Here is a 144,179-nt window from a genome sequence, read left to right on the forward strand (position 1 = left end):
TCAAAGCATTGTTGCCCATAGCCTTGGTACTGCTGTAAGGACCATGTCGGAGTGGTCTGAGCTTCTGATGGGTTCTGGTAAGGCGTTCTTTCTGTCGATGCAACCAGACTTTGTTGCCCACTTGAAGCTTGTGTGGTATCCCTGTGGATGAGGAGAAGTTGTTCCTGTGTTCTGTCATGACCGTATTCCTTTGTTTCTGCTGCTGTGTAGAGGAACCCTTTGCAGGGGTCATGGATGTAGCAACGATCTTCCCCTTACTTTGGGAGTGAACCAAATAGATGAATTTCCTGGTCTGTGATATGAGCTTGCTGCCTTTCTTGGTAGTGATCAAAGATGTGGCAGTAGGTGGGGCTACCTCTGGTATCCTGTATAATGAATTATCCAAAGAAATAATGACAGCGCGAGGCCTTGACTCATACACAGCATGTCGCCTCCATAAGTATGGCTGGCCTAATAATACATCACAAACATCTAGAGGTGTAACATCACATAATACCTCGTCTGTGAAGGGTTTGATGCTATAGGGAAGGCGGCACTGCTGGCGAACTTTCAGATCTCGTCCTTCGTGAAGCCACCCGATACTGTACGGCTGCGGGTGCAGTGCAGTCGGTAGGCCCAACCGCTTCACGACCTCTGCTGAAACCAGGTTCTTTTGGCTGCCACTGTCAACAATGAATTGTAGCGGCGAACCCTTCACCCACATCTGGGAGTGGAAAAGACGCTCCCCCTCTTCTGGATCTGCAAGGTCATTCTTCTGGATCTTGGCAGTGGCAACAGTGGCGCTGGGATCCGCATCAATGATCTGCTTCCCTTTGCCATTCCCCTTGTCAAGTTCTGGCTCAGGGTCAGAACATGCATCTGATTCGGAAGCCTTCAACTCGGCCACCAGCGACTGCTTGGTCCGACACTCACTTGTGTTATGAGTGGGACTCTTGTGGAACTCACACCACTTTCCTGTGTCCTTCTTCGGCTTCGTGGTGTTGTTCTTTTCTTGCGGCTTCGACGGGTTTTCTTGGGTCACCCCGCCTTGGTTTTGTCCTTTGGGCTTCGGATTTGCAGATCCAAAGTCTCGCTTCTTCTGTTTGAACTTTTGCTCGATTTTGACAGCGTATCGGTATGCTGTGCCGAGTGAGGGGATGTTCAAGAACCCCATCTCTTCCTGGATGTATCTGTGTAGGCAGCCGCGGTATTTGAGTACCGTATGCAGCTCAGAATCTTTGATACCCAACTGTGTGCGAAGGGTATGAAAAAAGTTTGTGAACTCCGGCACACCTTGGTCTCGTCCCTGCCGCAGTGTGGTCCATTTGATGTATTTGTCCTCATAGCTTCCGATAGGGTAGTATTGCTCCTTGAGGGCATCCCGAAAGTCATCCCAAGTGGGTGCGGCTGAAAATAGTAAGCTTGTGCTTTCATCCTTCTGCTCGCAGTAGGTTTCCCACCAGTCCTTGACGTGGGGGGCTGCTTTGAGAAGAGCGAAAATAATCTTTTCCCGACTTGAAAATTCATGAACAGAAAAATACCCATCTAGCAGATTTAACCATTTATCTACGGCATCTGCGTCTATTTGACCCTCGAAGTTGGGGATTTCAAAATTAACTTGTACCTTAAACGGTGTGGCGTTTCCAGAGTCGCTGTTGGAAGCCGATGCGTCGCCTTTGGGTAGCCGTTGAAGGATCTGAGCAAAGCTATCCATCATCGCGTTCTGTTGTCGCTCGAGGGCTTCTTCGAGCAAGATTTTGATAGGATCTCCTGCCCCCTCGTCTTTCTTCTCATCCGCCATGGGAGGCCGTCGGGATTTGCGAGGCTGGTCTTGCAAAGGTTCGACCAGTTCAAGCCCTAACTCCTTATATCCCGACCTCGTTGGGGACATGCAAAGAAAAACAGAGAAAAAGCAGACCGCTCTGATACCACTGATCCGGATTTAAGCAGGAACGCAATAGATTACAGAGATAACCATAAATACAGAGATGCAATAACCATAAACACAGAGATGCAGCGGAAATAATGCTTCATTTCATTAATGGAAAATACTGAAATATGCTTACAACCAGAAATGGAAATAAACTAGCTAGGGCGATGGTAGCTTATCTCTGAGAAGAGATGTGTGGCTACATGCCTCTGAACTGTTCCGAACTGTGTTACAATGAGGCTCGAAGGCCTATTTATTGTTGAGAAACAATGGAAAACCCTTCACATCCCGAAACCTAACCCAAGAAGATGAAACGCCAAATTGTGGGCCCCGTTTGGGTAAATTGGTACATCAATTTCCCGGGGTCGTAACTTTGGCATACGATCTCCGTTTGACGCGTACGATAGCTCGTTAGAAAGATCTATCCGAGTACTACCACTTTGGGAGGCAACATTGGTCCATGGACCCATGTTGCCCCAGATTCCCAAAAAAACGTCGTTTAGGGCCTCAAAACGGCTCCGGAAGTTTAGGACCCGAAAAACTGCTAAAAATAGTAAACTGTGCTACAATTTAGGAAACTGAAAAGACTGAAAGAGACAGTTGTGGGGGTCCAAATGGGATAGGTGGGTGGCCACCAACATCCACCTGGATCAATAAAATTATTTCCAAGGTGATCGCTAATAGACTCAAGCCCCTTTTACCAGCTCTCATCTCAGAGGAGCAAACAAGCTATGTGGAAGGAAGACAAATCCTCAATAACATCATCCAAGCTCATGAGATGGTACACTCTCTCAGAAGCAACAAACAAGCTGGTATGATCATTCAACTAGACCTAGCGAAAGCTTACGACAAGCTAAGTTGGTCTTATATAAGGGCAGTTCTAAGAGCCTATGGCTTCAACCAAAACTGGATAAGATGGGTTATGGCACTAGTTACCACGACTAGTTTCTCCATCCTGCTTAATGGTGCTCCTTCAAGACTCTTCACACCCTCCAGAGGTCTCAGACAAGGGGATCCGCTCTCACCCTTCCTCTTTGTTCTCATGATGGAAGGGCTAGGCAGAGCGATTAAAATGGAAAATGCTGAAGGAAGAATCCAGGGCATCAAACTCACCTTGGATGGAGCGGCAAACACTCATCAACAATTTGTGGATGACATAATGCTATAGGGCATACCCACAGTCAGGGAAGCCAAAATGATCAAACATATTTTGAATGACTTTGCTATGGTTGTTGGAACAAAGGTAAGCCTCAACAAATCAAAAGTTTTTTTCTTTAACACTGACATTGCTATTCAAAGAAACATCACCAGAATTCTTGGGTTTCAAAGGGACTAGCTACCTTCCAAGTATCTAGGCATACCTCTCACAAATAAACCTCTCAGCAAGGAAGTGTGGGAGCCAATAATAAATAAACTTCAGGACAATATCAGAAAATGGACATTCAGGTCTTTAAATTTGGCGGGGTGCCTTGTGCTCACATAGGCTGTCTCGCAGGCCATTCCCATGTTCATGTTCTCAACTCTTCCTGCTCCTAAAGGAATTAAGCAACAAATCAAGAGCATACAAAGGGACTTTCTATGGGGCAAAGGAGAAGAGAAAAATAAATGGGCTTTAGTAGCATGGGACAAGATATGCAAACCCAAGAGCCATGGTGTCTTGGGACTTCATGATCCTGAAACCATCAGCAGAGTTTCAGGAGCTAAAATCTGGTGGAGGTGGATCAAGGAATCGACAACTCCCTGGGCTAAGCTTTGGAAACAAAAATATGCCAAGAATTGGCAGCAGAAGGATCACATTAGAATGGCAGGGCATATTAAGGGCTCCCACATTTGGAACCTTTCCTGGGAAAATAAAAGTATTGTTCAACAACATAGTTTCTGGGAGATTCGAGCTAGGAACCTAGCACGATTTTGGGAGGAAAACTTGCAATAGGAACCCAACTTGTATAAGGATGAATTAACAGCTCTCAAGAATGACATAGACAACAAAGATCTTCTTATGGTAAAAGACTTCTGGGACCAGGAAAGGAACAATGGAAAATGGAGAACTTGGAAGGATCTAGGCCATAGTGAATAGAGTCCTCTGAAGGCCCAGGAAAACTCTCTTACCTAGGATCTAGAGCATAGGAGGATTCTGGTATCCTCCTTGCCTGAACAACTAAGATGGGGAAAGAACACCGAAGGAAACTTTAACCTCAAAGAAGCTAAACAGGTAGTAATAGGATTTAACTATCTAAACCCTGATTAAGTTTGGAAGAATCTTTGGCAGAGCCCCAATTGGATGAAAATAAAGTTATTTATTTGGCTAGTTCATCAAAGGAAAATTTTAACTTGGGAGAATCTCCTGGAGAAAGGCTTCACTGGACCATCCAAATGTTACCTTTGTGGCTCACAGGAGGAGACGATGGATCACCTTCTCAACCTCTGCCCTTTCACCTCCATCGTGTGGGATTGGGTGGCCTCAATCTTTAGGTACACTAATAGGGACAGACTCAGCATCTCCAACACTTTGAAGAATTGGAGGAAAAACTTCTTAGGGAATGAAATCATTAATAAAGCCTGGACTCTCATTCTAGGCTTTGTCATCTGGAATGTTTGGAAAGAACGCAATAGTCGGATCTTCAAGAACAAAGCAAGCAAGCCCCAACACATAATTGACCAAATTTTAAGGCAACTCAAAGACACAGTTAGAAGCTTGTTGAGGACACTTCCTAAGGACCCTCCTCTGCCCCAAGATGCGAGTATTCTACTACATTTGGGTCTCCAGTCTATAAGCCCATAGGGCATAATCAAGGGTGTGAGCCAAACAAATGCAGATATAAATATTTGGAAGCCTCCTCCACATGGTTTCTTAAAGTTCAATATAGATGGAGCATCTAAGTGCAACCCAGGGTTAGCTGGTTTTGGGCCTGTTATAAGGGATGAACAGGGTCAAATAAAGGAGATATTTCATGGCCACTTGGGGAAGGCCACTAATAACATGGCAGAACTCATGGCCCTAGAGCAATGCTTGGAAATCTTGGTGGATTCAAATTCTCACAATGTCATCATTGAAGCAGATTCAGAATTGATTATTAGAGAGGCCAAGAAAATATGCAATGGTACATCACCGGAGAAAGTTTCGAAACACTAGAGGCTATCGTAGGTCTTTCACTGTATCTACACCCACCTGCAAACCTAAAAAACTGTAATCTTTGTCCATGTGAAAAGAAAAGCTAACCTGTTAGCTGATTGTTTGGCGAATGAAGGAGTGATTAATAAGGAAAGGGACACTCGGCACATTTGGGAGTTGTTACCCCCATGCAAACTGTTAGAGGACTGTCTTTTTCAAGCTGCCAACGATAGGGATCAATGGATTGATAGGATGGATCGAAGAGGATTAAGAGACAGGCGGGAGGATAGGGAAGCCTAAACTGTTTGCCTGTTGTTTGGCAGTAGTCTGAAGATTATATTGGCTTTAGTATTCCATTGGATTTGAGTGGAAGGTTGAGATTAGTGGAGGAAGACCAAGGATGCAGTGACATGAGCACCGATTCTGGAAGTGTTGCAAGTTTGATCGATCATCGATCACTGTAGGGATCGATGGCGATACATGGATTAACGAAATATTGTTATATATGAGTGTCTGTGTGTCAAACGGAGTATGGCAGTGAAACTGGAGTTTAAGAATAAATATGCCGATAGGCAGAAGATCAACGGTGTGGGGAGGAAGGAATGAGAACCGTCCGATGGGATAGATTGACGGTCATCGCTTGGTGGAAGAGCGCGTAAGTTAATTCGCGAGGGGAATGGTTTCTCGAACCATAAGTGGTATTTCGGGTCGGGTCTAAGTGGTAACCGGTATTTCGAGGAAGGCCTCCGATTCCACTCTTCAAGCGACATGTAGCAGCGAGGAGGAGAGAGGAAACCGCTTTTCGAGTGGTTAATCCTCCTGCTACTTGTCCACCCGAAATCAGCATGGATTGTTGGATCCATGAAGTGTAGATCAACGGTGGAGGTTCGGTCGTGCAAGTTGTTGATCAACGATCAGAGGAAGGAAGAGGAGTTGGAATTGCGATTTGCCGATATGCGATTTAGCGATTTGCTGTTAGCTGTTGGATCATTGAAAGAGATGGATGGCAGAGTTCAGGCCGATCGCAGATCGGTGTTCGGAGAGCGTAGTGGGATGGCGTTGAACTAGAAGTGCAAACCTGTCATTTTTTATGGTCGCATGGGTAATATATTTGAAGTCTGACCTTAAGGGTTGCGGGTCAGGTTTTGTGTATTTCCTGTGTAATACATATATTCTGATAGAGTGAATGGTTTTGAGTTTTAAAGGTTTAAAGCCAATAACACTTCCGATAGGTTATGTGGACCATTTTTTGGTAAACGAAAGGGATTTTGGTTTACCCTGTAACAAATGTAATGTACTAGTTCGGTTAATAAAAGGCTCCATTCTTACTTGACCAAAAAATAAAATAATATGGACGTTGGGAAGCTGAATACATTTAAATGGACGCGTGTCTATAAAACAGTCCACTGATGCCAAGTATAATAACACCAGGCCATGAAACTTTATGCCCAAGTATAATAATGTGAGGCAATGAAACTTTATGCCAAGAGTAATAAGGTGAAGCAATGTAACTTTATGCAAGTATAAAAATGCTAAGCAGTGAAACTTTATTAGACTCGTTTGTCAATACACTACCTGTGGGTTACATTTGGTTAGCTCACCTATTGGATCAATCCATGATACAGTGCTTGGGCAGGATACTGCCCGAATGCGTGGAATCTTCAAAACCACGGTTCAAACCAGTTATGTGTTCTTCAAATTTCCTAGCCATTATTGATCCAATCACATCTAGTGCTCAGAACTTAAGTTGCACATTTGACTGGGCATAACATACTTCGTTTATAAGACTACACAATCACTAGGTGGCTAGGATTAGAACATCCTGCCTTCTTTCTCCTATCGCCCCAAATCCCTTCTACGTTCATTCTCTTTTTACACCCCAATTCCCTACCTAACATCGATGTTACACTTCTGTTCCTGTCTTGCCACTTGGGTCTCTCATGCCTATTGACTAGGCATGTACTTTCATTTAGGAGAACGTAATATTGCATGTTTGGCTGAGCTACCCTGAGATGTGGGTGGGTGCATTCAAAAACTGCCACAATTAAACATGCAGTTACTATTCAACGAACAACACTTCCTACTGGGCAGGGACTTTTTACTTAGCAACCGCTATTGTTCCTCTAGTGACAGGGTATATATTGCTGTGAGTAAGCTTAATTACCATTTTCTTTCTCTTAAATTTTCAAGTAAGTACATAAGGCATCATATATAGTAGCGGTTGTACAATATATCTGAATGGTTCCCGTTAAATTAATATTTCCACGTAGGATTGAGTCAGCCTCTGTCTGGGTGTCATAAACGTAGAATCACTTAGAATGTAAAAGTTTCGTTGTCATATCCTCATGTATGTTTTTAAATATGGTTTTCATATAGGTATATAATCTTAAATCTATGTTGCATATGGTTATACGGTAATTTTGTAATTTTAATCTTATATATGGTTTGACTGATATCTCTATTTTTTGTTATAGGGTTTTTGGATAAATCTAAAAAAAAATTATGTCATTTTTTTTGCAAATGTAAGAAAGGTTATTTGGGGGCTTGGAGTATGCCTTAAAACTATTTATGCTTGGCTAAGAGCTCATTTTCTTCAGACATAAGAAAACAAGTTAATGGCCCAAGACCCAGAGGAATCTGACAGGAGTGAAAGCCTGCCCCCTTATGGACCACCAGCGGGTTATTCCAGGGGGTGTAGTTTTCCTTGAATAACGATGATGAGTCAATCCGCATTGGAGAATAATAGCGAGAAATGGTTGTCCTCAGTGCTGGTTTGACAATTGAGTTATGATAGGTTTTCCCACCCTGTTAAAGAAAGCTTTTTTGGTGTGATACTTTTCATTCCGTGAAATTCTTTTTAAACATTTCCTTTATTCTCTCATCCGGAAGAAAACTTAAATTTCAAACTCAATCTTTTGTTTATATATCTATATCTATATCTATCTATATATATATATATATATATATATATATATATATATATATATATTTCTAAAACATGTTTTAGACAAAAATTTTATGTTAAATTTTAAGTTTGCAATGTTTAAATTTATAATTTATGAGGTGTAGATTAATTGGTTTGTGTGGGATTTATTTATCACCAAATCATAGGCTCAAATATCATGGGAGTGGTTTAGGATGAGAGTCACTTTTCAGGGAATTAAACTTTTCCAATAAACCTCCAAGGAAAAAAATGTTTAAATTTATAAGAGAAAAATAATCCATATCACATTCAATAATGACTATGATCAACATAATATATCATAACTCTAGATCTACTAAGCCTCAACCATTGAGAGAGACAAACATTTTTCTTTGACATATTTAATAATTTTTTATATTTAATTTTTAATGTGATATGCATAGGATTAGATTAAAAAATAGAGAACATCCAAATAGAGATCTTTATAATTTAAAAAGAAAATAAATATGATATGTATTTTCCGGAATTTATTTTCTAATCAATTGTTTGTAATATTATTAATTAAAAAAAAAATTATAATATAACAAATTGAATTAATAAAATTTATAATTTTTATTATTTTGTTAATTAAATTAAATTAAATTTTATTATTATTATCTTCTGATCTAAAACTTTTGTGTAACATCTTTCCCATTCTCATGCTTACTTGCAGAGCATCTCTCAATACAATTAGTCTTATATACAAAACATTACCAATAAGATAAAATAAAATTACAATATAAATATTACCTTAATAATCTATTTACTTAATATTTTTCCTTATTTAAACAATAACATTGAAGTATTATCTAGGCACATGAATGAATATAATAGAACAAGAGACAAAAATAGTGGTAGAAAATAATGACAAATGAGGGTAGGGAACATGGAATGATTTTCCTAGATTTTATAAAAAAAAATCTCAAGCATATATTAATTTGTTAGGTGTTTATATTATGTTATAAGCATAAGAGTTTAGACACTTTATCTTAAAAAAAATTTGTTACATATATTTTATCTATTTATTTGTATTTTTGGAAATTGTGTGATTGTATTTCTTTATTTATTATCATATGTATTAATATCAAGTTTTTTTTTTCCATTGTTTTTACAATATTTTATATTAAAACAAGTATGATATGCAACATTGTTGCTTAGTACTTTTCTCTTATGAAATATATATATATATATTAAAAACTAATACAAAAATATAATATTTAAAACTAATATAAAAATTTAATAGAATAAGAGTTTCTTCATAAAAATGATATAAAATAAAATAAAATAAAAATAAAATATTTTGATTTTGAAATGAGTTATAGCTTTTGGGCAAGTGGTATTGATAAGTCATAGCAATAGCTCATGGTATGGTAACAAAGTCTATTTACATGTTAATAATATCGAGAGCGAAATGGGGGTAAATATCCATGGTTAAGAATCTTGTTATATTGTAATATTACAAACTTTAATACAACAAACATATGGTTCTCGTACCAGGGATCATGGCCATTACAATTAGCCATTATACAAGGAAAACTAGGTCTTGATGTCAAAAATGTATGATCACCAGTCTACATTAGAACAAAATCCACTTGACTTACTTGTTGAAGGACCGCTCAGCTCATTCATTTCAGTCTACGTACATTAAACACTTGGTAGGTCCTTTTCCACTTCTTTTGCTACTCACAATTACTTCTGAAACTTCAGAATTCTTGTGTCTTTAGCTGACCAATCTACCTCTATCAATCACTCGTGTTGCTCCAAAATTATTAAACTTAGGTCTTGAAAAAGCTACCCTCTAATATAATTTTGCTTCTCCAAAGGCTTCTGCACTTAGGGTCTTCAACCCAACCCTCACACGGTCCCTTAACACCCTTATAAGACGATTGAACTTAAGAATTTACTAAAGAACCCTCACAACAATGAATACCCTCTTACATTAAATGTACTTAGGGCATTAAAAAACTAGTCCACACAATAATGATTAGCCACTTGTACTCACTGTACTTAGGGCCTTCCAATACATGCTACAACACAATGAATGTTCACCCACAAAATCACTGTCAAATATGACAACACATAATGATTTTGTTCCCCCAAATTCACTATATACAATCATACTTCATCAACCTAGAAATCATCAACAAAAAGGACAATCCACATACCTTTTCAAGTCTTCAAAACAGTTCTAAAAATCTTGGCCCTTTGCACTCAAATCATTGATATTTTCGGCCCTCTTTTAAGGTTGTTGTGGCTACTTCATATATTCCATAACTTATTCATATCAATCCTCTAAAATCCTATAAATATCTCTCTTTTGGGCTCTCAAACCTATTGCACATACACTAGAGGAACTTGAGCCTCATTCCAACACCATATACCAAATTATGATCTATCTTGTTCACAAAAATAAGGGTTTTGACCTACCTTTATGCCCATAATTACACTTTGGCCTATCACAAAGATATAAAATCATTCACATGCCCAGAACCATGCCAAAATACGCATCCAACAACTCTCCTAACCCGACCTATCTAGAGCATAGAAAAAAGACACCAACTTGACCTTCTTCTCTCTAGATCAACTCCTTTAGGTTTGTGGCTCCCTTAGATTAGTCTTCTCTTTGATGAATTCACTTGTTATGTACCTAAATGAACTTGAAATCATATCTATTTATAGTGATATAGGTGGTGTCCCTTTCCACCAAGGGTCATGACTTATGCACAAGGAAACCTAAGAAAAATTTGCTCAGTTGCAAGTTTCCATAGAAATAAAATCCATTTCATTTATCTTTTGCCACATCATCTAAACCCTAGGTGCCCCTTAGTCCTTCAAGGGTGCCCCTCATGCATCTAATGATCAAAAAATTAATTTATTCTCTTGGTCTTGTGCCCACAACTTTGGATGCAAAACCCATTGCTTGGATACACTACTCACAAACCACTTTTGTGGGTCAGCTCCTCACGAACGCTGTAACAGCCTCGGTCAAAAATCCATGTAATAAAGTTAATAAAGGAAAAAAAAGACCAAGGTCATGGGACATGTATTCCAAGTTAAATGGTGGGGAAAACATCCTAGTGGGTGTTCATTTGGTTTATTAATGGCTAAGGAAATTGGCAAAGGAAATGAAAAAGGCAAAGAGGCATTAATTGACATTTTATTTATGAAAATAAAGGAAAATAGGAGAAAAGGAAGGTGAAGAGTCACAAATTTTCATGAGGAGGAAATTGACGGAAAAATAGAGGAAAATGAAGAAAATAGAGGCCTCAATAATAAAAAGGCTTATGAGGATTAGTTCACAGGCTTTTGTCAGTGTTAGCTTTTGTCAGTTTTAGCTTGGACCTCTCTCTTCTATTCTCTCTCTCTCATACTCTTGGACACTTATAGTTTTCTTGGAGTACTCTTGGAGGAGTGTGAAATACTTCGGATTTGGAGAAAGAAGGAAAAGGGAAAGCGTAAGGGGACAGTGGGATCAACAGATACAATTGGATTTCTTTGTAGGTAATGAATTGCATGTATGATTTCCTTGTTGGTTCTAGCATGCATGACACATGCATGTGGTTTCTTGGTTATGATTTGTCATTGACATGGAGGATTACTTGGATTGATAAAGGTTGCCTAGCCTTTCCATTTCTTGGATAGCCATGGTGTTGTGGGTTTTATATTTTTTTTCTGCTTGGTGCTCATGTTCCTTATGGTTATGGGTTGAGTTATTAGTTCTTGGAGCCCTAGTTGGACAATTGCTCTAGAAGCCCTGTAACAACTTGGGTTGAGTTACTAGTCTTGGAAGCCTTGGTTGGAAAAAAAATCTAGAACCCTTGGTGGGTTGAGTTACTAGTCCTCAAAGCCTTGGTTAGAAAAATGCTCTAGAGCCTGACGACAGTTGTGGGTTGAGTTACTAGTCCTGGAAGACTGGTTGGAACAAACGATCTAGAGCCCTGGACAACTTGGATGCAGACCGCTCTAGTAATGGTTATTGATGTTTGACTATAAGGTGGAATCACTGGTTGAGGGTTGAGGTGGTTTGGCCTATGGAAGCTCTGATTTGGTTTTGTTTTGGTTATTCCATGAGATTCCACATTCATGATTGGAATATGGCATGAGGGTGACTAAATGAAAGAAAGATTTCGTTCAACCCAGTCTATGGTCGGGTGGTACGTGGAAGTCCCTGACTTGGTTGGAATTTTCATATGTTAATAAGAGGTCTTTTCTATTATGGTCTATGAGCATATGTATTGATTATAATGGTGACATTATGGTTGAGTTTCCCTGGTTTATATGTTGGTTATTAGTTGGTTATATGATGGTTATATAATGTATATTGTTTATAGATATTGACATGTTTAATGAATATGTGATTGGTTATCGAATGCATGACCTAATAGATGTTATTGCAACTAATATGAGAGGTTATTAGACCTTCTCGATGATTCTCAGATAGGTATGTGATCCATATGTTCATATTTGTTGTTATGACATGTAGATTATATGTTCTTGATATGTTTGATGGAATGTTTGTCATGGCTAGGATTGGTTAGGTCAAGTCCTTGATCAAGTTTTGTGTTAGGGGCTTTGTCTTGGTGTCATTTATTGTCATGGAAAGTCTCCTCAAGTTCTGGGTAGTTACTTGGAGTCTAGCCCTAAAAAGGTGGCACAAATTTTGCAGTATTAGGCATAGAACTAGCTAAAAAAGACTGCAATCACACCCTTGTAGTGGTTATACATGTGAATGGGGGCCTATAGTCGTATGGATTTAGGCTTATGCATGCGACTGGGAGTCCAGATCAATGAAAAGGGAAGTTAATTTATGGTTTGGACACCTCGAAGTGTGGTTTAGCCCTTGGGGGTCCTATAGCACCTGAGGAAGGTCAATAAGGTTTTCTTTTGCCGATTCCACTTCCTTAAGGTGATATAGGAAGTTGAATCATATCATAGTAACTATTCATCACATATTTACCTTGGTTGACCGGTAATCTTGGATATGTGTGGGAGGAGGGGGTTACAAAGTGGTATCAGAGTGGGTTCCATTCTCTTTGGGTAATTCCAAGTTTCATTCTCCTTGGGTGGTGTCTGGTTTTTGTCCTCTTTAGGTGATATCTGATATCAAAGAGTGGTATCAGAGCATGGTTTAACACTTGGAATGGAGGCACAGAATGTGTTTGTCATGCATACATGTAGGTTGTATATTTTTTTGATGTGTATGCATGGTGATGGTCATTGTTACAGTTGCGTTGTCAGGTAGAAGTTCATGATGTTGTGGTTGGGATGTGCTTTTCATGATTATATGTCGGTTGTATATGCATTTTTTATGCATGTTAGTGTCTATAGGTTGTTATGCATGCATTGTCATGGTTATGGTTATGCATGTATAGTAGGTCAAAGATGCATTGTGCTAGTCATTGTTGTAGCTTATGTCATCATGATGCTGATATGTTCTTTGAGATGGGGTAGGAAATGCAGATCAAAAGGCGAGGTTGAAGCACTAGATAATGGGGTAAGAGCAGATCATCATACATGTTTGTATGTTGGGCATGCAGGTATGTTGGTTAATGGCTGTTATATTCTGTGTGGCTATATGTATGCCTATTATCTATTGTTGTTATGGTTATATATACACGATATATGCTAGTTAAGTGCCATCACATGCACGTGTGTTAGATAGTCATGTATGGTAGTTAACTTGTTGTTATATGCATTACGGTCATATGCATGATCAGAATGTTCATTGCAACTAGTATCTTGATGTTCTATGTATCATGCTAATCTGGATTTTCTTACGAAGATAGTTATGGTTAAGATATTCAGGTATGAGTCATTATATTTGTGATATTGTTTCGTGCTAACTTGGATTGACTTATGCAGATGTGATAGCCCCCTGAGATACGTTGAGGTATGATTTTGATTATGTCATTTACTTGGTTTATCTAGCATGTTATGTTTATAGGTTTTTTGAATGTTTCATTAATTGTATGTTATGAGTATGTGTCTATAAGATTGCATGAAGGAATGATCTTGTTCTAAGATGATTGTACTAACACATTATGTGCTGAGACAACTGATATGCACTTGAGTGTAGAGTAGGTGATAGTTGTAGCATTATGATTAACGATTGTGAGTTGATTGTTGATTCTGACATGGATGTTACTATTGGTAAAGTTTGATTTCAAATTAATAGATATGATGCCTTGATCTTTGGAACATGTGGCTGACATGTGTGAGTAGTTGTAGGGAAACATGCTTGGCATTAGTGTGACAAGGTAACGGTTGATTTGTTTATATAGCTAACAATTGGTTTATGTGATAGCACATAGTAAGACTCAATTGTAGTAAGGTAAAAGTTAAAAGAAAGGAATTCGGTGAAAATTCATTTGGCTATGTTTGGAAACCACAATTTCAAATGGATGGGTGATTTGCATGAATACCGGAAGTATTCTTAACCTTGATTTCATTTGACATTATATGGATATGTGCTATATTCATGAATATGTATTTAACATGTATATTAGCTAGTTTCTAGTTATAGTTGGACCCGTCAAGGGAATTGGAGTCCCTTGAGAGATGACATGGATGTGTTCAGTTACAAGGAAACGTCCTTGGCACAATAAGTTAACAAAATTGGTATATTGCTATATTTATTTATGTAGTATGATGTAGAGGATTACATGGCAAAAGAGGCTTCCATGAAATATTGAAGAAGGGTTGGTTTGAGCTTTCCCTTGGAAGCATTGGGAACCATGGGGTTGAGTCATGGTGTATGTTTCTAGTTTGTTCTTTCGGTCTTTTGTGATTTTTTGGTGCTTGACTTGCAATTTTGTTTATGTCTCGTGAATGGCCATGCCATTTTGTTTGTGGTGTCATATTACTATTGGTATTTCATGGTTTGCTTCTTGTTTGTTTCTTGTTCTTGCCTTTTATGTTTGAGGGTGTTAGGAATTGGTTGGGGAAAGAGGAAAGTTAATGGAGCTCAAGGGAGCTAAATGAAACTCAACATGTAATGTAAGAATTAGATGATATCGATGCATGTATAAGGGCAGTTGAAGGTAAGCATATGACAGTCGATTGGACTTCTTGGTCAATTGGGATAAATAGACAGTGGTAGTACAAACATGAGAAAGGTAAATTAAATGGACTTGAGGCATCAGATGCCTCAGCTATTTTGGGAAATATTATTCTCAATGTTGTGCACGGTGTGCATGAATAAAGGAAGTTATCTTAACCTTGATCTTATGATATCTGGTAATTATGTTATGATTATGGTTATGATGGTGTCTATATATGTATATATGAATGTATGTATGTCATTGTCTGACAAGGCTGTTAAGGATCATGATTTTTTTTGTCTACATTTTTGTATATGTATGTATGCATGTCGTTTCTTGACAGGGTCATCAATGATCATGATTTATTTATGCTAATGATTATATATATGTATGCATGCCTGTCATTGTCTGAAAAGGCCATTAAGGATCATTCTTGTGGAGGAATGATTGCTTATGTAGGTGAATGACATGAAGGGGTTCCTGGTCTTATGAGGAATCAAGGAAGAAGAGTACTCTTGAAAGATAAATGAGGTTAGCATTATGAGGATATGATTGATATTATGTGCTTGCAATATTTCTATGTTTATGCTAGGACATGTAATGTTGAATGATACATCAGCAGAATGAAACCAATGTGGTTTGCGACATGATGGTACAAGCATGGATAGTAGAAAGACACTAGAAGTAAGGTTTCTTGGTAGAGATAGTGTGGTCTCCGGATGTCCAGATGGTGTTCAACGCATGTTGGATATGCAATGTTGTGTAGATATGGTTCTTTGTGCATGTTGCATATGCGGTGCACTGCACATATGGTGTGGTGGGCATGTTGTATATGTGGTGCTATGTACATGTGGTGTTGTATGAAGGATTGTACATGTGGTGTTGTGTACATGTCGTGCATATGGTGTTGTGTATACATCGTGTATGTAGTGTTGTGTACAAATGGTGTTGTATACACATTGTGCAGGTGGTGTTGTGTACATATGGTTTTGTGTACATTGTGCAGGGATTACTATGTACATGTGGTATCGTGTACACGTTGTAGACGTTATGTTGTGCATGTGTGATATGGTGTGATCGTGTTACGGGGATTGTGTATCCAATGTGTCAGGACATGTGTATTTGTTGTGTTGTACTCTGTGTATGTATATGTATTTTGTTGTACACTAGGTGTAGGTGTATGTATTGTGTTGTGTTGTACGCTGGGTGTAAGTGTATGTGTTGTGACGTATAATGTGTGTATATGTACGTGATTGAAGAGGAGAGAAGGCACTAGGTGCTTGATGGATGTGGAAAACAATCTAGTATGTGTACGAAAATGACAAAGGACAAAGGTATAAGAAAAGGACCAATTAAAGGATAAGTATCAATATTTTATTTCAGTTTTATTATGCATATGATCTATGATTCTAATTTATGATGGTTACATGTGATCTATAGTTCTAGTTTATGATGATTGCATGTAGTTCAGGATTTTCATCTATGATGGTTGTGTTTTGAGCTAACCGAATGTGATATGTTTGTACATGATGATTTGGTCAAGAGCTGGTTTGGCTTGTTGTGACAAGAAGTGAAAATAAGTGCAAGTGTACCTTATTGATGGGCCACTAATGAGGTATGATTTAGATTTATTTCAATTCATTTTGAATCTAATGGGAATTATGTGTTTAGTGCAAGAAAGCTTGGAAATTCTCGGATTGGGTGGTTGAAACTGATTACAAGAATTAGCAGCGTCAGTGAAAGGAATTGGAATAGGCAACATTATGCTAGTAAATCACTTTAGGAGCAGGCCCATTGTGGGGCATTGGTACCCAATAGTTTCCATATATTTCCATGAGAATGATATGACCAATATGATGGTTTTGAGGCAGCAATAAGCCTTAGTTTTTGTACCTTCCGATGCGAGGAAACCTTGCCAAGGGAGGGGTCACCCAAGGGACTGTGTATCAGAGAACAGGATGCCCGCAGAACTTGGAAGGTGTGTGACTGGATTTCCCAAGGGACTATGTAGAAGATAAGGGAAGGTCAGGGATGGATTTTTTTTGGTCATTACCATTTCCAGATGGAATCAGATGCACATTGGAAGTGTTTCCTAGATCAATGATTCGGTAACTGTTCACTGAAAGGACAAGTGGCGAAAGATGTAGCGCTAGAAATTGGATGAAGGTTTGACTTTGGAAGTGGCTTTTAGACTTCCTAGGAAGGAGGTAAATCCTAGTGCTACTCTTGAGGGTGGAGGTGTGAGCCTCTGGATTCCCTTGTTACTAATGCGGGTATCGTATCCTTTTATTTGTTGGTTGAGAAAGTGTGCATATGTGTATATTATTATAAATATTGTATTGAGTTGTGTTTATAAAGCTCCACAGGTAGCATGTTTTCGTTTTCAGCGGTCTTACTATTTATAGGTGTCATTGAACACCGAGGACGGTGTCCCTCGAAGGGGGAGGGTTTTGTAACAACCCTGGTCAAAAATCTATGTAATAAAGTTAATAAAGGAAAAATAAGAGCAAGGTCATGGGACACACATTCTAAGTTGAATGGTGGGGAAAACATCATAGTCAGTGTTCAATTGGTTTATTAATGGCTAAAGAAATTGGCAAAGGCAATGTCAAAGGAAAAGAAGCATTAATTGGCATTTTATTTATGAAAATAAAGGAAAATAGGAGAAAAGGAAGGTGAAGAGTCAGATATTTGCAAGATGAGGAAATTGAAGGAAAAATAGAGGCCTCAATGATATAAAGGCTTCTGAGGATCAGTTCACATGCTTTTGTCAGTTTTAGCTTGGATCTCTCTCTTTTATTCTCTCTCTCTCATACTCTTGGACACTTAGAGTTTTCTTGGAGCACTCTTGGAGGAGTGTGGCATACTTGGGATTTGGAGCAAGAAGGAAAAGGAAAAGAAGGTAAGAACAAGGGGATAACGGGATCAACAACTACAGTTGGATTGCTTTGAAGGTACCGAATTACATGTATGATTTCCTTGCTACCTATGGCATGCATGGAACATGCATGTGGTTTCTTGGTTATGATCTGCCATTTACATGGAGGATTGCTTGGAATGAAAGTGGCTTTGACTAGCCTTGCCATTTCCTGGATAGCCATGGTGTTATGGGTTTTATCTTTTTTTTCTTTCTTGGTTGGTGCTCATGTTCCTTATGGTTGTGGGTTGAGTTATTAGTTCTTGGAGCCTTAGATGGATAAACGATTTGGAAGCCCTGTAATAGCTTGGGTTGAGTTACTAGTCTTGGAAGCCTTAGTTTGAAAAATTCTCTAGAGCCCTTGATGGGTTGAGTTACTAGTCCTGGAAGCCTTGGTTGGAAAAATTATCTGGAGCCTGATGATAGCTGTGGGTTGAGAAGCTAGTCTTGGAAGTCAGGTTGGAACAAACGTTCTGAATCCTTGGACAACTTGGATAGAGACTGATATGGTGATGATTACTGATGTCTGATCATGAGGTGGAATCAATGATTGAGGACTGAGGTGGTTTGGCCTTTGGAATCCCTTGTTTGGTTTTGTTTTAGTTATTCCATGAGATCCCACATTCATGCTTGGAATATGGAAGGGGGGTGATTAGCTGAAAGAAAATTTTGGTTCAACCCATTCTATGGTTGGGTGGTATGTGGAAGTCCCTGACTTGGTTAGAATTTTCATATGTTAATAAGAGGTATTTTGTATTATGATCTATGAGCATATGTATTGATTATGGTGGTGATATTATGGTTGAGTTTCCATGGTTTATATGTTGGCTACAACTAGTTTATATGTTGATTATTATTTGGTTATATGTTGGTTATAGCTAGTTTATATGTTGGTTATTAGTTGGTTATATGTTGGTTATATGATGTATATTGTTTATAGCTCTTGACATGTTTGATGAATAGGTGATTCGTTATCAAATGCATGACCCAATAGATTTTATTGCAACTAATATGACAGGGAATTATAGCTTCTAGATGATTCTCAGATAAGTATGAGATACTTATGTTCAAATTCGTTGTTATGACCTGTATATTATATGTTCTTGATGTGTTTGACGAAATGTCTATCATGTCTAGTCTTGGTTAGATCAAGTCCTTGATTAAGTTTTATGTTAGAGGTTTTATCTTGGTGTAATTTATTGTCTTGGAAAGTCTCCTCAAGTTTTGGGTAGTGATCTGGAGTCTAGCCCTGAAAAGGTGGCACAAATTTCACAATCTCAAGCACAAAACTGGTTGAAAAATATTGTAGTCTCACCCTTGCAGTGATTATGCATGCGATTGGATGCCTACAGTCGCATGGATGCAGTATTGTGCATGCGACCAGGAGGCAAAATCAGTGAAAAGGCAAGTTAATTCATGGTTTCGACACTTGGAAGGGTGCTTCAGTCCTTGGGGGTTCTCTAGCACCTAAGGAAGGTCAGTAAGGTTTTTTTCCTCGATTCCACTTCCTTAAGGTGATCTAGGAGGTTGAATCATATCATAGTAACTCTTCATCACATATTTACCCCGATGGACCGGTAAACTTGGGTAAGAGTGGGAGGAGGGTGTTACAAACCCAGTGCCCTTGTGGTTATGGGAGTACCTCCCAAGGTACACAAATCAACATTAATGTGGCATCCACTCATGCCATGGTGGTTAAACATAGTAGGTTAACTTGGGGGGAGTCATGACTTTTACATATGAACTTTGATTGACGTGATTCTTGCATTATTGGAAAGATATCTAAGAGTAGAATAGGGTAATGAAGTCCAACACATTTGTGTTGGAGTTTTGACCCTAGCAAACATTGCTTTATTCCTAAAAATGGCTCAACAATGTTTTATTCTCTAGTTCTCCAAAGTGAGATGTACTAATAGAAATGACCATGCAATTTGATTCCTCTAATTTTTCTACACTTGAAGCATCAAGATAGATGAAAAATAAAAAATTAATTCAATACGAATCACACCTCCCTATTTTTGGATTTGGTCCCCAAAATATTTTACTAAATGAGGTAAAGAATTTTTTCCTCTACCTTCTCCTTGTAGTACAATTTTTCTTTGCCTAGAAGTTGTCTTTTCAACCCAGTATAGCAAAGTTCAACCCTATATTGTAATTCTTGACCTCTATAAATATGTATAGAGTAGTGATTTTGACCCATCTATGTATATATCGTTGTTTACAAAGTTAACATTTAGTTCTAATAACATGATTTTGTTTTAATGTTTAGTTATTTATTTTTGTAGAGGTAATTTAAGTATTTAAATAAAATTAATTTTCCTACCTTCAATTTAGAAGACTTTATAAATATTGTAATTAGTTGACAACCTTCAAGCTAATGTTCTTCAAATAAGAAGATGCAATTGAGAGGTATTTATTATGCTAAAATTGCTTAATGCTTGTACCCTACATTCATTACACTAAGAGGTGCTCTACAACCTAGTATGGGGGAGATCTATAGGTTCAATGTCATTTAAGTATGCACACATTTTTAAAATTGTGGTTCTATTACACATTACATTGGTGGAGATACACATAGAACAATATATATAGAGAAAAAAAAACACAATTAATGTTAGCGTCAACATATCAAAAGTAAATGTATAAATAAATATACAACATATAATCTGTTAGGTTCCTATACCAATAGGAGTCATAATTTTGAATGACTAAGGTTAAGCCTTGTAATATTGTACATACCTTTGCTTTCTGCAAATGTTTTCCATATTATAAAAAGTAAAAAATGTAAAGAGGGTATGCCCTAAAATAAAAATCAAAAGACAAAAAAGAATAAGAGAAGGTCAAAGAAAATGGAAGTATATGAACCCCAAAAACAAAAAGACCATGAAAGTGTGCAAGTATAAATGCCACTACTATTTACTTTTATGCATAGTAATGATTGTGTGCAACTTGTTATTCATGCCACAATCCATGATAATAAAACTGTTTAATCTTGGTTATTCCATGCTTTGAATTTTATGTTTACAGATTAGAGAATAAAATCTGACCAAACAGTTTAATCTTGGTAGATCATAGTTAGGTAGAGAAAATAAAAGGAGCTCATAAGCTTAATCTGAGCCCTTGGATGTTATAAGGTTAGAATTAGATAGATTACTTTTCAAAAGTAAAATAGATGAATAAGGGTTTGCTAGCCTAAATGCACCAAAATAAATGAAGAAAATATGTTAGAGGTAAGAAATGGGTAAGTAGAAGAAAGGTTGGTGAACTACTAAGTTAATTGGATTAAAACACATGCATCATGCTTAAATACATATTTCAACATGTATGATCCACTATGGAAGCAAAGACAAAGATTTACAAGTTCATGTGATTAATTCCCCCTCATTCACTTTTCACCTTTACTTACTAATTTCCTATCCACAAGTATATTCTAAGTACTTTAAATCCTACAAGTCAAAGAGGCTTAGAGAATTTCTCTGCCTTTTGGTGGGACTGGACCCACGACTTTATGACTTATGGATACAAGTGCTAGAATCCCCTTCATAAAATCATTCCCCCTTCATACAAACCATTTCCCCCTCATCACCCTAAGAAAATCCTTTGCCTAAGGTTTAAAAACAATTTGCCTAAGAAAAGTGAAAACCCGCATATAAATCCCTTTCCGCTGAAAAAACCCACAAAACGCCTTTTATCCTAAGTATAAATCTAAATCCGCAAAAGCATATCTTTTACCCTTTTACTTAGGAAAAAAACCCCTGACCATCGCATTTCATATTACTTCCTAATGTTATTTAATAAATCCTGATATAACCCTTTTCCCGTATAGAAGTTAAATCCATAATTAAATACCCCAATCCTTAGTTTTAATAGAAAATAATACACTTACCCCTTATCCCGACTAAAAAAATAAATCCCCCATTAACCCCAAATAAACCCAAATTACTTCTTATTAAAAGCTTTGGGCCCCCCTTAATCCTCTATACATTTCACCCGTGCTTCTTCATCGACCCGAGCACTGTCCGATCATCCATGGTCAAATCCAACGATGCGCAGCCATATCGGCCTCACCCGATGCTCGAACTTTTACCCAAAGAGTTAAAATCCCTCATTAAGCCTGACCCGATCCTTTTTAAACCCAGGATTAATCCCTAAACTAATCCCAAACTGTCATGATTAAACCCCTACCCCCCCCCCCCCTCAACTCCCGTTCATTTCCTCCGCGCAACTTCACTGCCCGACAACAGTCAGATCACAATTGTCTAGATCTAACGGACCAGAGCCATATCAGCTGAGCCCGATAACCTGCCTTTACCCACCCGATAAGGCGGTTTTCCCCGACCCCCCGATGGATACGTGTCATGCTCTAACGTACATCGGGTGCTCCCTCCTTAAAATTGCCCATGCCACAAAAGCAGTGCAACGACCCTTAAAACTGCCTCCCTACTGTTCCGATAAACCGCCTATCCTCCGTAAATATGAATTTCGCACCATATTCAAAAGTTGCCCGTTAAAGACTTTAAACCTTGAAAACCTGTGTTTTCAAGCCTTTCACCTGTTTAACTATGTAAACCCATAAAACCCTTCAGCGCCACCCTGAACCTCTGTGACACAATTCCACCTCCATTCATGTCCAAAACGCTGCCATGACCCCTTTCCCAGGCATCCCTATGCAAATAAAGTCATCAAGTGCCCTTCCAGCTGACCGAGTTTTCTTAATTATTGTTGAATTTTACAGGTAATTAGCTAAATACCAGAGCTTGGATAAATAGTTCTAATATCAGTCGCAGAACCTGTTTACTCCAACACTCGACAAAGAAACAGTTAAAATCCTATATTAAGAAGAAGAAGACCAATATACAAAGAACGGAAGATGAAGACGATTTCACACAGAGCCAAGAAGAAGACAACTATATAGAGTTGTGATAATCAAAATAGAGGAGCCAGACCGAAGATGTAGTTAGAAGACAAATGAATAAAACATACTGAGACTTGATCAATATCCCCTTCTCGATGCTAATACACATAAAAAACAAAATAATTTACTGTTGAAAAACACAGTAAAAGGTTAAATTGTGCAATAAAGGGAAAAACACAGTGAAGGATAAAGACAGGTCATTGGAGTAAAAGAGTATCAGTGATAGAGAGTATTAGACGAAAGCCATAAGTAAAGAAAGCCTCCAGCGTGATAATTCAAATACCAAGAGCAGAAAGAGAAAAAACAAACCATAATAGCTAGTAATACCACAATAAAAGGGACAACATGAAAGCAGTTCATTAGCTGCCTCTATCCTCATGTGAGAAGATATTTGTATTTCCTAGATGAAATCTCAAGTCAGTTTGAGATATTTGTAATAACACCTTAGTATAAATACTTCACAATTCGAAGTATGTAGTGTGGATTCTTAGACATTTCTATAGAGTTTTTGATCGAAAGACTGTAAAGCCATTGGAGGATTGATTGAGCCAGCAAGCTGGATTGATGAATAAAGACCAGATATTTCAAAGGATTCATGTGCAGAGCGAAGTGTAGAAAAGTATTTTCTCACATTGTTGTTATCTCTTAAAGTTTTTCCATATTGTGATCTAAATCTGAATGCCATAATTGGAATATTGCATCAGAATTTGTTTACTTACACTTTGTTATAACAATTAGGCAAATACATGTTTTCTACTGATAATACAAGTTAAGGAATTTTTAATTTCTCCTTAGTTTAGGTTGTTTCTTTTAATCTATAGCAAAGGATTCTTAATTTCCCTTTGTTTCTGATTACCCTCTGTTCCTCGTTTCAATCCCAGTTTGAGAATTCTTAATTTCTCTCTCACCCCGGTCAAAACCTTTTCCACCCCTCTGGCCTAAAGACCCACACTCTACTCTGCTATCTTTCCATTTGAACATTCCCTTTAGTGAGTTGATCCAGTCTTGCTACTCTTTTGTTGACTCCATAGCCCAATGGACTAGAGACATCATCCTATCCATCTATTTAAAGATCCCCACCACCCAATCTTCAATACAAATAAAAAACCCCTTGAACATTAAGAACTAGCCTAAAATCCCATCAAACAAAGCTAAATCATATAGAGAGAGCCCTCTCTGGACTTAGGTTGGCTAGAGCCTATGCCCGAAAGTTGGTTTGTGGTTACCTTGGTCATTTTCTTTCTTCTAATAACTTCTAGAGAAAATTCTGAGTGATAACATAGTGGAAACTCCACTGGAGACCAACAATTCCTTAGTCCCAATAAAGATTTAAGAAAATTTTAATTCTGTATTTTGAGCCTCTTAAAGTCATTTGTTAGAAGTTATATTGAAAAATCTTACAAAAACAATTAAAAATTTGAAATTCTGGCTTCTAGGAAGACTCATTTTACTAGGGCTAATCCAGATCCCAACCCTCCCCTAGTAGTTGATAATCCCAACCTGATTTCAAGAAAATCTAAAAAAGAAGAAAGTTCAGTTAGTCAAACACCTTTAGTTAAAGCTAATTCATGTCCTGATGAGTGGTTATTTTTAGAAGATCTTCCCTTTGATGAGAAATTTGGTCTTTCATTATTTAAAGAAAAGTCTGAAAGTGAAATATACGAAACTGTTTTAGATCCTGATTTCATTGCAGACCTTGAAGTCTAATAGGCCAACAAATCAATTAATGAGTATATTCTGAAATCTCCACAATAATCCATTAATACTACTACTACCCTTGAGTTTTCTGAACATATCTCCACTACTTTGAGTTCACCATTATTCCCTTCGACTTCAATACCTTCTGAATTCCATTCTGCACCACCATTTACACCTTCACTCCCTCACCAACCTATCATTACTCATTCACCACCTACTAGTCCTGGTTCTTCATCCACTACTACATTAATTCCAAGTATATGAACCCCACCTCTTAACCCCTCCCAACCAACAGCAATGGAAAACAGATATGCTCCTCTTGTTTTACCTGCCCAACTTCATGCTATGCCTGCAGAGTATCCAGTAATATTCCCTTGTTTGATGCTATTGGTCACTACACTGCCTAGCAGTGTGTAAACAAGATGTCTGACTTCTTTTAACTACATGAATTAAATGAAGTCAATGTCCAGACAAGACTCTTTACCCAATGTTTGACTGGTGATGTTAAGAAGTGGTTTAAAGCCTTTCCTACCAATAACATAGTAGACCTAGCAAATTTCCAAAGGTTGTTTATTGATAGGTGGGAAAAGAAAAAGAATCCCTTACAAATCCTTTCAGAATATGAAAATATTAGGAGAGGACCTAATGAAACTGTTCAATATTACTGCACTAGATTCAATAATATATATAATGCAATCCCAGTTAACCTTAGACCCCCACCTGAATTAGCGTTAATAAAGTTCCCTGATGGTTTTGATACTGATATGTCATACCAACTTAGGGAAAGAAACCCCCCAACATTAGAAGAAATGCAAAGTGTAGTTGTTAGTGTAGAAGCAAATTTGTTAGCTAAAAGGGCTAGAGTTAGAAATGAAAAGAGAACTGCTAAGGAAGAAACTTCACCATCTGATCTTAAAATAGATAACTTGGCCAAAAACATGGAAAGACTAATGGAAAGAATAGGTAACATGGAAAGGAAACCCCAATGGGATAACCAACAAGCACCTCCAATTAGAAACCCAAATTTCAGAAATAACCAAAACATAGGGAAAAACAGACCAGATCAGAACATAAGGCCTCCTTTTCAAGAAAATTATGTAGAAACATCTAATCTAGAAAATCCAGAGCAAGATACACCAATTAACCTAATGGGAGTAAATTATGAGGACACTATTTTTCTAACCCAAGATGAGCATGAACTGTATATGCTGCAGCAATTACAGGTATAGTCTTGTGAATCATTTGATTATAAACAAGGATATGCCTGCTATTTTCGAAGTCCACAAGCAATATAATCTAAGAAGCAAAAGGAATGATAATGTCCCTGAGCAAAATAAGAAAAAAACCCAAAATCAACCCAAGAAAATAAAAGAAGCCCCTGTTTTAGAGATCCTCCAAATTCTCCCTAGGTAAAACCCAAATCCTTCTGGCCCCACAATTGTAGATATAACTCTGTTCAACCTTCTGATAATTAACCATCCACTTCAATTCCACTTGAAAATCCACATAAAGAGATCCCTAATAAAGAACAAGAAAATAATCCTGCTCAAATCCCTGCTACAAAAACTCCAAACCTTCAAACAGAAAAAGCCTCTTTGCCTTTCAATTTGGGAGCAGAGATAGCAAAGCTAAAGATTCCAGTCCCTTTAACAGAACTAATCAAGAATGAACCTTACAAATCACAGATAAATCAGACCTTAAACATTGTTGAAAATGAGGATTCAGTTAACTTGTTTGATGATAAACTAGAACTTATATTTGGTCTAGATGTTAATGACAAACCATTAGAAGGAGGAGTTCCACCTTTTTACATAAGCCTTAGTATCCATGACAAAATTCTACACAATGCAATGTTGGATTCTGGGGCCTCTCACAATTTAATGCCCAAATCAGTAATGGAAAAATTGAACCTAGACATTACAAGGCCTTACAAAGACTTATTCTCTTTTGACTCTACTTGAGTAAAGTGTCTAGGATTAATTAAAAACCTATGTGTTACTTTAGTCCAATATCCTGCCAAAAGCATCCTTATGGACATTGTAGTTGCTGATATCCCACCAAAGTATGGCATGCTATTATCAAGATCATGGGGAGCCAAACTTCAGGGATCTCTACAACTAGATATGTCTTATGCAACAATTTCTATTTTTGGACAACCTAAGAAACTATACCGAGAAACCTTAATGAAATATATGGTAAGTAGCCAGGATCAACCTCAAAACTTTCCCATCTACTCCATACATTCAGATATTGATTCTTTTATTTTGTATAATGCTGATCAAACTCAAGAAACACTTTTAGACAGTACTGATACAGAACCAAAAGAAGTTGCAGTTTCTACACAAAATAAGACTAATCAGACTACAGAGCTATTCAATAAACAAGAAGGTCTAATTGCTATGAATGATGAGAAGTTTGTTCCACCAAATAGTGAAAATTATGATCATGAGGTATTATGGCATTAGAATTTGATGGATCAGTCAATAGGTTAGGAGTAGGAGCAGGAGAGTGGATATATAACTTGGAGAACAATTACTCAGAAGGCCATGCATATAGATTAAATTTTAAATGTACAAATAATATAGCTGAATATGAAGCGTTAATTTTAGGTTCTAAGTTAGTTAGGAATCTAGGAGCTAAAAGAGTTTCTGTTATGGGAGACTCTGAATTAATTGTAAAACAAATTGATGCTGTATATATGACTAAAGATCCTAGATTAAGTTGCCATAGAGATACTATTGTAGAAATACTTAATACTTTCTTAGAAACAAAGCTTGCAGTAATCCCTAGAAAACATTACATGCAAGCCCATATTTTAGCAATGTTTGCCAGCAGTTGTAAATTACCTTCCAACCTAATTATCAATACACTGCTGAAGTTAGGCACAGACCTGCAATTCTAGATAATTTGAAGAACTGGCAAATATTTTCTAATGATAAATAGATAAATAAGTTTTTACTTTCAGAAGAAGAGTTTGTAAATAATAATATAGATACTGATACATCCATAGATCTTAACACTAAGGATAAGATAGAAATAAATGAGATAGAAGATGATAAAATAGATAGACTTAACCCAACTAAATTTACCAAATCAGATGTAGATAACTTAGAGCTAATGGAGATTGATGAAATGATCAATGAAGAAACTGAAGTAATTAATCTCAAGGATAACTTCTTACCAAAGGGATTAACCCCTTTGGAAGATTTATTTGATTCAAATGATGTTCCTAGGAAACCTAAAATGGAACCATTAAGGTCTGATATAGAGGAATGTAATATAGGCACTGATGAAAATCCTAAATTGATCAAACTTTCAAAATCATTACCTCCAACTGAAAAAGTGAAATACATTGAGTTGTTGAAAGAATTTAGGGATGTTTTTGCTTGGAGTTACGAGGAACTTAAATCCTATGACACCAACATCATCCAACACACAATTCCTATAAAAGTAAATCTAAAGCCTTCAAACAAAAAATAAGAAGGATCAATCTTGTCTTATTACCTGCAATAGAAAAAGAAATTAAGAGGATGTATGATGCTAAAATAATTGTACGGTCAATCAGATTTTCTGATTGGGTCTCAAACTTGGTGCCTACTAGAAAGAAAACTAGTGAGATCAGACTCTGTGTGGATCTCAGAAACCTTAATAAAGTATCACTTAAAAACAATTACCCTCTCCCCAAAATGGACCACATTTTTTAGAGAGTAGTTGGATCAACCAGGATCTCATTGTTGGATGGGTTTTCTGGTTATAATCAAATCTTAGTTCATCCTGATGACCAACCCAAAACTACCTTTACTACTCCTTGGGGCACTTTTATGTATGTGAAAATGCCTTTTGGGCTAATGAATGCAGGAGCCACTTTCCAGAGGGCTATGGATATAGCCTTTGCTAAAGAAATTCATGATTTCCTTGTGATATATCTAGATGATATTACTGTTTTTTCAAAGTCTAACAATCAACATTTAGATCATCTAAGGCAAGTTTTTATTAAATGCAGGAAGTTTGGAATCTCCTTGAACCCCAAAAAGTCCTTGTTTGGGTTAGAGGAAGGAAAGTTGTTAGGTCACATAATTTCAAAAGATGGTATAAGAATAGACCCTACAAGAATAGAAGCCATCTTACAAATAAGACACCCCAGGAACATTAGAGAATTACAAGCTTTCTTAGGAAAAATCAATTTTCTTAGAAGATTTATATCTAACCTAGCAGAATTAATTAGATCACTAAACAATATGCTGAAAAAAGACTCCACCATAAAATGGATTGTTGAGGCTAAGAAATCCTTTGAATACATTAAACTAGCCTTAACTAAAACACCTGTATTAATTAGTCCCAAATTTGATAGAGATTTCATTTTGTTTTCATTTGCTTCAGAGCACACAATAGTTGTAGTCCTATTACAAAACAATGACCAGGGCTATGAACAACCCATTCCTTTCTTTGGCAAAGCCTTGAGAGATGCTCCCTTGAAATACAATATAATGGAAAAATAGACCTTGGATTTGGTCAAAGCCATTAAGGATTTTAGGTTATACATTTTATATTCTCACATAGTAGCCTACATTCCTAATTCAGTAGTAAAAGAAATCCTAACTCAAGATGGTCCTGATGGAAAGAGGGGAAAGTGGATTGCTACTATTTTAGAGTATGATATAGAAATTAAACCTATGAAGTTAATCAAGGGCCAAGGTTTAGCCAAGCTTATGGTTGAATCGAACTGTCAGGCCTTGGATATTAACTTTATTGTAGCAATAGATAATGAAGAGGAGATGACGACTCCACTAATCAACCAGGTCTTTCTTCAATCACCATGGTATGATGATATTATTTAGGTTTTACTAAATCTACAAGCTCCTCATGAATTATCTAGGACTAAAAGTAGGTTTTTAAAGATTAAATCCTTAAGATTTTGTAAATTAGACAATGTTTTGTTTTGGAGAGATCATGAAGGTATTCTTCTCAGTTGCTTATTAAAAGAAGAATTTGACAAAGTTTTACAAGAGTTTCATGCAGGTGACTTTGGAGGACACTTTTAATGGAAGACTACTATAGATAAAATCCTTAGATCTGGTTTCTACTGGCCTACCTTGTTTGCTGATGTCAAGAAATATGTTACCTCCTGTCACAAATGTCAAATTTTTGAGGGAAAGAAGAAACCCTTACCATTACCCCTCAAGCCAATCTCTACTGAAATACCTTTTCAGTAATGGGGTCTAGACTTCATTGGTGAAATTCACCCACCCTCCTCTGCCCAACACAAATGGATCTTTACTGCCACATACTACTTTACAAAATGGATAGAGGCCATACCTTCAAGGCAAGCCACATATACTGTTATCATAACCTTCCTTGAAACAAATATTCTATCAAGATTTGGATGTCCAACTAAGCTCATTACTGATAATGCAACAACCTTTAAATCCAAAAGAATGATAGATTTCTGCAATAAATACCATATCACCCTTGGCCATTCCACATCATATTACCCTCAAGGTAATGGATTGGCAGAATCCTCAAACAAAAGCCTAGTAAATATCATCAAGAAGTTACTAGAGGACAATAAGAAAACTTGGAATAAAAAGCTAGTTAATGCCTTATGGGTAGACATATTGACTACTAAGAAATCAATTGGTACTTCTCCCTATCAACTAGTTTATGGAATGGAAGCTGTCTTTCCATCCTCTTTGGGAGTACCAGTAATGAAGATACTTCAAGAAATACAAGTTGAACCAAATAGTATCCAAAGAAGAATCAACCAAACTATACATCTACAACAAACAAGAGAAGAGGTCTATGTCAGGTCTCAAGTTGTGCAAGAAAAGATTAAGAAGATTTTTGATAAGAGAACCAAGGCTGAAGATTTCTACATTGGTGACAAAGTGCTCAAGTGGGACTCAAGGAGGGAAGATAAAGGAAAACATGGGAAATTTGATTTCCTATGGAAAGGTCCCTATGTCATTTATGCTTATAGAGGAAGTAATGCTTTCTTCTTGAGAGAAATTGATGGTACATATGCAAAAGGTGGGCCAGTGAATGGTCGAATGCTAAAACATTACTTTGAACCTAATTACTAATTTTCATTTGTATATATTCTATTTTCAAAAGTCTAGTTTGGATTGGATGGTGATCTTTGAAGTTGAACCCCAAAGAGAAGGCCTTAAGCTTTAAAAGGTTCACTATCATAAGTATCAATAATGCAGATTCATAGAAGGACACTTTGCAAGGAAACACCAACAACAATTCAAATGCTATTGATCTCTAAAGTTCTTGACATTTCAAAAGGAAATGCCATCCCCAAGTGGAGCCACTATTAGGTTCTTATACCAATAGGAGTCATAATTTTGAATGACTAAGGTTAAGCCTTGTAATATTGTACATACCTTTGCTTTCTGCAAACATTTTCCATATTATAAAAAGTAAAAAATGTAAAGAGGGTATGTCCTAAAAGAAAAATCAAAGGACAAAAAATAATAAGAGAAGGTCAAAGAAAATGGAAGTATATGAACCCCAAAAACAAAAAGACCTTGAAAGTGTGCAAGTCTAAATTCCACTACTATTTACTTTTATGCATAATAATGATTATGTGAAACTTGTTATTCATGCCACAATCCATGGTAATCAAACTGTTTAATCTTGGTTATTCCATGCTTTGAATTTTATGTTTATAGATTAGAGAATAAAATCTGACCAAATAGTTTAATCTTGGCAGATCATAGTTAGGTAGAGAAAATAAAAGAAGCTCATAAGCTTAATCTGAGCCCTTGGATGTTATAAGGTTAGAATTAGAAAGATTACTTTTCAAAAGAAAAATAGATGAATAATGGTTTGCTAGCCTAAATGCACCCAAATAAATGAAGAAAATATGTTAGAGGTAAGAAATGGGTAAGTAGAAGAAAGGTTGTTGAACTACTAAGTTAATTGGATCAAAACACATGCATCATGCTTAAATACATATTTAAACATGTATTGTCCACTATGGAAGCAAAGACAAATATTTACAAGTTCATGTGATTAACTCCCCCTCATTCACTTTTCCCCTTTACTTACTAATTTCCTATCCACAAGTATATTCTAAGTACTTTAAATCCTACAAGTCAAAGAGGCTCAGAGCATTTCTCTAACTTTTAGTGGGACCGGACCCTCGGCTTTATGAGTTATGGATGCAAGTGCTAGAATCCCCTTCATAAAATCATTCCCCCTTCATACAAACCATTTCCCCTCATCACCCTAAGAAAATCCATTTTCCTAAGGTTTAAACACAATTTGCCTAAGAAAAGTGAAAACCCCCCCATATAAATCCCTTTCCGCTCAAAAAACCCAAAAAAAGCCTTTTATCCTAAGTATAAATCTAAATGCGCAAATGCATACGTTTTACCCTTTTACTTAGGAAAAGACCCCCGCCCATCGCATTTCATATTAATTCCTAACATTATTGTATAAATCCCGATATAACCATTTCCCCGTATATAAGTTAAATCCCTAATTAAATACCCAAATCCTTAGTTTTAATAGAAACTAATACACTTAACCCTTATCCCGACTAAACAAATAAATCCCCCATTAACCCCAAATAAACCCAAATTACTTCTGATTAAAAGCTTTGGGCCCCCCTTAAGCCTCCGTACATTTCACCCGTGCTTCTTCATCGACCCGACCACTGTCTGATCATCCACGCTCAAATCCAACGATGCGCAACGGTATCAGCCTCACCCAATGCCCAAACTTTTACCCAAAGAGTTAAACTCCCTCATTAAGCCCGGCCTAATCCTTTTTAAACCCAGGATTAATCCCTAAACTAATCCCAAACCACCGTGATTAAACCCTCCCCCCCCAACTCTCGTTCCTTTCCTCCACGCATCGTCACCGCCGGACTACCATCAGATCACAATTGTCCAGATCTAACGAACCACAACCATATCATCCGAGCCTAATAACCTGCCTTTACCTGCCCGATAAGGCAGTTTTCCTCGACCCCCCGATGGATATGTGTGATGCTCTAACGTACATCGGTGACCCCTCCTTAAATCCGCCCACGCAACAAAAGCGATGTTACGACCCTTAAAACTGCCTCCCCACCATTCTGATAAACCACCTATCCTCCATAAATATGAATTTTGCACCATATTCAAAAGTTTCCACTTAAAGACTTTAAACCTTGAAAACCTGTGTTTTCAAGCCTTTCGCTAATTTAACAGTGTAAACTTATAAAACCCTTCAGCTCCACCCTGAACCTCTATGACACAATTACACCTCCATTCACGTCCAAAATGCTGCCATGACCCCTTTCCTAGGCATATCTGTGCAAATAGAGCCATCAAGTGCCCTTCTAGCCGACCGAGTTTTCTTAATTATTGTTGAATTTTACAGGTAATTAGCCGAAGACCAGAGCTTGGATAAACAGTTTTGATACTAGTCGCGGAACCTTTTTACTCCAAGACTCGACAAAGAAACTGTTAAAATCCTATATTCAGAAGAAGAAGACTAGTATACAAGGAGCGGAAGATGAAGAGGATTTCACATAGAGCTAAGAAGAAGACAACTATACAAAGCAGTGGCAGTCAAAACAGAGGAGCCTGACCAAAGATGCAGTTAGAAGACAAATGAATAAAACATACTGAGACTTGATCAATATCCCCTTCCCGATGCTGATACACATAAAAAAACAAAAGAATTCACTATTGAAAAACACAGTAAGAGGTTAAATTGTGTAGTAAAGGGGAAAACACAGTGAAGGATAAAGACAGGTCATCAGAGTAAAAGAGTATCAATGACAGAGAGTATCAGATGAAATCTAGCAGTAAAGAAAGCCTCCATCATGATAATTCAAACATCAAGAGCATAAAGAGCAAAAACAAACCATAACAGCTAGTAATACCACAGTAAAAGGGACAGCATAAAAGCAGTTCATTAGTTGCTTCTATCTTCCTGCGAGAAGATATTTGTATTTCCTAGATTAAATCTCAAGTTAGTTTGAGATATTTGTAATAACACCTTAGTATAAATACTTCACAATTCGAAGTATGTAGTGTGGATTCTTAGACATTTCTATAGACTTTTTGATTGAAAGGTTGTAAAACCATTGGAGCATTGACTGAGCCAGCAAGCTGGATTGATGAATAAAGACTAGATATTTCAAAGGATTCATGTGCAAAGCGAAGTGTAGCCAAGTATTTTCTCACATTGTTGTTATCTCTTAAAGTTTTTCCATATTGTGATCTAAATCTGAATGCCATAATTTGAATATTGTATCAGAATTTGTTTAATTACACTTTGTTATAACAATTAGGCAAATACATGTTTTTTACTGATAATATAAGTTAAGGAATTCTTAATTGATCCTTAGTTTAGGTTGTTTCTTTTAATCTATAGCAAAGGATCCTTAATTTCCCTTTGTTTACGATTACCCTCTGTTCCTTGTTTCAATCCTAGTCTGAGAATTTGTAATTTCTCTCTCACCCTGGTTAAAACCTTTTCCACCCCTCTGGCCTAAAGACCTGCACTCTACTCTGTTATCTTGCCCTTTTAACATTCCCTTTAGTGAGTTGATCCAGTCCTGCTACTCTTTTTTTGACCCCGTAGCCCAATGGACTAGAGACATCATCCTATCCATCTGTTTAAAGATCCCCACCACCCAATCTTCAATACAAATAAAAAACCCCCTGAACATTAAGAACTAGCCTAAAATCCCATCAAACAAAGATAAATCATATAAAGAGAGCCCTCTTTGGACTTAGGTTGGCTAGAGCCTATGCCCGAAAGTTTGTTTGTGGTTACCTCGGTCATTTTCTTTCTTCTAATAACTTCTAGAGAAAATTCTATGTAATAACATAATCTATTAATCAATCACTCAATCATTGAATTTGTCCGTGGACACTAACAGGTCGGAGAAAGAGGAGGTGAAAAGCAATTTTAGGATGAATGTTTGTCAACAAGGTGAAACTATTCAAAATTTCCTTCTCTCTTTGAGTCTGTTCTGTGTAAATGTTAAGTCAATGAAAGCAACTGCATGTGAGAGAGACAATGCCCAAGTTAATCACTCTAACTTGCAACTCCTAATTACTCTTCTCAACTATGGAACAAAATACAATGACATAGAATAGAACCTCCACTCCTTCTAATAACTTGGTAAGATTTTTACTTCCTCAACCCTTAATTAAAGTTACAAATTTAGACCTTATAGAATATTCTTGAATTTCCACATGTGGCTATCCCCATATGCATGAGTAATGAGGGTTGATGTGGCATCCTCTCACATTGATGTGATCAACATGGTAGGTAAATTTGTGGGAGGCATAACATTTTCATATGAGTTTTGATTGATGTGATTTTTGCGCCATTGGAAAGGTATTTGATTGTAGATAAACATAAAGGGGTCTAAGCATGCCATTTTATGCCTCAAAATGGCTCCAAAATGTTTCATCATGGGAGGCATAACATTTGCATATGATTTCTGATGGATGTTATTTTTGTGTCATTGGAAAGGTATTTGGTTGTAGATCAACATCTGTTCGAAAATTATATATTACGGAGCAATGGAACACATAAAATATTGCAGAAATATAAACACAGAGAACGCATAAAGCAAGAGAGACACAGATATACATGGTTCACCCAGTTTGGGCTACGTCCACCCCGAGCAGCCAGTCCTTCCTTTCTATTATCCAGCAAAATGAAGAGACACAACCTATAGCAAATCCGCTGTAATATCCTCTGTTTTTTCTCACAGTCTCACCTCTCAGTTTCTCGCTCACAGAATACACATCTATATCTCAGCATCCAATATAATACCCTCATACAAAGAGAGGGGTTTCCTTCTAGGGCAAAAAACCCTAAACTAAACATAAGTTCTACCGTCAGATCATCTGCCTAATGAACGGCCTAGATTGACTAGAAATTACTATACTTTTACAAGGCAATTTTACATTTGTTTTTAGCTTCAGGGGCGTTGCCCCCGAGCCCCCGCCGGGGGACCGCTGGCCCTCGGACCCCCCAGCCGGGGGGGATTGCCCCCCCAGACCCCCGCGGGGGGGACAATTCCCCCCCGCACCCCCTCACGTGGAGGGGTGTACAAACTTCCTGGGGTATACATCCGGCTGAAACAAAGACCTCTGAACAATCATGCTCCACACACAACAATCTCCCACTTGGAGAATGATTGTAGAAACTCCACCGCTGCTTCATTTGCTGGACAATGACTCCTCTTTGGACCTGGTTGTTTCTCATCTTCATCGTCATCCTTGAAGACCAATTGAAACTAAGCATATTCTCAGTTTCTCCCTGGTTACAACTTTTGTTAGCATATCTGCAGGATTCTGGCTAGTGTGTATCTTTTCCAGCTTCAACTCTCCATCTTCCAACACTGATCGTATGAAATGGTACTTGAGCTGTATATGTTTATTCCTAGAATGAAATGCCGAGTTCTTTGCAAGATGAATGGCACTTTGTCTATCACTGTATAACGTGCCCATATCATGCTCCTTACCCAATTCACCCATAAACCTTTGTAACCAAATCATTTCTTTACTAGCCTCTGTAGCAGCAACATACTCTGCTTCTGTTGTTGAAAGTGCAACAACACTTTGGATTTTTGAAATCCAACTGACAGCTGTTCCACCAACAGTAAATACATATCCTGTAGTGCTCCTCCTGTTATCCCTGTCACCTGCCATATCTACATCAACATATCCCTGTAGAGAAATGTTTGCACCACCAAAGCATAATGCTTGATTTGTGGTACCTTTCAAATATCTGAGAATCCATTTCACTGCCATCCAATGTTCCTTTCCTGGATTGTTCATGTACCTGCTTACAACTCCCACTGCATGTGCAATATCAGGCCTTGTGCAGACCATTGCATACATTAAGCTTCCAACTACTAATGCATATGGAACTTTAGACATATAATCCATGTCTTCTTGGGTCTTTGGGCACATTTCCTTACTAAGTTTGAAATGGCTAGCAAAAGGTGTACTAACTCGTTTTGCATTTTGCATATTAAATCTTTTCAACACCTTTTGTATGTACTCATTCTGAGACAATGTTAATTTGCGATTTTTCCTGTCTCTAGTGATTCTCATACCAAGGATTTGTTTTGCAGCTCCCAATCCTTCATTGCAAATGAATTTGCCAATTTTCTTTTGAGTACATTTATTTCCTGCATGTTAGATCCTGCAACAAGCATGTCATCCACATACAATAACAATATAATATAGCTGCCATCATTTTGCTTTTCAGATAAACACAATGATCAGAGTGACATCTAGTATAACCTTGTTCAGACATAAACTTGCCAAATTTTAGATACCACTGCCTTGGAGCCTGTTTTAAGCCATACAAGCTCTTCTTCAACCTGCACACTAGTTTCTCCTTCCCTTTCACCTCATATCCTTGTGGTTGCTGCATATATATCTCTTCGTCCAAATCCCCATGGAGAAAGGTTGTCTTTACATCTAACTGCTCAAGATGCAAATCTTCAGCTGCTACAAGACTTAAAATAGTTCTTATTGAAGTCATTTTAACAACAGGAGAAAATATTTCATCAAAATCAATACCTTTCTTTTGTGCAAACCCCTTCACCACAAGTCTAGCTTTGTACCTCTGTTTTCCTCCATCTTCTTCCTTCAGCCTGTAAACCCATTTATTCTTCAATGTAGTTTTTTCTGCAGGCAACCTAACTAAATCCCAAGTCTGGTTATGCATTAAGGAGTCCATCTCTTCTTCCATGGCTACCTCCCACTTCTTCCGGCTTTCAACCTGCATTGCTTCTTCATAACATTCAGGTTCACCAGAATCAGTCAACAATAAATAATATAATGAAGGAGAGTATCGTTCAGGGGGTCTACTTATCCTGGTAGATCTTCTAACACCACTTTTAGGTGTTTGGGGTGCATGTTGCTATTGTGGTGGTTGCTGTTGTTGATTATTATTATTTTCAGGCACCTTTACCTTTTCAGTGATTTCATCAAGAACTGCGTATTCCTTGTTTTCTTTTTCCTGTTTCTTTTCGTGCAACTGATTCTTATACAAGACCTTTCATTGAATATCACATCTCTGCTCCTAATGATTTTGTGATTTTCGTAATCATATAAGCGATAACCAAAATCATTAACACCATATCCAATAAAGGTACATTTCTTTGACTTTGCCTCAAGCTTTGTTCTATTTTCTTTATCAATATGGACAAAGGCCTCACAACCAAAAGGCTTTAAAAAAGAGTAGTTTACCTTTTTACCTGTCCATGCTTCCTCCGGAACACCACCATCCAAGGAACTTGAAGGCCCTCTGTTTATTAGATAAACAACAGTATTTACAGCATCTGCCCAAAACTGTAAAGGCAATCCTGCATGCAATCTCATACACCTTGCACGCTCCATGATTGTTCTGTTCATCCTTTCTGACACACCATTTTCTTGTGGTGTTCTTGGAACTGTCTTCTCTCTGCGAATTCCATGCTCTGAACAGTACCTATCAAACTCTTTGCTGCAATATTCACCTCCATTGTCTGATCTAAGACACTTCAATTCCTTTCCTGTCTCAATCTCAACCAAAGCTTTCCATTTCTTGAAAGTATCAAATACATAGGATTCTTTCTTAATACAATAAATCCAAGTTTTTCTAGTTGCATCATCAATAAAAGTAACATAATAACGAGAGCCACCAGGAGATGATACCTGAGCAGGTCCCCATACATCTGTATGCACAAGCTCTAATTTTTCATTCTTCTTTTCTTTCCCAACTCTGAGAAATCTGACTCTCTTCTGTTTTCCATAAATGCAATTCTCACAGAAGTACAAATCAACATTCTTCAAACCCGGCAACAAATTCCTTGAGTGAAGAATCTTCATCCCCTTTTCACTCATGTGTCCGAGCCTATGATGCCATAATGCTGCATCTGCTCCTTTGGAAGTTAAAGCATTAACAAAGTTAGAAATACCATTGCATAAATACAATGTACCAACCTTTTCGCCTTTTGCTATTACCAAGGCTCCTTTGGTGACCTTCCAAGCTTTATCTGTGAAAGTTGTCACACAACCTTCACCGCCTAGCTGCCCTGTTGAAATCAGATTTTTCTTTAGATCTGGAACATGCCTTACCTCCTTTAATAGCCATTGGTTTCCATTCTGCTGTTTTACAAGAACCTTACCCATTCCAACGATTTTACAGGGTTTATCATCACCCAGACGAACTTGTCCAAAATCAAGGATAATTTTAGGGGCGAATGTTCGCCCTTTGGCGAAATTAAGGGGTTTTAAATTTTTAGTGGGCGAATATTTTGTATCATAGTACATTTTTACAAATCACCTCAAATAGCCCACCTTATTTTAAGGGAGAGGGTAAAAAAGGTAAATTTAGCCCTTGAAATTAGGACTTACAAACTTCCATTCGCCCATTTTCAAGAATAGGTTTTATTTAAGTGAATCCATTCGCCCATTTTCAAGAATAGGTTTTATTTAAGTGAATCCTATGGGCCAAATACCATATTTATAAAAGAGGTATGGTAAATTAATAAAAATATAAATAAATGAGAGGTATGGTAAATAAATAAAACATTTTTTATATTTACTCCATACGTCACTTTATATACATATAAGGGTGTAAACAAATAAAAATATAAGTAAAGTGGAGGTATGGTAAATAAATAAAACGTCTTTTTATACTTACTCAAAAGGTATGGTAAATAAATAAAAATATAAATAAACTAGACGTATTGTAAATAAATAAAACCTCTTTTTATATTTAGTCCATAACCCTCGTTCTATTTATGAAGGCTCAAGTAAGAGATTTAATTAAAGTGAATCCTATGGGCCAAATACCATATTTGTAAAAGAGGTATGGTAAATTAATAAAAATATAAATAAACGAGAGGTATGGTAAAAAAATAAAACATTTTTTTTATATTTACTCCATAAGTCACCTTATATTTACGAACACTCAAAAAATGGGTTATATTTAGGTGAAACCTATGGCCAAAATACTATGGGACAAATACCATGGACTAGATTGTTATTAATACCATGCAAAAAACCATTATTAACCCTAATATTAGAATTAATAAAAATAAAAATGGCACATGGTATTGACCCATGGTATTCACCAAAACGGCACATGGTATTGACCCATGGTATTCACCTGGAATGTAGCCTATTTAAATGGGGGAATTAAACCAGCATGTAGCCTATGCTAAGATTCACTAGGACTTTACAAAGTTTTATTATTTAGTGAAAGACTCGCCAAGATCTTACAAGATTTTATAATTGAGTAAAATATTCGCCATGTCTGGTGAGAGATTCGCCAAAAAATTATATATACATATTATATTATTGATAAAATCGCCTTCCATTTTTCCTATATACCATGGAGATTCGCCCATTTATTATATTTATAAATTTAGGGGGGGTTCTTAAAATTTTCCCTGTCCAAAATCTCCTTGAACATAGTCATGAAAGTATTTCTTATCAGGTGTGGCATGGAATGAAGCCCCTGAATCTACCACCCAGGAATCAGTAATATTTTCGAAAGAAAGAATCAAAGCATCTTGTAACACCTCACCTGTCACATTTGCTTCATGATTGTTTTCTTGCTGTGCATCTCCTTCTTTTCCCTTCTGAGATCTACAGTCTTTCTTTAGGTGTCCTTTCTTTCCACAGTTCCAGCACACTATCCCCGATCTGGACTTGGATCTGCCTTTCCTTGATTTACTGCGATATCCTGAGCTCTTTCCTCTTTCCATTTTTCTTCCTCTAGACTCTGCACTCAAAGCATTTCCCGATGTCTCACCGGAGCTTTTCTGTCGCATTTCCTCGTTAAGGATAGCACCAACAACATCATCAAACTTTAAAGTACTAGATCCAGAAACGGAGTTACTAATGGCCATTACCAAACCATTCCAACTTTCTGGTAATGAGCACAAGAATAACAGAGCTCTAACTTCATCATCAAAGTTTACCCCTACAGAACTTAACTGACTTGTAACTGTATTAAAATCATTTAAATGGTCTGCAACAGATCCACCTTCTGACATCTTCATATTAAATAACCGTTTCATAAGAAATACCTTGTTTGAGGCCGAGGGTTTTTCATATAGTTTCGACAACGTCTGAATCAAACCCTCTGTCGTGGTTTCCTTCGAAATGTTGAAGGTGACTGACGCAGCAAGGCACAACCGTATTGTTCTGAGTGCCTTTCTATCGAGAAGGTTCCATTCTTCGTCTGTCATACCCGTCGGCATCTTTGATTTTCCGCCCAATGGTAGGTATAGATCTTTCTGATACAGATAATCTTCCATCTGCATCTTCCACAGCGAGAAGTTTTGGCCGTTAAATTTCTCGACCCTAAACTTACCATCTTCCACCATTGCTCCCACTCGAACCAGGAACCCTTCTTTCCTGCGAGTTTATCAGCCAAATAGACCTTCGGCTCTGATACCAGTTGTTAGAAAATTATATATTACGGAGCAATAAACACATAAAATATTGCAGAAATATAAACACAGAGAACGCATAAAACAAGAGAGACACAGATATACGTGGTTCACCCAGTTTGGGCTATGTCCACCCCGAACAGCCATTCCTTCCTTTCTATTATCCAGCGAAATGAAGAGACACAACCTATAGCAAATCCGCTGTAATATCCTCTGTTTTTTCTCACAGTCTCACCTCTCAGTTTCTCGCTCATAGAATACACATCTATATCTTAGCCTCCAATACAATACCCTCATACAAAGAGAGGGGTTGCCTTCTAGGGCAAAAAACCCTAAACTAAACATAAGTTCTACCGTCAGATCATCTGCCTAATGAACGACCCAGATTGACTAGAAATTACTATACTTTTACAAGGCAATTTTACATTTGTTTTTAGCTTCGGGGGCTCTGCCCCCGAGCCCCCGCCGGGGGACCGCTAGCCCCCGGATCCCCGCGGGGGGGACAAGTCCCCCCCGCGTGGAGGGGTGTACAAACTTCCTGGGGTATACATCCGGCTGAAACAAATACCTCTGAACAATCATGCTCCATACACAACAACATCAAGGGGTCTACGCGTGCCATTTGATTCCTCAAAAATGGCTCTAGAAGGTTTCAAAACCTAATTTTCCAAACTGGGAACTGTTGTTAAAATGACATTACAAGCTAATTCCTGCAAATTTTTCCAACTCCAAAATAATTGAGATAGATAAAAATAATATAATGATCTAATCATGATAATATCTCCCCATTTAAGGAAGTTTTTGGTCTCCAAAAGCTTTATTGAATGAGGTGAGGAATTTCTTTCTCTACCATGTCTCTAAAGTACCACATTTCTTTGCTTGGAATTTGTCTTTTGAAACCAATTTTCCAAAGTTCATGTAGTCCCTATCTTCTATTTTTGGATCTCTTCAACAAATTGTATCCTTTTCCAACTCTACCTGAGCATTTGGTGCTAAGTCATCTATGGAAGGTAGGACCTTCTCCTCTTCCTAATCCATCATGGATGGATCATAGAGTTTGATATTTTCCACATTCACTAGTAAGTAGACGTGCATGTATGGGGTTTGATTGAGTTTGTAGGTATTATTTCCCACCATCTCCAATATCTCAAAAGCACCATACAATATACCCTTTATCTTCTTACTAGGAGCTTATACCTTTTCCTTGTTTAGATGTAACCAAAATTTGCCTCCATTCTAAATGACTTCTCTGCCTTGTGTTGATCATGTTAGGCCTTATATTTTTTCCTTAAATTCTTCAATGTTTATTGTACTTGCAAATGTATATTCCTAATCTTCTCAACAATTTATTTATTTATTTTATTTTTATTATTTATTATTTTATTTTATTATTATTATTTTTTAATTATTTTTTTAATTTTTAATTTTTAATTAATTAATTTATTTATTTATTTATTTATTTTTTTTATCTCAATGCATCTCATTTGAGGTCTTCCTTGAATCCTTATTGTCCATATATGACATCCAAGGGTGAAGATGGAAAATATCCAAAGAAATTTTCAAAAGGTGACTTACTAGTAGAAGTGTAGACTACTCTATTATAAGAGGAATATATATATATATATATATATATATATATATATATATATATATATATATATATATATATATATTAAATTTATATCCCAAGCCTTTAGATGCTTCTTATTGCAGTGATTTAAAATTTACAACCATGTATTGTGACTCCTTATGTGATATTTTGTGTCTATGGATAAAATGTTATATATATCTTCAACTTAGTATCCATATTCTCCCACAATGTAGTACAAAATGCATTGAGAAAGAAACTATCCCTATCTGAGATTATGCTCCTTGGTATCCCAAAGTGCACACAAGGCTTATTTGAAGAGCATGTTTATTGCTTCTTGTCATTTCATGATATTTTTTCTAGGAACGAGAATGCACATTTTACTAAACCTGTCAACTACCACAAATATATATTGATGTCCCTCCCTGGTTGTTGCTAAACCTCCCACAAAATCTATGGAATGATTTCCCAAGTGTACCTCTAAGGGATGTTATAGACCTTGCTTCTTGTTATTAGGCTTGCTAGTATAACCAAGTATACATCCTTTAATATACCATGCTACATCTTATTTCACTTTGAACTAGTACACATATCTCTGTAAGTTGGAAACTATCTTCTAAACATCAAAATGTCTTGCAATCTTGGAGGTGTAAGAATCTATGATAAGTTGAAATTGTTCACCTTTTGGAACAAATAGCTTGTCAATCTTGTAGACTAACTCATTTTAGAAATTATAGTTAGCCTTATTCTCGCTTTTTGTTATATGAACTTGGACCTATAGCTTTCAAAACGCCTCCTTGAAGTCCTCATATTTCTTTTATTCCTCTTTTTATGCATCATAGGTAAGGGTCCAAGTGCATTATCCCAAAGTTGTAATCTTGGATGTGAGTGGACTTGAAAGCATGTTTCCAAATTTTTTGTGTTTCCTTTATTATGCTTGATGACTAGATGAAATTGTTGTACAAGCCCCATCCACTTGTAATGTTTGGTTTGTTGTAGCTTACTCTAGGCTTGTAAATATTGTACTAGTTAGCTATTTGTGTGGATGATGGTCTCCCTTCCCATTAAATAGTGCTTCCACTTCCCGACAACTTAAACCAATGCATAGAGTTCCTTGTCACGGGTAGGGTAGTTGATAATTCTCCCATGAAATATTTCAAGATGATAGAATACAAGCCTTTTTCCTTGTATTGGGTTTTCTCCCATGCTATACCCACTTGCATCTGTCTACACTTTGAAAGGATTTTACAAGTTTGGTAACACAAGAATTGGTGCTTGATTGATATTTGTATTCAACTCATCAAAATAATTTTACTAATTCCTGCCCCCGCCCCCCCTTCTAGAAACTCTTAATGCTTGCTATTATGGTTTGGAGTGATGAAACTATTAATGAAAATGAAGCTATGAACTTCTACAAGTATTGTGCTTCCCCAAAAATGATCCTAACTTCAGTGACATATGTAGGAATTGACCATTTCATAATGGCCTCCATGTTTGTGGGATCTATCTTGAGGTCCCCTCCACTGATTACATACCTCGAATACACTAGAGAATGCTAAGAAAAATCATATTTCTTAATATTAGCCTAAAATTGGTGTTTCTTTAGAGCCTCTAAGATATGCATGAGATGTGTTCCTCCCAAATAACATTATAAATTAGTATATCATCCACATAGACTATAAGAAATAAATCCATATATGGGAATAATACATCATTAATCGGTCTCATAAATGTAGATGGTGAATTACATAAACCAAATGACATGACCAACCATTCATACAAACCTTGCCTTGTCTTGAAGGAAGTCTTTGATGTTTCTACTTAATTGATGCATATTTGGTGGTATCTTGATCTAAGGTTCAACTTCGTGAAGTATTGCATGCTGCAATCGATCAAACAAATAATCAATCCCATGAAGAGGGTACTGATTCTTGAATGTGATCATTTTCAATTATTTGTAGTTGAGACACATTCACCAAGTCCCATCCTTATTTGGTAAAATTAGGATAGGTGACCCATAAGGTGAGGAGCTTGGCTGAATCACACCTTACTCCAACGACTACTGCAACTACTCATTCACCTCATTTGCTTCTAGAAAAACTATATCTATATATATATATATATATATATATATATATATATATATATATATATATATATATATATATATATATATATATATATATTGACAATGGGGAGTTAATTATATTTTGTGCTCCACTTCCGTATTGGGTGGTAGCCATTTAGGCCTTTGTAAAACTCCTTTGTATCATTGTAGTAAATCCTCTAACTGATGTATGTTTTATCTCTTTAGTACACCTCTCCGGGGATGCCTTTAGTTTTACCATTTCATCAACTAATTTCCTCTTAAAAAATAAAAAATATTTCTTACTGATACTAATCAACTTCTTGGCTTGGTTGACACTTATTGTAATATACCCATTTTGATTCCCTATTTAAAATATATAAGTACTATATCTAGTATTTTTATTGTTGGCATAAATTACATTACTATGCCAAGTTGAATGGTTTAAACTAAGAAAACAATATAAATGCATTATTTTTGGTTAATTAAAATATCTAGTAGCCAATTGAGGAATGGGTGTTTATAGAAAGGCCATGATACCATCAGTGGAGGGTAAGGGGGTTTATGTGGAAAAGTATTTCTAGATACCTTTAGATATTGCCGACTTTCATATTCTATTTAACTTATACTCATTTGAGTTTATATTATGAATTTAAGCCATAATTTGAAAAGAATAATGAATTCTTTCTTAAACTCCCTCCTAAATTCTTGGAAAGTTGTATCCCAACATATTTAAATGGATGTGTTGGGATTAATATGGTCAAATCATGATAACTAATCTTTTAATTTAGGAGGATTAAGAAAATTCGATTGGGAAACATAAGGCATTATTTTGGGGTTGAAAAAGAAGAGAGGATAGGGAGAAAAGCCATGTCTTGGTGTGTAGACATGATCTTGAATCTTTTGAAGTGACAAGTTTTTTTGAGGCTCAAAATTAGTGTAGGAAGGCTTCTAAGTTTGTAGAGTGTGATGGTTTTAATTAGTGTAATAGTTGGGAAAGTAGCATAAGGGAGGTGAGCATCCAAGGGACTGCGGTAGAGAAGGCTCACTCCAATGTTAAGAAATCCAAGAAAGGAAGTACTTGAGATTTTGGAAGCCTTGAATTCAGGGAGAAGAAATATTTACTAAAAAATATACTAGCTAGACGCTAATCATTTTGATTTACTGAAAAATATGTGATGTTAGTTTTTCACCTTGGTGATATCATGGTCGGCCTAGGGGTGGGAAATTTTAGAACAATTGGTGCAACTATGCCTATGGTTGGGTGGAAAAGTGCTTACCCTTGGTTTGCTAGAGGATTCATAGAATCCCAAACAAGTATTATTTTTGTGCTTAATGATTCATTTACAAACTTGCTTTCATTGACTATGATATATATTAGTTTTTTTTTTTGCTAAGTAAATTTAATCTATTATATACAAAAAAGAGAACAATTACATCCTTGGAAAACAGAGAGCCATCAAGCCTGTGGGTTAGGCCGTTTGTTCATGACAGATTCAGAAACAGAGAGATTAAGACTTACTTCCCGCGAAGGGGAGACAGAGTGATGCACATAACCGACTCTAGACATTCCCTGTGAAGGGTATACAGACACAAGTAGCATCGCCACATCAGACACTAGACAGTAGAGACGGTACAGAAAACATGAAGAAAGATTGATAGACAGAACCATAGATAACCTGTCCTCCTTTTCGTTTGGCCATCCAAAAATGGTGAGAGCTGGAACCTGGATTACTCATCGGGCTCCTCCTCTACGATCCTACACCAACCCATTTCCGGTTCCTGCATGTCTGGCTGAGCATGGGCCTCCATCATGAAGCTGATGGCCCTGGCTGGCTGGGGCTGCTCCTTTTGCATTTCTGAGGTGGGCTTTGGAGAGCTGGGATTATGAACTTCCTCAGAATGTGGAATTGGAGCGCTGGATTCTCCCTCGTGCCGAGCTTCCTCGATGAAGAGAACAGGGACATGAGCCGTTATTTGAGGGCACGTGAGAGAGCAGTTGAACGAGAAAGTGGCTGAACCAAATGAAGATGAATTAGCCGAGTCTGGAGACTTTGGGTCCAGGTAGTGGCTAGGGGTCAGAATGCGCTCTGTTCCCCGATGATGTGAAGGAATCCCCAAGAAGCCTGATTCAGCATGGGGCCGTGAGGGGGTTCCTCTTCCAGATCCTCTGCGACTCAGCATACGCTGGCGGGGTCTCGGCATCGCGTAATGACAAACTCGAACAGCAGCAAGAAAGTCTCCAAAAGCTGAGCTACCTTGACCAGTAGTGACACCACAGGGGTTGTTGCTTGTCTCTGTGAGGGAATTACACCGCCAGAGCGTAGCCTCAGGCTCAATTCGAAACCAGCCTCCGACGTCAGACCTTCCCCAGACCCATTCTTTCTCACAGCTCCGAATCTTACCGAACTGAATGAAGCATAGACTCAGATTACTGGCAGTGAGGTCACTTAAAACGCAGGTGCCATTCCCTCGATCCTCACCCGCCATTACTATGGCAATTAAGTTCGCTGCAGACCGAAATCCTCCTGAGCAGGCGTAAATGGACAGTGTTGTAATTCCAAGACCAAACATATGAGCTCCCGTGGTGTTAATCACCCTCGCATTTATGTCTTCCCACCTGAAGTTCTGTCCGGCGAGCATGCTGGACAGGTGCCAGCCATGCTCCGCCTTCCTCCGTCCCATCGTGGTTATTGCTCTACAGATCACCCGCATCCGGGGGTGTAGCTTCTTCTTGAACCAACTGATTGCATTCCTGTATTTTATCATTGTTTGGAATTATGTTTAATGATCCTGTGAGAAAGGCGTGATTGCTTTCTACCCCCACATTGGCTAGGATGTCGGCGACTTTGTTGCCATCCCTCTTAACGTGACTGAAGATTATTGCTCTGTTGTTAAGAAGCTCAAGTTCTATAGCTTCTAATCTGGCCTCCAGTCTCCAACTCGTTGCTATCTTGCTTGCATGAGAGCCATTGAGGAGTTGTTTGACCATATTGATAAGGAGCAGAGAATCTCCCTCTACCTCCAGAGGATAGTAGTTGTGTGTTCTTGCTAAGAGGAGACCTTGCCATAAGCCTTCCATTTCCGCCGAGTTGTTGGTGTCCCAACCAATATTTCCAAAGTAAATCCGTTGAGACTTTCCTGCATGATTCCTGAATATTCCACCATAGCCTGCCTTCCCAGGGTTGCCCTTTGAGGCACCATCAAAATTGAGCTTGAATGTGTGCTCTGGAGGAGCTGTCCAAGAATCTTTGTGTGAATTGAAGGTTCTAGGGGCATTGTTAAGAGAAACATTAGGGAGTTGCATATTCCAATTTTCCCAAATGGCTCTCTCATTGTCGAGTGAGGGAAGGTCCTCCTTTGTCCAGGTATGTATCAGCAGTGTTTCTTTGAGGTTTGTGCAGAATCTGCTCCATATATTCTCTAAAGAAGAGCTTTGATCTTTAAATATACGTTTGTTCCTTTCTTTCCAAATTCCCCAAACTAGCAAACCTGGAATTATTTTCCACATATGGTTAAGAATTCCACTCTTGAATGGTTTCTTTTGCCATAGACGCAGAGTATTTATGATGTCCTCTGCCACTCTACATCTTTTCTGACATCTGAAGCTTACCTTCTCCCATAACTGATTGGCTATAGCGCAGGAGTCAAACAAATGCTGAAGGGTTTCCTCCTGGGCTCTACAATTGACACACATCGAGGGACCATGATAATTCCTTTTCCTTAGCCTATCCCATGTTAGGATTTTTTGATGTCCCACCAGCCAAAGAAAAAGAGAAACTTTCGGCCAGATGCCTGAATCCCAAATTTTTCCCCAGAGGAGATCAAGGGGAGTCGGATTGGAGTTGATTAATTTGTAAGCTTCGGAAGTTGTGAAGGTTCCTTTTGGCCTGTATCCCCATCTTAGAATGTCTTTGTCTACTGAATGTCGTATGCGTCGATTTTGGAGCTCCTTTTCCAGACTCTCCCTGAAGGGGCGATCCGTATTCCTTATTATCCTATCACTTTGGATCCATTGCCTGTATCCTTGCTCATTCTCCTGGGTCCAGTGTTGTCTAACTGTTTGCTGTTGTTGCTCCTCCCTAATGTAAGGTGGAAGAGGGTGGAGAGTGCTACTGAGCTTTGGCATTTGGTTCCAGGCGTCAGTCTAGAAGCGTGTTGTTTCGCCATTTCTGACTTCCCAAAAGCTGTGGTGTTGTATCAACATGTAATGTTGCTTGGCCGCATTCCATATGAGGGAGCCTTTTGCATTGGGAATAAGTCTTATAAGCTCCTTTTGTGGTCTGTGATTTGCGTATTTGGCTGTCTAGATTGAGGCCCAAGGTTTATCAGTGTTGGAGAGCCACTGCCACCAGAGTTTGGCACACATTATTGCATTACTTTGATTGGGATCTCGCAATCCAATGCCTCCCTTTTCTTTTGGCATACAAACAGTTGTCCAGTTTACCAGGGCCCATTTACGATTGGTAGCTGTGCTCCCCCATAGGAAGTTGCGTTGAAGATCCTTTATTCTTTTTATAACCCATTTGGGCACTGCAAGAATTGAAAACAGATAGATCGGCATAGCCTGAAGCATAGCCTTTATGAGCACCACCCGGCTAGCAATGTTAAGAGTTCGATGCGTCCATAGATTTAGACGAGAATCTAGCTTCTCAATTAAGGTGTGCCAGGTGGAATGTTTGATGGTTGAGTCAATGAGGGGGGCTCCAAGATATTTTGAGGGGAGAGAGTCAATGGGGAAACCCAGAATGCGAGCTATTGCCCGCTGCACCACAGGAGCTGTGTGAAAGAAGTAGATATGAGATTTGGCATTGTTAACATTGGTGCCTGAGGCTTCAGAGAAGTCATTGAGAAGAGATTTGAAGAGGGAGGCTTCCTGAACCGAGGGGTATCCAAATAGCATATTATCATCAACAAATTGCTGATGGGTTATGGCTGGGGTACCATGGATGGAAAGGCCTTTGAGCTGATGGGAGGCAAGGGCAGATTTAATATGCCTTCCTAGTCCTTCGGCCATTAAAACAAAGAGGAATGGGGAAAGAGGATCGCCTTGCCGAATTCCTCTGGAGGGACTGAAGGGTTTTGAGGGGATGCCATTTACAAGAATGGAGAAGAAGGAGGAAGATATGAGACTCATAATCCACCGCACCCACATGGGTGAGAAACCATAAGCATTTAACATTTTTTTCATATAAGTCCAACTTAGTTTATCAAATGCTTTTGAGAGATCGAGCTTCAGTAGCATACCTGCCTGTTTGTGATGCTTGAGGGTATGGATAACTTCATGCGTGAGGATGATTCCATCGAGGATCTGCCGCCCTTCTACATAGCCGGACTGTTCCGGTGATATTAATAGAGGCAGAAGAGGTTTTAGCCTGTTTGCAACGACTTTGGATATAACTTTATAAATAACGTTGCATAGTGCTATTGGGCGAAATTTGTTCGGTGTGTTAGATATCTCCTCCTTTGGAATGAGCGCAATGAATGTTGCGTTGAGGGCAGGTAGGAGCCAGTGCAGTGCCCTGGATTCCTCCACAACTTGCCAAACCTCGTCTTTTAACATCTCCCAGAACTTGTGATAGAAGGTGGTTGAAAAACCATCAGGTCCCGGGGCTTTGCCCTCTTTAAGCTGGTGCATGGCTTTGTCCACCTCCTGAGGGAGAATGGGGCGAAGGAGGAGCTCATTATGTTCCTCAGTGATGATTTTTGGAATCTTTCGAATGATTTTTTCAATGGCTGGATTTCTGTTTGCCTTAGGCTCGCTGAGCACCTGTTGGAAATGTTGAAGGAATTCCTCCTCAATTTCTTCATGCTTTTCCACTCTTGTCCCTTCCTGATTCTGAATGAAGGAAATGTTGTTGTGCATTCGTCTTTGGACAGTAGTTCTATGGAAGAATTTAGTGTTCCTTTCCCCCTCTTTTAACCATCTTATCCTGGATTTTTGCCTCCATAGAATTTCCTCCTGCTTTCTCCTCTCCTCCAATTGAGTATTTATGCGTTGCTCCTGTTCTAAGGTCCAGTTGGTGTGTCCCTTGTCTATGATTTGTTGTTGAAGATCTGCCATTTCCTTGTTTAGAATTTGTTGTTCCTTGAAGATGTTTCCAAATGTCTCTTGGTTCCATTTCTTAATTTGGATTTTTAGATATTTGAGTTTCTGTTGAAATTGGAACATTTTAGATCCTTCTGGTGGGAAGAAGTTACTCCACGTTGTTTTGACGAAGTCCTTGAAAGCAGGATGTGTGAGCCAACACTCTTCGAAGTGAAAGGGTCGCTTGATAGTGTTGCCTGGCCTTTGCCATTGGAGAGATATGGGCCAATGGTCAGATCCTGAGTAAGGGAGAATGGCGGTTGCTATATCCCCGCCTAGATGAACCGAATTATCGGAGATGAGGAATCTATCTAGCTTTGAGGTGATTTGGTACTTTCCAGCTCTGCGATTGCTCCACGTATGTATGCCGTTGCAGAATTGCAAGTCGATGAGTGAGTTGTTTTGTATAAAGTTTTTGAAGTAGACATTTTCCTGATCCAGCCTGATTCGCCCACCCTGTTTTTCCTCCAGCTTGGTGATCATATTGAAATCCCCTCTGATGATCCAAAGAGGATGCGTTCTACTTAAGCTAAGTGCTTCTATTGTATTGAGTAAAGCTATTTTGTTTCCAGCTTCCTGTGGGAAGTAGACATTAGTAAGGTTGTCGTGAATATTAGTACCTATGATGTGGAAGGTAGCCTGTATTATATTGTGGGAGGCATGAAAGTCCTAGAGAGCGATCATCTGTGGGTTCCATACTATAGCTAATCCTCCTGATGCTCCTTCTGCGTCTACTGCTACTGATTGGCATCCTGGCCAAGCTCTGGAGAGGATGCTTCCTAGCGTATTGCTATTGCATTTAGTTTCTTGAAGAAAACACATTTGTGGTTTCTCCATCTTTATCATGTTTTTTAGAGTTCTGAGTTTCCCTGGGCTATTGAGCCCCCTTAAATTCCATGATGTGAGTTTCATGATTCACTATTGATGAAGGGTTTGTAGTACTTCGTCAATTTTGCATACCTGCCTGAATCCACCAAGATCTTTCCTACTTCAATTGTTCGCTGGAGATCTGTTCTTCTTCCTCTCTTTTTGAAATCTCTTGGGGGGAGGCTTCCATCCCAGGTACTGCTTGGTTGGATGCCTAGTTGCTTCTGCTGATATACCTTCGATAGAACTATTTCCAGCTTGTTGAGTTGCAATTCTGGGATTTGATCATAGCTTTTCTTTTTGCATGCTTGCTCGAGCTCTAGTAAGTCCAGCCCTTCCATGTCGAAATTTTCAGGATCTTCGTCCATGATTTCCGGTTGACTTTTCTCTCTAGTTGTTTCTGCGAGGGAAATGAGATGGTTCAAGGTTCCATCTACTTCCATTTCAATCTCTTTTCCTGTACTGTCATTTTGGTTATCCATGAGGGGGGCCTTTTTGTCCTTTGGGTTACTAGAAACAGGGGTAGAGCTGGAAGGATTGTTGATGTCGGGGGTGGATAGCAGTGTCGCATTTGGCTTTGAGCTTGAGGGTTGTTCTTCTGAGGTATGAGCCAGAATCTGAAAACTGTTACTCGTGGGAGGAGTGGATGCAGAGTTTTGATGCAGTTTCTTCCCAGGTGCAGGCTTTTTGTGAGCTCGTTTTCGGTTATAAACTTTGGTAAAGCCTTCTTGGGCTGACTTATCAGAGGGGTCAGAGGGGCTGGATGTAGGGGCTATGACATTTAGCGGACAATCCCTAAAAATATGCCCATGAGCATGGCACTTGCGACATCTAAACGGAACATGTTCATAATCTAGAGGTTGGATCCATTCATAGTCGTCATGAGAGAAACTTACCGTATCAGGTAGCACCTTGTCTAGTCGCATGAAGACGCAGATGCGGGCGTATGAAGTGTATCTTCGTAGCTTTGTTTCTTCTGCTGCTTTTATGTATTCCCCCAGTCCGCTTCCAATTTTCTTGAGTATTCCTTCATTCCAATATTCTTCGGGAAGTGAGTACATTCTGATCCAGACAGGGGCCCAGGTGAGGTCTTCCTTGTCCGGATTGAATCTTGCTATCCATTCTCTCAGGTACAAGCCTGCTGAGTTAAAGAAGTATGGGCCTTGAGTTAGGATTCTGAACTTGTCTTCTAAGCAAAAAAAGATAACAGTAAAAAAACCCTTCGGTCCCAGCTGCAGAGTGATGTCGCCTTTGGGTTTCCATTTTGCCGAGATCCAACCGTGCAAAGCTTTTTCGGTTGGCCACATTCCTATGAACTTTCCTATGAGTGCATGATCTGTCATGTACTTTATTCTCTCATTGATTATCTGACTGGGCAGTTCTATCCTGGGTCTTTCCTCTGCTATTGGCTTGCAGGTTTTTGAAGTAACCTTGATTTGTTCCTCTGGCTTGTCTTTTCCTTCTGGGTTTGCATCCTTCTTGTCAGTCGGTATTGCTTTATCTTTCAACTTGTTCTGTTGCAGTGACATCTCGGTATTCCTGTCTGCGCGGATCGACCCAAATATTAGGGATCCCGTGTGCTCTGGCGGCGCATCGTTTGACTGAGGGGAGGGCTTCGAGGCCCCCCCTGTGGAGGTTCCATGTGCGTCGTCTTTATTCCTGAGGCTCGTTGTCAGGCGCTGGAGGTCAGACCCTCTCAGGCTGCAGAGCCGTCCTTGTGTGCTATGGCGCAGGTTGTCTGTCGGAAACCCTAGTTGCAGAGCCGCGCGTTCGGTATCCTTCTTCGTACTTGTTTTCGGTGATGTTTTTTTATGATATATATTAGTTATGGATATAAGTGATTTTACAATGTATGTAATGGCTTGAAAATAAATAAAATTACGAGAACACAATTGCTTTGGAATTTTTGAATATTATCTAGTAATTTTCTTGACTATTAAATGTGAATATTTTATAATGATTGCTATATGTTTCTTTTGTGTTTCTTATGCATCTATCGGGTGTTTCTAAGGTGTAAAATTTGATAAAAGAAACATATTGACATCCTTCTAAACTTCTTGTGTGAGATAAGAGTCAGACATTGTTAAAAAAACATATTTAAAGCCCTTATGTTATCCTTGGGTATATAAATGAATACCTTTGTTGTTTACTATTCAAGCATTGGAAATAATGTCTACAAAGTGTTTGCAGAAAGATGTTAATCAGTGGAGTAAAATCATGTCTACAGAATGTTTGTAGAAAGATGTCAATGACTAAAATAAAATGAACACTTACGTGTTTGAAGAAAGATATCAATGTTTAAAATAAATTGAATGCTTATAAAGTGTTTATAAATAAATGTGAATGGTTGAAATAAAAAGAATGCTTGCAAAGTGTTTGTATAAAGGTGCGAATGGTTGAAATAACATTTATGACCAAAAAGTATTTGTGAAAAGGTGTAAATGGATGAAATGCTTGCAAAGAGTTTATAAAAAGGTCTCAGTGGTTGTAATAAAATATATGCATGCAAAGTGATTGTAGAAATGCATCAATGGTTGACATGAAATGAATGCTTGCATAGTTCCTATCTTGAAACATTCATTGGATAAACCAAAGAAATAATCTTATTTATTTGTTTTTTTGGGAATGATATATGAGAATGGATTGTTAAGAATAATAGACATAATGAATTATGGTAGCCAAAAGTATATATGATTATGTGTTTTCAACTTTTTGTATCCAAGTTTGACTTTTCACTTAAAGTTTCATTTTCATCCATAAGTGTTTAAGGGTATGTTCTTTTGGATCTTGAATTTAGGTATGATTTTATATTTAAAAATGTCTTTCTAGCCATAAGTAAATATGGGTGAGCTTTGAAATAAGAATACCATGTTTTAAATCATATGTTCATATTTTACAATTATGTGATTTAAACTCATATCGTGATTTTCATTGTGATGAGTTTAAATTCAGTTTTTATTCTAGTTTAAATATTATGTTTAAAAGTATGTGCTTAAGAGTGCTTTTTAGTATTAGAAGTTTTGTTTTAGGGTTTAGTTCAACATTGATGAGTTGAATCATTTTTGTGGAGCATAGAATGGGCATAAGTTTCTTACTAAAAGGTTGAAGATTGAATAATGATATTTGATTTCTTATTACATTGTAATATAGAAATACATTTAGGGTATTATGAATTTACAAGTAATGAAACTTTGTTATGACAATTAAAAAAAATAGTGAGTTTTGAATGAATATTCCATGGCATGTAAGTAAATAAATAAAATAATTTTCAATTTTATTCTTATTCTAAATTGGTAGCATGACAAAGTGCTATCATAACTAATTACTGAGTTAACAAAGGAAAACATTTAGTACCCTATATCCTTTATTAGGCATAAACAGGATTGGGCATGTTACACTTAACAATGAGATATTTGACTTACATTTATGCATGTCGATGATGTATGAATTTCCATCCTTGATTAGGCATTATTGGTTGGCTCTTTGCATTGAGATTTCATCCTTCATATACATGTAGGTGCTTCCAAACACCATTACACATATGTTAAGGGGTAATATTTCCAATTTGACTTCAACCGTAAAATCAATGCCTACAACAAATCTAAGTACTCATCCTAATGGATAAGGGTTGGGATGACCACAAACCTCCAATCCAAGCTTTCTAATCAGATCCTTTGATATGAGATCAACCTATGATCTTGAGTCGAACAAGGTGTATAACTATGTCTTATTAAGGTGGATATTGATGTGGAAGGGTTTGGTCATCCCCGCCTCTTCCTAGTGATGAATAATACTCATATTCATCTATTTCTGCACGAATGTGTATACAATATTCTCATCCATATTAGAGTGGATTTCAACTTTATTTCTCAAATATTTGGCTAAAAGATTCTTGTTCATTGCATCCATCTTATGGGTATTTAGGTTCTTCTTTGGATGAAGTTGCTAACACTTTTTCTCATTGTGACCATCAATATTGCAATCCTTGCACTGATGTGTAGTGGCTATCACCTTCTTATCCTCCCCCTCTTTCCACTTCATTTTCCCCTCCTTGGAAGCTTCCTAGTTCTCTTTCTACTTATAATTTCTTGAATACCTTGTCTTATGGCCTATGTTTTCTAGATATTGTGCTTGTACACATGCCTTGTTCACTTTCCTTGGATTGAAAATCATCACTTGCTTTCATCGCCTATGCAGACCCCCCAAATACTTGAGGAGTATGTATGTGTTCTTGGGAGAGATACCCATCATGATCACCATATTTCTAAACTTAGTGGTGTACCCTTGTACACTTTTCTGTTGCCTCTGCCTAAACTAGTGCCACTAGATCCATTGGTCCCTTAGATACTTGATAATGAAGAATTTGGACTTAATGAGGCTTTTGAATTCCTTTCACCTAGTTACTGGTGGATCACCCTCCAACCTAAGTGTTTCCATATGGATTTCTGAGTAGATTAAAACATGGTCCTCTAACTTTAGTCTAGAAAACAATATTTTTTATTCTTCATCTACGTGGTGAATACAAAAATAAACATTTATTTGTTGCAATTATTGATTTAGTTTTAATGCATCAATATTCATGTTGGTATAGATTTATGTTCACTTTCACTTCCATCTTGAATAATGACTACGAAGGATTAATGGAAATAAAACTCAATATCTATTTCCTGGGTTCTTTCATTAACACCTTTTCTTAGAGGTCTTCATTATCTCTAGCTTTCCTTTCTGAACTAATCTATGAGTTAGAACCTAATCTAATTTCTTCGAATGGTCCAAGATTTCTTTCTAGAGCTACCATGATGTCAAGTTTCATATTGTGATTGATGTTAGAAACTTGTTCTTCCGACCTCACACATCTCAATTCTGTTGGATATTGAGTATTGTTGTGAAATGACTTGTCAACCATGGCTATGGTTTAAAAAATATCTGTCTAAATCATGTAACTATTTTTGATTTTTTTTTTAGAGGAAATCAATATTTATTTTATGTTCAACTTCACTAACATATTTATGATTTTGAAAGGTGGATTCAAGAGCTTCAATCTTTTCCTTATGTTGTTTAATAATATCTCTTAAATTCTTTACTTACCATTTATCAACAATTCAAAAAACTATCAATTGAATTTTCCACTTCATCTATGAATTCCTCATGGCCTAATTTCAAATCATCCCACATAATTTCTTGCTTGGTAGGAGATTCTTCAAATTTTCCTACCTACCTATTCTTGGGCCTGCCCTTGATAATTTCTTTCTTAGCAATGTTGAAGAACTATTCACTGCAAAGGACCTCTTCCTTCTCAATTAGATCAATGTCATCTATATAAATGGAAAAGAAGGAAGGAATTATTGGATAAACCAATATATGTATTTTACTAATTGCAACAATTTTTATTTGTCCTTCCATCTCTTTAGGTTTATCCCTTGGATTATCTTTAGATACAGGGGTCTAGTACTCTAGATTTGGTCTGGAAAGGTTTGTGGCTCATGCTCAAGCTATGATTGTATTACCTATTCCTTTTATTGCTAGGGTCTCTCTACAAACATTTACGTCTACCCTTTATTAATCCAAACTTATTTAATTTTCATTTCCTTGGATTGAATTTCCTGGAAAATAATAATTCAAATTAAATAGATTAAAGTTGCCACTTTTTAACAGTTATCTATTCAATATTTATAGATTCAACCTAACAATAATGTGTATATCCTTCTCTCAAAAATTCCTTTCCTAGAGCCAACATTCTTCGCCTTTGAAAAACTAAGATGTTTTCTTTCCTAGAGCCTTTTGGTACCTCTTGAATTCCTTCTACAACTTCTTCATAGGATCTAGCACCTTCATAAACTTGATAAACAATAATTTTTGAATTGTATATGTTAAGAATCCTTTCTATGTTTTACAGTTCTCTTAAACAAGGCTTAGGATATCATGCTTTTTGAAGGCTATATGAGATAATATAAGTAATTCTAATGAGGTTTACTCTTTCTTAGAATTTTTTGGATTGGCTAAGGTAAGAATTCATAATTTTATAGGAGGAGGGCTAGAGCTTATTTGAGCCTGCTAAATCGGCTCTAGCAATTCCTACAAGCATAGTTTTATAGCCTATTTCTATCAAATCAAATCTATTTTGAACATATTTTGGTAAAGCATGAGGTCTTCCTTCATAAAAAAAATCATGATATAAAAGAGTGGACCTGGGGGGTAGACATCCAAATAATAACTAGCATAATGTAATCATAAATTTATTGCAGACCTCATATAAAAGAAATCTATTTCATTTTTGTCCCATAATTAGGAACAATACATATGTATTGGTTCTAGTTCTAGTTTCCATTTCCACTACATAAGTGTGATGCTATCTTGGCATATATTGCATCCAATAGAAAGGATGACATAAAGAATTTAGGGACAAACCCTGGTGGAGCACTTATAAATTTCCCAACTTGCTTTTCAAATTGTTAGGTAGAATGATTAACTACTCAAAGTCTTTCTCTTGTCTAGTACCCAATGTAATAGGGGAACCCAATCAATATTCAATTGTAAATAATTTTTTCCCCATAGAGTCTGGCTAACATAGTGGTCATCGTTTTCAAGGCTTCTTTCATCCTTTCGATGGGGTACATGTTTTTCTCATTTATTTTGAAAATATCATCATCATAGCACCCATATTTTATTAGGGCTGCAATATTCCTTTCGTATTTAACACTTTCTTGAGTCATGAAGGTTATCAAGAATCCTTTTTGAAATTTTACTATGGTTTTGAAAATTTGTATATAATCTCTATATCTTTAGGCATAAATGAACCTACTATTTCTCTTCTATCATTCACAATTTTACAATTTTTAACACCATTATGAGAAGAAATCCAATGTACTATGTCTATATATTGAATGAAAAGAGGTATTACAACTACTTTGTAGAGAGTTGATTTTTAGACATCAATATATCCATTTACTCCCTCTTGGTATTCATTTGTGAAGTAACCTAGCTCCAAAAAGCTGAACATCTTGCTATAACACCTCGATTTCCAACCAACTTTGTAATAAGTATCATAAAATAGTGCATAATTCATATTATTGTCTTCATCTTCTAGAGGATCAAACATTTTTTTTTGTTTTGCTACTTTATTTGGAGGCATTTTGTAGACCCACAACAACAATTTAGAATGATGTTAAAATTTAGCATCATAGTACATAATTTGCAAAAACTTAACTACCTGTTGTGGCCACCAACAACCCCCCTCCTTATTTAGTATTAGCAATAACACTAGGTAAGTGGGGACCCTTAGTAAAAAATTCAAAAAATTCAATTAAAACTCATGTATTCTACTCCTTAAGAAAACATCGAATCGCGCGAAGAAGATAGGACATTTCCTTGTGAGTAAAATGATAAACTGCGAGAGTGCGACGCGAATTCCATTGCATCGCATACATTAAGAAACGCTCATATTGGAATAACCTTAAAAAATCACCGATGGCCGATATGCAATATCGCATATCGCAAATATCGCACAAAAACACATAACCATTTAACGATTGTAACAAATCTGCGATCTTGCGATAAAGCGATACTGCGATCTTGCGATCGCGCTAAACAGTAATATGCGATTCTGCGATAAGCGCAATCGAGCAAGCCTGCGATAACACATCTTGATGAAAATGCGATAACGCGATACTGCGATGATACGATGCTGCGATGTGAATCGCAGAAATTGTCCATCGCAAATTTTCCCCGGCTCAACATTCAAGAAAAGCTCTTCATAAACCAAAAATTGGACACGCGCTTTAATGAAAATTAATGAATGTACGCCAAGTGTTAATGAAAGACAGTTTTGTGTTTTTCGAAGAGTTAGTTCACGCGAGGTGGCATGTTTTTGTACATCCGTAGAGCTCAGAGCTTTCTTGTCAATTTTTATTATCATTACTCTCTCCTTATGTGTGAACTGCAGGAATGAAAAACAGAAACAACATGAAGTAATGTGCAGGGAGCGATAAAGGAAAGGGGTAAAGCTCCAATGCTCTGAAACAGAGAAGAGATGCCCTCATGAATGGATACTGCATGCAACAGAGCCGCAAATTCCAGAGCGCTGCTGAGCTATCCATTACAGATCTTTCAGTCATAGCCATAGTTGAATGAGTAGTTGAACAATGCTGATATCAACAGGCGATTTAACGCTCAAGGTCAGAAGCTCACGAAAGTAGTATGTTTACAAAATTTTGAAGCTTATACCCGGTGAAGGAAAAGGCGCTAAAGGCGAAAAACACACCAGAAAGGCCCAGATCAAAGAACGGAGGCAGTTTCCGATGCACGATTAGCCCCTAGCGCTAATCGTGCATCGCTGACAAAATTGTTCAGAAAGCAAAGTCCCTAACCACTCAGTCACTCATAAGCCCGGAAAACGCAAAAAAACAAAGGCAGAGGCAATTTGAGGATTAACCAAGTAGAATTTGGATTATTACTGAGCATACATAGTAAATCCACATAGCCAGAGAATGATTCTCAAGTATATCTTCTATTTTGCTGAAAAGATGGTGCCAGCTCTTGCCATTTCTGTTTGCTTAGCTCAACCAAAAGCGGAAGACAGTCAGCCGACTCTACCCAGGCAAATATTGAATGCTCGCAACATTAAGGAGCAAATGCAGAAATAGTTAGATATTAGATTTAATTTTTAGAAATAGTTTTTCTTAGAAAAAGGGCGGTCATTTAAACCGTATCCTGAATCTGTGTAATTAAGTTATTTAGTTAGTAGTATTTAAACCCTTCTCATGCATTTAGAGAAGGGTCCAGAAATTTATCAAAAACTTGTCCCCAGAACATGCACTTTTGCACCCTTAGAGGAGGTTTTGGTGAATGAATGGATCAAGATTTGTTGATGTTTGCATTTGATATCTGCTACTGATGTTGCACTTTTGTACTCTTAGTAGATGTTAGAGCAAGGAGAGATAAATCATTGTTGCTTGAAGCTTATGAGTAGGACCAGTCATAAATGGTACTTTTATCTCTTGACCATTTCTGCTTATATGTTAAAGTGATATATAGTTTTTAGTTGTTTATATGTTACTGCATGAATGCTTGAGTTATCATTTGGCACTTTGTACGGTGGTAGCTATTTATCTATTTTTAATGTATGAATAGCTTATTATGCGATATGCTGTACACAACTGTTTTGCCTAACTTTTTATGCGAAATAGTTCATCTTAATTGATTTCCTTTCTTATAATCGCTGAATGATCTTTATTACCAGTTGTTATTTGAAATCTCTTTAGATTGCATAATAAAAGAATTATATCCCGGGTTAGCATAGATTAGATGTTTTGTTTTTATTAGATTACAATAGCATAGAATTAGATTAAAGTTTGAATTAGAATAGCTTAGATAGGAACTATTAGATCAGCAACATCCAATTCTACACACACACACCCATAGATTGGGAAACTGGTCCCATTATCCCCAGTCGGACCGGCTATACCAAACGGATAAGGAGCTGCCAACCAAGGTCCAGACCGGGCGGGTATCACCCTTGTTGTCGACCCGATTTTCGGGGCTTCAACATATTTGGCGCTAGAAGGAGGGCTTGAACTATGAATGGAAAGTAAATCCAAATCTGAATACCATTCTAAGAGTAAATCGCCCTCATCATCTCCCTCGACTTCCCCATTACATTTAAATCCAGAGTCAGAAGTCACTCGAGTATCAACCGCTGCTACATACCCTGATATTTCAGACCAATCTACCATTGAACCTCCTGAAGTCGAATCCCTGATTCAAAAACTTCAGCGATTTTTCATTTCTCCTCAGAGGTCTGATAAATCTCAAGGCAGCGTGACTTCGCAGTACAATCCCGCTCACCCCTGACCAGGCTAAAGAGTGAAACGTTTGGCGTCCAGCCAACCGAATTACCTCTTCCCACCAGGAAAAGAGCGAGGAAATCACCGCAAGAGTCTGACAGTGAGATTCTTTCGTCTGCATCATCCATGTCAACTACTTCACCGCGAAGTCAACCATCCACACCTCCACTCCAGATCATCGTCCATCCGTCCACTGGAACCCCCACAACCCCTCTTCAATCATCTACGATCATAGTATCCTCATCCTCCCAGCCACAGGGATCATCTTCTGCACTTTCCTTTGTTAGCAGTTCAATGATGGCCCAGTCTCCATGGAACAATCCTGGGGCAGTCTTAATGCCTGCACCCTTGAGTCAAATGCTGGCCCATCCTGAGAAATGGCTGCCTAAATTCAATCCCGAGGCAGGCATGCTAGCAGAAGAGCACATAAACAACTTCATGCTTTCCATTAATCTCAATGGAGTTACTAATGAAGATGTTGTTGTTCGGCTTTTTCCCTATACACTGCAAGGGACAGCCGGGTCATGGTACTTTTCATTACCTTCCGGATCCATCACAAGTTGGGACATCTTCCAGGACCAATTCCTAACCAAGTTTGGTGATTACAGGTCGATGGAAACGTTAATCAATGACCTATCTAATATTAAAGCCGAAGCTAGAGAGCCTATTAAGGATTTCAATTTACGGTTCAACAAAATTCCTACTGCTTCCTAGCCCAGCGAAGAAGTACTATGTGAATGGTATATTACCGCTCTGCCATCGAACATAGCAATCTTCGTGGACAGGGAAAATAAAATAACCTTAGCTGATAACATGGAAGAGGCGATAGCAGTAGAGAAACGAATAATAGCCCTGGAAAAGAGATCCGTGATAGAGGAACATAAGTCCAAAAAAGTCACCTTCAAGGAAGACTCCAAGAAGAAACAAGAAGAAGATCCTTTTGATTTGGAAGGATTGCAGAAAGTTCTAAAGACCATGTCCAATGAGATGGTCGACATAAAAAATCAAGTAGCAGAAACTTCTTCGAAAAAGCCCTATAGAGCTTCTAAAAGAGATCCTTCAATGGACGCAAAGCCACCTAATGCCATTTCAATTGCTGAATCCGAGGAAGAGGAAGAGGAAATTGCCACTGAAGGGCAAACCGATGACGAAGAATATGTGGAATTACAAGGAATGTGGGATTTCATCCTCCCACAAGAAGAAGATCAAGAAGTATTTCCAATTAGCACATGAAGCAAAAATCAGCTTGATCCTCCCCAAACTACCCCTAAGCAGAAGAGCGCAAGCTCTGCAACAAAGGATAAAGTCGCGACAAAGAAAACAACATCTAAAGTGACTCAAACTAGCCCAGTCCAAGCAGATGAAATGACTCCATCGAAAACACTGATAGTGTCGGATGAAATGGAGTACAATATTATTGATGACATGAAGAAGACCAGGGCTAACATCACTCTTTACGAACTGAGCAAGTTGAAACATCAACAGAAGATAATGATGAAAGAATTACATGTCGTGCCAGTTGCACCTTTGCCTGCCGCTGTACTTTCTCAATCTTCCCACAACATGGGAAGACCTCCAACTAACGGATCAATAAGATTGATCCAAATGACATCGCCTTAATTGGAGGGAGATCAAGATCTCACACTCCCCCGTTTCTCCTTACTTATGAAATCTTCAATAAAAATGTGCACAATTGTTTGGTAGATTCCGGTGCTTCATCAAATATTTTACCCAAATCTATATGTGCCAAGTTAAATGTTCAACCACAGAAATCCACAGTGCGCATAGTTCAGCTAGATTGATCTCAAGTCGAAGTGATCGGCGAACTAAATCAAGTAACCCTAAGATTGTCATCCAACTCAAAGGTATGTCAGGTTATTGACATTCTAGTTGCTGATATCCCAGAATTCTATGGCTTAATTCTTAGCAGGGATTGGTCAGAAAAACTCCATGGATACTTCGCAACCGACTGGTCGCATATGTGGCTTCCCTACAACGGTAAACTGAATCAAATAAAAGTTGAACGAGAGCTACACCAAAAGTACATAGTAACGGAGTTAGAGGGAGAAAATGAACCGGTAGCGTATAACAGCAGTATCATTGGCAATTACTCGGTAGATTCTTTCCTCGACAATTTCAATGCTCATGCATCACCCTATTTAGAACACTCTGTTTTGTCCCAAGTCGAAAATTTTTCTCGAACTGATAGTTCGAAATGTATTAATTTTTTAGATAAACCTGTAAATAAATCTTTGTTTTGGAAATTATTTTTTGATGGCTCTAGATCTAACGAAGGAGCAAGAGCAGGATGCGTTCTGATTAGTCCAAAAGGAGAAAAAATCATGCTCACATGCAGACTCGAATTCGATTGCACAAACAATACAGCAGAATACGAGGCTTTGGTTCAAGGCCTGTACAAAGCAATCGGGTTAGACGTCAAGTATCTTCAAGTTTTTGGAGACTCTGAGATTGTGGTTAAACAGGTACGTAACACTATACATTGCTTATCAGGTCACTTAAAACACTATCAATCTTTAGTACAAGATCTAACTGAGCATTTCATAGCGTTTAATATTTCTTCAATCCCCAGACTCTAAAATGCAAGTGCAGACCTTTTGGCTAACGTAGCTTCTAAGCTTATTCCGTCCGAAGATTTTAGTCCAGATAGATTCTCAATAGAATTAATCTTTAGACCATCCATTCCTGACAACACCACAAATTGGAGAGTATTCAATGACGATCCTGATATTGTAAATTTCCTCACGTCTGAAGGATCCTACTCCAATAAAATAATTGACGAAGACCAGCACGATCGACAATTGCAACAAAATAGCACTAATAATGCTATACCTAAGTCGGTGGTCAAGTTAGAAGACTTATACGATTTTAAAGATCGGTTAAAGAGGTCTACCAATTCAAAACTCTACAGTTCAACCTTGAACTACGAATTAGTAAACCTAGGGACCAATGCTAAACCACAAAAATTAATCTAGGCCTCGGCCTAGCCCCTGAAGAGAAACTAGCGTATATTCGTCTTTTGAGACAATATAAAAATGTTTTTGCCTGGAATTATGATGAACTGAAAACATACGACACTTCTATCATTCAGCACACTATTCCCATGATCGATAACGAAAAACCTTTCCAACAAAAGCTGAGAAAGATCCACCCAATTTAGAAAATCAGATAAAAACTTAGCTCAATAAGTTACTGAAAGCCAGGATAATCTTTCCCGTCAGACATTCCAAATGGGTCTCTGTAGTGGTTCCAGCTAGGGTACTAGACTGGACTCTATATTTAATATCGACCGAGGTGCGTAAGCTTAGAGGCGTGGTCTAAAATATATAGACATAAAAAATTACCGACCAGGTGATTATGAGGTAGGTTACAAGGCTTCTTTATGGAAGACCGGGATTTGCAACCTATCATTCACACACCTAGATTACCCTAATGATATACTTGATTACAATGCTGGTTATGAGATGTATCTATCAAATCAAATCATCAATCTAAGTACTGTGTATGACTATGGCAATGATTCTAACCTCCTTACAGAGGTATCACTCAGAAAACCCTTGCTTGGTAAACACACACAGCATGCAAGATATTTACACTATTAAACTATATAAAGAGAACATAAATGGATTGTGAAATGAAGCAGAGTTTATGAGAATGCATCTATAAGTCACACAGGGACCGAATCCCTTACAAGACTCCCTTCCAGATCCTAGTGCTGACCATTCAACATAACCATAAACCATTCATAAGTGCACACCATATCTATGTAATAAAATTCAAAGGCTGTAGGAATCGAAAGCTTATATAAATGTTATGCAACCCGTATGCTATGTAAATCAACAGCTATGTAAATCGAAACTGTGATGCAAACCATGTGATATAGAAATCGAATCGAATATAAACGTTGTGCAACATATAAGAACTGAAATGTAACAAAACGAATGGACAATATACCAATCGAAGAACGCAGGGCCCATCCGCGTCCTAAGGATATACTGGTTATCACCGATCAGCAATCAAACCAATGCAAAAGGTATACACACTTCGTGACTGTAAATATGTCTTTGTATTAAAACTAAAACTCTGTTCTGAGAAAAACGATTCAACGATTAACCTTCAAACATTAAACTAACTGTATTTACATATGCGTACGCACAGCCATGTCATCGATACAATGAATGTACATAGTGCTGTTGCCGCATTTATTACATAGCCTTTTCAAAATGTTTCCATGCTATATGTTTCAAAAAGAACAAAAATCAAAAATGAAAAATAGAACGATGTTGTTGCTGCTTTTATTTGCCAGAGTACCCTGCTTTGACTTAAGTTGACCGCATGCATAGGAGGCTCGATTTGGCTGGGAGATAGGTGTTTGTCCATGCTTGGACATTCTGCTTTTCGCCCATGCCTTTCATTCTAGCTCATCTGCTGCGCCACATGTCAAACGGTAAGCTCATTACAGGATGTGGGTACTTCCTGTAACCATGTCATCAAAAACCTCTAATTCTGGAACATAAAACCCCTAAATTAATTTCTATGCAATTTAATAACTATAAAACGATTAATAATCAATATTCAAGGGTTTTGAGGAATATATGATGAAAATGTATGGATAAATGATATGTTTTTGGGAAGGAAAAAGGGTCTTAGGATGATACCAACATCTCTCCCCGACTTAAGGACTTAGCATGTCCTCATGCTACCCCAGAAGTACTCCCCTTGAACTCTGTGCCTGCATGGATCTCTGCTGCCTTGAGCAAGGTATCTACATTCTTCTTCACCTGGTGATCCTTCTGTCCCTTGAGCTCCTGCTTTAACTTTTTATATTTCTCTTTAAGAGCCTTCTTCTGATTGTACCACTTAGTGGCCCAGTTGGAAATCTCAGATTGCTCAGTCTCTAACTCACTGATTCTTTCCTTTAGCTTTTCATTTGTCTTCTGTGTTTCTTTGCTTTGCGCCCTGAGCATTTCATTTTCTCTTTTAATAACCTTTTCCAACATGTTAGCTTCCATGAGCTCTTCTTTCAATTCTGCAATTTGTTTTTCTAACTTCTTCTGTCTTTTGGTGGGAGGTGGTGAACATTTTTCCTGTTTGTTATGGCTTTCCACCTCTATGTCAACTTCTGGGGCTGGTGGTGAATGATCACCACTTTCAACATCCATTTGTGCAGGGGCATGAGATTCAAATTGGTCTTCTTGCAGCTGAGTTTTTGGTGTCCTCCTTGTTATTCGGGAGTAGGTGGTAAAAATTTTGTCTTTCTCAGCCCTCTTGGCATCCTCTTTTTGCATGTTCCTGGTCCTTATGCTGCCCACAGGTTGAGGTGCTCTGCTGGCCTTGGACACTGGAATTTCCTCATCTATGTCCTTCATAAACCCAGAATCTTCTTACACTTCTTCTTTTTCCTCCTCATCTTTGATTTGGTTGACAGCTAGGAATTCTTTCCATGGCTTCCCTCGCTTCTGCAACTCATGTTCAATGAGGATTTTAATCAGGCCAAAATGGTACAGGCTTTTGTCCTCATTCCCTTTTTGTTTCTGGATAGTTTTGGCCATCTTTGTTAAACTTTGCAGCAGAAAATATGGCACACTGATTACACATTGTTTCTTTAAATGGAGGAGTATCTTGATGTGGTATAGATAAACAATGTTGTATCTACCTTCACAGGTTATAAACTTCTGAAGAATGTAAACCATTTCATCCCAAGGATGAACTAACCAGCTTCTTGGAACTCCCTTCTTCCAGTTTACTGAGGAAACTCTAGATCTGGACATGAACTGTGTCCATGATTTCTCCTTGAATTGCTTGGTTTTGAAGTACTTCTCTCCTTCAGGACTAATTCCAATTGCCTGAGCTATAATATCCTCTGAGATTCTGAAGGAGAAGTTGCCTATTAGGGCCTTTTCTCCATTAAAGGTAAAGGCAAATTGTTTTGTGACTTCTTCATTACTCCCATGGAATTTTTCCAGAAAAGGTAGCCACTGTGTTTCTCTAAGAATCTCAATACAGTCCTCATGGTATTGTGAGCTATCGAATGTACTGGGTTCGACCCTATTAGTCATGGTGATGGCAGAGGGTTGTGCCTCTAACCCTTCTCTGTCTATACCCTTAAAATTTTAACACAGAAATGTCAAGTTGGTTACCTGGCATATATCGCTTCCTTCAATCTTCAATTATGGTGCTTGGCTGGTCGATGTGACTGTGGTGGGAGTTAGAGATAGAATGGTGATGCTTCCCTTTTCGGCGCTCACCGGTTTCACTGTGTAAACCGACCCCAAACAGTGATACTCTCCTCGGCGCTCCTTGTTCAGATTTTCACTTTGTAACCCCACTCAAATGATAACAATCTCCTCGGCGTTCCTCGCTTCACTCTTTCACTTTGTAACTCTACTCGAATGATAACAATCTCCTCGCGTTCCTTGCTTCACTCTTTCACTTTGTAAGTTATGGGAACCGAGGGTGGAAAGGATGTGAAATAACCTGTACTCGCCTTACAATGTAATCATTCATTTAAAAACAGAGTGATGTACGCTTGTATGCATGTTAGCATAAGAACGCTGAGAGCGTACCCATAGTGCTGAGCTATAATGCTGGGTGGCGAGGTTATGATTCGGGTGTGTATGGTGTAAAACATATAGGCCGCTTGTTATGATTTGACTGTATGGGGTGAAGAATATATATATAGGCCGCTTCTATCTCATCCTTTGTATTATTATTTTTTTTTAAACAAACACACAGCTCACCACGTGCCCTTTTCAATTATACTCGGTCATGTAGAGAATGTTGGTATGCCTATAGGGTATATGACATGGTGAATGTGTTGGTGATGGGTTTTAGGGATAGGTTGATGTAGGGAAATGATGAAACTTGGTGGGATAAGGGTGATAAGTGGATGTATGAAGGTGTCCTTGAAATCAATTACAACAGCTTATAGTCACCAAAATTACATTAAAAACTAATCTAGGAAATTAAATGCCCAAGAACAGAAATACATTACTCTTTTGTTGATCATTTGACATGCTGAGTTGCTAAACCTTTTGACTATTCTTTTTGACAGGTCCTCTGAAGGAGGTTGAATACACAGGTCCTTTGAGAAAAGTTTTGAAGATGTAACAGGTCCCTTTGAAAAATTTGAATGTACAGGTCCCTTGGAAAAACTGAAGATGTTCATGCAGCTCTTTGTATTGTTACAAGTTCACTGAGCTTGCAATTTGCTGGAAGTCTTGGTGCCCAAATCCTTGTAAAACCTTGGTGGAAGTCTGTTGAAGTAGCCTTTGATGTCAAGAATTTTTTTTAACAGGTCCCAACTGAATGTTTTAAACAGGTCCCTTTACTGCTGGTTGGAATGTCTCAAACAGGTGTCAATTGTTGTTGGTGTTAATAGCATAGATGTCTTGAACAGAACAGGTCCCCCTGCAAAATATTTATAACCAGGTCCCTCTGAAAATCATGACAGAACAGCTTATTTGTTAAAGTCTAGAATGCTGGTAACAAGCTGCTGTTGGAAATTTACAGTGAAATATAGAATAGGAAATCTGAAGAATTTACAAGGGAGAGATAAAAGTAACAGAACAGATGTCTCCCTCTCCCCGACTAAAAGTTTGACTTGTCCTCAAGTCATGATGCAACTAAGAAATGAAACAATGAACAACAGAAAGAGAATTCATACCCACCAATAAATTTGTTTTCAGGTAGGAACTCGGGGTTAGATTGTGCCAGATACTGGTTTTCACATCTAACCCATTATTATTATTTTTTTTTAGTTTTTGTTTTATTTATTATTATTTTATTTTTATTTTTTTTCTTTTTATTTTTTCTTCTTGATTTTGAAATTGAAAGGAAATAAAACTAAGGCAGTGATACTGCAGCTGAGGGTTGCAGTACCTCAACCTCTTCTTGCTGAGATAGTGTATGGAGAAAATCTTGCTCGCTGATGGGCTTGTTGTACAGCTTCAGGCGATGACCATTGACTGTGAAAGAATGACCTTTGCCATCAATAGTTTGGAGTTTTACTAAACCATTGTCATAAGCCTGAACAATTTCATAAGGGCCCATCCAATGGGTAGTGAACTTAGCTTTATGATGCTTGAATTTTGAATCAAAAAGCAGAGCCCAGTCACCTTCCTTGAAGTGCTTCTTCTTAATGTGTGAATCATGCCATTGCTTCCTGTGCTTTTGCATGAGGGTGGTGGTTTGTTCTGCTTGCTGCCTCATCTCATCCAGCTGGTTCAACTGCTGGATTCTCTCTTTTTGTGCTTGATCCAAATCAATTAGTAAATTTGTAGCTAAGTTAAAAGTGTGAATTTGGAATTCAATAGGAAGCATGACATCCTTACCATACACCAATTGGTATGGTGTAAATCCGGTGGTATCTTTCCAAGTAATTCGGTAAGCCCAGAGTGCCTCCTTGAGCTTTTCTTCCCAGTTTTTGCGGTTCATTGCAACAGTTTTGGTAATGATCCCCTCCAAAGTCTTGTTGGTGGATTCCACCTGCCCATTGGCCTGTGGATGGTAGGGGGTACTTTTCCTATGCTTTATTTGGTACTTGTCTGTGATGTCCTTCATGAGCTTTGAGGTGAATTGGGTACCTTGATCAGTGACAATTTCTCTTGGCACTCCATACCTCACAAAGATCTCCTCAAAAAGGAAATTGACTACTGTGTGTTCGGTTGCTCTTACCAGTGCTTTTGCTTCTGCCCACTTTGTGACGTAATCAATACATACTAAGATGTACTTCTTACCATTAGAGGCTGGGTTGATAGGTCCTATGAAGTCCAGAGCCCACTTATCAAATGGTTCCAAGTGAACTTGGGGCTGAAGGGGCATCTGATCGGTAGCTGTGGGTCTGCCCATCCTTTGGCAGCTGTCACAACTCTTTACATACTTCTTGGCATCCTTGAAAATGGATGGCCAATAGTATCCAAGAGTAAGAACTTTGAAAGCTGTCCGCTTCGCTGCAAAATGCCCACCACACGGTTCATCATGGCAAGATTTTAAAATGTCAATTACCTCATCATTTCGTACACATCTCCTAATGATCATATCAAAACCAGTGTAAAAGAGATCGCCATTGAGCCATGAATATCTAACACTTTGTTTGATCAGTCTTTTCCTTTCCTTTGCAGTGAAATGTGGAGGTGTCCTACCTGTAGACAAGTAATTAGCTAAATCAACAAACCAAGGAGTTACTATGGAAATTGCAAATAAGTGCTCATCCGGAAAAGAATCCTCAACAGGAACAATCTCACCTGGATTTTGCAGTCTAGATAGGAAATCTGCCACCTGGTTTTCTTTGCCTGGTCTATCTAACACTGTGATGTTAAATTCCTGTAACAATAGTAACCATCTGGTAACTCTGCCACTAGTTATTGGTTTATTCATGAGATGTCGAATGGCAGAGTGATCAGTATGTACAAAGACTTCATAACCAATTATGTAATGGCGAAATTTATTCACAGCATAAATGATGGCAAGTGTTTCCTTTTCTGTAACTGTATAGTTTAGCTCGGCAGGTGTGAGATTTTTACTAATGAAATAAATTGCATATGTACAAGATTCTTCTTTTTGGCCTAAGCATGCACCTATGGCAGTGTCAGATGCATCGGTAAAAATATGAAATGGTAAGCTCCAATTAGGCCCTCTCAGGACTGGTGCAGTAGATAGTTTCTTCTTGAGTTGTTCAAATGCATGTTGGCAGTTCTCAGTCCAATTGAAAAATACATCTTTGGCTAAAAGTTTAAACAAAGGTAAGGCTATCTTGCTAAAATGTTCAATGAATCTGCAGTAATAGCTAGCATACCCGAGAAAACTTCTTACCTCTCTTTGGTTCTGTGGAATAGGCAAATCGGCAATAATCTGTATCTTGGCTGGGTCAACCTGGATGCCTTGAAAAGAGATATAATGGCCCAACACTATCCCTTCATTTAGCATCATGAAGCACTTTTCGTTGCTGAGGGACAGGTTAGCTTCAATACACATTTTCAAAACTCTCTCTAGATTTTCTAATGCATGTTCAAAAGAATTGCCATATACTAAAAAATCATCCAAATACACTTCAACACAATCATGAATCAAATCAGCAAAGATAGCTAACACAGCTCGCTAAAATGTAGCTGGAGCGTTACAAAGTCCAAATGGCAAAACATTGTAGGCATAGGTGCCCCAAGGACAGGTGAAGGTGGTTTTGTCCTGGTCTTCAGAGGCAATCCGGATCTGGTTGTAGCCATTGAAACCGTCAAGAAAGGAAAATGATGATTTGCCAGCTAGGGTGTCTAACACTTGGTCGATGAATGGCAGTGGGAAGTAGTCTTTGAGCGTGGCTTTGTTTAGCTGTCTGTAGTCAACATAGATATGCCACTTGCCATTCTTCTTAGGCACAATAACCAATGGGGATACCCACTGACTGTCAGAAATAGGATATATAAATTTGACTCTCAAAAGTTTTTGCAACTCCTCTCTGACAATGTCTTGGAGCATGGGGTTCATTCTTCTTTGTGGTTGCCTCACCGGTTTAATGGTGCTATCAGTGTAAATGTGGTGAGTTCATGTGTCGGGGTGAATCCCATGCATGTCAGTGTAATCCCAAGCAAAGGCTTTTTGGTACTTCGTCAAGAGTCTAATCAATTTTTCTTGTTGAGATGAGTCTAGATGGTTGCCTATGTTCAAAGTTTTGCCTGGACTGATCTCTATGACTTGACTCTGTGTATTGGTGATGGATTGAACTGGAAAGATGTCATGAAATGTAGATTGCAAGGAGTGGATAGTGCATGTTTCTTGAAAGTTTTGAGCTAGAAGTACATCTGCAGCGTTATATTGTTCATTTCTCAAATTTTCAGATATATCAGGTTGTGAAAGAAATAATTCTACCAAATCAGTATTGTCTTCGTGGAAATCATAGATCTGGTCAATGCTAAAAACAGATTGTACCTCCTCTTTGTCATTAAATTTGTCATCAAGCCACAAGTTATGTGTTACTGCAGGTGATTGTGCCGATGGATAGAGGGTGAGTTGTTTCCTTTCGGTCCCTCTAGAGATAATCATGTTACCTGATCGGCATCCAATAAATGCATCAACAGTCGCTAACCATGGTCTGCCTAGAATGATAGGATGTCCTCCTAGATTGGATTTAGGTTGAAGGACTAGGAAATCCACCGGATACTCCCAAGAGTCCAGTGAGACGATGATATCTTCCAAAATCCCCTCAGGAATGACTTTGGACCTATCAGCTAGTTCAAGAACAGTTGTGGTATGTTGCAAATTCATGAGTTGGAGTGTTCTCATAGTTTCAAGGGTCATGACATTGATTGCAGCTCCAAGATCTATCAAAGTGTTTGGGATCCGTATGTTGTTAATGATGGTGGTCACTTTTGGAATGCCCGGATCAACATACTTCTCCATGGAGATGGCATTGGTCATAAGGCCTGCTAAATTTCCTAACACATGAATGGTCTGAGGATCAATCCTCTTTCTAGCAGGTTTCTTGAAACACATGTCTTTGATGGCTTTGGTGTAAATAGGAATGTCCTTTATAGCTTGCAGCAAAGGGATTTTTATGTAGACATTTTTAAGTTCATCCAAGACATCAAATTGTGGTGGAGGCAATGGTGGTTTTACTTGGACCAAACGGTCTGGAAAAGGTGGTTGCAGTGATTGCATCTGTTTGTCTTTGGTTTCACTGCTTGGTTTTGTTTGAGTTGTCATTTCATTTTCTTTTTCTAAGTTTTCTTCTTGCTGGTCTGTTATTGGAGAATCTTTTTGGAGTACCCTACCAGACCTCAGATTAATGTTTTGTAAAGGCAGTGTGGAGTAGGAAGTTCCTTCCTCTACATTATAGGTTGGCCTCTCTGATCTATTGTTCGGATTTGGGACAGTTTGAGCAGGTATTTGTGTGGGTCTGGGAGGTTGTGGATTAGTTGGAAATTGAAGTTGTGGTACATTTATTTGTGGAGGAGCAGGCAGAGTTTGTTGAGAAGGTTGGGGCTGATAAACAACTGGCTGAGGGTGCTGCTGATATGACTGTGAATGTGATGGATATGGCTGTTGGTACTGCTGATATGGCTGTGAGTAAGGTGGGTATGATTGAGGATACTGATGGTAGGATTGGGAATACTGTTGAGATGGTTGTGATTAGTTTCCATGCTGCCATGGCATAGGTATATTCCATGAGTTTTGTGCATACATCTGATCATTCATAGGAAATTGCATATTTTGATTAGGAAACATACCTTGGGGTGCTTGCCTTGGCTGCCATGGTCGCTTTGCACCCATGTAATACACGTTCTCCATCTCTGTGCTGGCTGCCATGTTACAGTTCTGCACAATTTTAACTTTAGGACAGTTAAACATATCATGATGCTCAGTACAGAAAGCACATACTTGGATATTCTCTAGAGGACAGTCTTTTAATGCATGCTTCTTGTGACACTTGGGGCAGAAAATAGCCATGATATTGTCTTCTTCCTCCTGTTTCTTTTTGGGTTTTAAGGTATCAATTTGGTTTCCTAGAGTACTCAACAAATCTGTTTTGAACTCTTCTAAAAGATTACCAATTTCAGCCCGGGTGACACTAACAGAGGCAGTTTTTGTGACCCTAGATGACAAGGTTCTCTTTCCCATTTTGGCTTTACTTCTTGAATATTTTTCACACAGTTCAGCTATTTCTTCAAAGGGTAAGGCAGAGATATCACCTTTGCCCATTAAGTTGAGATCATCCATGTATTCTTCCCGGATACCTTTCAAAAATATTGTGCGGACTAGATCAGGAGGCATTGTTCGGTGTTTAGATTTTTGCAAGTTATAGACAAACCGTTCTAGATATTCTTCTAAGGTTTCATCCTCCTGCTGACTCATTCTAAAGATGTCATCTTTAGAGTCTTTGGATCTGCAATAAGGCTGATATTTCCTCAGAAATATTCTCCTCATGCCATCCCAATCCACTATGGCATGCTCACCTAGCCCCATAAACCATTTCAAGGCTGCTGCCTTTAATGTGGCTGGAAACAATCTCAGTCTGTGAGCATCATCAGTATAGCCATAAGTTCGACACACAATATCGAACTCGAATAAGAATGAGTCCGGATCCTCTGAAGCCATACCATAGAAATTGGGTAGCACGGATGGGGGTATATTTTTCATTTTGATCTCCTCATCCTCCTGTGGTTCTTGTATAGGGAATTTAAAAGTGGATTCCTCCTCCTCTTGATGGGGAACTGATCCAGATCCCTCCTCAGCCATTCTAATTGGTCTCTTAGTGTATCTTGGTGGAAAAGAGAGAAAGGAAGATTGTTTGGTAATGGTGCTACTTTTCCCTTGTGTAGAAGATTTAGGAAAGGGTTGCTGTTGTGATTTATGTGAAAATAGAGTTTCCCTCTCAGCAAGAGTAATGTGCTGTCCTGAATAAAATTTCTCAGCTATTGTTTGAATATCCTCCTCAGTTGGTGTTGTGTTCCCTGGAGAGTCTGCTCCTGATGATGATGGGTTAGTGTTGAGATGGTGGGGGGTTCTTACAAATCTCCCTTGATTGTCTCTAAGTCTAGGCATAAATGAACATGATTTCTAACTGTGTTTTTGGTTGTTTTTGTGTATTGAAAATTTTTTCTTTTTGTTTGAATCCTTTACGTACACCTCCCCGGCAACGGCGCCAAAATGTAGTGGTTCCAGCTAGGGTACTATACTGGACTCTATATTTAATATCGACCGAGGTGCGTAAGCTTAGAGGCGTGGTCTAAAATATATAGACATAAAGAATTACCGACCAGGTGATTATGAGGTAGGTTACAAGGCTTCTTTACGGAAGACCGGGATTTGCAGCCTATCATTCACACACCTAGATTACCCTACTGATATACTTGATTACAATGCTGGTTATGAGATGTATCTATCAAATCAAATCATGAATCTAAGTACTGTGTATGACTGTGGCAATGATTCTAACCTCCTTACAGAGGTATCACTCAGAAAACCCTTGCTTGGTAAACACACACAGCATGCAAGATATTTACACTATTAAACTATATAAAGAGAACATAAATGGACTGTGAAATGAAGCAGAGTTTATGAGAATGCATCTATAAGTCACACAGGGACCGAATCCCTTACAAGACTCCCTTCCAGATCCTAGTGCTGACCATTCAACATAACCATAAACCGTTCATAAGCGCACACCATATCTATGTAATGAAATTCAAAGGCTGTAGGAATCGAAAGCTTATATAAATGTTATGCAACCCGTATGCTATGTAAATCAACAGCTATGTAAATCGAAACTGTGATGCAAACCATGTGATATAGAAATCGAATCGAATATAAACGCTGTGCAACATATAAGAACTGAAATGTAACAAAACGAATGGACAGTATACCAATCGAAGAACGCAGGGCCCGTCCGTGTCCTAAGGATATACTGGTTATCACCGATCAGCAATCAAACCAATGCAAAAGGTATACACACTTCGTGACTGTAAATATGTCTTTGTATTAAAACTAAAACTCTGTTCTGAGAAAAACGATTCAACGATTAACCTTCAAACATTAAACTAACTGTATTTACATATGCGTACGCACAGCCATGTCATCGATACAATGAATGTACATAGCGTTGTTGCCGCGTTTATCACATAGCCTTTTCAAAATGTTTCCATGCTATATGTTTCAAAAAGAACAAAAATCAAAAATGAAAAATAGAACGATGTTGTTGCTGCTTTTATTTGCTAGAGTACCCTGCTTTGACTTAAGTTGACCGCATGCATAGGAGGCTCGATTTGGCTGGGAGATAGGTGTTTGTCCATGCTTGGACATTCTGCTTTTCGCCCATGCCTTTCGTTCTAGCTCATCTGCTGCGCCACATGTCAAACGGTAAGCTCATTACAGGATGTGGGTACTTCCTGTAACCATGTCATCAAAAACCTCTAATTCTGGAACATAAAACCCCTAAATTAATTTCTATGCAATTTAATAACTATAAAACGATTAATAATCAATATTCAAGGGTTTTGAGGAATATATGATGAAAATGTATGGATAAATGATATGTTTTTGGGAAGGAAAAAGGGTCTTAGGATGATACCAACAGTCTCCAATATGGTACCCGTTAGAAAGAAAAACGGAGATATTAGGATTTGCATTGACTTTCGGAACCTTAACAAAGCCTGTCAAAAAGACAATTTTCCTCTTCCACCTATGGAGCAGATACTGCAGGCAGTGGCAGGCTCAGAATTAATGTCTTTGTTGGATGGATTTTCAGGATACAATCAAGTGTTGGTACATCCCGATGATTAGTTGAAAACCACATTCAGAACTAAATGGGGCACATACGCATATCGAAAGATGCCATTTGGTCTGATTAATGCTGGTGCCACATTTTAGAGAGCCATGGACATCGCATTCAAAGGTTTAGTCAATAAATTTGTAGTAATTTATTTGGATGATATAATAGTGTACTCCAAGAAGCGAAGCGACCATCTCAAAGACCTGAAACAAATCTTTCAACGGTGTTTAAGGTATGGAATTTCACTTAACCCAAAGAAATCTTTTTTCGCACTAAGTGAAGGGAAACTTCTAGGATTCATAGTGTCAAAATCCAGTATTCACATTGATCCCGACAGAATCAAAGAAATTTCTGAAATATCCCTACCTTATAACAAAAAAGCCATGCAATCTTTCCTTGGTCAAATCAATTTTGTAAAGTGATTCGTTCTAGATTTTTCACGAATCGTGTCTCCTTTGCAAACCATGATTAAAAAGAATTCAAATTTTAAATGGGGTCAAGACGAACATGAAGCATTCAACATGATCAAGCAAGCTATTATTAATGCTCCATCTTTAGCAACCCCGAATTTTTCAGAGCCTTTTATTTTATACACATTTGCCTCAAATAAGTCATATGCTACGATTCTAACTCAAGCGAATCAAGAAAAAGCGGAAGCTCCAATTGCGTTTTTTAGCTCAAATTTACAGGGTGCTGAACTCAATTATTCAGACGTGGAGAAACAGGCTTATGCTGTTTTCAAAGCGGTCAAATACTTCAGACCTTTCTTACTTAAAACCCATACTAAGATCATAGTACCGTTTCCAGCGGTAAGGAATCTTCTAGTACAGAAGGATGTGGGTGAGAAAAGGGCCAATTGGGTTACTGCCTTACAGGAATATGACCTTGAGATCAAACCAGCAAACATTGTAAGAGGTCAAGGCTTCTGCAAAATGCTGGCCGGAGCATCGCAAATTTCTGAAATTCCATCTGAAGAGGTACAAATGTGTGAGGTAAGCCTAAACGATGCAGAATCATTATATGCTGATATCATTTATTATCTTAAGAACGGGTATGCTCCTTCACACCTTGATCATACTAAGAAAAGAGCTCTAAGATTGAAATCTAAGCAATATCAACTCATAAATGATATTCTTTTTAGAAAAAATTATGATTCTGTTCTTCTTAGGTGTCTTGAGAAAGCTGAAGCTGAAAAAGTTTTACAGGAACTCCACGATGGGCCAGCAAGTGGACACTATGCTGGAGATGCTACTGCACATAAAATTTTACGCGCAGGATATTACTAGCCCACGCTGTTCAAAGACTTGCACAGTTACGTGAGAAGATGTCAAGTCTGCCAAACTACTGCTGGAAGACAAAAGAAGTCGTCCCTGCCACTACAGCCGGTAAACATCGAGCAACCTTTCAGTCAGTGGGGCTTGGACATAATAGGTGAGATCGTTCCTCACTCTTCTAAGTAGCATAGATACATCCTCACGGCAACAGATTATTTTACTAAATGGGTAGAAGCAGTTCTGCTCAAGACAACTAATTCTGAAAATATCATTGAGTTCATAGATCAATTTATAATCACTAGGTTTGGATTGCCATCCGCTTTAATGTTTGATAATGCATCATACTTTTCTGGAAATGCAATGACTGAATTTGCACTTAAAAGAGGATTCAAACTTAAATATTCGGCCAATTACTATCCGCAAGGTAATGGGTTAGCTGAGTCAACAAATAAAAACCTAATCAGGATTATTAAAAGAACAGTTGACCAAAATCAAAAGAATTGGCACAAGGCTTTGGTATATGCTTTATGGGCAGATAGGATAATGCAAAAAGCTTCAATCGACACTTCTCCCTTTAATTTAGTTTATGGGAAAGAAGTGGTTCTTCTGACTCACTTAGCCATTCCCTCTTTGTCTTTAGTACAATACATTGATGAAGTACCCACTTCCTCCTTACAACTGAGACAAATGGAAATAATTAAATTAGAAGAACAATGAGAACAGAGAACAAGCTAGAAAAAGCATGCTCATCATCAAGCGCTAGTAAAATCCTCTTTTGATTCAAACATAATGACCAGAAAAGATTTTCAGATGGGAGATTTAGTTTTAAAGTGGGATAAGGCTCATGAAGAAAAGGGCAAACATACAAAATTTCAAAGGATGTGGCTTGGTCCTTTTCAGATTGTTGAAGTCATAGGTCCATCAACATTTGTGTTACAGGATTTAGCAGGTAAGAGGGATCCCTTGCCTGTTAATGGACAAATTCTCAAGAAATATTTTCCATAGAAGATTATTCTTCTATTTTTGTAGAATAATTTTTCTTTTCATAATAAAACCAGTTGTGAGTGGTTACATTAGGTATTTACGAAAAAGATACAAATTCTCTTTCAGATTTTGAACTTTTTGCTTGTATAAATAGCAAATCTTTTAGAAAATTGATCTTTATTATTGATAGATACAGTTAAAAACTTTAGCCTAGATATGATATTAGTTTCAACTTCAAAAAATTTGATGAAAGCAACCTTTAGTGAAGAAATTGTTTTATCTCAGTACAATGAAAGGTATCAATAACAAAATAAAGATTCTCTGTAGAACAGCTGTTTCCAAAAAACTCTATTATTGTCGTCCAGAGCTATTGTTGTAGCTCTGATGCCACTTGTTGTAGATCTAACCCAGAAATATTATAGATCTGATATGAAAATATAAGACAATGCAAATAAACCCATAAATAATATGAAATGATTCTTTATTATCAAACCCTTACGGTAGGGCAACACCATACATTCACTCCTTAAGGAAGGAGAGCACTCCACAAGCCATATGCCTGTTCATACAATAATACTTCTCTTCATATCCCTCCATGTGGAGTCTCTAGCCTCTATATGGGCCTCATACATACAATACCATGCATCATTACCATGGTTTCCTCATACCATCCACTAATACCATGGGCCCATTACATTATTATTAACTACTTGTGGTCCCTTACATGACATGGGTTAACCACCTTATTTATTACTATGGCCCATCCCATTATTACATTATTGCCTTGGGTACCTCCCTTGGTACCCCATATTACCCCCCCTTGGTACATAACATTCCACCCCCCTAAGCATGTTTCGTCCCCGAAACATGGGAAGAACATAAATAATAAGATCTACTCAAAAGAGTAGTCCACTGATACCATGCACGTGCATCTAGCCATCCAAGAGAAAGGTGAACCTTCGATCTCGCTGGTGCCTCACTCGCTTGAGATGGAAGTTGACCGTGGCAGCTCTTCTGTGTTGATGTGTAGTAGGTGGATCGTCTCTCCTTTCTATCCATCATGTGACTACTTGGTTTCCATGATGGTTGTCTTGCGGGGTGATGTGGGTGATGATATGTTGAAGTTTTAACCCACGATGGCTTTTTCTTGACTTCACCCTGCTGTGGTGCCTGTTGTGGTGTCTTCTTTTTCAATATGACTTCAACCACTGAGCCCTCCTCTGATGTATCATCACCTGTAACCTTTTCTTCTGCAGCCTTTGTTTGTGTTTGATTGTCGATCATCAAAGGCTCATCATCTGATATGTCAGTCCCTTGAACATCTTCTGCTTCAGCCTCCATGTGCTCTACCTATTTATGGATGGAAATATCCTGTAATGTAATTTTCTTCTTTTTATACCATAGCTTCAGGAATTTCTTCTGCACATTAATATTGATAGTACCCACGGATTCCATCCAAGGGTATTCCAAAACAACATCCATGTTATCCATATCTGAAGCATAAAAATCACCATGAAACACATACTTATCCATAGAAAGCTTCAAATCCTTATAGATTTGAACATCCTTATCATCAACCTGTGTACTTTCAATTTGTTTCGCTGGAACTTGCAATTTTTTTGCCAAGTTGACATTTATGAGATTATGCTTGCAACTAGGATTTATAGACACAATGATTTTCTCCTTCTGAATCAATCCATGAACCTGCAATAAGGATATACCAGTAGAAAATAGACCCACATGTTTCTCCTTATCTTGTTTTTTGGCATGAGACCATCTGTCTAAAAGTAACTTTTCAAATTCTTCATCGGGCAGGTTGGAACACTTCTTTTGGTTAAGTAATCCCCACCATGTGGTTGCCTCATCTCTAAAGTTCTGCACTACCCACCATTTCCACTCGAGTCTAACTAACCTCTTGTATTTATTTATGTATTCTTCAATAGTAGGACCATCATCTTTTCCTGTAAAATATAGACCCTTGCTAGAAGCCATGAATGGTTTGGAAAAAAAATTCACTGACTTGGCGAAAATTTGAAAATGTCACATTTTCGTCAATATTGCTCAGAATCTCTATTATAACCTGTTTTTAGAAATGGAACAATCATTCTGCATCTGCCCATGTGGTAGAAATCTTGATCCATGCACTTGGAATTTCAGATCTATGCTGCTACTCTCCCGCCGTCACCAAAATTTCTGCAAAAAAGAGCTGATTTTAAATCAGCTATATCTCCCTCATCCGGACTCCGATTCGACTGATTTTTTTTTTTTAATTGGGTGATTTTTCTCAAACAATTCAGATATACAATTAGATTTTGTAGATCTTGCACCAGGACGTCTAGATCTGCGCCGAAAACTCGCTGCCCTGAAAATTGTCTGCAACCCCACTGATTTTTAAATCAGTGATATCTCCTTCATCCGGACTCCGATTCAACCAATTTTTTTTTCGAAATCAGCTATTTTTTCACAAGGAATACAAATCTGCAATTAGATTCTGCAGATCTTGCACCAAAACGTACAGATCTGATCTGCAAATTCATCGCCCCCGAAATCCTGCAAAAAATAAAATAAAATAAAAAATTCTCCACGGTTTGCCCAAGAAAGTGCTCTGATACCAATTATTGTAGATCTAACCCGGAAATATGTGATAATGGAAATAAACCCAGAAACAATAAGAGAGAAATAGATAGAAATGATTCTTTATTGATCAAACCCTTAAGGTAGGGCAACACCATACATTCACTCCTTAAGGAAGGAGAACACTCCACAAGCCATATGCATGTTCATACAATAATACTTCTCTTCTTATCTCTCCATGTGGAGTCTCTAGCCTTTATATAGGTCTCATACATACAATACCATGCATCATTACCATGGTTCCCTCATACCATCAACTAATACCATGGGCCCATTACATTATTATTAACTACTTGTGGTCCCTTACATGACATGGGTTAACCACGTTATTTATTACTATGGCCCATCCCATTATTACATTATTACCTTGGGTACCACCCTTGGTACCCCATATTATCCCCCCTAGGTATATAACAACAGAGGTAGATGAATTCTACCACAGGGTGACAAAGTTAAGAGTGCTAGATGAAAAGAGATGGGAAGAGTTACTTGATTTACTGGACTAAGGATTAACTCAGGAGTAGTGAAAGATTTTGCTAGCACAACAGCCAGCGCAAGTTTCAATTCAACATCGCATTCTGTTTTGGATGACTCAGCAACAGAAACCACCCAAACAAGGCCACCACTTTCCTCTGTAGCCTACATGGCCTATTATTTTGCCAGGATTAGATGTTATTAGTTTGTAATTAGGCTAATAATACACTGTTGGTTTGATAGCAATTTTGTAAAGCATTACTGTAATTTTATTATAAATACTTCATCGTTTGAAGTATTAGTGTTGATTTCCGAATGTAATTTCTACTGCATATTGTAATTTTGAAGTAATGGAGCATCAATAATACAAGGACCTTTCACAAGATTCATGTGGTGTCTTAAATGGTGATGTGTCTCTCTTGTCTATTTGTTTACACGTTTTTATTTCTTTCCTTTGTTTTTCTATATCTGAATTAATCAACAGAAACTGTGATAAATAAGATTCGTTATCAAGAGCGCCCTATTTTGGTTGCTTTTAATTTTAATGTTTTCTACTAAATTTAGGATAAAGAATTCTTAATTTATCTTTGTTCTCTACTGAACTTTACACTTCTAATTTTCCACCATCAATTTAAAACTATGAAAAGATCCATTTACTGCAACCTAGCTTGCCTTGTGAGAACTCCTTTAAAAAATTGATGAACAAACTCTAGTTTAGTTTATAGACTCTGTAGCCCAATGGAATTATAACACTCAAATCAACCAAACCAATCAAACAAGTACAATCATAGCTAGCCTAAAACTTACACAAAAACAAAGCTAAATTAAACAGAGAGATCCATCTCTGAAGATCATGGGGCTAGATCCCAGCTTCTAAAGTGGTTTTTATGCTGTCCAATGTGTTTACTCCCTCAACCTCAAAAATAAAAAATGACAACATAGTGGTGACCATATTGGGGACGAATACATTTTAATCCAAAACATTATTATTCCCTGGTTTTAAATCTGTATTTCAATAGGCAACTGTTGTCTCATTATGAAATACATGATCTGAGGTTGTTACTTTTTATATATTTAGTGTGTCATAGATTCTAATTTAATTTTTTTGTGTGATGATTTCTCATAGCCCTGGCTCCCAAAAGAATTTACACTAGATCTCACCCTAATCCCAAACCTGCTGAAATCGTAGATAACCCTGAGAAATTGGTGAGAAAGAAAAGCTTTGCTGAGAGTCAAGGTAGTAATAGTCCTCTGTCTAGATTCAATTCTCTCCTTGAGAATATTCCTTTTGTCAAGGTCAAATTCTTTCCGAGAGAAATTTGAAGCTTTACAAGATATAGAATTTGATTTATCTTTCCAACAAAGTTTGTTTAGATCAAAGTCTGAGGCTTTTGTAGATCAAAATGTCATAGATAAAGCCATACTACAACCATATGTACCCCAAACCCAACTCCTTGAAACAAATCCTGATTTTTAATTTTTACAATAATTTGAAAAATTACAAGGTCTAGTTTCAGTGTTGGACCAAGCTATTGAAGAAGTCTTTATTCAACAATCAGTTGAATTTTCTGATTTAACAGTTGCAACATCCTCTCTGTCTAGTCATTACTCCTAGTCAGTTCATCTACAACCTCCCAGTCCTACTCATTCCATAGTATCAACCTCCTCACATTTGATTTCCAAAACTGTTGTGCCTACTATCCCTATAGTTATCAAAACTACACCTACATTAAGTCCATCTTCAAGTCAATATTCGAGAATAGTTATGGAAGGAAGGTATGCACCTTTGGTGTTTCCAGCCCAGCTGAATGCTATGCCTGGAAATTATCAATAAAAAATTGTGACCTTTGATAACACTGGTGCTTATACTTCTCAACAGCATGTAGATAGGATGAATGATGTGTTTTACATCCAAGAAATAGATGAAGCTGATGTTAAAATGAGATTGTTTGCCCAAAGTTTAGGAGGTGATGTCAAGAAATGGTTTAGGGGTTTACCTGCGGGAAGTATAGCCAACCTTAATTCTTTCCATCAAACTTTCTTAGTGAGATGGGAGATCAAGAAGAATCCACTTCAACTCCTAAATGAATATAAGATACTGAAAAGAAAACCAAATGAAAGTGTGGAAGAATATTGTGAATGATTTAATATTGTTTACAACGCCATTCCACAAGACATCAAGCCCTCCCCTGGCCTAGCTCTAATTGATTTTCCAAATGGTTTTGATGTAGACATGGAATATCAACTTAGAGAAAGAGACCCGACAACCTTGGAAGAAATGCAAGAAAATGCAATTAAAGTTGAAGCTAACATCTTGGCCAAAAATGAAAAATCTTCAAAATCGCACGCGCTCTCATCTCCTGCGATTAGGTCAGGGATCGCTGCGTGTTGTGCCGCCGCCATGGGTGCTCCAGGGGGCGGAGAGGCCTCTCCCCCCCCTCCAAACTCTTCTGCAAACGCATTCAGTAACCTCCTGTCTCAGAAAGGGAAAAAATGTCCAACACCTGAAGTCCCGACGTTCATCAAAAAACTTGAAGAAATACCAGAGATTGCTCTGCCTAAAGAACAATTGACCAAAATAGCTCTTGCCTTGGCTGACAGAGGTTTGGTCGGGCAATTTATGGGTCGATGGCCATCAACAAAATCGACAGATGAATGGGTTCAACGAAATTGGAGGCCTCTGCTGACGAACAACGTGATCTGTTATGCTGTCGGTAGAGGATTTTTCATTTTCGAATTCACTACCAAGGAAGACCGTGACCTGGTGTTCAGAAATGGTCCGTATTTCATGGGAAATCAAGGCCTTTTCCTGAACAAATGGACCCCTGACTTCGACCCTTCAGTTGATGTTCCAAAGGAGGTTCCTGTTTGGGTCTGGCTCCCCAACCTGCTGATCCACTGCTGGAGCTACCAATCCCTGCAAAAGATTGGAAACGGGCTGGGTCGATTCATTGACAAAGCTGACAATAGGGGCCAATACACCTGCGCAAGAATCTGCGTGGAAGTTGACTTGGAAGCTAGTCTGTCGGAAGCCGTTAAACTTACAGTTGGAGATTGGCATCACTTCCAGAAACTGGACTACGAGCAACTGCCATTTAAGTGCAGAATCTGTCACGAGCATGGTCACTTCCAACGAAACTGCCCTAAAGCCCCATCAAGGGACAAGGTGGAAGAAGAAGGATGGAAAGAGATAAAAAAGGGCAAGGTAGTCTCAAAGCCTTCTGAACAGACAAAATCTGGAACAATGGGGAAACCCCAGTCCAATTCTCAGACCAAACCAATCACAAAAGAAGGCCCCCCCCCAGTTGAAAAGGTGAATGTAACAGAGAATCATGAAGAAACTGAAGACCACTCGAATAAACTGAAAGAAACCGTAGAAAATTCAACTGTTCCTCTAGCAGCTGTTGATCAAAGGGGAACCGAAGGTACTGAGGAGCACATCAGTCCAGCCTCTGACTCAGGGGAAGAGTCAGAAGAGAGAGACACCGAATCAGATGGCTCGCAAATCACTCCTATCAAGTCGGCTAGGGGTCGGAAATCCAAGAAGAAACAGAGAGAGGAGAAAACTTATCTGGACGTCCTACAAGGCTCCCAGAAAACTCTCAAAGGAATGATGAACACCAGATCCGGGCGCAAGCAGAGCAGGGCTCCAAAAGGAGCCACCACCTCCCAAGTCAGTAAATAATGAAGTACGTCTCCTGGAACTGCAGAGGGTTAGGCAGCAGACTGAAAGAAGAAGCCCTGAAAGATATTGTTAGGATGCATTCGCCTGAAATCCTTCTCATCCAGGAGACAAAGATGGAGGATAATCCGCTCCTCCAAACTAGTAAGACATTTTGGCATAAAGGTCCTGGAAGAGCTGTCAGTGCTAGGGGCGCCTCTGGCGGGCTTGCCTCCTTCTGGGACAGCTCCAAATATGAATTGATTCAAGAAGAAAACTGCTCTCATTGGATTTTCATCCAGCTCCTCCACAAAGACTCTGGTCAACAAGTAAGTATGTTCAATATTTATGCTCCGGTCCTTCCAGTGGAGAAAAAATTTTGCTGGGACTCGCTTCAGTCCTTTCTTTTATTGCACAAACCAGAAAATATCATTATTGCAGGTGATCTGAATGTCACGCTAGCCATTGATGAGAAAAAGGGGGGTTCCCCAGTAAGGGATCCAGCTAGAGAATGGGTGGAAGACATAATGCTAGACTGGGATCTTGAGGATATCAAGCCTTCTGCTAGGAAATATACCTGGACTAACAAAAGATTAGGACCCAACCACATAGCTGCTCGTCTGGACAGATTCCTTGTCCAGTCCACTTTCCTTACATGTGGTCTAACAGGGTCTTCTAAAATCCTTCCAAATTGCACTTCTGATCATAAACGTATTAGTCTCGAGCTCTCCCTTGATGGAAACCTTGGTCCAATACCTTTTAGATTCAGTCCTTTGTGGATTTAGCAAGATGGTTTCCATGAAGTGGTTTTTGAAGCTTGGAATCGGCAGATCCTGGGATCCCCATTCTATGTGTGGGAAGAAAAATTGAGGGGCCTTAAAAGAAGACTCAAGGAGTGGGATAAAACTCTGAAAACACCCACTGCCAAGAGAAAAGAATCTTTAGAAAACCTTGCAGCCCATCAATCTACAATGGAGAATTCTGTTGTTTCTCAAAGTATGCTTCAAAGAGAAGTTGAGCTGCAAAAAACTCTCCATAGAGCTAGTAGGGAAGAAGAGGAGTACTGGAGACAAAAATCCAGAAACTTATGGTTACAAGCCGGCGACAAGAATACCAGTTTCTTCCATAAGCAAGCCGAAGCTCGCAAGCAATACAAATCTATTTCAGAAATTCGTTCCCATGATGCTGTGGTCAAAGATTCTGAAGGCATCAAAAGAGCTGCTTTCACCTTCTTCAAAGAGCTTTATACGGCTCCTGAAAACCCTCCTTTAGACTCCCAAGCCTACCCCTTTGATCTAATCCCTCATTGTGTTCACGATTCTGTTAATTCTATGCTGACTGCTCCGATCAGCATGGATGAGCTCAAGAAGGCTTTGGACTGCATGGAGCCGGATAAAGCTCCTGGGCCTGATGGGTTCAATGCCAGATTTTTTCAGACTTGCTGGTCTATAATTAATAAAGATCTTTTGAGAATGGTCAGGAAGTCTCAATCTTGTTCCAAGATCGGAGGCAGCACCAACTTGGCCTTCCTTGCCCTGATTCCGAAAGAGAAAGGAGCTTCTGATTTTGGTAGATTTCGGCCCATTTCACTGTGTAACACCAGTTATAAACTGATCACCAAAACAATAGCCAATCGTCTCAAGAATTTTTTGCCGGACATCATTCCGGAAAATCAAGGAGGTTTCATCAAAGGGAGAAAGATTCTGGACAATATTGTGCTGGTGCAAGAAGCAGTTCATTCAAGTTGCCACCGAAAAGAGAAAGGAATGGTGATAAAGCTCGATCTGGCAAATGCCTTTGACAGGGTGAAACACAATTTCCTCTATGCTGTTATGAAGAAGCTAGGCTTCTCTATAACCTTCATAAATTGGGTGAAAGCCTGGGTCGCCTCCCCTTGGATTGCGCCGCTGGTTAATGGCCGATCAACAAAGTTCTTCAATGCCTCAAGGGGCTTAAGACAAGGTTTCCCGCTGTCCCCGATCCTCTACGCTATTCAAGCCTCTGTGCTTAGCTTCCAACTTGACTACTGTCAACAAATCCAATCTCTGCCAGGACTCAAAATGGTTCCCAATGTTAAAGACATTAACCATGCCCAATTTGCCAATGATACTTTGTTGCTTGGAGGAGCGAGCATAAATTCTGCAAGATCATTCAAGAAGGAGTTGGACATCTACAAGGAGGTCTCGGGCAGCAAGATAAACTATCTAAAAAGCACTATCTACGGCTGGAACTGCTCGGTCAAGGAACTGGCTGATATTGCCAGGCTCTTAGAGATGAAAGGAATTCAGACCTGGGAGTTTCTTAAATATCTGGGGATTCCAATCTTCAAATCCATTCCTAAAGTTGCCCACTGGATGCCCCTGCTTGACAAACTAAAATTTAGAATTCAAGCTTGGGGAGCCACTTGGCTGAACAATGCGGGGAAGGTTATCCTGATGAAATCTGTTCTCATAAGTATGCCTCTTTATCAACATTCCATTCTGCTTGCCCCCAAAACCTTCCTTAGTAAAATGGACAGTCTGCTGAGAAGATTCCTCTGGGAAGGGGGGGAAAATAATGAAAAAGACTTCATTTAGTTAAATGGGACACTATTAAAAAACCAACTCTGGAAGGAGGTCTCCAATTAAGAGATCTGGGTGCCCAGAATCTCTCCCTGGGCTCCAAAATTCTATGGAATATTGTTGCTGGAAAGGCTAGCTGGAGAAAGAGAGTGCTGTGGAAGAAATACTTCAATGGACAATGACTGAGATGTTTGGACCAACCCCCAAAAACCATTAAATGTTCTTCGATCTTCAAACTTTGTCTTTCTACTATGGAGCATTTCAGTCACAACCTTTACTGGATACCAGGTAATGGGAAAAAAATCAGAATTTGGGATGATCCAATCCTTGGTGAACAGCCTCTGAACCATGTTGAAGGCCTGAAAAACATTAAAATCTGGCTACAGTCCAACAACCTGAATACCCTGTGGGACATCTCAACTTGGACAGATGATACTGGAAGACGATGGGATAGTTGGTACCTGGGAGAGATTCCCCAAAGGCTGCAGGTTGAAGCATCCCTACTTTAAGCTCCAAGGAAAATCTCCAATCAAAGCAACAACTAGGACAAAAGAGGGTGGGGCTCCCTCACTGGCAATTTCACGGTCTCTGAAGGTTACAAAAGTATAACAATGATTCCTAATGTCCCCCCTGACCCTACTCAATGGAGATTTATTTGGGCCTTTCCTTCGCTTCCCAAAATTGACTTCTTCTGCTAGACGTTAGCTCATAACAGCATTCTCAGTAGAGATATTCTAAGAAAACGTGGAATGGAAGGGCCTTCCAGATGCCCTCTGTGTGTGTCAGAGGAAGAGTCTGCTAACCATCTGTTGTTGCTTTTCCCTTTTGCCCGTGATGTCTGGAGGGGGGTCCTGAGGTCAGGGGCTGACAAAGTTGAGCTTCCTGGTAACATCCCTAACCTGCTTCACAACTGGGCCAATTTATCTCCGTTCGATCTTTCTAAAAAATGCCTCCTCAAGACAGCCTGGATATGGATCCCTAAATTTACCTGCTGGAAGCTGTGGTTGGAGAGGAACAATAGGCTGTTCAGGGATGAAAAATGTACTCCTGGCAAAATTATCATTAAAATCCAAGCTTTATTGGGAGAGACTTTGGATACCAAACCTGCATTAAGGAATGAAGCAGCTTTGGACAGTGAGGAGGAGCTTTGGCTCAAAAATCTTGTTCCAAATTATGTTTTCAAGCCCATGCCCCCTGCAATTTCCCAAGCTAATTGGGAAATCCACCTGGAAGAACAGGAGTTTATCAAATGGCGCTCTGCATTGGAGGAACACTGCCTTTTCTTCGACAGGGCCTCTAAAGGCAACCCCGGAGCTGCGGGTGGGGGTGGGGTTCTTCTGAATCCGAATGGATCAACTGAGTTTCGGTTCCAATGGGGGCTGGGCATCGAATCTAATAACAGAGCTGAAGCTCTGGCTCTGTGGCAAGGGCTTAATCTGGCTATCAAAAGGAACCTTCTGACTCTGTCGGTCTTTGGAGACTCCAGGCTGATCATCCAAGCGTTGAACCTCAACTCAAATCCCTCGCAGATTCACTTAGTCTCCATTTTCAAGAAAATCAGGTTTACTCTGGCCCAGTTCCGAAAAATATCCCTTTTCCATATTCTGAGGCACCTGAACAATCAAGCTGACCTTGAAGCCAATCTGGGCTCTACCCGTTGCAGAAGATCCCTGTTAGTCAACTCTGATGAGTCTAATTGCATCATTCCTTAATCTCCTATTGGAAGTGGTTTTGTTTCCAGAGAACGCGTGCTTCAGGATTCAGCTCCTCTATTCTCACCAGTTGCATCCATAGACGTGGCGGGTTACGACAAAGAAGATGGTTGGGAACTCAAAGAACGTTTGCTAGCGGTGGTATGGGATTGTTTGCAAAAACAGCAGAGTGGCTCGCATAAATCTTAAGGTTTTGAACCAGGTCTCTTTCTGGATCGACAAGCCAACTCCTGGGCAAACAACAGGCGGACTCCGGTTATTCTGAAACAACAGGCGGACTCCGATTATTCTGAAGTGCAAAGCCTCCTTGGATCGATCCATTCTCAGCCTCCAATTCAGCAATGTAAATTCAATTAAGTTTTCAGACATGACGAGGCTCGATTTTTGTGGAAAGAGCGAGTTCCTTCACTGTTGTAATGCTCCAGTCCGCGGCAGCTGGTTTGCCACTCAATAATAATATTAACCGTTACAGTCTAAAAGAATAACATCTTGGCCAAAAAAGCCAAATTGAAGTTTGAACGCAGAGTTACCATAAAAGAAGGACCTTCTGTTGTTGATCATAAGATTAATAACTTAGTCAGAGTAGTGAATCAAATGATGTAAAGAGTGAACATTAATGACCAAACTCAAGCAAGAGAAAACCAAAATGCCCCTCAAACTAGAAACCAAAACTTTAGAAGGAATGTTCCCCAAATTAAACAAAGAGAACAAAAGGGTCCAGACCAGCAGGTTCAACCTCCTTTTCAAGAAAATTACACAGATGATGAGGGGAATATTGTGGAAGATTTGGATGATAATCAAATAAATTTGTTGGGGATAAATGATGATGAAACAATTTTCCTCACTCAAGAGGAGTAGGAACTTTTTCTCATAGCCCAAAATGAATTGGATTCTGAAGAGTCAAATGAATACAAACAAGGGTTTGAAAATTCCATAATGGAAGTCCACAAGCAATACAAACTTAGAAGAAAAAAGAATCCAGACACCCCCAATGCCAATATCTTAGAGCAACCAACTAAGAAGTCATCTGAAAATGAACTTAGGAAAATCATAGATAGTCTTCCTAAGAAAACCGTGGATAATTCTGGTAAGAAAAAGGTAGAAATCACTGTTAGAAAGCTTGTTGACAGTGTTTCTAAAACTACTCAAACAAATGTCCCAACCACGAGTCAACAAAAAGAGTCTACCATAAAACAAATTACAAAGCAAGCTGAACTTCCTAACTTAAGTAAGAATCAAACATCTTTCAATATTGAGAATGAACTAGCAAAATTGAAAATCCCTATTCCTCTCACAGAGTTAATGAACAAAAACATGTACAGACCCCAAGTAATGAAAGCCTTAAACATTGGGGAAAATATTGACTCTGTAAATCTGAATGATGATCAGCCTAAACTCTTATTTGGGCATGAAGTTGAAGGCAAACCACAGGAAGGAGGAGTTCCTCCATTCTATGTTAGCCTGAATATTCATGACAAGATTCTCCATAATGCTATGTTGGATTCAGGTGCATCCCACAATTTAATGCCTAAAGTTGTGATTCTAGCGAAGTTAGATGCCTAGGTCTTATCAAAGACCTATGTGTTACCTTAGCCCAAATCCCTGCTAAAAGTCTAGTGATGGACATAGTGGTTGCAGACATTCGCCCTAAGAATGGCATGCTGCTGTCACACTCATGGGGAGCAAAACTACAAGGAACCCTACAAATGGGCATGACCTTTGCTACCATATCAGTTTTTGGGAAGCAAAGGAGACTACATATGGAAACCTTAATGAAATTTATGGTGAGTACTCAAGACAGACCTCAAAATTATCCACTTTATTATGTTCATTTAGATTTAGATTCATTTATTCTTTACAATGATGGAAATATCAACAACCAAGTAATCACTGCTGAGAATGAGGTTTCTAAAACAGACCTAGCCAAAACACAAATAACAGAACTGAAAACTCCTCCTGAACCTCTTTGGAACATGAGTTTTGATGGCTCTTGCAGCAAGGATGGTGTTGGCGCAGGAATTTGGGTGGTTAACACAGGAAATAAGCATGCCGAGGGTCACTCATACAGGCTTAATTTTCAATGCACTAATAACATAGCAGAGTATGAAGCCCTCGTTCTAGGTTTACAAAAAAAAAAAGTTAGGTGCTAAAAGAATTTCTATTCAAGGGGATGTTGAATTAATTATTAAACAAATTAAAGGAGAATATTCGACCAAACATCCTAGGATGAGAGCATACAGAAATGATGTGCTGGATTTCCTAGAAAATTTCCTTGAATATGACCTTTCTACAATTCCTGGAAAACAAAACATCTTTCCAAACAATCTGCCTTTTTCAGCTAGCTCTTGCAAAATGCCTTATCCTAATCAAGAATATGTACTCGAGGTAAAACACTGACTAGATGTACCTGATAACGTAAGATATTGGCAAATATTTGGAAATGATAAAGAGATTGAGAGTTTCCTGTAATCCAAAGATGAATTGAAAGATGACAGTATTGATTTGGAATCTGAAGGAGATGGTCAAATTATTGAACATTCTGATCCAGAAAGGCAACTAGATAATTTATATGTAAATACTCCCTTAGATAAAGTTGTAAATAAACCAAAATTGCTTGAAATTGACCCAGAGAAATAAGAGTTTGAGACACTCCAGCTTAAAGACAATATTTTGCCGAGGGGTCTAGCTCCATTAGAAGAACTATTTGATTTTAATGATGTCACTAAAAAGCCCAAGATTGAGCCCTCAGGAACAACAGTTGAATATTGTAATTTAGGAACCGAAAAAGACCCAAAGATCATAAAATTGTCTTAATCAATCCCAACTGTTGAAAAACAAAAGTATATTGCTTTATTCAAGGAATTTAGTGATGTTTTTGTCGAGAGCTATGAAGATCTTAAAACATATGACACTGAAATCGTACAACATAAAATTTCAATCAAGGAATATTAGAAACCTTTTAAACAAAAACTTCGTAGAATAAGTCCAGTTTTGATGCCTTTAATTGAGAAAGAAATCAAAAGGATGTATGATTCCAAAATCATAGTTCCTCTTAGATACTCTTAGTGGGTTTCCAACATTGTACCAACTAGGAAGAAAACATGTGAAATCAGATTGTGTATAGATTTCAGAAACCTTAACAAAGTTCCCCTAAAAGACAACTATCCCTTACCTAAAATGGATCATACTCTGCAAAAAGTAGTTGTATCTTCTAGGATTTCCTTATTAGATGGATTATCAGGTTATAATCATGTCTTAGTTCATCTGGAGGATCAGGAAAAAACAACCTTTACTACTCCTTGGGATACCTTCATGTATGTGAAGATGCCTTTTGGATTAATGAATGTTGGAGCCACATTTCAGAGAGCAATGGATATTGCTTTTGTTGATGAAATTGGCAGATTTATTGTGATCTATCTAGATGACATAACTGCATATTCTAAATATGATCAAGAACATCTCATGCACCTTAGAATAGTTTTTTTGAAAAGTGCAGAAATTTTGGGATCTCATTAAATCCTAAGAAAATAGTGTTTGGTCTTGTAGAAGGAAAACTTATTGGTCACATTGTATCTAATCAAGGTATCATAATTGATCCTAAAAGGATTGAAGCTATTCTAAAAATAAATCATCCAAGAAATATTAAAGAACTTCAGTCATTTATTGGGAGAATAAACTTCTGAGAAGATTCATCCCTAACCTTGCAGAACTTCTCGGAAATATCACAAACATGCTAAAACGAGACTCTGAAATTAGGTGGAACATCAAAGCTAGGAAATCATTTGACCAAGTTAAATAGGCCTTAACAAAAGCACCAATCCTCATTAGTCCTGATTTTACTAAAGATTTTATAATCTTTTCCTTTGCTTCTGAACATACTGTTGCAGTTGTCCTTTTGCAGAAAAATGTTGATGGATATGAACATCCCATTGCTTTCTTTAGCAAGGCTTTATGGGATGCTGCACTCAAGTACAACATAATGGAAAATCAGGCTTTTGCACTGATAAAAGCAATTACAGATTTTAGAGTATATATTTTTCATTCCCATATAATTGCTTATGTACCTAATGTTGTTAAAGATATTTTGACACAGAATGGACCAGATGGCAAAAGTGGCAAATGGATTGCCATTATTTAGGAATATGACATGGAAATCAAGCCAACCAAGCTCATCAAAGGACAAGGATTAGCCAAATTGATGGCTGAATCCAATTTTAATGCTTTAGATATTAACTTTGTAGCTGAATTGGATGATCAAGAGGAACAGGTGACTCCACAACTAGATGAGGCTTTCATGACCTCACCCTGGTATGCAGACCTTATTTATGTTTTATTTGATTTAAATGCTTCTCCTAGTCTAACAAAAACAAAGGCTATATTTCTTAAACTAAAAGCTGTTAAATTTTGCATCATAGAAAATGTTTTATATTGGAAATATGTTGGTGGTCTTCTACTAAAGTGTGTATTGAGTGATGGTGCAGAAAGTACTATGTAGGAATTCCATGAAGGTGATTGTGGTGGCCATCTCTATTGGAAAACCACTACCAATAAGATCCTAAGAGTTGGTTTTTACTGGCCTACACTTTTTCCATATGTCCATAAAAAGGTAACCTCTTGTCACAAGTGTCAAATCTTTGAGGGAAAAAAAAAATATTTTTCCTTTACCTTTGAAGCCCATATCTGTTTAAAGCCCTTTCCAACAGTGGGGATTGGATTTCATTGGAGAGATCCATCCTCCATCCTCTTCTCAACATAAATGGATCCTTACTGCTACTGACTACTTTACCAAATGGATTGAGGTCATTCCTTCTAGACTAGCCACATATGATGTGCTCATCAAATTCTTAGAAACCAACATCCTATCTAGATTTGGCTACCCAAACAAACTTATTACAGACAATGCTGCAGCCTTTAGGTCTAAGAAAATGATATATTTATGCAATAAATACCATATTACTTTGGGGCATTCAACTTCTTATTACCCACAAGGTAATGGGCTGGCTGAATCTTCAAACAAAAGTCTCGTGAATATTATCAAGAAACTGTTAGCAGACAACAAGAAGTCATGGCATATGAACCTCATAAATGCACTTTGGGCTAATAGTCTCACCACAAATAAATCAATTGGCATGTCACCATACCAATTGGTTTATGGAATGGATGTTGTTTTTCCATCCTCTTTGGGAGTTCCAGTCATGAAGTTAATTCAAGAATTGCAGGCTGAGCCCAATGATATTCAAAGGAGGATTGATCAAACTATCTAGTTGCAACAATCTAGAGAAGAAGTTTATAATAAGGCTCAAGTCATTCATGAGAATATAAAAAACGTTTCTGACAAAAGGACAAAGGCAAATGATTTCACCATTGGTGACAAAGTCTTAAAGTGGGATTCAAGAAGAGAGGATAAAGGGAAGCAGGAAAATTTTGATAACCTATGGATGGGTCCTTATGTCATTTATGATTTCAGAGGAAATAATGCATTATTTATCAAAAATTTAGATGGCACAAAATTACTCGGTGGACCTGTCAATGGCAGGATGCTCAAACCTTCTTTTTCTGAGCATTAGAGGTTTTCTTACCATTTATCATTGTATATATCATTGTCTTTATTGTGTGGATTGGATAACTTATTAACCGAAGATGAAGCCCACAGAGAAGGCCTTGAGCTTCCATTGATGAGTTACCATAAATATTGTAACAAAGAAATCAGAGGTGGATATTGCTGAAATAACAATTCAAGGCTATTGATCATATGTTCTTGGCACCTCACAGGGAGAGTGCCATCCCCAGCTGGAGTCGTTGTTAGGGTCCTATAATTTCTAGGATCTCAAGGTAATTGAGTGATGTATCTCAAGAATCTTATTTTGTAAATACTTGTCATCTGCCAATGATTTCCAAACCAAAAAGAAAGAAAATAAAAAAGGGAATAATACTAAAAGTGTTGCAAGTCTAAATGCCACTACTCATACATAGTTTTTTCTTCATCTCTATAAAATAAAGTTGTGTGTAGCTTGTTCAAAATGCCACAATCAGTTGCTTTAGTTTAATCATACTGCTTAATCATGATTAGAATTCTTTACATTTCTGTAAATTAGATAGAGAATAAAGGTTTATCCAATAGTTTAATTTGGGTAAATGATTAGTTAGGTAGAAAATGACAATGATCCAATTGTTTAATCTAGGTCAATAGGAGAAATAAGGGATAGGTTAGATAGTTTTTCTTTCTACATAAAAGAAAATAAAAGTGGGGTTTCTAGTCCAAGTGCACCCTAGAGATTAAAATAAAAAATGCTAGTCTAGCTAAGGGTAGGTAGATTAGGTGGTTTGCTTAAATATCAACATGCATAAATTTTATCCTAAGTTTGAGGATAGGGAAAAAAAGGGCAGAAGTGCATGGTATGCACTATGTATTTCAAAATTTGTTATTAATCCCTTATCTTAATTTTCAAAGGATAAATATGTGCACGGGGATGAAATACTTTATAATCTATATTTACCCCTTATCCTAAGTTTGAAAAGAAAATGACACAAGCGTAAGTGGACAAATGATTTTTGTTGTTTGTGACTAAACCTCCATCACATTCGACACCTTGGGATCTGGTCCCCCGCTCCATCCACGGCCTACATACTGTTTTGGCCCCCCCTTCACATTCTCCCTTTACTGCTAGGGGGGATCCAGAAAGTGGTTTCTTATGTCGGGCCCTACCCCATACGTGGCGCATTGCGGTGATTTTGAACCCCCCACTGATACCGCTTTCTACCCATCACCTGCTTTGAAAACCACCGATCTCGTATTTGTTCTTGCCACGCCCCCACCACTCCTACTCCACCACTCTCCGCCTGCCACATGTCTCGACCGTTACTCCAATTAAATGTCTTCCTGCTTTATACTCGTTTCTCATTCAATTTTTCCCGGGTAACCGTTCAGTAACAGCCCCGCACCATTTCCAACGGGACTTTGCCTCTGCATTTAAATAAATCCCAAGCCTATCGTTCTCAATATTTACTTCTCATTGCTTTCTGCTATTCATTATTTCCTGCAGGGACCTCTGTGAGATCTTCTTCGCCACCAACATCTCAACATTCGCTAACCTCCCTATTCTTTTTCGCCTCACAGACCATTATCTTTTCTAAGCCTGGTAAGCCTCCTTTTGTGTTTCATTTTGTTCGGAAACTGCTACAGTCATGCCTCTTAAAACTAAGACCCAGGACCAGGCCATTAATCCATTAATTCCACCTTCTATAGACCTGGATCATACACTGTTAGTAGACAGGGATTACCGGATAACTAAAACACTCTATGACTATGATTTCCTCGAGTTATATTGATGGTTAGAGGATAAACACTGATAAAATTGATGAGATAGGACTCTGGGAGTCAAACCTTCCCCACTATATCTTTCCTGTGACATTTCTAGCCCCAGAATTTACTAGAAGATGCCAAGCTTGTTATGTCCCTGCCCAAAGAGCCATAATTGCCCCTACAGGTGACATTTTGTTCACCATTACAGCCAAATCTTTGACCAAATCATGATGACCCCTTATGTGGAAAATGTTGCCCCTTTCTCCCTAGAAGCCCTCACCCAGCTTTATCAAAAACTAGATTTTGCCACCAGAGCTAGAATTTTTGAGATTTTCCTGCCAAAGAATGCCCAATTGCCCAAGAATAATCCTCCTTATCCTTCTTCCATTTTCCTTGATAAGGCCAAGAAGATTATTTCTCTCCTTTCTCACATTCTAGGCTAGCATTCTGATCAGTGGGTAGATGAGCCCATTTTAGGATTCCTCTCCACATTTTCCATAGACAACAAGCCCTCTACAATTTGCAATTTGAGTAAATTCTTGGCTGACAATATCCATGAGTAGTTCATCAAGTTTCCCATGGAGTAGGTGTTCAATTACACCTCTATTTTAATTTACATGTTCATCTATTATCAAGAAGAAAAGTTCACTTTTGCATAGCAAAAATTGGATGATGCAGGTGATCAACAACCAATGATTTTTTGGACCTCACTGGTCATGAAAGAATAACAAGAATTCACCTACAAGAAATTTGTAGAAGACTTTGTTAATCCATCTATGAACATTCTCGTCAGTACAGTGAAGCCTAGGATTAGTGAGGAGATCAAACGAATACTACATCTATCAGACCAAGCAAAGACCGAAGATTAGTACCTCTACGAAAACTACACAGAGATTAGAGTCTATGGATGTGAATTGGCCCCCTACAAGCTCCCCAAGTACCTCCCAATGAGGATCTTTGCACTAGAATATATCAGGCAAATGTTGAACTCAGATGAGATCCACTTTGTAGTAGTAAAGAAGAAGGCACAATTCAGGATTAAAAAACAAGTGGGCCCATTTGTATGCAACACAAGGACAATAGGTGAGGAGGCAGATAAGATACTAAAGGAAATGAAGTTCAGCTTAAGCTTCATATGGTCTTATGACCCCTGTGGCATCATTTCAAAGTTACTCAGAATGGACAATGAGAATACTCCCTACATTCATACTTCTAGGCCAGACATAGAACAATATTCCAATCAGTTGGAATGGGAAGAAAATACCCTGCAGGAAGCTGAAGAGAAGATTGTGTCCACTTCCAGTTTGCAGACTCCTGTTCCTCAAGAAAATTTTAGCAAAAGACATAGGTAGGAAGGGTCATCATCTACAACTGGGAGTGAAGTTAAAGAATTTAGAATCAATTACAGAAAGAGGCCCAAGGTGACTCACAAAAAAGAAGTAGACAAAGAGATTGAAGAATAGGCAACTATCGTCATCACCGATTCACCACCGACAACCACCAAGTTCACTACATCTCCTTTTGAACCTTCATATTCATAGGGTCATAAGGAGACCGAGCTAGAAACACACACTCTCCAAATAGAAAGAGAGAAGAAATTGTTTGAAAGGTACAGAGAAATAAAGCTCAGGAACAAAATCCTGAAGAACATTACCTACAACCAATTTTGGAAGCAGACTTCCAGTTCACAAAGTAGACTTCTATCAGTTTTTGATACTAAACATGGCCAAATGCAGATGGCCTTTCTTAAGGCCTAGACTTCACAACCCAAATCAGCAGCTGACTACAAGAGCACCACCTTTGAGTTCAGTTAAAGGACATACATCCCATTGATCAAATGGAGATGCACAAACAAACTAGTGAGATGATATCCTCACTCTCACTAACACTGCCATGTCTTTATCCAAATTGCAAGTTTATTTTGCAAATGTACAGTCACAGTTGAAGATGGAGAAGGTCTCCTCCTTGGCCAAAGACAACAGGATCAAGTCTTTGGAAGACTTGGTTATCAAGATAGGGTAGGACCCTAAGGATGTTATTGTTGCTGAAGAAATTATTAAGAAGAAAAACTTGGACATTGCATCATTGAGAAAATAGCTCAAGCTAGCAGATACAGAAGATCCAATGACCAAGGAAATTGCAGATGATGAAGCTCAGAAAGAAGACATGATGAAACTAATTATTGACCAAAACATACAGATCAGGCAGATGGAAGCAGAGTTGGAAAAGCTGATAAAGGAGAAGGAAGACAACTTGAAGATGGCCATTGTTCCCTTAGATGTTGTACCTCTTTCTCAATTTCCATCAACAGGAACAACTACTACGCCTACTACTTCTACTCAGACTCCTAGTGTTGAACAGGTCACAGAGACATTGAAAAATATGTCTTTGCAATCAAAGGAAATTGAGACCTTACAGGGCCAACTCAAAGATTTGGAAGCCCAAAAGGCCAAAGCTGAAGCTGCTCAGGCTGCTGAATTGGACAAATCTCAGAGACTTTTAGAAAAGCTGCGCTAGGTAGAGAGAGACACATCTATTGGCCAGACCTTGGCCCAAGCCAAGGAAACAATTTGGGTGAACATACTTGACTCAATGAATGAGATTCGGCCTTTTATTCAAATTATATTTGAACATAAAGAGTTAATAGAGAAGGCCACTGAGACCATTGTGCAAGGAAGGGAAAAACTGGGAGAAATGCCAACTGAAGCTGCCAATATTATCAGGTTCTTAAATTCAAAGTCCAGATATGAGCTGGAGGAAGTGGGAGTCAGTGACAAAACTGCCACCATTCTTGAATTCAAGAAAGTCTTGATTAAAAGAAATCTTATTGACCAATTGGAGGAAAGGTGTGAGACCTTGGAGTTGTAGGTGAACAGATTTACAAACAGGATTGAAGCCTTAATGAAAAAGGGACTACACAGTATCTATGTCATCAATGACAACCTGATCACTCAGGAGGACTATATCCTGAAGATGAAAGAGGTAGCCAAAAGCAGCATTAATTTTAGTGGAATCAAAGGGAGTATGACAACAAAGGCATTTCTGGAGACCATGACAAACGACTTCCATGTGCAGAATGAGGTAAAACACATTTTTATTGTGAAACCAACTTTTGCTAAGTATACAGAGGTATATGGAATCTACTGCAAGGTGAAAAAGTTAATAGTGCCAGATGAAAAGAGATGGGAAGAGTTACTTGATTTATTGGACTAAGGATTAATTAAGGTAGTGAAAGATTTTTCTAGCACATCAGCCAGCGCAAGTTTCAGTTCAGCATCACATTCTGTATTGGATGAGTCAGAAACAGAAACCACCCAAACAGGGCCACCGCTTTCCTCAATAGCCTACGTGGCCTATTCTTTTGCCAGGATTAGATGTTATTAGTTTGTATTTAGGCTAATAATACAATTTCGGTTTGAAAACGATTTTGTAAAGAATTACTGTAATTTTTATTATAAATACTTTTGAAGTATTAGTGTTGATTTCCGAATTTAATTTCTGCTGCATATTGTAATTTTGAAGTACCGGAACATCAATAATACAGGGACCTTTCACAGGATTCATGTGGTGTCTTAAATGGTGATGTGTCTCTCCTGTCTATTTGTTTAAACGTTTTTATTTCTTTCCTCTATTTTTTTCTAAATCTGAATTAATCAACAGAAAGTGTGATAAATAGGATTCATTATCAAAAGCGCCCTATTTTGGTCGTTGTTAATTTTAATGTTTTTTACTGAAGTCAGGATAAAGAATTATTAATCTCTTTGTTCTCTACTGAACCTTACACTTTTGATCTTCCACCATCCATTTGTAACTTTGAAAAGATCCATTTACTGCAACCTAGGTTGCCCTGTGAAAACTCATTTAAAAAATTGATGAACAAACTCAAGTTTAGTTTATAGACTCCATAGCCCAATGGAATTATAACACTCAAATCAATCAAACAAAACAAACAAGTACAATCATAGCTAGCCTAAAACTTACACAAAAACAAAGCTAAATTAAACAGAGAGATCCCTCTCTGAAGCTGTCAGGGCCAGATCCCAGTTTCCAAAGTGGTTTTGATGTTTTCCAATGTTTTTACTCCCTCAACCTCAAAAATACAGAACGACAACAGGTCTGTAGGAATAGACCAAATTCTAGATATTTTCAAATATTACTCAAGGTTAAACACTGGAATATACATATTGAAACAAAAATCAGATCATATGCGCGTTGTCTCAACATTAGGATATGTCCCATATATATAACAAATTAAACAAAAAGGAGATAAAAATAGTTCCCAGAAAATACACTGAAAATACTAAGAGAATCCATAAGAAAAGTGTCAAAGATCAACACCAAGGGAGAACGATGGTGTTCTCAACAATGATGTTGTTATGTACCAGAAGACATAAATGTATCATACCAGCGTTAACATTGATTCCTTTCTTTGATATAGTGTCTGTCATGGAGTTGTTTTCTCTGTGGATATGTTGAAAGGAAATATTCTGAAATGATAGTTTAACTTGTCCAATATGATTGAGCCAACCCGTCAAATGAGGATGGAAAATGGAGGAAGATCCATTCATATCATTAATTAGAGCTTGTGAACCGTCGAAGATATGAATGATATGAACATCTAATATCTTTTCAAACCACAATAAAACCCATAAAGCTATGATTTCAGCCCGCATGTTTGTGCCATTGCTACCAAACCAGTATAACTTGTATTTTTGTTCATTGTCCATATGCAACCACACACCACAGCTACATGTACCAGCTTGTGTTGCACCATCAAAGTATCCTGTAGGGAAAGTGATGTGTGGAGGGATGTTTCCATAACTCAAATCCTATACCTGTATAGGTTCATCCCTAACTCAAATCCTATGCCTCTATAGGTTTTTTCTCCTAAGACTCCATCCAATTTGAAATATTTTTAAAAATTTTGTTAATGTTGAGTGGCATGCCATTAAATATAATGGCATTTATAGCCTTCCAGATTTCCCAAAAGACAAAAAAAGGAATAGCGTGTTGCCTTATAGATCTCCTACTCCACCAAAACAAACATAAATCCATAGAGGTGTGGTTTAATAGAGGGAAATCAAAGAGATTTGAGATTCGGTCCCATACCTGGACTGCTATCGAACATTCCAATAGAAAATGTTGGTTTGTTTTTTATGAAGTCATGCATAGGGCGCATTGACCAGGTCCATTCATGTCTCTCTTCTTCAAATTTTCCTAGGTCAAAGATTTATCTTTCCAAGCCAGCCAAGTATATAAAATGATTTTGTTGGGAGCCTGTAACCTCCAGAACTTCCTGAACCAACATTTATGTTGTAGATTTAATGAGATGCATAGAATGTAAAGGTATGTGCCTGCCACTGATATGGAACCTCAGTGAAATAGGCCCTCCCACCCGATGTGATCTTCTCCTTCATTTTTGTAAATACCCGATCTATTTAAAGTGATATATCGTTCCCAAGCTTCTATTGAAGGGACAGTCAATCCAAATTCTTTAGCTTTTTTTTCCAACCATGAAATATTCCATTCCATGTTCTAATAGCTTGTGCTAGATATATGATTCCGCTGACATTTAATCTAAAAATGATGTCACCTATTTTATCCAAGTCCTTGTCCACTCCCATAATGCGGTCTCTTCCAATGATGATATTATTTCCTGTGCCAAATGTCTAGCATGTGCATTTGAAGAACCAATGTTTGATTTTAGTAAAACTGAACCATATGGGTGAGCCTGTATTTTTTCCAATGAGTCCATCCCTCATCCTCTCTTCTGCCTGCAAGTCTCCCAAATATTTTGTTCGGATGATGTCTCTCCATAGACTCTCACTAAAGAGCACACACCATAAAGACTTTATTAAAAGTGACCCGCCAAAAATTCTTAAGTTTAGGATCCCCAACCTCCATATTGCCTTGGAATCGTGATTCTTTCCAGCCTAGTCAGATGATATTTTGTGGATTTTTCCATAGCCTCCCCAAATGAAATTTTCCATAATATCACATATTTTATTGATGATAGCAACAGGGAGACAGTATATGTGTGTCCATTACACTGCAAGCTGTTGTAATATAGACTAAGCTAGAGCGGATCTTCCCCCCAATGAAAGACAACGATGCTCACATCCAAATATTTTATCGCAGAATTTTTCCACAATCCATATCCAACCATTATTTCTGTAATTGTTTGGTTTGATTTTGAAACCCAGGTATTTCAATCCATCACCTATAGGCTGTGTGACCACTCCAAATATACTGGAAATGTATTCGATCTCCTCGAGATTTCCTTCTGCATATAAGAGAATGAACTTTCCTTTATTTATCATAAGGTCAGACGCCTCACCAAATTTGCATAAAATGTGATGAAGTGCAGTCCATTGTAATCTAGGTAACATCCCAAAAGTCAGAATATCATCGATGAAGAAACTGTGAGAAACATCAATACCTATTCCCAATGTTAGCCCTTTAAAAATGTTCTCAATCCTGGCAGCTCTGATCTTGTGGCTAAGGCCATCCATGACAAGTATAAATAGGAGGGGTGATAAAGAGCATCCCTGGCATAAACCCCTTCCAGCACCAAAACATTTTGATGGATATCCATTTATGATGACCACATATTGAACGATGGTCACACAAGCCATGATCCACTCTATGTTGTACATTTCCATTCCAATTCTTGAAAGAATGATGTGTAGGAATGCCTAGTCTAAGCAATCATATGCTTTTTCTAGGTCCACTTTTTTAACAATCGCTTCCATCTTCTTCATTTGGATGGAGTGGAGACATTCTTGTGCTCTTACAATAACATCATGAATCAACTTATTATGTAGAAAACCATATTGTTCCTTGGAGATATGTGTGGAGAGGGTCAACTTAAGTCATTCCGCAATGATATTTGAAATGAGCTTATATGCAATATTACATAGGGATATGGGCCTGTAATCCTTAAAAGAGTCAAGCTCGTTTTTCTCCAGAATGAGGGAAATGAGAGTGGAGTTCATGGCCCCAGGAATGTAGCCCCGAATCCTGGATTCTTCTATCATATGTAATAATTCCGGTCCCACTAGATCAAAAAAATTTAGAAATAATTCTATAGTTCAGCCATCGGGTTCAGGGAACTTGTCTTTTGCAAAGGATTTGAGGACCCTGTGAATCCCATCGAAGTCGATGGCCCTGTATAAGATTTGATTTTGTGCTAGATAAAACATGGTAGGGTAGGAATCCAAGCCCCAAATTTGGTCCTCAATCTGTGATCCCTCTCAAGCTCGATAGAAAGATTCAAAAAATAAGACAGCTTCCCTCTGGATATCAACTGTGTTATGCACCAAATTACTATTTGAGTCCCGAATCTGCCAGATGGAGTTGACGTGCCTCCAATAATTTTCATATCTGTGGATTTTTTTTTTTTTTCATTAAGCCACAATGCCCTACTCTTCAAACGCCAAGTGATTTCCTAAATATGTAGGATCTTCCTTATTTTATGCTTCAGTTCTTTCATTTTATTAATGAGAGTGGGTGAAGGGTTTCCATTGTCCAAAATCTTATCGAGTCTCACTGTTTTCTCCATGATATTCTTTAAATCCTTGCACATGGACTTTTTCTTCGATCGTTCCCACTTACAGACCGTCAATTTTAGGGCCCAAAGTTTTTCATGTATGGAGAGCATGGGGGAAATGTGAGGCACCAATTGCATCGAGGTCCAAGTGGATTGTAATAAAGTGATGAAGTTTTCATCCTCAAGCCAAATTCTATTGAATTTAAAAGGAATACCCAATTACATCTCCTCTAATTTCAATTGTAATATGATGGGCATATGATCAGAGACATAAATCTTAAGGACCTTGGTATGGAGGAAACCCATTCTTTCTACAAGATTTTTGTGGACCAAAAAATGATCAAGTCTTTTTCCAATGTGATGTATCCCATTCCTAAAATTATGCCATGTGGGCAAGATGGGGAAGGGCGGAATATCCATCAAGTTGTTGTCACAAAAACACTGTTGGATTCTGTCCCCCAGGGGGTCCTTTCTGCACTGAGTGCCCCAACATTCTTCCAAAGAAAAAGTAGCATTGAAATCTCAAACTATGATAAGTGAACCTATTTTTAATAAATCAGAAGCATCCAACCGGTCCCAAAAAGTAGCACGGTCTTGGTATGGGGCATATAAATTTAGAAAATGAATATGGTCTGCAAGTCCATGACAGTGCCCCCGTAAGGAAAATACCTGCAAAGCATTTATATGCACGAAAATATGCCTAGTGTGGATTCCATAATGCCACTGAGCCACCAGATAGACTCAGTGAATCGACCACCACCATGTGCCAGTCTGGAAGAATATTTCTGAAATACTCAAGGACCTTGTGGGAGGTCGTCATGGTTTCCTGTAAAAGAATGATATAGGGACGAACCGAGGATAAGAGATTCCTGAGGGAAAGAAATTTATGCGAGTCCCCCCACAACCCGTAGGTGTAGGGAAAGGCACATCGTCATGAGTCAAGGTGGGCGGGTACATATGCTCAAGGGCTCGAGGGTCAAAAGATGTGCTGATAGGAATATCAATCAATTCATAGGATTTGGGGAAGGAGATAGGTTTAATTTTTGAACGACCACAAAAATGTTGACTGCCCCAACCCCCATATGTCTAACAATTATATTGAGGGCATAATTTGGACTAATGGACGGGGAAGGCTCAGTCGGGCCCGGATGGATGGAAAGAGAAGCCAGGTCAAGTGCAGGGTTTGTAAAGAGGAATTCAATTCCATTGCCCACCGAATTTCTAGGGGAGGTTATATGCGAGTGCGAATTTATGGGAGAAAAAGATGAGGGAGGTAGGGGGGTGTGTGGGGAACTCTCTAATGGTTCAAGATGGGGAGAATGATTTATATGGTCTAGAATCTCAGGGGGCACCAAAGGGACGCCTTGTTGGGCTGATGTGGTTGGAAGAAAGTTGGATGGAGAAGAGTAGAGGGGGGGATGATATGGATCTGAAGGAGGGGGAGATAATGTAGTAACAGGGGGATTTGTGTCAGCCATTCCATGGGGAAAGGATAGTGGAGGGGAGGGAAGTAGATAGGGTGAGGAGGAGGAATGACGCCCATTAATATGCAAATCAGAAGACGAATGGTCATGAATTGGAACATAACCCGGATGTGTAGTGACTCAATTATCCTTATGATTCCAACCAGTTCTGCCATGTCCATGAGCTTGTCTTCCAATGACCTCCATCCTGCTAATGCAATGTGGACATCGAGCCATAAGATGTACTGTATGATGGCAAATGAGGCAGCAAAAAGTAATACTCTAGTAGTCTAGTCTTTTACGAATATGTAGATGATCCCATGTCAAGTCAATATGCGCCAGAAGACCACCTGAGAAGCCCAATTCGACTAGGATCCATGCCACTCTTTTATCCCAAGCCCCCAAACATCGTGGGTCGACGTATATGAATTTTCCTATTAAGTTTCTAATGTCAATCAATACCCTCCTGGTCCAGAACTCAATAGGCAGCCCAAGTAGCTTAACCTAAATCATTTTGTTATTTGGAGTGTCTTTGAGGGGATTGAACTTGATATACCATGGGTGAAGCAAGAGGAAACTTTGTCCTTGGACCCATGGGAGTTTTTGAATCCTTTCTAGGTCCTCCTGATGCAAGAAATGAAAACAATACCATGAGTTCATTGTGAAAATTCCTGAATCTAACACATCAGAAACCCCTACTACAAGTAATGGTTTACAATCTCCTACTTTTTCTTTACATTAACAAGTTATTTAATTGCATAAACATCAAATTAAACACTATTGAAACCTTCACAAATATATAGATCATGCACTGAAATAAACTGAGACAATAACACAAGGGACACCGTTATTTTTGGACAATTGTCCCCGAAAAACCCAATTCGGGAAAATTGGTGCAACATATAGAGGGTTTGTATTATTAAGCAGATTTCGTGAATACAACTAGTGTTCCAGAAATGGCTCACCCAATAGAGAATATCCTTAGCAGTAGTACCTATACCCAGAGACAAATATTCTGGCAAATCAACAAAAGGATGATCAACCCCACAACGACTCTGGTTGTTCCTTATGTTGGACAACGAAAGCTGCTCCAAGCACTGCTCTAGAACTACGTCACTCCTCCAGGAGTTGCTTCACCCTATCCCGGCTCAGAATCTGTTGATTTGCTCCCAATATGCCCCACAGAATCTCCCCAATGCTGCCTATGAGACCCAGTGTCAGCCTCTATGATTTCTGCGTCACCTGCATCAGCCTCTGTGTTAGTTCTTCAACCTCTACGTCAACCCTTCTAGGGCCTGCACTGTCTCTCCTGGCACTGCGCTACCTATCTGCTATGTATTATTTAGCCTCGGATGAAAATACCTTACTGAACTGCCCCTCGCTGCAACTCTGATCACTAACTTGATTTCCTCAGCAAACCTCGCCCCAGAAAATCAAATTCTTTGATCACTTGGTGTGTGTCTCCAACTGACCCTCAAGCCCCCTCTTGTACTTTTCCTGTTGATGAATCAATGGTCGATATTAAGTCCCTGATCAATGGCTAAGATTAGAACTTGCTTGATCCTCGTCATTTAGAACTTTCTCACCCATATTCTTATTAATACACATTAATAATTTTATTTCACTATGTCTAGACTTAGGAACCCATTAAAAATATTAATTATTTTAATAGCTCCTCATCCGGGTGGAATTTATCCAAATGATTTCTAGGTTCTAGAGATCTCATATGTTCTATCCCCTCCACCAAATTTCAGAGCTAGAGCACATTCGATGCTACCAAAATCAACACTCCCTCTTAGTGAAGAATGTGCTCTAACAATACTTCACCATAGAAGCATTACACTGATCTACAACATCTGTCCTCTGTACTGTTGATGCTTGGCCTATTGCCCCACTTCCACTGCACTGCTGCTTCTTGTACTACTACCCATGACACTACCACTGCCACTTCTACATCTGTACTGCAACTCCGTCTTAAAAATGCTGCCCATACTACCCATATCATTGCCACTGCAAATTTTTGCACTGCAACTCAGTTACCAAGAAGTAAGTAACTGAATTCACCCAATCATTGACAACCTGGTTAGTCTGGAAGCCTTGTGATGTTGAAGATAACTCAGTTGCTATCCTATGCTCCCTCTACTTCCAATGTGTTGCTGCAAACACCTCTGTGCCTCTCGCACTGTTGCAACCTCCACTGTGTTGCCTCAGATTTAGGCACTCTAACTCTACCAGTGTTGCTCCATGTGACACCTGTCATCATTCTACTGTCGTCAAGGTCTCATGTAGTTGTATGTGATCCAAGAGTTTTGGCACCTCAAGGATCCTGCCACCCTTCTATAGTCCTCTCGACTACAGCTCCAAGTCTCCTCACCTCTTTTCTAGAGGTGCATGAGCACTCATGGCACAATCTTCATCAGTCTCGACATCCTTTTCTGCCTTTGCTTGAGCAGCCTTTGATTCAGAAGCTTCTCCTTTGCCTTTCTTCCTGGGGCACTGAGAGGCATAATGTCTCATCTCCCCACAATTGAAGCACTTAACCTTGGAGATGTCTTTCTTCTTCCTCTTCTATAGGCTCTGTTGTCCCGCTGATGTGGGAGCTGCATCCTCCTCCTCCTCCTTCTTGATTCAAACTCCCTTACTGCTACTCCATGGCTTGGTCAATAACCTGAGCTTTTCCTGTCGAAGAGCTGCCCACATCTCCTCCCACCAAATTTCGGAGCTAGAGCACATCCGATGCTACCCAAAATCAACATTCATGAGCTGACTAACTGTGGGAGTGTAGCCGAGTAGTGTTTTCCACATGTGTAGAAACCCATTCCTACATCTCCTTTTCCAATAAGTCCGAGAAAAACTAGCGTCCCACAAGTGCGTCCTTTTGTAAGATTGTTACACGATGCATAAGAATGTCGTATCCGAAGCTCAGTAGCTTCGTCTGAGGAGCAGTCCCGATTGATTTGATACAATGTTTGTTTTTTTCAGTCAGATAGGGGACATAGGTCGTCCTAGGGAAAAGTAGATCTGCATGGTGCACATGTGTCTGGTGGTCATTAGGAGACTAATCGTGGAAAGGGGGCGACCGAGGGAGAGGGATGCTTGCATGGTTCAAATGTGGCTGATGGGCATCAAGAGGAGGACCGAGAGGTGCCATTTGAGTGCTCCAATTCAGCAACGAGGGTAGCATGAATGAAAGCCTCATGTTCTTATGTGTCAGATTTAAAAAGGTCTAAAAAATCCATGGGCTAGAGAGTATGTAAACTAATAACAAATCGTCCAACTTAGCTTGGTATAAAAGCAGAATCATGCAGCCAAGGTGGACCAGCTGTGTGGAAATTCTGTTGTCATATGGGTAAGTAGGATACGTATCCAAATCCAGAAGAAGCGATGGAAGGGGTAAATGTGGTTACGTGGGGACGTCACTCAAATAGTCCTCGAGGTGCAGCTTGTTGTACCGCATATCCCATCGAATGTGATAAAATAGAGAAAAATACCCACGAAATATGGACCCAGTGGCCACCCCGCCGTTACTTCCAAAATCCTAGTTAGAGAAAAAGAGGATGTTGTCTATATAAGTAGGTCAGGTACGCCAAAGACATGAATCTGTGTCAACCTTGAGGTCATGAAACCATATACCGTGATCCAGAAATATACTCAATCTTGGTCCTGCCACCATAAATTGTAGTATTGAAACCTGGTCAACAATCCCCCAACATTTATGTCATTCGAATTTTGAATTTTCCCCGATTCAAAAAATGAGAAATAACGTCCAACAGGTCATCGGATAAAAGTCTGCCACCCCATGAACCATGGAAGGTTCACTCCAAGATTGTAATAGAAGAAAATCCAAAACAGGTTGTGGATGAGGTTATACAATCACCCTTCACAACAACGGCAATAACAACAACCCAAACAAGTCCACCATATATTAAAACACTTAAAACCAAAATTCTTGCAAGGTTGTGATATATTGAAAGAGTTTATCCACTTCCACCAAAGAAAAGAGTAATTTGTCATTTCCAGACATGTCCTAGGATCTGACACCGTTCCAGGTAAAATAACCTTAAGTAGGTCTGTCCAAGTGGGCATTATTCCTCCGGTGATAAAACTGCAATTGGTCGGAAACAATGCGATATAGGATGATAATTGCATAAAGAAAAATGAAAGCAATGTGAAAGATTTCTGATGTGAGGAGGGTAATAATGGAAGAAATATAAGCAACAAGAAAATCCTTATGAATTATCGGACCCGAGAGGAGGTAAATCCGAAGGAAAACTGTTGCAGACCCACACCCCCATATGACGGTCGTGAGAGGAAAGAAATAAAGGCGGAAAGCGTCCAAAGTAAGTCAAACAAGTGAAAATCATGTAGGAGATGGGTTTAAAATGTCTAAACAACAAAAGGCAGAAAAAGGTGTTAATAAAAAATGGATCCCAGGAGAAGTAGGAAATCCCAACAGAACCTGCACCTCGAGTATGTGTGGCAAAATACACACTTAGATGTAAAAGTAATCAGAAACTGAGAAAAAATTCACAAACACAGAAGTCCCTAGTCCCGAAAAGTACCTCAAAAACACCATGTACTTCTGCATGAAGGGACGTTGCCTTATAAATCCCCAGTTCCACAACTCCTAGCTCCAACTCTCTAGCTACACAACTCCCAACTATGAATGTAATACTTTAAGGTTGGGTATGTTCTATCAACTGAGCATGGAAACATCATCTTCACCCTGGAAACATCGATTCATGATATTAATAAAAAATCTTAGTGGTAAAAATGTAATATTGATTATGACATTGTAACAAAATTTATTTACAAATTAAAAATATTTATGATAAAATAGAAATGAACATCCATAATTAAGGATTTTGAATATATATATATATATATATATTTTTAATATTTATTATTATTATTTTTAATGTGAAATATATATCTTGTCGTGACGATGAACCACACTGATGATGTGATTTTTACGGAAAGTTTTCTTACCTTTCATAATATGGATCAGAGAAGCCTAAATTCAATTAATAAAATAGATATTTTTATTTTAAGGTTTATAATATTTATCTTAGGGTTTATATACATTGGGTTTATAATATTAATCCGTTGGGTTTATAAGGTTTTACTATTAATCCCTAGTGTTTATAATATCAATCCATTGAGTTTATGATCAACCATGATCTTGAACGTAGATTGTTTCAATATGAAAATCAATTATAATCAATCATAATTAATCATGTTTAACCATAGTCAATAACCATATTCACATTGTATAAAAAATTATCTTAGGATTAAAATAATAAATACAAAAATTCGCCAATACAATTCGTATACCGAATAATTCGACAAAATTCGATCCGGTTCAGGTATAGTTGGATAACATAATATATATTCGCTGCAGTCCAGGTATAGTTAGTTAACATAATCTATATGAAATAAATTCCAAGGCACACAGATTGTTGATTGGCTAGCATAGCTAAGGGCATTACGTTATTAACTTATAAGAAAGAGTTACTAACATTAATGCTAAGACCGAATTTTATTTTCTCTCTCATCTATTATTTTTCCCGGTGATCCAACACAGCGGTAGTCTATGCTGAAGAAAACGAAATCCTAGTAATGGGGAAATTAGAAATTTCGTTTGTTTTAGTTTTATTATGTTAAAAGTTAAACCACCCCTTCCCCCACCCCAAAAAAAATAAAAAAGGAAAGAAGATCATTTGTAAAAATAGTTTAATTTTTGTAAAAAGTGATAGATTTTTTTATTATTTTTTAGATTAAATAAATTTTGAATATCTATTTTGTAAATGTGTATACAAGATTATATAAAAATAAGTTTTGAAATTATAAAAAGTAATTGATTTTTTTATTAAATTTTTAGATTAAATAAATTTTGAATATCAATTTTGTACGTGTGTATACAAGATTATATATAAATAAGTTTTGAAATTAGAGAAGGATTTTAGATTTAAGTAAACATAGATTATTTTGTAAGTATACATATTTTTATTTGGAAAGGATTTTATATAAATATATTTTGAAATTAAGAAAGGATTTTAGATTGTGTAGTTTTTTTTTTTAAATAAATTTTATTATTTAAAATAAGAAACTATTTAAATTTCACAATAAATTAGAGAAAAAATCAGATAAAAATTTAAAATATATATTACCGAAAAAATATTTGAAAGGTATATTATCAAATTTTATTTTTTTTCATTCTAATTTTTATAATATTGAATTGGAATTCAAACTTGGTAACTATGTGGAAATCGACTTGTGATCGGTTTATTATCGGAGTAGAGAAGCTGGAGGATAAAGTTTCCTGTCATTGGAATCAGGGATCGGGTGGTAGTTGGCAAAGGACCAAATAGTTGGCCTTTAGCAGCACCACGGAAGCTAAACTTCTTGCGAAGCACGACAGGTGGAGGAGGTCGCCTGGCAGCACCTGCTGCCACCTTGGAGGTCGTGGTGGAATTTTAAGTAAAAGTGAAGAGCAAAAATTTTAAAAATTATTTTAATGTTTAAGAGGTTAAAGATAGGTATGGAACAGATTGTTTTTATTTGGTTTTTATATTTTGTTTTTTTTGTGAAGTCTCACAATAAAAGTTTTCAATTTTTTTGATTATCTTAAGAGCTATTTGTCGGAATATCTGCATAACTTTCCCCGATGTTTATGCAAATGAATAAACTAATTTCTGCGGTTCATCATTCCATTCCAACTCCTCCTCCTCCTCCTCCTTAATGATATATTCATTATTTAGTTTTGTTGCCTTAGCTATAGCCAAGAGTTTCTCTTTCTCATTTTTAATGAACTATTTAATAAGCAAAATAAGTTTTCTTTTAGATTTTCCCTATAAAATTAATAAAATAATATTTTATTTAATTATAAGTTAAAACAAAATTAAATAAATTAACGCAAGCTGTAACATTTTAAAATAAAAATAAAAATATTTATTCCAATTAATTTTATACCACATATATTGAAAAAAAAACCCATTTTTTTTTGTAACCCTGAAAAAGTCGCAAAAGGCGCACATTGTATATTCATGAGGAATGAGGGGTGGGGTGTTGCTCATATAGTTTGGGGGGTTATCACCACCATGAGACTCATATAGTCATATATATGTAGCACCACATCCCACATGATAGTTATTGTTTCTTTGGGGAGTAATGTTTTACTTGAGGAATTACGGGATCTATCCCAGATTGTAATTGAGTAAAGGTATGTGATTTATCACATGTGCATTATGTGAGAATATTCTCATTTGCGGTCTTTAGAGATAAAACTAGATAAACGTGTATTTCTCAATTTCGTTATCTAGGGAGAAAACTAAACCAACCCATGTTCCTCATTCATTGATGTCCATTGGGATAACCACAAGTTCTACACCACAAGTATGAAACTTTGGGATGTTTATTTTTATTTGCACAAGGGATGTGAGGAATATCTCAGGCGTGGGGTACAATTCAATATTATAATTCATTGTGCATTTATTAATGGTTAATTGATCATTCAAATGTATGTACACTTTACATATTATTTGTCAAAAATATAAGAATCAAATTTATTAATAAATTTGAGCTACTCACAGGTGTGGAACACCACCTGTAAGACTGTCTCTGTAGGACACACTCTGCCTATTACAATAATTACATGATGAATATATAATTCACACACAATTAGGGAAGTTGAAACAACACCCTAGAAAATAGGAACAAACTCCTAATCTAAGGTTCGGTTTGAACCGTCACTCCATTAAGACATTTCTTCATTAATCTCAACACTCCCCCTTAATGGAGAAATGGATTCACACATATGCCTAACACTTCCCTAAACAATTCAAACTTGATTCTACCAAGAGGTTTGGTAAAAATATCAGCAACATTGTCACAACTATTACAATACTCAATATGGATTTCTTTTGACTGAACTTTCTCCCTGACAAAATGAAATTGTGTATCGATATGCTTTGTGTTCTTATGAAATACTAGATTATTTGCAAGTTTGATGGAGCTCTGGTTGTTGCATTTGATCACTATTGCAACCTTTTGTTCTTCTCCAGCATCAAGGAGAAGTCTCCTCAACCAAACTGCTTCACATGTTGCTGCACACATAGCTTGATATTCAACTTCCGCAGAAGACAAGGATACTGTGTTCTGCTTTTTGCTGCTCCATGTAATGACCCCAAATCCAATGCTAAATGCATAGCCTGTTATGGATCGTCTGTCATCTACATTTCCAGCCCAATTAGAGTCTGAAAAACCTGTCAATCTAACATCACATGAATCAGTATAAACAATACCAAAATCTAAGGTTCCCTGGAGATACCTTAAAACACCTTTTGCTGCAACCCAATGGCTCTCAAGGGGCTTTGACATAAATTGGCTCAATGCACTGACTGCATAAGCCAAATCTGGCCTAGTTGTAGTCAAGTAGATTAGACTCCCAACCAGTTGTCTATACAAAGTCGCATCTGCCTCCTTAGATCCATCATCATTCTAAAGTTTTAAATTCTGCTGTAAAGGTACTGTTGCAGCTTTGCATTGATCCATTCTGAACTTTTCTAGTAAGCTCCTGACATACTTACTCTGTGACAAAAAAGTTTGTCCAGAATCCCTCTAGATTTCAAACCCAAACAATAATGTAGCTCTCTAAGGTCTGTCATCTCAAAGACTTAAAACATCTGCTCCTTGATTTCTTTAATGAGATTATCAACATTCCCTGTAATGATTAGATCATCTACATATAAAGAAATCAAAACAATCCTTCCCTCTTTATCAAACACGGTATAAAGATTAGGGTCATTTTTGCTCCTTTTATAACCATGTTGCAGGAAAAATGAATCAATTTTGTCATACCATGACCTGGGTGCCTATTTTAGTCCATACAATGCTTTCTTCAACCTGCAAACTAAATTTTCTTCACCTTGTTTGATAAACCCCTCAAGTTGCACTAACTAGACTTCTTCTTTTAAGTCCCCATTTAAAAAATCAGATTTAACATCTAGCTGGTGAATCATCCAATGGTGTTTGGTAGCTAAAGCAATTATCATTCTGATTGTGTTTAGTTTAGCTATAGGGGCAAATGTTTCATCATAATCTATACCTTCTTGCTGCGAATACCCCTTTGCAACCAGCCTAGCTTTATATTTATCTATGCTCCCATCTGCTTTAAATTTAGGCTTATACAACCATTTGCATCCTATGGGTTGTTTGCCTTCAGGTAGTTTAACTAAATCCCAAGTTTTGTTTTTGAGGATTGACTCATATTCCTCTTCCATAGCAGCCCTCCATTCACTATATTGACTAACTTCTTTATAACTAAAGGGTTCAACAACATTCATAATACTAGTTATAAAAGCATTTTCCCTATATCTTGTTGGAAACTGAACCTTCCTACCTGATCTCCTGAGTGGTGGGGTAGCTTCAAACCTTGTCTGATCATCATTTTCTGGACTTGGCTTGACAACTACATCATCTTCTTTCCCTTCTTGTTGCTGCTCATTATTGTCACCTGATTCATCACTTCCTTCTTCAAGCAATAAGGGCACGTGCCATTCTTCATTAGCACTCTCATGGCTTCCATCATTAACCTGCTCATGAAACACTACATCTCTGCTCGCAAAAAAGTTATGAGTAGAGGGATTAAATAGTTTGTAAGCCTTAAATTCTATACAATACCCAACAAAAATACATTTGATGGCCTTTGAATCCAGTTTCTTTCTATCTTCCTTTGGGACATGGGCAAAGGCTTTACTGCCAAAAACTCTCAAATGCTTAACTACAGGCTTATAGCCAAATAAATCTTCAAAAGGAGTTTTGAAATCTAAACTTCTTGTTGGACTCCTATTATTTAGATATACTGCAGTATTAATTGCTTCAGCCCAAAACCCATTAGAAAGATTCTTACCTTTTAACATACTGCGAGCACACTCCACAAGGGTTCTGTTTTTCCTCTCTACAACCCCGTTTTATTGAGGAGTGTGGGGTACTGTAAACTGCTACTGTATCCCATGATATTTGTAGTATTTGAGGACACAAGCTTTCTTGCACTCCCCACCTTGATCCTAACGGAGAATCTTGATGCATTTACCTGTTTGCTTTTCAACCATACTTATGAACTCCTTGAAGTATTCAAAAGTGTGGTTCTTCTTCCTGAGGAAATACACCCAAGTAAATCTATTACAATCATCAATAGATAGTAAAAAATAGTATGCACTGCCTAATGACCTTGTCTGCATAGGCTTGCATAAATATGTGTGTACCAGCTCAAGTATATCTCTCTTCCTCCTATCAACGTTCACATGAAATTCATCTCTGTGCATCTTTCCAAGTGCACGTGCATCACAATCAATATGGACAGGTTTTAAAACAGGAAGACCTTCGACCATACCGTTTTTCTGTAATAGCAGCAGACCATTGTAGTTAATATAGCTGAACCTCTGATGCCATAAGTCCACTGTAGTTAAGGTAGATGATGTCAATGCCTGATGTGGTACGCTTTTGACATTTAGCTTGTACAAGCCTCCCACGCGAATACCTAATGCAATAGGCTTCATACGATCCAACAGGTCTTTAATAACACAATATGATTTATAAAACTGTACCTTGAGATTTTGATCAGTTATCGTAGAGACAAAGATCATATTCTTTTTTGTCCCGGGTACATACATCACATTATGAATGTGTCTAATATTTCCATCAAGCAAAACAACATGAATATTACCATAACCTTTGATTTGGTACCCTCTATCATCGCCAAGATAGATGTTTTCTCCACTGTTGGTCTCTTTGAAGTCTTCAAACCACTGTCTGTTCCCTATCATGTGGATGGATGCACCTGAGTCCACAAACCAGGTATCTGCTTCATCATCCTTAGTCGAAAGCGCAAAGTCAGATATGAACAGTCTGAGGTTCTGACTCTGTTCCTCATTAGCAAAATGACCTGTGTGCTGTTTATGTTTCTTCTGACCTTCATCAAACTTCTTCTTCATGCAATATCTGACTATATGGCTGGTTCTACCACAATAAAAAAATTTGGTCACAGATTCATTTCTATTGAAAGACGTACCTTGAGGTGGGGGCATCTTTCTTTGTGGGGCTGCACTGCTCTTCTGTGCTGCATTTGGCTTTCCTCTGAAGGGATTCTTCTTCGCTATTAAGACTAGATCTGAACTATGAGGTTTATGAGTCAGTCGCCTTGAAATTATTTAGCAAGCAGTGGTCACTCCTTTGTCGAATAGGTGGGTGGAAGTAACTAAAAAGAAAAAGAAAAAAAGTAACTCTGAAAACCAACCCCAAGTTGGGTTATACTTTTGTTTCTTTTTACTATGTTTACCTTTATGTCTCCTTGTAGTTTAGTTTTGACCTCTATGTACAAACCCTGCCTTCAAGTGAATATTGTAAACTTCTTATTTAATGAAATTCTATGACAGAATTAAAAAAAAAATAAAAAAATAATATGAATACTCAATTTTAATTGAATTAATTTTTTTTTATGTCTAATATTATTTTTGAAGTAAATGAGATATCCTTTTAAATGATGACTAAATTCAAATTATTTATTCATTCAATTAAATTAAGAGTAAATTAGAAGTCATTTTCCATCGCATTATCATATAGATATTTAAGTGAAACCATATTGAATCATCTTTAAAAAAAAACCATAAAAAAAATTCAATTAATTTAAATAAATATATAATTATAAATTGAAATATTATTAGATTATTCAAATTTCATAATGAAGATAACTTTATTATATTATTTGTATTTTGAAAACATACAATTTTTTTGAAGTAAATGAGATATACTTTTAAATGATGACTAAATTCAAATTATTTATTATTTTAATTAAGAATAAGTTAGAAGTCATTTTCTATCGCATTATCGTATAAATATTTAAGTGAAACCATATTGAATCATTTTAAAAAAAATAAAATTATTTAATTTAAATAAATATATAATTATAAATTGAAATATTTATTAGATTATTCAAATTTAATAATAAAGATAATTTTATTATATTATTTGTATTTTGAAAACATGATCATATTCTCATATATGAGATTAATATTAAACATTAGTATATCATACTTCTAATATTTTCAAAGCATTAATAAAATATAATAATGAACTTTTATTATATGCTTAGAAATCCCCACTTTCATCACAGCTCCCGTTTACATAATTTAATTCCCACTCCCGTTTACAGCACCACCAGAGGCCGGCTCAGAAGGGTCCGCGAAAAAGATAGTAGACCACTCTTTTTTTTCACGCTATATCAATGATTTATTTTATATTTGAATTTTATAAGATGTGGGAAGGGCTTCCCCGCTGAAGAAGCAATATATACCATATATACATCATCTGTACACCAGCATTGAAATTAACATCTGTTGCGTGCAGGTAACACAGCAAACTGATGGAGCGGCAAAACACAATGTTACAATAGGCTGCTGAGCAACGCATCATGCAAGGTGAATCAAACCCGTGTGAGGGGCCCACAAGCCGACCATCCCAACCACCAAGCCAAACAACCACGTGTAAAGTAAACTCTATATATATATGTTGTATAGTGTTGAAGTGATATAAAATTAGATGATTTTTTTATAATTGAATTTTATAAAATTTTATTATTTTTAATTAGGCCGATAGGCCTTCCTTTGAGTGAGCCTTTTCGTCGTCCTTTTGCTTCTAAGCTTGACAGCTGGCGTGCACATTCCGTGGGCAAATTCTTCACATCTGTCGTGCAATTTATGTTTTTCCTCGGCGATTTCGGGGAGCTACCTGTTTTGAAGCCTCTAGATGGCCTCTAGGCTTCCGGCTTTACTGGTGTGGTGGCCTCGCGGCTTCCGCTTTTAACGGTGTATTTAATGCTTATCATGGTTCATCATTACCCTGGGAGCCCAATGATATGAAATCGTTAAATCTAGCATGTTTTTGCTAAAAGTGGGGATTCGTTTCGGGTTTACTGCAAATTTAGAGTCGAGTCATCGTCCGCTTCAGGCTTTGGGGGCCTATGAAAATGCCGGAGTCACCTCTCATTCTACCTCTCTTTGCTTCCTCCCATGGTGAAGAAGCTGGTTGGGGCTTTGAAATTTCCACGGAAAATGTAAGAAAATGCAGGTGTAATGCAGTAGAAGACGGAGGGGCGGAAGAGGCATTCATGTCAGATATCCCGTGTGAAATCAGAGCGGAAAGATTGAGAAATTATTGAAGGCATTAAGAAGCGATTTCCGAAGCAGAGGAGTTATTTTGACTAAAATGTTTATAATATATAATTTGGTTGGGGTAAGTAAATGCTCTATTTCTTCTTGAGTGTCTCAGAGTGGGGATGCATGCTGTTTTATCAGATGGATGGAGCGAGCTATGCTCTCATTTAATCTAATATTTGTATTTCTTTCCTTTCCATCTCTGATTCCTTGGTTCTAACTTATTTGTTTCTATAATTGTATGCTGATTCTGAAATATTTGTTCTGGAAGCGCTTTCAATTTGTTGTGTTGTCTCGTTGTTTCTCTGTTTCATGTTATATGTCTTATGTGTGTTATATATGTGAAATTGTCTGGTTTTTGTGTGTTCATGTGCTCTAGAAGCGTTTCCAATGTGTTGTGTTAATGGGTTTTGAATCTGTGAAAAAAAACGGAGCATTGGGAGCTGAATCAACTCACACGTTGGATATGGAGTCAATGAGGTATTTGATTTTTTGGTTTTGTTTTACTCTCAGTGGGCAGTTTTTTTTTCCTCTTCTTGTAAATTAAATATTATTATGTCATTCCACTTCTTTGTGTTTATTAGCCGACATTTTTTTAATTAGATGTTGGTATTGTAGCAAGAAATTTTAATTTATTTTTATACTTTTCCTAAATTACAGGTAGCCGATCTCATTCTCTTCGTGACAAAATCAGTGTAGGGAAAATCTTCCCCTACATAAATTATAGGCAGCTAATCTCACATCTCTGTTTCTTCAAAAGAAAAGAGTAACTTCTCCCCTTATTTCCTCAGTTTTCAGCGTGAAGAGGAGATTTCTTGCTGCTGGGGAGGTGCTGCTGGATTGGAGCCATTGATGGTTGTAACCTTCTCAGAACCCTGTTACTTTTATCAATAAAGCTTTGAATGTTCTCCTATATACTTGTATTGCATTGATGTATTGTATTTACTTGTATATTTGATTCACTCTAATCCATGCATCAGTTATGAGTACATGTATCTTGTAGTTTTCTTCTCTCTGTTGTGCAGGATCTGTGTGTAGCTGGACCGGCAAAGGGAGCAAGGAGCTGGGAACAAGAGACAAAGAGAGAGGATAAGGATCGACAAAAGCGAAAGACACCGGTTGGTTAATCTTTTCTTCCTTCTCTCTGTACTTTCATAAAGGAAAACATTAAAGCTTTACTTTCAGTTGTTGCTAAAGACTGTCACCTTTAGAGTAGGGATAGGGTCATCCGAGTCGGATACTTTTCCCCACAACAAACTGGCGACTCCGTTGGGGAGCCTAGTATCTTGTTGGTGTTTGTAGTATCTTTGCTATTCATTTCCTGAACCAAAGAGTACCGAATCGAAAAGCTTGTGACTATATCAAAAGCGAAGTAGAGGGGCTGCTACTCTTGCTCATTTTGAGCAGATTCATGATTTGAAGAGCTGATCTACAAAAGACTCTTGTACTCTTTGTGATAGCTTTTCATCCTCTTGATCATCCCTTAGCCTGTACTTGACCTATAGCTTTTTATTTCAGCAAAAACAGTGCATTTTTGAGCTTTTTATGACCCGGAAATCCTTGTAAACGCAACTCTCGTGTCTCAGTGCAGGCTGTCCACAGGCAGTCTGCATTTCAGCGCAGGTACTCCCTTCGGGAACTGCGCTAAGAGTCAATTTGACAGACCAGAGCTTGCGCTGACCCAGTTAGGCTATGTCTTCCTGAGGTTTCCCACTGTGTCTGAGCCCTGTTTTCACTGTTATTTTGCTGCTGATTGCTTGTCATTGTACTTGCTGTAAACCACTTCTCCTTGACATTATTCCGCCTCAGTTGTGTGATGAAACTGTGAATGTTCTTTCAGTATTTCTTGTTTCAATTACAGTTTCCCATTGTGAAAAGCGAACCAGTATAACTGTGGCCTCTTAGATCCTGAACTGTAAAAGTGTCTTTGTGATCTTAAGAGCTAGTTTTATTACTGTTCATGGCTGTTTGAGTTTGTTTGCTCTTCATTTTATGGTTTGAATCTATACATTTCCTGTGTTTAAACAAGTCTATCATAAGGTGTCTTTTTGATTGTGGACAAGCTTGTTTATTTCTACTTGAAATTAGATTCAAAATTATACAACAGTTTCCTTTCTGTCTTACATCAACATTAAGGATAACGAAAAGAAATACATGCATTGTGCATTTTGCATTTGACTGTGTGCTTGGCGATTTAGGAAAATGTGCATTTTAGTGTGTGTTCTATGATCTGTGGAAAAAGTTGTGTCTTTCTTTTCCCTCAGTAGATTAAGGTTTTCAAAGTTGAAAGATTGAAAAGATTTGCTTCTCATTCTTAGATTGCATATAGGAAGTTGTATATATACATCTCGTGGCGAACCTGAAAGGCAAACTGTTAAGAAAGATCAACATTAAAATAAACCCAATTTACATAACAACGCTTTGTAACTTAACGCAAACATCTAGAGGTCTAGGTAGAGACGTGTTCCGGCGTCGTTAAACATAGTGACTGTCGATCTCTACGAAGGTGGGTGATTCCTCCTGAGAGTCGGTGGCACTAACACGGACTTGAGCTCCCGCGTACCGTCGCGTATATTGGGAGACCCCTATAGGCTTTTATCCTTTATCCTTAGGAAACCGTGTCGGCCGCCCTACTGATCGCGATGCAGTGAACACAGCATTCACGAAGATCGACCACCCGTACCGTAAAACGTATTCTGTGGTTTCGCGAAAGGTTTGGCACACCCTCTGCCTAGATCTCCAGAGCAGTTTCTTTTGGCCTTTTTCAAACTCTATAACTGAAAAAGTCCAACCGAGCATTTGTCACTTCGGGCTCGTTAATACATCGAAGGCGACTAGAGTCATCTTTAGCTTTTTCTCGACTCTTAAAACATGAAAAAGCAAGTTTGTGTCTAAAAGCGTCGTTAATAAAATTTATTTTAAGCGGAACATAATCACCTGTTATTCCCACGTTGATCTTTCAGTTGAAAAGTATGGAGCCCACCAACCAAGGAAGTAACCTTGGCGGAAGTCCAAATCCCTTCTCCTCTTGGGGAGATGTTGGTGCGCCTCATATGGCTACATTGTCACTTCCAGGATTGACAATCGGCCTCCCTGTATGGCTCTTTTCGACTAATGTAGTCCAGATCGCCACTAATCCTGAGCAGTCGAATCAACAGTCAGAACAATCTAGAACTACCCACCAGCCTTCCACTTCTTACGATACTTCCTCTGATCCTTCATCTTCGCAAGGTAGTGCTGGCAAAAGTCAGCCTCCCAAGGAGAAGAAGGAAAAGAAGAAGAGAGAAAAGAAGCAGAAGGAGCCTCTGGCGAAGGCGACTGGGGGCAAGCAGAAGAAAGCTGACAAAAACCCACACACTGCACCGACCGGGCCTAAATCGCCATGTGTCATTTGCAAAGGGATCCACTTCCATCGTGATTGTCCTTGTATTCCCCGGATACTAAGGGACTGGTCCCCAAGGTTGCACAATCCGGTAGCATCAACCTCTGGTTGTCATGTTGATTGCATTCCGTCAACTAACGAGAGTGAAGGACGAAGAAGGGGACCAAGATCACCCTGTCTATTGTGTGAAGGCAATCATGCCCTCCACAAATGTCCATTCTTAGATGAGGCAAAGAGAGTTTTAGAAGATCGCCCGGTTTCACCGTTGCGACTTCCTCCTGGATACCAAAAACTCGCGCCAAATCCCTCGATAGTTGAAAATCCAGTTGACCCGCTCAAGTGGTCAGCTGAAGTGTCGGTCATTGAGAATGAACCTACTGAATCCAGACCAGACGAAAGTCTAAAGGTCGAAACGGCAGTTGACCCGGTTCTTCCTTCAGAGGTTTCATCGTCCAATTACTCCGTCATTGAAGACACGTCTTCAAATGACACCGTCGCCGAAGAGTCAGCTTCATGCGACACCCTCACTGAAGAGAATAAGGATGACACCATCCAGGTTCTTTTCATCAGCACCGACTCTGATGAGCGTCAGGGCAATGCGCCCATTCCTTTATCGCAGGAAGGAACATCATCAGGGTCATACCCGGCCGTATATTCGGTCCCACCACCAAGCAACCTGGTTGTATCCTTTGATTGGAATCAACTAGGCAGACCCCGATTACCAGCCAGTATACCATTCAGAATCATTGTCCAGATCTATAGAATGATTATGGCTGGTACTATCATTGATGAAGGGGCGTCTGTGAGTATCCTTTCCTCTATTGCTTGGAAAGCACTGGGTTCCCCAGCGCTTTTACCTGAGTTGAGAAATCTCTCAGGTTTTGATAAAGGAACCAGTCGACCGTTAGGGATCCTCCCCAATGTACCTGTTACATTGAAAGGGAAGACCGTCGAGATGAACGTGTTGGTCGTCCAAGGACCCTTGGATTATAACCTACTCCTTGGACGCGACTATATTTATTGCATGGGAGCGATAGTCTCCTCACTCTTTAGAGTAATGTGTTTTCCACACGAAGGAAGGATGGTCAAGCTCGTAGACCAACTTTCATTTCCGGGATCTCGCATCGCAAATAGTCAAATACCAATCCTAAATGGTCTGTTTTCTCAAGATACGCCTCCACCCCCGGTCCTCCTTCCCGATGAATGCGAGTGATTCGGAAAGAAAGACTGGAACCCAGGGGGCATGCACCCTGGTCTGCTTCGGGCAGAAGAAACCATGGGTATAAGGAAGAATTTCCGCAGAAGAATGGACTAGTCCGTACCCCGTCCGGCGGTGGAAGAGGGGTTGTTCTAGAATAATATTCTTTTGTCAAAGTTATGCGAGTGAGATAATCTGCTTCTCGCTCCCCTTGTCTAGATAATCAGGATACCGAGGATGAGGACCATTTGCTGTATCAAGTAGTAACCATCTTTGAAGTCAAGCCTCACCCATTAAAACATATGTTTTAAAGGATAAGTAGGGGCAGTCTCCAAAGAAAGAGATTCTATTGCTACATCAAGTGGCCACCATCTTTAGTAACCTAATGTTAGACATCGCCGAAGAAAGAGATTGATTTGCGGCAGCGAATAGAACCCTCTTCGGATAATAAGAAAGAAGCAAGCCTCCCTCAATAATACCAATGTTTTGTCTTTGAGTAGTGTTCTTCTCTTGTCACAAATAGCTGTTCGTTAAAAGTTGGGCCGACGGGAAGCCTGAGTACCGCATAAGACCCCTTAAAATAACGAGAAGACTAGTATCGTTAACATTAGATTAGCAAGATGACAAGTAGCTGTGAACACCCAAAGAAAAGCAGAGGTAGGGGAGAGGAGGGGCAGCCTCGAAATTCTATCCTATACCTGGAGGCATGCAAACTTTTGGAATGTAAGCAAGGGACGACTATTTATTTTTTAAATTTTTTAGGTCCTCCCTTTAAACCTGTAGGTCTAACCCTTTAAACTCGTAGGATTAGCCGTTTCCGACCTTGCATGAAGAAAGCCTGTGGGGCAAAGGTAAAAACTTGCCAAATTGGAGCATAGCTTCGTGAGATAAAGCTCCTTAAAAAATAGCTATCTCACAGGGGGCGTTCTTATTATGACTGGTATATCGAGCAGTTTTAGCACATAGTTCATGCTCGTTAAAAAATAAACGCAAGATCCGAGCAGTTTTAGCGCATAGTTCATGCTCGTTAAAAAATAAACATAAGTTTATGAGCAGGCTTTCCTTTAGAGTTCAAGCTCATTCAGAAAAAATGAACCGGTAAATACCCTTCTGAGATCGTAAATTCATCAACCATAAAAGCCTTGGTCGTGTTTGTGCACCGTCACCTCCACTGTTCATTTGGCCGATCATTCACCTCCATTTGTGTGTTTACCTCTTTTGAGAAACAGCTGCGAAGAGTGATTTCACCTAGCCATCCTTGTGACACTGCCGTGATTGGAAAATTCCAACCTGTACCTGGAATCTGCTGCTATCCCTGTTTATCACTCGTTCCTCAAAAGACGAGTCTTCTTTGAGCTCTTTTCACTGACTCGTAAAATATGAAAAGTTTGCCGAGTTTTGGCCTTCCAGCTCGTTAAAGCGACCGGAAGAGCTATCCCTCCTCTAGATTTTAATCTTTTTGGACCTGAGGGATTATTGCACAAAAAGATCGAGCGCTTGTTTTGTTCGGCTCGTTAAAGCAATCGAAAACTCATCCCTTCTGTATTGTTTTATACTTTTTCGGACTTAAGGGATTAGATGACGAAAAAGGAATTATGGAGTTAACTTTCTGTACCTTTTCAGACTCTCTAAAAATGAAAAGGACCGAGTTTTCCTTGTCGTTAGACTCGTTAAAATGATTAAATAGCGACAAACTTGTCTTTAGACGAGAACGAGTTTCCCTATCGCTAGGCTCGTTAAATCATAGCGATGGGCTTGCCCGAAGGGCAGGTTATAGAACAAGCATATGTTATCCTCCTCAAGCTTGACAAAAATAAAGAGGTACTGGTCAGAAATGACTGGGGAAAAATTGGGAGAACATCAAAGCTTAATGGTAGCAAGTCACTCTTGAACATGACACTTTTCCTCCGTTCCACATCGGGTTGGGTTGTTTCATTCACCGGTCTCATCACCATGGTCTTCGCCAAACCATCCACATTTGGGGTAATGCTACCGATCCATCGCATCAGTGTCGTTATATGTTCAAGAGGGGTCATTCTGAAAGTGTCAACCGTGTCCCATCCACTGCCATACATTATCCTTCATCCATTCATGATCGCCACCCTGAATCATATATCACAGTTTGTTTTCACCTCCGCTAAAATCATTAGCTCCGTTCCGTGTCATTGATGTGGGATTCATTAAGGCCCTCCTTTGACGGGTCGCTTCTTGTCGACTTCAGCTCATTATCCAAGAAGTTGATCTAGGGACAACCCCATCAGTACTTTGAAGCTTGCATGCCTCAATGGCAAGTTTCTCACTTCCGGCGACAGGTATACATCAATGACCTTCGACCAGAAGATTTTGCGTGGCGTTCGACGCCAAGTCCTTTATTCACGCCACGTGAATTGTACTGCAGTACCTTGAGGGTCATTATCATTATCGGTGATTCCTCTCGCGCTTGTTAACGGTTTTCATTATTGGCCGGTAATCAAGCGAGGTCTTTCCATGTTCGACTTCAGCGAAATTCCCACATGGATTGACTTGTACTTAGAGTGAAGATCGAACGAGTTTGAAGACCCCGGATCTAGTTTCATCCATCCGGGCTGCGATACATATTCAGGAAATATAAAAGCATTTGTCATGTACATCATTGCAGCAGATGATCATCCTACTCAAAGGATGATAATTTCAGCAGAGAATTATCAGTCTACCATCAGACGATCGTCTGTTATATGTACCAAAATGTATTTATAAAGCTGAGCATGGGAATGCCCGCCTCAGCTAGATCATGAAAATAGAATGAAAAATAATGTATTGTATTGTATTGTATTACAGGGCGCCTCCTCAGCACTGGAATGAACTTCAGACCCTCTAGATAAAGCATTTCACTCGATAAACGGCCTCATACTTTAGGGGGCAACTGTTATAGACATTTTTGTGCCTCGTAACATGGAGCATGAAATGTCGATAATTACAGGGATCCTCAGTCCCTAAACATGTTGTTCTTACCCCTAGAAGAACAAGGTCAGCAAACCACAACACTTCCCATCAGTTCTCCACCTGAAAACACTCAAAAACAGGCTATTTTTGGATCATGTCAGCTGCTCCACTGAGCATCTGCGCTGGAATGCAACTGCTCCTCCTTGTACCTGCGCTGAAAGTCAAATCTAATGAAGGCTACCTGCGCTGGGCGAGATTGGCCAAGTGGCACAGTCATTCTGCAAGGTGTCAATTGCCCAGGAAGCTTCCAAACTGACACTTGGTTCATGGGATTCGCCCTATGATGAGTAAGAGGTACTTGATCTCCATGTGTAAGCAAGGATCTCCAAGTGGACTCAAGAACTGAAGTTTAACTGAAGAGGGAGAGGACACAAGGCAGCTTTATGTCAGTCTCAAGCTGACTCATCCTTTCTTCTTCTATCCTATATATAGAGCTCTTCTATGAGGTCTAGGGAGGCTGGAATTTTGTGCAAAGCAAGGAAGTGTTGTTGGTTTACAGTTAGAGCTATTGGGTGATTGCTTTTATAGAGGTGAAGAGGAGATTTCTTGCTGCTGGGGAGGTGCTGCTGGATTGGAGCCATTGATGGTTGTAACCTTCTCAGAACCCTGTTACTTTTATCAATAAAGCTTTGAATGTTCTCCTATATACTTGTATTGCATTGATGTATTGTATTTACTTGTATATTTGATTCACTCTAATCCATGCATCAGTTATGAGTACATGTATCTTGTAGTTTTCTTCTCTCTGTTGTGCAGGATCTGTGTGTAGCTGGACCGGCAAAGGGAGCAAGGAGCTGGGAACAAGAGACAAAGAGAGAGGATAAGGATCGACAAAAGCGAAAGACACCGGTTGGTTAATCTTTTCTTCCTTCTCTCTGTACTTTCATAAAGGAAAACATTAAAGCTTTACTTTCAGTTGTTGCTAAAGACTGTCACCTTTAGAGTAGGGATAGGGTCATCCGAGTTGGATACTTTTCCCCACAACAGTAATGTGAGAAGCAATACATGAAATAGAAACAGAGGAGATGGGTTAAGAGGAGGTACCCACTTTACTCGCAGCCTCAGCAGTTGCCCAGGATTGCGTCATGGGAGGTGATGGTGTTCTGCGCGAGCATGATGTAGCTTGGGGGGAGACCGCACGCACAGAAGCCCTGGTAGTCTAAATGGGAGGACATTCCTGGCGTGGGGCAGGTTGTCCCTTAGCTTCTGTAGCTGAGATCAGAGATTCCAGAGCCTTTTTGACCAGTGGGCATTCCTTGAAGATGTGTCGAACCTTGTGACACCTCTTGCAGTGGAATGAGACTCCCTCATAGTCCAGGATCTGTACCTGAGTGACATTTTTCTAGTGAAGTGTAATTTTCTCCTCCAAACCCTCCTGTGTGTCCAAGTGGACAAGGATGCGAGCAAGGGTTTGATTCTTTATCTGGATGTAGGATCTATCATAGTCAAGATAGGTACCAAGTGTGTTCCCGATCTGCACGAAGACATCCTCCGACCAGTACTGAAGAGGGAGCCCCGACAATCAAACCCAGAGAGGTCCAACGCCAATATGTTCCCGTTCTGGATCAAACATCGGGTTCCGACGCTTGAGAAGAACCGGGGCCATCTCAATATGCCAGTAACGGGCAAGTACCAAATGAGTATATTCTTCCTTTGTGAAATGTAATGTAAACCATCCGCAGGGCAGGAGCAGTACCTCCGACAGTTCTTTCAGAGTATTTCCCTAGATTTCTTGGACCCAAAGTGTTAAATGCTTCGTCGAATAAGCCCTTCCCCGGACATGACCGACCAGGGCAGTGCCAGACTTGTCCGCAATCTTGCCTATTGATAAACCCTCGCCAAAATTAATTGTGAAGTCCTTTGATGTGGCTTTAATGCACTTAACCTTACTTTTGTAGGTTCGCGACGCAGTGGGATGATCTTGCAAGGGGTCCGAGGTAGAGATCCCTTCCTATTGGGTCTGAGCAGCCGACTTAACCTTGATCACTGGGGTTTTAAAACAACCAGACGGTGAATTTCTAGCCGCAGAGGACAGGACGAAACCCTGAAGAGAAGGCCCCACGGTAGGGTTTTCAGCAGCGCTAGGCAAAACTTGTTCCCGGAGTGGATGGGAGGTATCCCTGTGGTAAGCGTCCTCCGGGGGGTCTAGTTCGAAAGTTGGGGATGGCGGTGAGACCGCAGAGAGCAAATGGAGGGTGCTTGGAGAAAGCTGCGGGCAGTCTAATGCAGGAGAGTCGATGGAAAGAGTACCGAAGTGTAGGGAGGAAGCAGAGAGACCTAGGATGGAGACCACTGGAGCAGAGTAGGTTGGAGCGGATACGGAGGGCACAAGAGCGACAAAAAAGGATCGGCCAGGGTTAGGTCTGCTGAATATGGGCTGGCCGGGAAATGGATCCAGCGAGTAGTCCACCGCCTCGAGTTCCATGTCAATATCCATCATATAATCATTATTTATAAATTATATACAAATAATAATAATTATATATATTATAAATAATTAATTATAAATAGATAAAAGAATAAATAAATTTAATTCTAAATAAATTTATTAATTAAAAAAATAAATGAAAATAAAATATCAATAAAAAAAAATATTTGATATAAAATATTATATAAAATATTAAATTAAAAAGGTATTTTTAAATTTAAAGTAATATTAAATAAATTAGTAAATTAAATTAAAGTATTAATACAAAAATATACTTGGGTTTATAGGATTAATGCTCAATTTATCTAAGGGTTCATATTTATAGGGTATAACATTACTCATAATGTTTATAATATTTATCCCAGGGTTTATTAGTCCTTTGTGTTTATATTGTTTATTCTAAGATTTATTAGTCCCTTGGGTTTATAATATTAATCCTAGGGATTATTAGTCCTTTGGGTTCATTAGTCCTCTGAGTTTATAATATCAATCCGTTGGGTTTATTAATCTAAGGGTTCACATTCCTATAGTGTAATATTATTCATAGGGTTTATAATATAAATCATTGGGTTTAATATAAATCATTTGGGTTTATAATCATGCTCAACCATGGTCTAATATCACATTATGACTAAGACTTTCTCGATATGAAAATCAACCATGGTCCAACGTCGCATTGTGACAAAGGTTATTTCGATATAAAAATCGATTATGCTCAACCATGGTCCAAAGTCGCATTGTGACAAAGATTTTCTCAATATGAAAATGAATCATAGTCAACCACGACCAACCATGTTTATTTTAGGGTTTATAATATTTATCTTACGATTTATATACCTAGGGTTTATAATATTAATCCCTTGGGTTTAATAGTGTTGACTTGGGTTTATAATACTTTGGGGTTTTAGAATTAATCCCTTGGATTTTTAATATTAATATCTTGGGATTATAATATCAATCCCTTGGGGTTATTAATCTAAGGGTTCATATTCCTAGGATATAATAGTATTCATATGATTTATAATTTTAATCTTTAGGTTTAATATAAATCCCTTGGGTTCATGGTTCAACCATGGTCCAACGTCGTGACAAAGATTGTCTCTATATAAAAACGTCGCATTGTGACAAAGATTGTCTCAATATGAAAATCAACCACAGTAAACTATGATTATTTTAGAGTTTATAATGTTTATGTTAGGGTTTATAATATTAATCCCTTGGGTTTTTAGTATTAATCCTTTAGGTTTATATTCCCTTGCATTTATAATATCAATCCCTTGGATTTATTAATATAAGGGTTCATATTCCTAGGGTATAATATTATTCATAGGGTTTATAATATTAATCCTTGCGTTTAATGTAAATTCCTTGTTTATGAATTCAAGTTTTTATGATTCAAAATGAATTAAGAAAAGTCTTTCGGTAGAAATCACATAAGAGAATTTTTTGATTGACGCGTTTCGAACCAACAAGTGTGGTTCATCATCACGACCAGATGAAGAGATAGACCATGGCAAAGGCTTAAATAGAGAGCAATGTAGAGACCATAATTTCAAGAAACGACTATATTTGAACAATAATATTTAAATTATGATATTAATTTTTTTAAGGGTGGTTCACGGACACTGGGTGACCGCTACATCCATGAGAAAAATCCAGGCAGATCAACCCGAAGAGATCTACCTGCCAGCCAAACAAGCAGGGCCTAACCCTAAGGACATCGAGGAGATTTGACCCCTTGACCTCCCAACTAATGAGGTACTTAGCAATGAGAACTCGACCAATTGAGCTAACCCTTAGGGTTGTTTGTGATATTAATTTATTAAAATATTTAAAACAAATATTATTAAGTAGTGACTATATTAAATGATATTTTTTGAAAAATAATATTTAATTTATGATATTAATTTATTGAAAATAAATATTTTTTTTAACAGAAACGGTTAGAGAGATGTATTACTTTCTGGTCGAAATGCCATAATTCTGATTACAATATGCAGAGCAATATTCAGAGAGCTCTTTGTTCAGGTCCGAGGTCTCTTTTCCTATGCTACACCAGAAATTTTTACAATATGGTTTCCGGGCAACCGCCTCTATTTTTCCCAAATTAAAGATGCAAACAAACTGCTTCAGCAAGAGACAGTAAAACATAATCACCAGGAGTTTAAGGGATGGGGTCCCGGCTTTCTTCTCCGTCTCTGAGGATGATTCCGAGGGGGAGAAGGGCTGCTTTATTAGCTTCAACGTCGGCCTCTTTGTTATTTTCTCTCTTGACATGGTAGAATTTCAAACTCTGAAAGGAGTTTGATAGGATTCTTGCTCTGGTGATCAACCTGGACAATCTTAGATCTGATGGGGTAGAGCTGTCTATGAAATTTTTTATAATAGTCTGCGAGTCTCCCATCACTATTGCATCACTGATTCCGAGGGATATAAGTTGCTTCAGTCCTTGGTAGAGGGCCAGAGCTTCAGCTTGCATGCTGGTGTTTAAGCCCACTCCCCAGGCAAATCTGAGAGCAATTTTGCCATCCGCTCTCTTGACAACTCCACCTGCACCGGATCTGCCCGGGTTGCCTTTGGCAGCCCCATCAAAGAAGAGGGTAGCGTGAGCCTGCTTTGAACAAAAAACCAAGAAATCAGAGGCATTAAGACGGATCTGCCAGTCTTTAGGGAGAACGGAGGGCCTGGCAATTTCGTTGAAACAGAGGTCCAGGGAGTCACTCCAAACTGTATCGAGGTCGCTCAGTCCTGCCCCATCCAACTGCTCCCCAACGCATTCCTTGAGCTGAGTTTTAATTTTAATCCAGACAGTATTGTGGTCTCTCTTCCTATCCCTGAAGATCCTCTGGTTTCTTTCTAACCAGGTGAACCAACAGATTAATTTGGGGAGGATACACCAGGCGGTTTTGAGATGACCATTTTGGGGAGAGCCTCCAGGGTACGACGTCCTCCAGTTCGAGAACAGCTCTAGAATGTTGTTTGGGAGAGTGATGCCCGCCTGCCAAGAGCCTAAGGCCGCGTTCCAGAGTTTGGCCACGAAATTGCAGTGCAGCATCAAATGCGCAGCGGATTCTGACTGTTCACCACACAAGGAACAGCGAGAAGGGCCATGGTAGCCTCTTTTGAGGAGTCTATCATCCGTCAAAATGCGCTGGTGGCAGAGAAGCCAACAAAAATAATCAATTTTTGGAAGCGAGCTTTGTTGCCAGACTCCTTTCCATGGATTCGGGTCTGAGGGAACATGAGGATGCGATAACAGCTGCCTGTATCCCTGGGACACCGAATAGCACCCAGTCGACGATCCCCAACCACGAGTGTCTTGCTTTCTGCTGCACGTAGGGGCCTTACCATTGAGGAAGTCTAAGAAAATAGGCAGATCTTTGGTTAGGGACTGAGGAGTCTCAAAATTTATCCAGCTGAGCCAGTATCCATTTTCCCATTTAGATATGTCCCACAGAGTATTGAACCCCGAATTATGCATCCAATCTTTCAGTGCAGACAGGGATCTATCATCAGCCAGAGGGTCGCAGCCCATAATACGATCCTCCCAAATTCTGATTTGCTTGCCATTGCCAGGGATCCAGTGAGCGTGATCATTGATTAGGGAGAAGGATTTTGCACAAAGCTTTTGGATAGGCGAGCCAGTGTTTGCTCTTGGTTGATCAAGACACCTTTTCCTCTGCCCACGGAAGTACTTTTTCCACAAGGCGATCTGAGCCCACCCCGGCTTTGGGGCTATAATCCTCCAGATCAATTTTGCACCCAACGCCAAGTTTTGCATTCTAATGTTCTTAAAGTTCAGTCCGCCTTCCGATCTGGGCATGGAGATTTTAATCCAGCTTAATAGAGGGATTTTCTTTTCGTTGGCTTTCCCACCTTTCCAAAAGAATTTTCTGATATGGTCCTCCATTTTCTTCATAATACCAGCAGGGGCTAGCATCACTGCAAATTGATATATGGGGAGGTTGTTGAGGACAACTTTTATTAGAACTGACTTACCTGCCAGATTAAGCCAGTTAAAGCCCCAGGAATGTATCTTAGACTCGAACTTTTCAAGCAGGGGCAACCAATCTCTGTTGACAGCGCGATGTAAAAAGATAGGGAGACCTAGATACTTGAAGGAGGACCAAGACGAGGAAGCCGCGAAACCAAAGCAACTGGAAATGGCCTGCAATGTGGAGGCAGGGGTATTCCAGCAGTAGATATGGCATTTGCCTTTGTTCAGCTTACTTCCTGATTCTTCGCAGTAATCTTCGACCACTTCTTTGAAACTTTTAGCTGAGGACACAGAAGCAGCGCCCAGCAAGAGGGAGTCGTCCGCGAATAACGCGTGATTTATGTTGTTAACACCTCTCGCAATGTTCAGTCCCATTAGTTCTTGATCCTGTTGCTTTTTGTTCAGAAGAAAGCTGAGGACGGAAGCTTGAAGGACAAAGAGAAGGGGGGATAATGGGCACCCTTGCCTCAAACCACGGGAGGCTTTGAAGAAATCTGAGGCCCTCCCATTCACCAGAGGGGCTATCCAGGGCTCACTGATACAGGCCTTAACCCAATTGACGAATTTGGAACCAAACCCGAATTTGTGCAGGACCTCGAAAAGAAAGTTGTGTCTCACTCTGTCAAAGGCACTTTCTAGATCTAGCTTGACAACCATGCCTTTCTCTTTACGGACCATACTGGAGTGGATCGCCTCTTGGACCAGGACAAAGTTGTCCACAATCTGTCTTCCCTTGATAAATCCTCCCTGATTCGCAGGTATGATATTCGGCAGAATGGTTTTTAATCTGTTGGCAATAACTTTCGTGATCAGCTTGTAACCTATATTGCATAGAGATATAGGGCGGAACCGACTGAATGAGTTGGCTCCTTTCTCCTTGGGAATGAGGGCCAGGAAGGCCGAATTGGTGCTTCCCCCAATTTTCTGGCACTCTTTGGATTTCCTTATCATTCTGCAAAGGTCTTTCTCCACTATCTGCCAACAGGTTTGGATGAAGCCAGCAGTGAAACCGTCAGGGCCTGGGGCCTTGTCCGGTTCCATAGCGAAGAGAGAGGCCTTAATTTCATTATTAGTGATCTCAGCATCCAGGAACTGATTATTTCTTTCAGTTATCAGGGAGGGCACCTCATTCACGATGGAAGGAGGGAGATCGGCAACTTCTTCTTCACTGTAGAGATTTTTGAAATGGGTGAAGGCAGCGTTTTTTATGCTTCTGATGTCTCTATGTATGGTGGTCTCCACTTTGATTTCTGAGATAGAGTTGAAGCATTTTCGGGCCTGAGCTTGCTTATGGAAGAAAGAAGAGTTTCTATCTCCCGCCTTGAGCCAGAGACTATGGGATTTTTGTCTCCAAAACTCTTCCTCTGCCAAGCTGGCCTTAAAAAACATGCGCTGAAGATTAGCCTCCCTGTCGATCAGTTCTTTAGTGATCTCAGCGTTTTCCGATGCCAAGTGATGCGAATCAAGGCGCTCCTGGATCATTTTCCTTTCCACAGCAGGGTTTGGTAAAGATTTTACCCAGGACTTTAGAGCAGTTTTAACTCTCCTGAGTTTCTCTTCCCAGACAAAGAATGCAGAGCCTTTGACAGGGAGTTTCCAGATTTCTTTTATCAGAGGCAAGAAGGACGGCTCCTTGACCCAGTGAGTGTTGAATTTGAAAGGAATGGGACCTTGGTCCAGATGAGCCAACAGCTCGAGTTTAATGGGGCGGTGATCGGAAACACTGCAAGGAAGTATATGCATTCTAGATTCTAGACCAAGAAGAAGAAAAGAGCTTTGGACGAGAAATCGATCTAACCTTGCAGCGATGTGGCCAGGTCCGATTCTTTTGTTAGTCCATGTGTACTTCCCAGCCGAAGGCTTGATGTCGATCATATCCCAGTCGAGCAGCAAGTCCTCAACCCATTCCCGCGCCGGGTCCCTGACGATGCTTCCTCCGCGTTTTTCAGCTGTTGATAGTGTTAGATTGAGGTCGCCTGCGATGATAATATTGGCTAAGTCTTCAGAATCTGCCAGATTCCTAATGGAATCCCAACAATGCTTTTTCTCTGTTGAGCTGACGGGAGCATACACATTGAAGAGGGAGTATGTCATATCTGAATCTATATGATGGATTTTTGTGAACAACCAATGGATATTTTTAACTTCTCTGAGCTTTATGAATTTATTTGCATTCCAGATAGAACCTAGTCCACCGGAAGCACCTCGAGCTGATACTGCTAGACCTTCGCTTTGTTTCCACAGCTTCTTGCCAATCTGAAGGAAGGCGCAGTCCTCCATTTTAGTCTCCTGGATGAGGAGTAGGTCGGGAAGTTCTGTTCTTATCAGACTTCTTATAGCTTCTTCTTTTTTTCTTCTCCCCATACCCCTGCAGTTCCAGGAGACGATCTTCATCACTTGCATTTTGAAGGATGAGCTCCCCTAGAGCTCGGAGGCTGATTTCTGTTCTTCTTCGGAGTATTTGCCAAAAGCTTCTCAAGGGTTGGTTGACTGCCCTGGAGCTTGTCTTTGTAGGTCTCTTGTTCTCTTTTTTCCCGCGCAGATTTTCGACCTCTCAATGATCTTCTGGCTGAGGTTTGCGAAGTTTCTATTTCGCCTTCTTCTTCTGATTCCTCCGAGCTTTGCACCTCCTCTGTCTCTAGAATGGGAGTCTCTTTTGGTCTGTCTTCATTACTTTCCACCTGTATTGATTCCATGGGGGGTTCTTTGGGGATCGATCCTTCTTTCTGCAGCTCTGGTTCTAGGGGACCTTCCGTAGCTGGGCTTAACAGAATATATTTGTTTCCTTGTTCTTCCATGGCAGGGGTTTGGTTGCTAGGGGCAGCCTGCGAACCATTGCCTTTCATGTTGCCTGGTCGATTGGCTTTGTGGGCATTTTTGGATCTTTTAACCTGGGTCCAGCCTTCATCCTTGCCTTTCTCCATTTCAGTATTCTTTGGACAGTTCCGAGTGAAGTGTCCATAGACCTGGCATTTCCTACACTTGAACGGGAGCTGCTCATAGTCCAGCTTCTGGACATGGGACCAGCTTCCAACCCTGATCTTTACTGCCTCGGGCAAGCCAACCTCCAGGTCAACTTCAACGCAGATTCTTGCACAGTCGAATTGATCTTTGTGATTTGCACGATCGATGAATTTGCCCAAGGTGTTGCCAATGTGCTTTAGGGATTCCCAGTTCCAGCAATGCACAGGCAGGTTGGGCAGCCTAACCCACACAGGAACGACTGTGGGAACGTCAACTGAAGGGTCAAAATCAGGCGTCCACTTGTTGAGATACAACCCTTGAGGACCCATGAAGTAAGGCCCGTTGCGGAATATCAGATCCTTGTCCTCTTTGTCAGTAAATTCAAACATGAAGAATCCCTTCCCCAGGAAATACGAGGTGACACCATTCTTAATCAGGGGAGCCCAGTTTCTAGCAATCCAGTTCTCCGTGGATTTGGGGGAGGGCCAGAGGCCCGTGAACTGGCCAACCAGAGCTCTCTCAGCCAGCGAAAGGGCGACCTTGATCGGACCCTCAGGGGGGAGCGAGATCTCTAGAATGTCATCCAAGCGTTTAACGAATTTCGCAGCCTCTGAAGCTTTCTTCTTTGGCAGGGATTCCAGGAGCTTAAGGAAGGCTTCTGCATCGGAAGAGGGAGGCGGAGGGGGCGGATCCATTGAGGCGGCAACCCAGCGACCTTGGTCAAACCCCACAAGCCATCTCTGTTACAACAAGCCTCCAAAAGAATCTCAGCGCGCAGGACACCGTAATGGGGAGCGCCTCGCAAAGGGAAGGGCCCGCAGGGGACCAGCGGCGCAAGCAGCCCGAGGGCCGAGCCAGGCAGGGGCACAGAAGAGCAGCGGCTAGGTCTCAGAGCCAAAAACAGGATATCCATATTGAAAATAAATTTTAATAAGTAGTTTTTGGAAAATAATATTTAAATTAATTTATTAAAATAAAATATTATTAAAAATTTCTATTATAAAATGAAGTAAATCCCTTGTGTTTAATATTTTTATTATAATACTCTCCTTGGGGTAGCTTAATTGGCAATGACAATGAAAATGAAGTCTCACCCAACCAGTCTTGGGTTCAAATCTTGTGATATCCCCTATCCTGGTGAAAAGTTGGAAATGAAGATAGTCCTATCAAACTTACATTTTTTTTTTTAATTATGATAATAGTTATATTTTTAATATTGTTATTATTATATATTTATTGTGAATATTAATATTATGATTACTATTAGATTTATACAATTAACATTTATCTATTTTTTCAACTGTATTTGTATATTATTTGTGCATCTCATTGATGAACAATATCAACTACATTTCTTAATATCTTAATATGATTGTGTAATTATGTGATATGTAACTAATATTAATCATAGAACATATAAAATAATATGTAAATAAGTAAAATGCTAAAATAATCTTTCTATAATTGTCTGGAATTGAAAACTTACAGCTGGCCCGCTTGCCTCTGCGTTCAACTGAAGTTAAAATGGTAACCCTCCCATCAATCAACTCCACGGTAATATATATATGAATTTACTACCACACCGCTGTAAAAACGCCATTTTAACAGATCATTACGACTTTCTGCCTAGTTTCTGTAAAGAAAAACTTGGCGGAACTACCTACATGTGGTGAATTGCGAGAACATGTACAAAATTTGCGGCAGTCTCTTTTTTCAGAACTGACACACCTTAAGATGCTTCAGAGCTTATTTTTTTTTTCATTGAAGGTTATTGTCACTATTTTTTTAATCATATGGTGAATCGGTAAATGTCCGTCCTAATTTATGGGAGACCCAGATCAATCCTCGTAGCTGCGCACTATAACACCAAGAGTACATCCAACTACCTACAAGTCTATATACTAAGATCTGATGATTTTAGCAAATTTTCTCATTGAAGGTTATTGTCACTATTTTTTTAACTACATGGTGAATCTGTAACTGCTAGTACTAATCTATGGGAGACCCAGGGTCAATCCTCATAGCTGCCACTATAACACCAAGAGTACATCCAACTACTTGCAAGTCGATATACTAAGATCCTATGATTTTAGCAAAGCCAGACTCTAGTGCCGCCAAAGGCAAGGTGAGGAATCTGCTTCTCGAGTGGCCACCACTGCAGGTCAGTGTACTCAATGAAATTTGAACTACGGTCTCCTGAGCTTCGCCCAAATAAACTTATTGTCAAACCAAACAGTCAACAACTAACCGCATAGTGCCATGCTTTGTTGTCTTTTTATGCTTAAAAAATCCATTCAACTTTAAAGGCACACAGTACAAAATATCCCACTGAGTCACTCTTCCTTACAGCAGGCCCAGTTTTAGTCATTCCATTCCATGTCAAACTTGTTGAGGGACCGTGCTCTGAGCGTCTATGTTTTTTCAGAGTAGGAACTGCAGATATGTCAGCCCCGTAGGTTCACATGCAGCCTCTGTGGATCCTTTATCTGTTGAAAAAAGAAAAGAAAAACGTAATCCTTCATAGGGATTGCGTGTTGTCCTCTCTATCGTTTACGAATCTATTTTCTCTGCTTGTATTATTTATTTGGAAACGTATTATACCCGCTCTAATTCATAATTGAGAATACCATTTTATAAGGCATTATTTTTGGTGAACTATCTTTATTATGGAATACAATTTAAAACTGATAGTAGTCTAATGCGTAAAAATTTTGACATGATTTTTAAATTTTGACATAATAAAAAATTTGGGAAATTTGAGTTACAAAAGTTAAATTTTAGAATTTTGGGTGATTGGAGTTTTTCATGGTGTCGAATCCATTTCAACTATAAAAAAAAATGATCCAAACACTTTTATGATCAGATTTTTTGAAAAAAATTATCTATTTCCAACAAAAAAATAATTTGTCAGATGATAATTTTTTTACACAATATCATTATAATTTTGTTAAATTAACTTAAATAAATCCAACGGACATTAATATTAATAAATATTTTAAAACTGAAGTAACATTTTCTAAGTATATATCTTTTATCAATTTGTATCAAATTATTATGTACCTCGGACATATGTGATTCGTTTTGGTGTATTTCTTTGACAATATAGTTTTTTAATTTTTAAGTTGAAGTTATAGGTTATTATTTTATTGTTATTTTTATAAATAATTATTTGAGTCTAGTGCAGAGGTGATTTCCTCTTCGTGATTTAAGTCATACATGGGGTCGCAGAGATGTATCACCACACATAAACATGCGAACTGCAAGGTATTGTACTACTTTTGTTATTTATAAAAGTGTATTGTACTACTTTTGACATTTTTAAAAGTATATTTTACTTGACATTTTTAAAAGTATATTGTATTATTTTTTGACATTTTTAAAATATACTTTAGGCCTGGTCTATTTTAGTTGGCAAATTTGCAGGGAGGTCAGGAATGTTAGAATTGGGCAAATTTTTTGTAGAAAAATTTAGTATAATGTTTGAATCATGTTTTTTTATAATGGAAATAGATTTAACATCATAAAAAACTGTTGAATGTACTATTGAAATATCTAAGAACTTTAAATTTTACAGCTATAATCTAGATTTGCAAAAAAAATACGGAATTTTATCAAAATATTGCCAAACTTTCCAAGATTTTCAAAACAAATTTGAATCTTCATTAAAACCTTCTATGATACAATGGTGATTGGTAAAAATCTATTCCACAAAATGGTGATCCGCAAGGTGCATATGGTTTGCATTACCAAAGATTCATACTACAAAAACGATCCTTGATTCAAGCCCTTTCCTTTCCCACCATTCTGTGATCTTTGAAGGAGGCCATTTCCTTCCCAACCATAGATTTCCAATGATATTTTTGCACTTTATTGACAAACTTGGTATTCTCAAAGACTAACAACGTTTTCTTCTTCAATAGGGTGTTGAAGATATTTCATGAAGGTAATCACACGTTGAGATGTTGTATGGAGACACTCTACCTAAATCCCTTCCTTTCTTTAGGCATTCATGAAAGTTTTTTTGTTTTGTTTTCATGAAAGTTTTTTTGTTTTGTTTTGTATGTAATACAAATACTACTAGTTCTGGTTTTCGTAACCCTCATTCCAGTGCATTTCAATGTCTCCAAGGCCACGATTTTCGCACTCTGTATCTCAAATAAGCAAATCTATGGAAATCCCGACACCCTTTATCTCAAACAGGAAAATCTGTAGAAATCCACCCCAAACTCTGGTTTACACATATTTTAACTTTTTCCTTTACTGGTTCGATATCTCAATAAATAATTTCCCATACACTATTTCGTACAGTCATACGAGCATCTTTCAAACAACAACATCTCTCATTTTTTTGGGCCATGAATTATGGACAGTTGTTGTATTCTAGATGGGAAAACACAAGCTCTTTTTGTTTGGAATTTTGGAAAATTTGTACATAACTATATTATTTGGGTCCTCATGATGAATCACACTTCTTGGTTCGAAACGCGTTGGCAAAAAAAAAAAAGTTCTCTCATGTGATTTCTACCAAAAGACTTTGTTTAATTCATTATGGATCACAGAAACTAGAATACAGAAAATATATTATTGTATATTAATCTAGAAAAACCCTATAGAAACATACATAAATCAATGATATCCATTGTTTCAATAGAATTAAGAAATTTTTATTTTTTATTATTTAATAATAACAATATTCTTATTGTGTTAAAAGAAATTATATGCATTTCACAGTGCTTAAATATGAAAGCAACGGCAAGACCTAAATAATAGTGTTTACATTATTTTTTGAATTACTTATAATAATAATGGCTAAATATATAAATTCTTATCTTTAAATTAATTTTAATTTTGATTTTTTTAAGTAGAAAGAAATTTCTTTGCTTTGAACCTTTTCAATATTTAGGAATGTTGAAATTAAAATAACTTTCAAAATAATACGATGAAATCAATTATAATATAAAAAATATTATAGTAGTAATACCTTAATCAATCAATGATAAGTTTATATAAGGGACTTTTACTATAATTGAGAAATGGATGAAAATAAAGTCACCCACATAAACTTGAAAACTACAGTCTAATGTTTCATTGATTTTGATCAGAGGAATAACTTATGAAATCTAGCTTATGTACTAATGGAAGAAATAATTGTTATTCAAGAAATAGTCCTTCAACACAACTGAAATTTTGTAAATAGCTTAAATGTTGCACATCAAATATTAGTCATTGGTTTTTATTCCATTTAATATTGTTTTAATGTTTTGTTTTTTTATTCAAACAAAACACTTGTCTAATATTTTTAGCGGTGTCTAATTTTTTTTGGTCAAGAACACTAACATGTTTTTCTTCAAATTCTCTTGCTATTATATTTGTTACTCTTATAAAAAACATGGTTTAATTTTTTTTTAAGAAACAAATTTGCAAAAAAACAACTTAACTCAATAATACAATAGAATCTAAAATATACAAACGAAAATACAATTCCTTTAAAAAACACATCAAAAAAATGATTTGATGTTTTCTAATTTTTATATAATACTTTTTTTTATTATTAGTTTATGCATTTTAATCTATATTTCTTATTTTTATTATTGCATAATGGTTTTTCATTATTTTATTTGTTTACATTTAAAAAATATAGAATTCCACCGTCTTTCTCGTAGACCTGATGTTTGCCATGTTACTACTATCATTGACTCGTTTTATTGGGAGGAGTGGGGTGATGGGATTTAACCACATAATGTACACAAACACTTTATCAATGATTCAACCACAATCAAATAAACAAATCCTAAGCGTCCATGTCTTCAATCTCTAGCTGGTGTAAGAAATCATAAAAGACAAAAGATAGCACTAGCTGTAAAGTTTAGTGTTAATATAAAATTTATGGAGTAAGTTGATATTTTTAGAGTTAATTTCTCAGTTCTGTCTCTTATGCTCCTTTGAGTTCTCTTCCCCTTCCAAGTCAAGTTTCTGACTGTACAGATGTATACATATCTAATTATAAGTAGAATATCTTTTAACAGAATGAATATAGATGTAAATGGTTACAAATGTCATCACCATTAACTTTTTTCAATATAGATGCACAAATCATGATCTTGAATGTATTTTTTTTAGGCACTTATTAATATAAATGCAAATGGTTACAAATGCCATCACCATTAACTCTTCTCAATATAAATGCAGAAATCATGATCTTGAATCCAAAATGATCTTGAATGTATTTTTTTGGGTACTTATTAATATAAATGCAAATGGTTACAAATACCATCACCATTAACTCTTCTCAATATTAACTCTTCTCAATATAAATGCAGAAATCATGATCTTGAATCCAAAATGGTCTATATAGATGCAAATGGTTACAAATGCCATCACCATTAACTCTTCTCAATATAGATGCACAAATCATGATTTTGAATCCAAAATGATCAATGCACAACTTAGCATTCAGTCCATAGTGATATTTCCTTCACCAGATGCCCCAAAATCCTTCATGCAAACTATCTAAATCAATTAGTTTGAACATGCCCTATTCTGGTAACAAGAACTATATACACCTAAGAGGAAGTGAACCGTGTTAGCAGGAAAATAATTAAACCACTTGGAATTCTCCAGTCTAGTTTCAACTATTCATAAATTTATAACACTTCATGCTTTGAGTTTATTAAAATAAATAATAAATTAAAAGAATCCAATCAACTAGATAGTTAACCTGACAGGAATTTTTGACCGCAGGAATTTTCTGTCCTTATAGCATGCCGCATACCGCAATGGTTACCAGACCTAACAAATCTGCCTTCTAGATTATCTCTCAAACCAAACACTCAACAAACCTCCACTTCTATTTCACAGGGACAACACTAACAAACGTTCTGAGACTACCGTTCAACCCTCACAACCATGATTAACAGGTTTAATGAATTCTCATCAGTCAACAGATAATCACAACAAGGGCTGCATGCAGCGGGTAGTCCCTGCCGGTAGTTTGTTCCAATTGCAAAGTTAAACTAGTCAAGAAGTGAGGAGGGCGAATTTATATTGGAAACACCATGGTTTTGTGTGTATATATATAGTATTTTTTTGTGTGTATATATATAGTATTTTTTTGTGTGTATATATATATATAGTATTTTTCTTTTGTTGTTTTGTTTGAATGGTGGGAAACTCCACAGTATATTGTTATGATGACAACAATTTTCCAATATGGTTTTGTGTGTATATGGAGTATTTTTCTTTTCTTTTATCGTTTTGTGTGAATAGTGGGAAACTCCATAGGATATATTGTTATGATGACAACAATTCTTCCTTTAACATCATGAATTCTACTAGAAATCCACACTTGAATGTAAGTAACATCATGAATTCTACTAGAAATCCACACTTGAATGTAAGTAATGGACAAAGCAAATAACAATTCTGCTAGTAACATAAAGGACAACAATTTGCTAATAACATAATGGACAATATTGATTAGTAATATAATAAATATACAATTAAGATAATATTGATTTGATTTGTTTTGTCATGTGAACAATTGTTCAATATCACTATTAACTCTCATCTAACAAGGGCACTTTAAAATGTCGTGGTGGCATAGCAAGGACATGTATCCTCGTTTCTAGATGTAGAGGGAGGAACACAATTGCACATCTTCTTTCACACGCTG

Source organism: Pinus tabuliformis, chromosome 3_2, assembly GCF_031772625.1.
Source record: "Pinus tabuliformis cultivar Carrire ecotype Pingquan chromosome 3_2, CPIR1, whole genome shotgun sequence".
In the NCBI taxonomy this organism is placed as follows: domain Eukaryota; kingdom Viridiplantae; phylum Streptophyta; class Pinopsida; order Pinales; family Pinaceae; genus Pinus; species Pinus tabuliformis.